This window comes from Lycium barbarum, chromosome 6 (assembly GCF_019175385.1).
Source record: "Lycium barbarum isolate Lr01 chromosome 6, ASM1917538v2, whole genome shotgun sequence".
In the NCBI taxonomy this organism is placed as follows: Eukaryota; Viridiplantae; Streptophyta; class Magnoliopsida; order Solanales; family Solanaceae; genus Lycium; species Lycium barbarum.
In genome coordinates, this window is record NC_083342.1 from 116,925,900 (window position 1) to 117,070,078 (window position 144,179).

The 144,179-nt window shown below is 35.5% G+C and overlaps 10 protein-coding genes and 1 non-coding gene across 15 annotated transcripts; 4 read left to right on the forward strand and 7 right to left on the reverse strand.

Moving 5' to 3' along the window:
- Positions 1-15,240: 15,240 nt before the first annotated feature.
- LOC132645758 (protein PARALOG OF AIPP2) lies at positions 15,241-16,942 on the forward strand. The gene is made up of 2 exons (XM_060362939.1): positions 15,241-15,448; positions 16,400-16,942. Exons 1-2 carry the CDS (start codon positions 15,351-15,353, stop codon positions 16,707-16,709), a joined length of 408 nt encoding a protein of 135 aa, XP_060218922.1. The 5' UTR covers positions 15,241-15,350; the 3' UTR covers positions 16,710-16,942.
- Positions 16,943-18,280: 1,338 nt separating this feature from the next.
- LOC132644467 (agamous-like MADS-box protein AGL61) lies at positions 18,281-21,632 on the forward strand. Its single transcript, XM_060361063.1, has 2 exons — positions 18,281-18,295; positions 19,915-21,632. Exons 1-2 carry the CDS (start codon positions 18,281-18,283, stop codon positions 20,386-20,388), a joined length of 489 nt encoding a protein of 162 aa, XP_060217046.1. The 3' UTR covers positions 20,389-21,632.
- A 15,435-nt stretch (positions 21,633-37,067) lies between these two features.
- On the reverse strand, positions 37,068-40,897 carry LOC132645759 (squamosa promoter-binding-like protein 8). Its single transcript, XM_060362941.1, has 3 exons — positions 39,831-40,897; positions 38,399-38,532; positions 37,068-37,726 (listed from the first exon to the last, which is right to left on the reverse strand). Exons 1-3 carry the CDS (start codon positions 40,469-40,471, stop codon positions 37,581-37,583), a joined length of 921 nt encoding a protein of 306 aa, XP_060218924.1. The 5' UTR covers positions 40,472-40,897; the 3' UTR covers positions 37,068-37,580.
- Positions 40,898-51,943: 11,046 nt separating this feature from the next.
- On the reverse strand, positions 51,944-57,292 carry LOC132645760 (uncharacterized). Of its 2 annotated transcripts, XM_060362943.1 has the most exons (6): positions 57,138-57,292; positions 55,788-55,878; positions 55,450-55,708; positions 52,637-52,781; positions 52,507-52,554; positions 51,944-52,361 (listed from the first exon to the last, which is right to left on the reverse strand). In XM_060362943.1, the coding sequence occupies exons 2-5, from the start codon at positions 55,869-55,871 to the stop codon at positions 52,536-52,538; spliced, it is 507 nt and encodes a 168-aa protein (XP_060218926.1). In that variant the 5' UTR covers positions 55,872-55,878; positions 57,138-57,292; the 3' UTR covers positions 51,944-52,361; positions 52,507-52,535. The 2 variants fall into 2 exon arrangements, with proteins under 2 accessions (XP_060218926.1, XP_060218925.1); XM_060362942.1 differs by having other exon boundaries at positions 51,944-52,554.
- Positions 57,293-58,676: 1,384 nt separating this feature from the next.
- LOC132645761 (malate dehydrogenase-like) lies at positions 58,677-62,562 on the reverse strand. Of its 2 annotated transcripts, none has more exons than XM_060362944.1 (7): positions 62,198-62,562; positions 60,700-60,858; positions 60,437-60,612; positions 59,836-60,113; positions 59,401-59,536; positions 59,171-59,282; positions 58,677-58,998 (listed from the first exon to the last, which is right to left on the reverse strand). In XM_060362944.1, the coding sequence occupies exons 1-7, from the start codon at positions 62,238-62,240 to the stop codon at positions 58,904-58,906; spliced, it is 999 nt and encodes a 332-aa protein (XP_060218927.1). In that variant the 5' UTR covers positions 62,241-62,562; the 3' UTR covers positions 58,677-58,903. The 2 variants fall into 2 exon arrangements, with proteins under 2 accessions (XP_060218927.1, XP_060218928.1); XM_060362945.1 differs by lacking the exon at positions 62,198-62,562 and adding an exon at positions 61,784-61,973.
- A 7,195-nt stretch (positions 62,563-69,757) lies between these two features.
- On the forward strand, positions 69,758-76,684 carry LOC132645762 (3-hydroxyisobutyryl-CoA hydrolase-like protein 1, mitochondrial). 3 transcript variants are annotated; one of them, XR_009584172.1, is made up of 14 exons: positions 69,758-70,078; positions 70,159-70,239; positions 70,387-70,455; positions 70,547-70,610; positions 71,175-71,254; positions 72,474-72,557; positions 73,451-73,535; positions 74,338-74,423; positions 74,534-74,655; positions 74,993-75,053; positions 75,727-75,825; positions 75,923-76,014; positions 76,097-76,138; positions 76,244-76,370. XR_009584172.1 is itself a non-coding variant. In XM_060362946.1 (14 exons), exons 1-14 carry the CDS (start codon positions 69,956-69,958, stop codon positions 76,361-76,363), a joined length of 1,218 nt encoding a protein of 405 aa, XP_060218929.1. In that variant the 5' UTR covers positions 69,763-69,955; the 3' UTR covers positions 76,364-76,684. The 3 variants fall into 3 exon arrangements, 1 of the variants encoding a protein (XP_060218929.1); XR_009584173.1 differs by having other exon boundaries at positions 75,927-76,014; XM_060362946.1 differs by having other exon boundaries at positions 69,763-70,078; positions 75,913-76,014; positions 76,244-76,684.
- A 4,343-nt stretch (positions 76,685-81,027) lies between these two features.
- LOC132645763 (elongation factor G-2, mitochondrial) lies at positions 81,028-97,025 on the reverse strand. The gene is made up of 20 exons (XM_060362947.1): positions 96,473-97,025; positions 94,749-94,970; positions 93,974-94,095; positions 93,741-93,891; positions 93,011-93,082; positions 92,020-92,115; positions 91,836-91,924; positions 91,681-91,747; positions 90,624-90,662; positions 90,344-90,404; positions 90,136-90,245; positions 89,966-90,040; positions 89,795-89,863; positions 89,590-89,711; positions 86,279-86,404; positions 85,928-86,048; positions 85,656-85,756; positions 85,489-85,549; positions 81,869-81,922; positions 81,028-81,392 (listed from the first exon to the last, which is right to left on the reverse strand). The coding sequence occupies exons 1-20, from the start codon at positions 96,896-96,898 to the stop codon at positions 81,291-81,293; spliced, it is 2,286 nt and encodes a 761-aa protein (XP_060218930.1). The 5' UTR covers positions 96,899-97,025; the 3' UTR covers positions 81,028-81,290.
- A 1,877-nt stretch (positions 97,026-98,902) lies between these two features.
- Positions 98,903-101,474, forward strand: LOC132645765 (uncharacterized). Its single transcript, XM_060362950.1, has 4 exons — positions 98,903-99,375; positions 100,047-100,194; positions 100,317-100,413; positions 100,975-101,474. Exons 1-4 carry the CDS (start codon positions 99,068-99,070, stop codon positions 101,250-101,252), a joined length of 831 nt encoding a protein of 276 aa, XP_060218933.1. The 5' UTR covers positions 98,903-99,067; the 3' UTR covers positions 101,253-101,474.
- Positions 101,475-102,043: 569 nt separating this feature from the next.
- LOC132645764 (nuclear pore complex protein NUP62) lies at positions 102,044-111,843 on the reverse strand. Its single transcript, XM_060362949.1, has 9 exons — positions 110,392-111,843; positions 108,832-108,913; positions 106,389-106,467; positions 105,908-106,030; positions 105,450-105,527; positions 105,091-105,194; positions 103,920-104,007; positions 103,706-103,804; positions 102,044-102,431 (listed from the first exon to the last, which is right to left on the reverse strand). Exons 1-9 carry the CDS (start codon positions 111,659-111,661, stop codon positions 102,336-102,338), a joined length of 2,019 nt encoding a protein of 672 aa, XP_060218932.1. The 5' UTR covers positions 111,662-111,843; the 3' UTR covers positions 102,044-102,335.
- A 4,602-nt stretch (positions 111,844-116,445) lies between these two features.
- On the reverse strand, positions 116,446-121,631 carry LOC132600045 (carotenoid cleavage dioxygenase 7, chloroplastic). Its single transcript, XM_060313177.1, is given in 7 exon segments — positions 116,446-117,001; positions 117,519-117,836; positions 118,410-118,495; positions 118,629-118,907; positions 119,239-119,370; positions 120,357-120,485; positions 120,830-121,631. Coding segments are annotated over 7 exon segments (1,983 nt in total). The 3' UTR covers positions 116,446-116,764.
- Positions 121,632-127,826: 6,195 nt separating this feature from the next.
- Positions 127,827-127,933, reverse strand: LOC132600930 (small nucleolar RNA R71). Its single transcript, XR_009567386.1, has one exon. It is a non-coding gene; the product is annotated as a small nucleolar RNA R71 (small nucleolar RNA).
- Positions 127,934-144,179: the final 16,246 nt, after the last annotated feature.

Sequence of the window (144,179 nt, forward strand, 5' to 3'; positions counted from 1 at the left end):
TCCGCCCACTCCAGACAGAGCACCATAGCGCACGTGGGCAGGGTGACATCGACACAGTCTTGTCATCATGACTTGTAGGGTAGAATAGCTTGGTTTGGGCCTATATAAACAAAAGGTTGAGGAAAAAGGAAGGAGGAGCGAGATCTAAGACTTGCCCCATCACATTGTAACATTATCATATATTTATGAATGAGCAAATTCATGGGAGTTGGTCCGGAAGCATTCTTAAGATCATGTTTCTGTTATTATTATTACTTATTTGTCGTGTTTATGCTTGCCATTGCTCCGAACCGGGCTCACAAATAAAATTCTCGGGATAGGATTCGTCCCACTTGTCTTCAAACCCTTAGCAAACAAATCTCTAACTGATTTTTTGGTTAAACCAGATGTCACACCCCTTTTTAACCCGGGAGTTAAATTAGAAGTACGACATATTGGAGATTCCTGTTTTTGTTGTTTTTAAGGAGTCGCCACCTAATTATTTATGGTGAATTAGGACACCTAAAGTTCATTAAAGTTATGTTTAAAGTTAATTCTGTTTAAGGTCTGCGAGACTTAAGATTCTAGGTAAGGGTTCAATTAGTCTAAAGGGAAGGTATTAGGCACCCTTTAAGACCCATTAACAATGGTTAACCGACCGGACTTAAAATTAATTAGGCTAAATGTAAATATAGTATTATAGGAAAAAGGAAAGTAATTTTGTAAGTATTTCAAAATACGTAAGAATGCTATTTAAAATAGAACTTGTAAAAAATAATAATAATTCATATAAAAAGAGTACTTTTAATGCTATTTTGAAATGCGACTTACAAATATGGTTAAGGTTTTAAGACGAAAGTATAATAGCGTTGTTTAAAATAATACTTGTAGAAAATAGTAAGTGTACAAAAGAGCTTTGTTAGAAATAAACCAAAGAAGTGGGACATGTAATGTTTATATGTGGAGGAAATGACTAAAATTTAAAAGAGTTATTTGATAAGAGTTTTAAAGATTTATTCTAGACAAATATGTATTTCAATATGTATTTTTTTCTTAAGTGTTGGAAAGAACCTGAAGTGAAAGAGTTGTTCGTTGAATTAGTTTGCCTTTTGTTCCTTAGAGTAAGCTAACATTAGTGTAAGATTCGCGATGTTTTAAGTTTATAAAATAGTAAGCATGAATTATTATTCCCTTAGCCAAAAGATGTAGTCATGCTATTTTGAAAATCAATTACTCAAGTAAAGGTTATAGGTACTATGAATAGTTTTAAAAATAGAAGTGAATGTAATTTGTGGAATTAATTACCCATAATTAAACTAAAACCCTTAATGTTACTAAAGTTTATCTTAATTAACAAGCATAAATGTTAGTTATACAAAGCAAATACAACAATAAGAAGGAAGAGAGGAGAAAGTTAAATAGGTTTGACCCATTTATTAAGGCCTAATTGCTGCAGACTGTTGCCATTATTGGGCTTCGACCCAATATCCTTCTTGGTAATGAAGCTGTAGGCTGTTCTGTTTATTGGGCCTTGGCCCAGATTTCTGTTTTCTTGTATGACTGCAGATTGGGCTGATGCAGGAGGAGGTTTTGTTGGGCTTTTAGCCCAACGCCAAATGCGGAAGAAACAGAGTCCAAGGGACTCGTATGGGATAGTCATGCATAAAATGAAAAGAAAGGATTAGTATGCAATCAATAAACAAAGTTAAACATGTAAAGTATACCCCAAAAACAGATCAGTGTACTATGCATATATAGTGTATATTTAAGTATATTCCATGTGTACACCTTCATAGTCAACAATCAACAACAGAGATCAAGTAAAGTATTATGAGGCTGATTGAGCATATAACAAGAAAAGCAAGCACTTAGTATATTAACATTCATAGCAAACCGTGGGCAGGGATCAGTTAACGGATCAGGTTTTAACCAAACATATGTGTATCATGGCTGCTTGACACTTATGCTTTTAAAAAAAAACCAATTGATGACTGCCGAAATTTAACAAGATCTCAATCACATTGATATAGTTTGATAACAGCTAACTCACATCTTTATCTTAGACTAAGGATCATGTGGAAGGAACTATCACAAACCACATTAGGATCACTCCCATTAGTTTTCCTTAAGGATTTTACACTCTCTGATAAGAGGTCTTGAAATTCAAGCTTAATCTTCTACATTACCAAAACCAATCAAGACTGACCAGACGAGCATAAACTTTGAACATACGAGTATAATGATCTGGTTTTCAACTTGAGTCATACAAATTCTGGTGTTAAAACAAAGAGAGTGAACCAGAAGGCGACATCTTTATTCAGCCTCAACGTAAAAGAAAAAAAAAAGAAACTTCAGCTAGACAAACATTTTGCTGATTGAGAGGTGTTTCAGTGACTTAAGGACTGAACGGATTTCGCAGGAAAACATAAGTTAAGCAAGCAGGCTTTGGAAATTCTCGATAATCAAATATGCGAACTTTAAAGACAGAACTAGAGTCAGTTACTCTTCTTCTTTTAGTACAATTGAGACTCATGAAACAAACACTGGAAATAAACACAGACTAAATCACATTGAAACCACGCCATACACTTGAACCAAAAAAAACAGTGCAGGTTATAAGTGTAGGACAAACTAAACAACAACCGAGATCATTCGAACATGTCTAAATCTAAACTAAAGCATAATGAAAGCAACCTAGCAACAAAGGTCTGAGTCTACCCTACCTTGATAATTACCAGCTTAAGACAACATGATATGGGGGATTCAAAGAGAAAGATAACAGGGCAGTAACAGTTCAAGATATGAGAGATGCAACACACACAAACTAGAGACTATAGGGGAAAAGATATCCATCATACTTTCTGGATACAAAGCAGGCAAACCAACCAATTAGCTTCAACATAAATAAAAATGACCACTGATGGACATATCCTAACCAGCAGATTAGCTTCAACATAGATCCTTAATAATCTTATCCGACTTGAACAAATAGCAATCGAGCCAAACATGCTCATTTGAACAACATGTCATGTAAACTAGCATTTCACCACATACCTAACTAATAGATAAATACATCGCAAACAGACATACCAATCTTCTGATAGTAACAACAGGGAAACGTCATACTATTACAAATTTAACTAAAATGTAAACATAACAACAACACGACCTAACAGAAACCCAAATATATATATTTGCATATATAACTGAAAGAAGGAAAGTTACATGAATTGAATCAATATGATTTTGATTGAAGAATACTGACTTTAAACACCAAAATCACCTTACGAAAACTAGCAAATGACTAAACTAATCTAAACAGGTCCAAACAAACATGACTATGTTAAATTGAAGATCAAACGCTATCATCATAATCATCCCTTCGTGAACTCGTACAAACATCTAAACACCAACAAAACTGAAATTGAACTAAACTACAGTTAAGACATAACAAATGGGTGCTGTCAATTACCAAACTGAGACTAAACCAAATTAAGGCACGGACACGCAAACATTATTAATTACTAAATCGAACCCGGAATCATTAAACATGAACATGCATAATGACACTAAGCTGCTAAAATGAAATTATACCGATTGAAACAACAACACACACAAACATACCAAAAATTCCAGATTTGAAAGGAAAGAGTACACTGACCTTTTGTGGGTGCAGTGAAGTGGGTGTCGACGGCTCGAATCTTCACTCGAACTCGAAGAAATCGATTAAAGTAACAAAGTTTCCAACTAAAAATTAGAGTAATCGTTGGCTGATCTCTGTTGATTAAAACTTGTGTTTTGTGGGATTTTCGTGGTTCCACCCCCTTGTTGATTCGGATTTCTTGCTAATCAAGTCCTCTCCGTTCTAAACCATGTCCAGTCCCCCTTTTTCGGCTAAGAACTAAAGACATATTTATAGGAAAAGATTAGGGTTTTGTTTTGTATTGAAGAAAGGATAGGAGCGTATGAGAGAGGGATGGAAGAGACAAGCATGGGCGACAGGAGAACGTGAGGAGCAGGGGGGCAGGCATGGAGATGGCAGAGGCGGGTGAAGAGATGAAGGTGGAGAGAACGTGAGAGGGAGAGAGACGAAGGAGAGAGAAATGGGAGCGGCTGAAGAGGTTAGGTTTAGGGGTGAAAAAAAGAAATAGAAAATTGGGCCGGGTCGGGTAGTTTTTGGGTTGGACCGGGTAGGACAAATAGGCTGGTCAGGTCTGAAAGTATGGGCTGGGTATTTAAAATGTGGGTTGATTATTTGGGTAGGGGAATAACATTGTATTTGTATTTTAAGCCATTAATTTGGCTGAAAATTGTTGGTCTTTCCTCCTCTACTTAATTATTTTTGGGCTTCTAATTTAATAACTAATACAAAATATATTAGGTGAAGACAAATAGTAATTAATATGTAGAAAAGTAAGGATTTTATAAAGTGTTGTTTTTGTAATTAATTTAACGATTCCAAACCCGAAAAATGAAACGCTGACGAACCATTTAAAATTTGTGATAAAGTAATACTTATAATGTTGAAAATAAAAGTAGCGAAAAATAATAGTAGTGAAAATAAAGTATTTAGCTCGTCAATAAATTTAGACACCCGAGTGAATAAAATTAAATAAAGGAGGGACAAAATTGGGTGTCAACAGATGCCCCTCTTCGACCGGAGATGATGTAAGAATCTTCGGGCGAAGAAGTTGACGTAGTAGCCAATTTTGTTTGGACCGACGAATATGAGTTTGTAAGAAAGTACGGTTTAGGGAAATTGATGGAAAATATTATGAGGACCGAAGGAATTATAAAAAATTATGGTCGAATCTCAGTTTCGAGTTGCCTACATATCTCGGGATGTATGAGAATCAGGCCATGTGTAGTTCGAAAGTTTTTGTGGATTCATAATCTTGCGGGGGGTCATAGACAGGTGACGAGAACGTTCAAGAATGGAACATATGTTTATAGCCTCCTAATTATGAATGTGGCGCGCAACACACTTTCAAGTAGGACTCTAATAGGCACGATGTGAATTCTTCAAAGATGCCCTAGTGTTGAGTTATGGAGACACTGGGGTGTAGAAAGGAATATGAGATTGTGAAAAGAGTAGATTGAGTAGAGTTTTAGCGGAAGATGTGAAAGAGAATTTAACCTACGTATCACGTGTTTGTGGACATAGGCGGAATCGAGTTCGAGAGTAGATCCGTGACCCTTGCTTATGAGTTTGATATTCCTCTTTAGCAAATTTTCCCCAGTTCACTGCGTAAGATAAAGTTCCACGTTATGTTGCGTCTCTGCAGGATGTATTTTCTGCCAAAACTGAAATTCATGTCAAAATTAGTAATGAAGTTGAAATTATAAAGAGTGTAAAGGATAGTAAATATGAGTGCAGAAATGAAGATGAAGCTGTGTGGCCAATGTTGTCTCTGGTTGTCTGCCGGGACTTGAATGAATGTGTGATGTGTATGCCGAGGATGTAGTAAGGTCTCTAGTTGCAGTTGAAGATGATAGTGATAAGGTCTCCGGCTGTCTTCCGGGACTCGATGATAAATGATATCTGCGAAATTTAAGGTAAATTCGTTAAAGTAGGTAAAGTAGATGATGAAATAAAGAAATGAAGTAAGGAGTAAAATAAGTGTATAGCCGTTTGGCTTATGCAGGTGGGGCCGTATAGCCATGCGATATCTCCGGTTGTCTTCGGGGACTTGATGATATGTCTCCGGTTGTCTTCGGGGACTTGATGATGCGTCTCCGGTTGTCTTCGGGGACTTGATGTTAGGTCTCCGGTTGTCTTCGGGGACTTGATGCTGTGTCTCCGGTTGTCTTCGGGGACTTGATGTTGTGTCTCCGGTTGTCTTCGGGGACTTGATGCTGTGTCTCCGGTTGTCTTCGGGGACTTGATGTTGTGTCTCCGGTTGTCTTCGGGGACTTGATGATATGTCTCCGGTTGTCTTCGGGGACTTGATGATGCGTCTCCGGTTGTCTTCGGGGACTTGATGATATGTCTCCGGTTGTCTTCAGAGATTTGATGAGAGTTCATCTCCGGTTGTCTTCAGAGATTTGATGATGTGTCTCCGGTTGTCTTCGGGGACTTGATGTTGTGTCTCCAGTTGTCTTCGGGGACTTGATGCTATGCCTCCGGTTGTCTTCAGGGACTTGATGCTATTCCTGTAAAGTTCAAGGTAAAATCGTTAGAGTTGATAAAATGAATGATAAAGTAGAGAGTAGAGTCATAGTGTAGCCGTCTGGCTTATGCATATGAGGCAGTATAGCCAAATGATGCCCCGGTTGTCTTCTGGACTTGATGATCTATCTCCGGTTGTCTTCAGAGATTTGATGATGTGTCTCCGGTTGTCTTCAGAGATTTGATGATGTGTCTCCGGTTGTCTTCGGGGACTTGACAATAATTCCTGTAAAGTTCAGAGTAAAATGGTTAAAGCTGGTAAAGTATGTTATAAAGTAATTGGTAAAGTATGGAGCAAAGTGGTAGAATAGCCGTTTGGCTTATGATGTTGATGGTATCGTGACAGGCTGAACTAATGACGTGTGATCCTGATTTAATTCGCCTTCAACTTCGTCAACCTACAAAAACAGGTATATAAAGTCATAAAGTTATTGTGATAAAATAAAAAAATGAAATTATAGATAAAGTTGGGAATAAAGCCGTTTGGCTTTTAAGACGAGGCCATAATGAGTCGAGTGATGCTTTTGGCCCTGACTGATAGACTTGACTGTTGATCTCGTGGTTTAAATTCCAGCACTCAAAGAAAAATTCTTAGTTTGGGAGGAGGAAGTCGATTCGTGTTAGGGGAGCGGCTGAAGAGGTTAGGTTTAGGGGTGAAAAAAAGAAATAGAAAATTGGGCCGGGTCGGGTAGTTTTTGGGTTGGACCGGGTAGGACAAATGGGCTGGTCAGGTCCGAAAGTATGGGCTGGGTATTTAAAATGTGGGCTGATTATTTGGGTAGGGGAATAACATTGTATTTGTATTTTAAGCCATTAATTTGGCTGAAAATTGTTGGTCTTTCCTCCTCTACTTAATTATTTTTGGGCTTCTAATTTAATAACTAATACAAAACATATTAGGTGAAGACAAATAGTAATTAATATGTAGAAAAGTAAGGATTTTATAAAGTGTTGTTTTTGTAATTAATTTAACGATTCCAAACCCGAAAAATGAAACGCTGACGAACCATTTAAAATTTGTGATAAAGTAATACTTATAATGTTGAAAATAAAAGTAGCGAAAAATAATAGTAGTGAAAATAAAGTATTTAACTCGTCAATAAATTTAGACACCCGAGTGAATAAAATTAAATAAAGGAGGGACAAAATTGGGTGTCAACACCAGATTTTACCGGAAAACAGTTTGGCGTCGATTGTAGGGATAGACAGTTGTGGTGTCGTGCTGATTCATAGCAGAAACTCTTTGGAGATGTCACAGTGAAGCGTGTGCCTATATCGGCTAAGTAGCGCGACCAGAAGAAGCATTCCCGGAGAAAAGTGAAACCTATGGGGCTCGCAGTCGAAGGAACGACAAAACCCTGGTTAAGAAAGGACTCATCATGTCGCTCGTTGAAGTAGCCCAAAACTACTGGGACTGCCGGGATAAGGCACGGGGTAGAAGGAGTCAGGGCCAAATGGGCAGAGCTGGAAATGGAACCGTAGATCCGGACGAGCACATAGTGATCTTCAAATCGGCCATCACTGGACACAACCTCAAGCTGCACGAGGTCGAGTCAGTCATGCCAAAAAAAATCTCATATCGGAGGTCAAAGAATTGAGATACACAAAGAAGACGTCTTCTGTATAAAGCGGAGGAACGAGGAGATGCTCCGCCATTGCGTGGAAAGGTTCTAATAAGAAAAAATGTTGTCGCCCAATCTTTCGGTAAGGCGGGGCGTTCCCGAAAGATTGGGCTGTCGTGGCGTTCGCTGGTGGATTGAACATCAATGGGTCAGAAGCATCGAGAAAATGAAAGGAAAGTAGGCAGAAGTTCTTAAGTAATCGGTCTGAACAGGCGTGAGGGAAAGAGATTGGGACTCCGCACGAACGATGGATGCCCCCGAAGCACAACCAACATGATTTTCGAATGAAAGGCCGTCGGAACGATGACTTGAGACCTTCATGACAAGAAACCATTTCTCTCCAGAAAAAAAGAGAGGAACCACTTCAAGTACCGCGTTACGTTCAAGTTTGCGAAGAGAAAACATCGGTGTTCCACATACTAACGTACTGGTAATAACTCTTTAAATTTCTAAATACTAATATTAAAGTGTGTTTGTCAATTATGGTAGTGCTGTGAATGTGGCGCGATTCCGAACTTTCAAAGAAATATAGAGCAATTGGTTCCGGTGGTTAAAATCCTAATCAGGTGTGGCCTATGAGACGGCCCAAGGGCAGATCGAGCTGGCTACCCAGGGGAATTGAGACCAACCCCGAGAATATCCAGGCCATCAAATAAATGCCAGATGTTCTCGGCAAAAGTAGAGAGGTACAACGGTTGACTGAAAAAGTAACTCCACCGGATGGGTCCAAATTAGGGTTATTCGAGCGTTGCCAGAAAGTTTTTCTCGCACATTAAAAAGGAAAACGACCCCTAATGAACCCCAAAATCTCTACAGGCCGAAAAAAACTGAAGAAGCACTCCGCGAATCCGCCGTCGTTCGTCAGGCCGAAGAACCCCAGTTAACCTAGTGGTCATTTCGGAGGTCTCGGTGAGTGTTGAGTCGGTACCCCAAGAAAAAGGGCATACGATTATCAGCCTGATTAAGTAAAAGGCCTCACCGAAGGCCAAGACGCGCTACCGACCAATCAAGAATGTGGCCCCGGCTAAAATAGCTCGAAGACTAAAGACCATATTCTCTTTGACGACCTGTTCGGGGCGGTGGCGGCATTTCCTTCATAGGTCATCCACCAAGAATGAGGGACCCTTGCGGGGGAAAGCTCGAAACTAGCCAGGAATGTCCACGGCAGGTCATAGGAACCGTTAAAAGAGTGATATCACCGGTTCATGAATGAATTCAAAAGGGAATTGAATAACGACAGGAGCGCCACTCGCCAGAAGAAATTTTACCTTTAAAAGCGTGTTCCTACCCGAGGTATGCCCCTGAGCTTCGGTACTCTTTATCTTTGGTTAACTTGATTTCTCTCCTATATAGAGACTGGCCCCAAGGTCGAGATCGCATTTTCACTCGGAGGGACGGATGAATATATACGTTGCGACCTTTCCCGACAAAATGGCTTACAAGGCCATAATTCAAGAGCTCACTGGCTCGTACCCCAACACAGGCATTCTCGAGATTCTGCACCCTAATACGTGAGGGGTGGGGGAGGGGGTATAAGATGATCCTGAAGTTCAAAACATAAGGTCTCCCTGAGGATAAATCCAATTAGACTGGGACTGCCAACGATCGTTGCACCTGCCCGGTCCCTATTATTGTTGTTGGTTTTGTGAAAACCCCGAGAGAGAATTATGTACCAATAGGACGAGTCGTCCCTCATAATCCCATAAACAAAATAAGAACCTCCATTTATATTTTATTATTGTTCACAAGGCCTTCTTTGCTTAATTTTATGAAACGTTTGGGGCAAAATTGAACTCCGAAGCCACGTGGCTTCCCAAACTGCTTCTAACACACGACACGACCATAGAGCCTCCGAGCGTACAGGTTCCGCAAACCATTGTGCCATTAAACGGGGTCGAGACGTCCTCTCCATCAGCATCGAAAATTGAGGGCCCTCTTTCCTTGCGAATTGGATGATAAAATCCCCAATATAACGAAAGTTTTTCTGAAAGTGACATTCCTGGATTGGGTTAAGAATGATGACCTCAAATGCAAAACGCAAAAAAATATAGGCGTACACCGGTCACCATGCCCTAACTTAAACAGCAAACGCTCGATTATTAGCAAAGTTTCGGTAGACGGGTATAGCGGTCGCGCCTCGACGGTTAAGTGCAAAATAAAAGCCAACAGGTTGTTTTACGATCACAGTTGTTGTAAAAACAAAGCGCATGTCAAAGCGTGGAAGTTAAGACTGAAAGGAACAAAACTATGATTATCATTAAACGGGGAGCAAAAAGAGGTTGTAGGCTCGTACAAAAATGTTTAAAAACACAAAGGCCTTAGAAATCCCAAGAGAACGAAGCACGAGAGTTCAAAACTAAAAAGTAAAGAGGCACGTAGGCCCTGAAGTATTCACTAAGAAACAACATGAGGTATTCACTAAGAAACAACCTGAAGTATCCTCTAAGAAAAGACCTGAAAAATCCACAGTACCAAAAACTACTTATCTTCCCAAGGCATGCCAGGGACAACCTCCGAACCAATGTCCAGAGGCTCAAGAATTACAAGGCTAAGTCGGCGAGGGAGCATCTTCACCATCAGAGGAACCAGCGGAGGCGTTAGAGGAAAGAGGCGCTTCATCACGAAGATCGTTCATATCCGCCTCAGCTGCGCCAAAATCCACATATGCAATTATCAGTGCTGAAGAAACATCGATCCGTCCGTCCTCGATGCCTTCCAAGACCTCGTACCGGGTCTGGATAACGGCATGATCCCGATGCAAGGAGGCCCTCCGCCGCTCGGCGAAGCACCATACGCTGGTTTCGGGCTCTTAGTCGGGCACGGAAAGTTTCAAGGGCTTGTATCCGCCCCCGAGCAGCATCGCGTTCAGCCTTCACCCGATCCAACCTATCTCGGAGCAACCGACGAGTCGTAGCCATAATTCGGAACGTATTCTCCCGAGTCGCCAGAGCTTGCTTGGCCTCATCCCACTGAAGCTCTAAAGTGGTCCTCATAGCCTGAAGACCTCTATTCTCTGTAGGAAGCAGGGTGAAGTCGTCCCGGAGTGGCTGGTTCTCCTCCGTTAGCTTTTCCACATCACGAGAGGAAGAACGAGGGACACTCTTAAAAAGCTCAAGGGCAAAGGAGATGGTGGCTTGACCCTGGAAAGGAACGAGTAGACAAACTTATTGCATGCGTTCATTTAGAACAAAACCAACAAAACGTAGAGGATCCGTGATACCTGAAGAAAAATGCAAGTAAAGTGAGTCAAGGAGGCCTCCAAACTAAGGCCTGAACTAGCAGCGGAGGGAGGTGGAGTAGGGGCCGGCGCCTACACCCTCGCTATGGGTGGCGCCACCCTCCACGCCCCCGGGCTAGCCTTCACTAACCTCGGTCCCCACAACAGCCTCGGTTGAAGGGACCCTAGCGCCCCTGCCCTTGACAGCCTCTCCATCACCATCCTTAATGTGGATCATCCTCTGCATTTTTTCTCTCAGGAATTCGCTGAGTCGGCGACGCGTTCTTGCGCGAGCACCGATCCCCCCAAGAGGAAGATGCCCCTAAATCATCTGGAATAGCTCGCTTTCTGCTAGTTCTCGCCTCCGCAGCCGCTTCAGCGATACGAGCTCGGGCCTCTTACTGGGAAAGCACCTTCCTGATAAAAGCCCTTCGAGCGAGAAGACTCAGCAAATATGAAAGAAGTCAGAGAAATATCATTGGATTCAAATAACAAGAGAGTAAAGGAAAACGAAAAACATGTACCAGGGAAAACGAAAAACGCTTACCATGACTTTTGCCTTTTTCTCCTATCGGCGGAAATGCCCCTCCAGGTCCGCTAGGTCCCCCTGGATGCGTGGAGCACGCTCATCACCCAGTCAAAGATATCGGGAAAGGACTTTGGTACGACCGGTGCCGCTGAAAAAACATGGAAAATTTAGTCAAAAAGAGGGACACTAGAGGGAAAGAAGAAAGAGAACGCAAATGATGAAAGAGCAGATACTTACAGGCGTTGTTCCATTGCTCCGGAAGAGGGCCGTGAACGGGGTCGTGAAGACAATCAGTGCGTACCATCACAAATCGGTTGCACCATCCCCGATCGTGATCATCCTCAGCACTTGTAATGAGGCCCCGGGAGCCTCGGTAAGTTAGATTTATTATCCCCTCACGAAATGCTCGGGGGGAATAGAAATGGATCAGATGATCAAGAGTGAAAGGGAGGTTAGCTCGGGTATCCAGGTACTGCAGGCAGTGAACTACTCTCCAAGTTCGGGGGGCTAGTTGCCTGGAACAAACCCCATACCGACGAGTTGGCATACCCGGAGACCATAGCGACTCGGGGACATATTACAGTTGTCTCCCATTTATGTCAAATCCCGTCACATCCACCCACTCCAGTCAGAGCACCATAGCGCCCGTGGGCAGGGTGACATCCACACAGTCTTGTCATCATGACTTGTAGGGTAGGATAGCCTAGTTTGGGCTTATATAAACAAAAGGTTGAGGAAGAAGAAAGGAGGAGCGAGATCTGAGACTTGCCCCATCACATTGTAACATTATCATATAATTATGAATGAGCAAATTCATGGGAGTTGGTCCGGAAGCATTCTTAAGATCATTTTTCTGATATTCTTATTACCTATTTGCCGTGTTTATGCTTGCCATTGCTTCGAACCGAGCTCACAGATAAAATTCTCGGGATCATATACGTCCCACTTGTTTTCAAACCCTTTGAAAACAAATCTCTAACTGATTTTTTGGTTAAACCCGATTTTACCGGAAAACATATATTAGAACAATAAAAAACATAGTAAAATGATACGAAAACTTGTGTATTATTGATTTTACGCATTAAAGATATATATATATATACACACACATGAGAGATATAAGTGAAAATGTAATTATTTTGTTCCATCTTATTTGACGCAAAATCATTTGAATCCCAAGTTTCTTTTGATTATGATTTTCTTACATAATTAAGAAAGCGAAAATAGAACTTTCACTGGAAATTTCTTTCCTTCTAGATCTGGGATGAATTGTTTCTCACGCTCCTTGAAAGTAGAGGTGGGTGTTCAGTTTTTCGGTTCGGTTTTATCAAACTTCGGTTTGGCTATTTCGGGTTCGATTTTTTGAAGGTGGACACCGAACACCGAACCAAACTAGTTCGGTTCGATTCTTTCGGTTTCAATTTTTTAAAGTTCGATTCGGTTCGGTTTCAGTTTTTTCAATTCGGTTTTTTTAATATAATATTAGAAGCGATTCCATTGACACTAATTCATATTCTCAAAAGCAATAAAACATAAAACTGATAAATTGAAATCAAAATCAAACAAACAGGATACACAAAAACAGAAAACTATAATCATGATATAGGATTACTAGGTGTTATATACATACCGTAAGAATAATTAAGAAAACACATAAATGACATGCATTAATCCTAAAGACACATCCTAGTTACCTTTCTTTGTTAAGGATATTTGGTTTTCTCAATTGAAGTGGAAAATTAGGGATACAAATGCAAACGAGGACTTATCACAATTGGGTTTTTTTTGCTTTAAACTTAATGGGCCTGGACTATTTTAATTTTTTTTGGGTAATGTATTAAATTTCGGTGTGCATTCGGTTTTATCAAACTTCGGTTCGGCTATTTCGGTTTCGGTTTTTTGACGATGGACACTAAACGCCGAACCAAACTAGTTCGGTTCGGTTTGGTTTGTTGAAGTTTCGGTTCGGTTCAATTCGGTTTTTTGATTTTCGGTATTTATGCCCAGCCCTACTTGAAAGAGTTGAAACAAAAGGAGTAAATTCCAAGCCCATTATTTCTGAAAAGCTACCAGGCATAAAATGACAAAACATAGTAAAGAAATGTTAAAAATTGGATAAAATGGGGAGTCATTAACCAAGCCGATTTTTTTAAAATCCACAAATAATATTTACACCAATTTAATAAATACACAATATGCGTTGATAAAAATTTATCACTCCTAATTTATCAATTAACTGCAAAAAGATATTTTCTCCATCTCAATTTAATTAGTGATGCATATGATAAGTACGGAAATATGAAGAAAAATAGACTAATTACTAAAAAATAGATTATTGTCACATAAATTGAACATAAGAACAATTACATATATACATTAATTAGATGTTAACTAGAGGGAAATTTTGTTAATAGTACTATCAGCGCTAAATTTTGTAAAATTATATAGCGATCCTTTTTTTAGAGCGCAGCAGCATTTTGATTTTAGAACGTAGCAAAATACATGTATGATAGTATGTATATGTGCGCATACAAAATCAAATTCTGAGTGAAATCATGCGGATACAATATCTGATTGTAACTGTATATGTATGTATGTGTAGCCAATTGTATGTTTTCAAAGCAGAAGCTGAATGTATGTGAAGACAACAATTGTATGTGTGGTCGACTGGATGACGTGTTTTCAAATTGATGTGCACTACATCAACCAACTGTATGTGAACGATATGTAAAGTGTATGTTAATATGTATGAGGAATCCAACACTTGTACATGGCCATCTCCGGCGAAACAACGTCGATTTTTCAGCGAAGCAACTGTAACGGCGCCGACAAACTCCTGTGACGACAAATGGGTGAGATTGGGGTGGACAGTGACGGCTAGGGTCTTTAGATGCACAGATACATATATAAGTGCATATATGCTATAAAAACATAATATCGCTATTTTACTAATTTCTTAAAAGTATCACTGTAAACATAACAAGGGAGTGGTACACGCCATATTAGGTAACTTATTCCAAGAATTATTACCTCAACCAAACCTCTAATGTCTACACTCAACAATGGGGGTATAAATGTAATTTAATCCACAGTGTAGCTCTTAAAGTTCACATCATCTATCCCTTTAACTGAAAACGACTGCAAGCAACCTGTGGTCGACCTGTATATATATCCCTCTCACATTAAAATTTTCCAATATCTAATAATCAAATATAATTAAAATAAAGCATTATACTATTCTATATAGTGCCATCCCAAAAAGATTATCTTAATTTGATTTAGCATAAAGTTTAAGAAATAAAAAAAGATTTTTAAAATATGTAATCCAAAACAAGCCTTAAATATTTGTGTGATTGAAAATTATCTCATAAAGTTAAATTATTTCTAACTATAAAAATACTTCAATCTTTTTTAGACAAACTAATAAGGAAAGTGAGACAACTTTTTTGGGACTGAGGGAGTACTATACACCATATCTCTCTACTGATGTAGATCGATAAGTGTTCATTCATTCTTAATTAAAAGTCTCAAGTTTAAATTATATCGGATACGCAAATTATATAGTCGCTTTTCTTAAAAAGCACTTTATCCCTGATATGAAATTTTTGGGTGTAATTTTAAATTTAATCGGACCCCAACATAATTGATCAGATGAGAAATAGTAAATAAATAAAAAATATAATCATGTGTCTGTGTCCCTCTATATAAATGAGATATGACGCGCAAACACCGACTCAAAAGCGTTTTTGTTTTAGTTGTTTTAGGCATTTGGTTCTCCTTCTCTACATCTTCCTTTTTCGCCTTGTAAAAGAAAGAAAACAGGAGTGAAGAAAAATGGTGGATCTTCAGAAAGTGTGCTCCATGTGCGGCGACGTTGGCTTCCCTGAAAAAATTTTCCGATGCTCCAAGTGTCACCACCGCTACCAACACTCGTAAGTAATTACACACGCGCACACACACATTAAATCTGAATTGATTAATTCATGCCCATCATTCAGTTTTTTTTTTCTTTGAGATGTAGTCTTCTTTTTCTTAACATGATGATGTACTTTTCTTGGAAAAACTTTAGTCCACAGTTTTGCTTGGTCTTCAATCACGCTTTTAATTAGAGTCTTTTTGACTGATTTTCTGTCCGTTTTGTATACTCCCATCTTCTTTTTGTTTTTGCCTTTTTTCTTGTTTGTGCCAAACCAAACATGACACTCGTCCACACACCGCCACCATACACTATCAGAGGGAACACATCCTATCAAGATTTTCATACTTATTCATTATCAAAAACAACTAAGTAATCCACCAGTGGAGCATGGGGGAGGGTACGGACGCAAACCTTACCGCTATCTTTACTCCGTAAGAGATTGTTTCCGATATGCTAAAAAGAAATATAACTGATGTAGGAATTCATACTTATTCATCATCATCCAATTTTATCAATTATGTTAGGTCATATATATGTTTCTATGAACCGTTTAGTCATGTCAGAAATTTACATACGTGTCACCGGAAAAGATACAGAAGTACTTCTAGTACTACTGTTTATCTTTATGTCAATTTTGTATGATAATAGTGTACGAGACAAGCTTAAATCGAGTAAAATGAAGGCCCTTCTAGAATTACTTCTAACGTCCTTCCCTTTATGATTAATTTTGATCAGCATCTCGGGTCGGTATCTGGGGTTGGAGGTATTAGTATCACTGTAGGAATTCATATAATTATCGGTTGTGTATGCTTGGAATTGAGTGATCAAAACATCACTGTTAGTGTTTTATGTCATGATTAGGAGTTAATTGTAGTAGACCATGCATGTGTTATGCTGTAAACATATCTTAACTAATAGGTTCAATTAATGTATTCTTTGTGTAAATAATATGAAACTCTTACAGGTATTGTAGCAACTACTACAGTGAAATGTCAGGGGGAATAGAGGTGTGCGACTGGTGTCAAAGTGAAGAAAAACACAGCAACTCGAGGCGTGGAAGCTCCTCCAGAAAATCAGCAACTGAAGGCATAACCATGAGCAGCAGATCAGAATATTCAGGTGGTGACAAAATCAAACAACAACATCATGATCATCATAATCATAGGGAAGAATCAACGGCTCATGATCAAAAGCCAAAGAATAATCACGGTGGCGCACCTTCTCCTCGTACGTCCACTCGTAGGTACAAGCTTCTTAAGGATGTCATGTGCTGAACGTATTACCGAAGATATGGAAAGAAAAAAACCTTCGCAGACGGGGTTAATTATCATGTTAATATTATCTTCCTTATGGATAATTGTAAGTGTTTTCTTTTTTCTCTTTTGACCGGTACTAGACTACTTTTCTGGCCTATATGCTACCTGCCTATATAGCTCAATAAGCTCAATGGAACTCTCTATATGTACATATTACTACTACTAGATCATAATTATGGCGTTTTCCATAAGCCCTTCATTCTCTTTCTTTCTCATCACTTTTCTTCTGCCTATTACTCCCTTCGTTTCAAATTACGCATTAATTCTCATGTTTTATTTTTCTAGACTCGAGTAAATTTGACTAATTTTAGAAGTTAAATTGAATTAAATTAATATAATAATTTATAATTTTAATTTTAATATTCATAAATTATACAAAAAGTATAATGAGTTGTAATTTTTCTCATATCAATTTGATGAGAAAAATACATTTTAAAAATATTGATTCACATAATTTAACTGAAAACATGACAACTATTATAGAAAGGAGGAAACATCTTTAATTTCTTGATGGTTAATTTATGATCATTCGGGTCAGTCATGCATGACATAATCGTAGGCCCGTGGGGACAGTACATGCTAACTATTTATATATGGGTAGGAAGCAAGAATAACTATGTAAAACATTTTGGGGTTATAAATTAGTCTCTTTTAACAGAATGGACGATATTACGATTATGATCATATGTAGTTGATGCAAGAAAAATGGCCACTTAGTTTCATCAAAAGAAATAAATATATTTATAGTCGTTAGCGGATCAAAATTAGACGACGCATACGTTTGAATATGTTTAGCATTATCCTTATTGGGTTTACATTATATACACATTATCAATTTAATTTAATTAACAAGTTATAGCAAATTATCATTTTATTATTTTTCAGATTACCAGATCAAATTTGCTGTAAAAATCTACTTGTTATTGTAAGTTAAATTAACTTGATGGTGATATACTAACGGTGATGGAGTACATAAGGTTTTTGTGGACTTGGTGAAACTCGCTATTTTTACTCCAACTTTGTGTATATATGTAACAGATAAATAAAAATGAGTATAAGGTACAGAATATGGATAACACTTGGGGTCGTTTGGTGCATGGTATAAGCTGGGATATCCCAGCACTAATTTTTTGTACCATATTTGGTAGAAGGTATAAATTTATCCCAGGATAAATTTATACCTTGTACCAAATAAGGTATAAAATGCATCCCATACCAAGAGATGGGATATCCCTTCTTATCCCACTTATACTGGGATTATTTTATATCATCTTTTAGATGGTATAAAATAATTGCAATAGATGGGATAAATTAGCCCTGAATTCCGGAATAATTTTGACTACCTACCAAACGACCCCTTACTTGATATAGTAGGGTTTCTATGGGTAGGGGCAGGGGTTTTGTCTAACAAGTTGATAGGTGTCTTTTGTTTGGGGGGGCTGGGTAGAGGGCGTAGGGCGTAGGGTTGGGGCTAAAGTGGCACTTGCACTTGGTGCACTCTAGCTACTAGTTGAGTCTCCTAAGGAGAAATGAATGCGCCTTTGGTTACTTCTTGCATAAGAATTCATAGTACCTAAAGCTGGTCACCTTTTTCCAGGTTCATTGAAGGTATTTATTGAGACCTAGCTCTCTTACCCCTATCTCAATTATTTATTGGAAAAGATTTAGAGAAAATAAAATAAAAACTAAATCCGTGTAAAAGGTGAATAAACTTGGTAAATTGTGTACAGTCCTAATCCAGTGGAATTGCTTTAATGTGGGATTTCAAGAAGATCAATATGAATAAAAGTGACATTTATCTGCCAGCTAATCAAAGATTATCTGCTAATTAAGTTTAAGTCTCGAATATAAGTACATATTACTATTATATATAAGGTAAAACATAGGGACTTTTGTAGTCCTCACAAGAATTTTTAATTTTTTTAAAAACTTTTTAATTAATTATTTCTAGGTCCTAATCTTATTTATTTAAGTAAAAAAAAAATTATATTTTTTTGTTTTTAAGATCTACTTTTCAAAAGCTATCGAACCTCCTACCTCATTTTTCATGTTCTTTGGTTTTCTATTTGATGCTCGATATCCGCATTTGAGCCCAATTAATTCAGATAATTCGCATTGTATAGCGCCCATTCGGGGAAAGCGCTCCCTCCAAAGATTTTTCCATATCCATGTTCGAACCCCTGATCCCTAATTAAGGGAGGAGCAGCTTCATCCGCTGCACAAGTTAAATTATGTATTTGTCTATAAAGTTCATTAACTATGTATAGATTATTTATTTAGAACTAAATAACTTTAGAAAATTAGGATACATAACTTATAAATGTCAAATTCTCGCTCCGCATTTGATTTGAAGTAAATAATTTCATAAAAATGGAAGTTAAAATATTAAAGGAGTGAAATGAAAGTTTTACTTTCATATATTGAAAATATACTTATATGAAATTTAATTATTACTGTAGAAACTATACAATCTTGACTTGTCCATTCATTCACCAAGAGAGAATATATATAGGATACAATCTTGAACCCTAGTGAAACAAGGAAACTAAGATCCTAGTGAAACAAGGAAACTAACCAATATATGGTAATTAGTGAAATAAGGAAACTAACCAACTAACCAATATATGGTAATAAGTGAAACAAGGAAACTAACCAATATATGGTAATTATCTCCCTACAAATATGCTACCAAATAATATCAAATAATATAAAGATATTATACCGCTATACCCCCCCCCCCCCCCCTCAAGTTGGAGCATGGGAATAAAAAATGCCCAACTTTGAAAGCAAGAAGTCAAACTGAGTTTTGCCGAGAGCTTTGGTAAAAAATGTCTGCCAATTGTGAAGATGTTGAAACGTGTGACGGAGAAATCAAACCTTCATTAATTGCATCACGAACAAAGTGACAATCTACCTCAATGTGCTTTGTTCGTTCATGGAAAACCGGATTTTTTTTTGCGATGTGCAAAGCGGACTGACTATCACAAAACAAGTTGATCGCCTTGGGATGTTGTATACCTAAACTCAACAACAGAACTCTCAGCCACTTCAACTCACAAGTGATCGCAGCCATGGACCTATATTCAGCCTCTGCAGAAGATCTAGAAACTGTGTGCTGCTTCTTTGTCTTCCAAGAGATGGGAGATTGACCTAGAAATACTAGCCAACCTTTGGTCATCCAAGTGCTGACGCGGTCATTGACCGTTACCTCACAGGAAAATCATCATCATTGTCCACTAACGATCAATTGAATATGCAACAGAATAACCAGTACTATTCTCAACTTTGTAGAGAACCGGAGACGGAGAAGAAGAAGAAGGAGAGTATTGAAGAATCGAAGTTGGTGAATAATGATGGTAATGATAATAATGGTGGATTTTGGTGGAATGAACCAGTTGATGATATGAGAATTGAGGAACTTGAAGAATTTATGACTGCATTGGGAGAATTGAAGAAGAAAGTAACAATGAGAGCTGATGAATTGAATATGATAAATGGTTCTTCTTCATCGAATTCAACAATGCAAATAGCTAGATTTGGGGCTGCCCTTTTGACGCCAAAACAGAAAAGGCCGCAAAACAACATAAAAGAGATTTCTTTATACTACATTCTTTTCGTAGGAGAAAAATTAGACTAAGAAACGAATTAAAATCTTACTCTTGATACCATGTAGAAACTATACAATCTTGACTTGTCCATTCATTCACCAAGAGAGAATATATATAGGATACAATCTTGAACCCTAGTGAAACAAGGAAACTAAGATCCTAGTGAAACAAGGAAACTAACCAATATATGGTAATTAGTGAAACAAGGAAACTAACCAATGTATGGTAATTATCTCCCTACAAATATGCTACCAAATAATATCAAATAATATAAAGATATTATACCGCAATAATTACTAATGTAATTACCCACTTGTGGGACTACAATGGGTATATGGTTGTCGTTGTTGTACACTTATATTAACACAAATTATATTTTTTTAATTAAAATATCTATTTTTATATCTTTAGTTTGGATCCGGACTTAACACGGGCCTCACATAACTAGTAGTATATATGTGACAAAGCTTTGTCAACTGTTCATCTTTTGTCTACTTCTGCTGTGTCAATAAAAAGCTCCCTCGAAGTAAAAGCTTGAAGTGTCAATCAAGTCAGCATGGTCATTACTTCTAACGAACAAACTCAAGTAATCGTCGTTGTCCCAAACCTCTATTTTTTATTTTTTTTTGTTATAATAATGACGGGTTTTGAGTTAATTTGCACATACTTCAATTATATATTTGTCAATGAAACATGCTATTTTTAACCTGCATAGGTATTCGATGCCTCTGCTCATCAAATCTTAAGAACACGATCACTTAGCGTCTTTTTGTCTGAGCGGTTTGTTCCAATCCTCTTTCTTCTTGGCAAAAGTATGAATCTCGCTTACAAAATTTTGATACATGTAATTAAAAAATAATAATTCAACAGACCCTCTATATAATATAGTAGTTTTTAAGCGAAAAGTGTTTAACTGATGACCACCTTTCGATAGATGTACGTAGCTCTGCCCCCGCACCTTCTCTTTTGCGGATTCAAGCTTCATGTGAACCTATTTTCGTGCCAAGGTAACTTAATAGATCACCATATGAAGACAGATCTATATATATATATATATAAATATATATGTATATATATATATATATTTATATGATAAGATAGCAGTAGTTGTACGAGTCCAAGTGCATGTCTTTTTTGCACTTTTCTTGGTTTGTAAACAATGAAAAAGGAGAAGTCACATGGTGGGCTTGCTTGGCTTCACAAATCTCAACTTTTGATTAATACAAGCTTGCAAGCAACACTTTGAAGATAGAGTATGCATCAACGCTGATTAGCATTCAATATTCTAACTACTTCTTCACTTCCTATCATATACTATATTCTTATTATTTAAGCAAGAAAAAACGTACTTGTGTACTTCTTATATTAGTAAGCCAATATAAGAAGTACACAAGTACGTTTTTTCTTGCTTAAATAAAAAACGTACTTGTGTACTTCTTATATTAGTAAGCCAGACAAGTGAGGGATGGCTCAGTGGTTAAGCATTTCCACCCACGACCGGTAGGTTCTGGGTTCGAGTTACACTGGAGGGAAAGTGTGAAAACACTATAAATCCTCCTAAATGGAGTGGGAAAAAGAAAAAAAAGAAAAAATATTAGTAAGCCATATTATAGTTAATTACGCTTTCTGGTCCGCAGACAATTCTTTTTCCATCCATGCAACGTTGTCTGCTAACGTGGTATATCTTCTCTCTTTCCAAGCAATACTTTTCGTATGCTGTTCCTATTTTTCGTTTTGCAAGTACGTGCCCTTTTGTAACGTTTACTCGACTTTTTGTTATGCAAATTTTGAATAGTTTAATCAATGTTACACTAATAAGCACATCGACGTTGACCAAATTATGAGAATGGGGCATGTTTAAAGAGTAATATGGCGTCATACTATCCCCATATATTTTTTGTTCTTTATTCCTTCTTTTAATTAGAACGAATATATATTTTTCAAGAACAAAATGCTCGATTTTGAATAGAAAAGGTGAAAGAATATGATTTTCCAAACTTCAAATCTGAAGGAATGAGGCATATTTCAAGACCTTTAAACATTAGTTGGATGCTCTTATATTTAAAAAATATGTGACATGTACTATATATTTCTAATAACATCTTCCTACATGAATCAATATACAATTTTCGCTAGAAATAAAGAGAGATGACATAAAAAATATGAACATTCAATCCACATTTTTAGCACAACTGGCAAGTGACAAAGCTTTAATAAACTCTTATCGATATCCCAAGCGGGAGACAATTTATAAGAAGAAGATGAATTTGGCCAAGAAATGAAAGCCGAGAGGAACTTTTTATAGAGTTTAGTGGAGTAATGGTACTTTCTTGAAGCTTTCCCTATTCATAGAAAAAGTTGTTGTTGAGTTACAAACTTTTTTCTTTAAAAAAAAATCTCAATTAAATTATTGCTCAATTCGACTAATTTCATGTGATATATAGTTGTTCTTTTCCACCGATATGAATACTGAATGATCTTTGCTCATTAAGACTTGAATATATGAAAAAATATCACTTATATTTTTGCGTTCGCTGACCGGAAGTTGAACTTGAGATATCGAGTCTCGCTCCATCTTATAGACCACTAGGTCACGACTTTTGATGTATGACAAATATTACTCATGTTAGCAGTATGAATTTCTTTGACATAATTATGTAATTTATATAGTAAGTACAGATAATTCTTATGATAAATAATATTACTGATTAGCAGTAATAGGATAAAAATGATAGTAGTAATTAATTTACTACCAAGTATCAACTAATTAAAATTTTTAAAAGTGCACATATTTTCTATTCTGTACCATTACGGCATTGCATACTTTTAAGCTAACTTCCGATTTTAGGTTGGTCGTTTCCTATGAGTTATGACATCAATCAATTTTCGGAGTCCTATTATTCTGACACTTGGAATTCACTACTCAAAATGTCAACTTTGAAGATATTTGTATTCTTAATTATTAATGGCAGCGTCTACGGCATCATCATCAACATGACTGTAATTGTTGAGGCTTGAGGGCAACTATGATAGCGACCCATTTGCTTTTTGTTGAAGCTTTTTTATCCAATCTTTCTTCTATAATTATAATAATTTTCGAAATTCCAGTATTGGTGACAATTACGGCGACGCAATAATCGATGATAACTATGTTCCTTTTATTAAAATAAATAAAATGGGTGGATTTTGTAGTCAAGATTCTAAGCATGAGTTATCTTCATCTTCTTTTCTTGGGAGATGAGAGATCCCGCCTACAAACCACTAAAATTCTAGAAAGTTGGAAGTCACTATAATTAGTGGCGAATTAAATTTATCGATTTGGATTACCTCATAATCTATCGATTATTTGAGTTATTGAATATGAAATTAATAATTAATTAGTAATTTTTTTGATATAGATATATTTTGTGCAAAAATTATTAAATTCCGTCAAATCCAAACATTACCTTATACATCCGATCATAACTCCATTATCGGATAACAATTGCTTCAGTGAACATCAATTACCACTCACTACACAGAGTCACAAACATACATCAACGATAATATACGCAGTATAGACCCACAAACAGATCGAGTCACAAATATATTGGTAAAAAATTATCTACACATCATTATATATCATGCAAATAAATATAATTTAATTGATATTTATTCTCGCTTTATTTGATACGATCAAATTATTTACTTCCTCCGTTTCAATTTATGTGAACTCATTTGACTGAGCACGATATTTAAGAAAGAGTGAAGACTTTTAAAACTTGTGGTTCAAAATAAGTCTTGAATATCTGTGTGGCTGTAAATAATTTCATAAAGTGAATTTATTTCCAAATTAAGAAAAAAGTCATTCATTTTAACACGGACTAAAAAGGAAATAGGTTCTCATGAATTGAAACAGAGGGAGTATTATTATAAACATCGATGTTTGTAAGTATATTTTTCATGTCTTTCATACATATTTTATTATTTAATTGTGATAAACTATAATGAATTGATTAAACATCAAATGTTTGATAATTTCTTTCCATTCGAGTTGGTCCTTTATCATTTTATGGAGTCAACAACAATATACATCTTCTTCACCTTTCGAATGTGATAAAAATTCTCTTTGAGGTAACCCTAACAGTTACCCCAACATCTATAAGATTGTATAGTTTAGCTTTCATAGACTGAATATGTTTCAAATATGGTAAACTTACATTAATAACTACCCTTTAGTAGGTCCTTATCTCTAGTAGCTACCTTTTCAATATTACTAACCATAACTACTATTTAATGAACATATGTATTTTAACGGGTGGATTTGTTTGTTTTCAAATGCATAGTGATTTTTTTTTTTTTTTGTTGCTTTGATATATTTCAGTGATTTTTTTTTTGCTATAATGTATTTCTGTGTCTTTTTTTTTTATGCATTTCAGTGATTTTTTTTTGATGTATTTTAGTGGTTTTTTTTTTTTGGATGTATTTCAGTGGATTTTTTTTTATGTATTTCTTTGATGTATTTCAAATACATTGTGTACATTGCAACTACATATGAAGCCAAATACATTCAAATTTTCATGTATTTGAATGGGTTTCAACAAATACATTAAGATACAAGACAAAAAAAAATTCAAATACATGACAAATACATTAAAAAACAGTGTGTTTGTGAGATGTAGATTTTTTGAATGTATTTGTATTTGACTTTTAACAAATACACACAAAAATACAAAAAAATACACACAACCAGATGTGAGACACCACCACCACCAAAACCCTAATCTGAGACACCACCACCACAAAAAATCCTAAACTGAGACACCACCACCATAAAAAAACCCTAATCTCTCCACCACCACCAAAACCCTAGCATCAAAATGGACTCTAGCATCAAACTTGCCCAGTCGTGTGTGGACATATTTTATACTTGATTTTTTTTTTTTTGTGTGGCAATTAAAGATTCGTGGGTGAAAATGAATACTTCCCTTGAAAGACTATCAAAGCAATATTTCAAATATTAAAATTCAATACTGTAAATTCTGAAAGTATATGATGCCCAAGACGAGCCTTCTTGTTCCATTTGTCAATACAAGCTGGTTAAAATGAGAGAGGGGCGGCGCGGTTGTGGTGGTGGTGGGGAGAAGAGAGAGAGAGGGGCGGCGCGACTGTGGTGGTGGTGGTTGAGAGAATGGGAGACAGATTTTTTAGGGTTTTGAGAAATAAAAAATCTGAAATGGGTAGTGATTGGGAAAAAAGAAAGATATATATATATTTGGGTATGTATTTTTGATATAGCTACCAATTGTAATTTAGAAAAGTTAATTAGCTACTAAATATAATTAAATAAAAGGGTAGTTAATATTAATAATTAGGTCTTAAAAGAAGCTACAATGAGTAAAAATTCCTTCGAAATATTTAGAAGATCTTTATTGGGCCCTTTAAGTCATATTGAAGAACCGGAACCTTTTTTTTTTTGCGCGGGTTGTCCTTCTTTTGGGGTGGTCTTTAATATTTTCCCCTCAAATTGATGGTCTTTAATTTTTGTACTTCGCCTAATACTCCGAGGTTCTAGATTCGAACCCCAGCTCAAAAAAAAAAGAAGAGAAATTTCGCAAGGCGGAGGTTTGGATTCGTAGAGTTTGGAATCCAAAACTTTACCTTGTAAAAACAAATCTATCTATATATAATAGGAGAAGCAAAAGAATGTGAGAATGACAAGTGTCATCACCACAAAATTCCTTAAAAAAATAGACCAAAATGAAGAAAAAGAGAAAAAGATTAAAATTAAAAAGATTAAGTAAAATGCACGGTTCAAAATAGAATAAGCATTCAAAAAGATGGAGTGTCTCCTATAATTTAGATAACTGATACAAATGTCCTTTAGTAACTGCTACTAATGCTATTATCTCAGCAAAGCAATAACTTCCTTTCTCAAACTATTTTTGATACGGATGAATTTTCATACCTTACAAAGTTCTGATGTTAAAGACACAGGTACTCTTCCTTCCAACTACTTCATCATTTGTTACCATTTCTCTTTGTTTTTTTTTTTTTTTTGTTTTTTTCATTTTGTAGTGATTGTGAACTGAGATTAATCAAAAATTAAAAATTGCACGACTTACATAAGGTAGGATTATACTCATACTTTGATGAATGAGGAAGACAAGAATATGAAGTGACTTAAGATTTTCTAAGTAAATTACATTCTTCTTTCTCATTAATAATAGCTTTAACCAACGTCATTGTTTTTAACAATTTTATAAGTTGATTTTCCAAATATGTATATTTTATGTTAAGCTGTTTTATTCTACGATCTCAACATATTCTGGAGTCTTATAATTGTTTGTTTCACTTATTTTGGTTGTATAGTGGCCTTTTTTATTTTTGGTGAGAATATGACAAGAAAAATTTAAATTACAGACGTATTTCAGATATTTGTACATATATTTTCCATGTTTTGTTATATTAATGACAAGAATAGTAGAAGTAGATTTACTGGAAGACCAATTTTTATCTTCATTTTTTACATGATTACGCGAGAAACCAATTATGGATAATCTCGCAAGTTGAGTATGATAATAAAAAAGATGTTTCTCAATTAATTTTTGGATAAAATATAGATTACACTCTTATAGGATATATGAGGACATAAGCACGAAAGGAGATTTTAAAAAAACATAGAGTAAAGATGCAGTCTTCTTCACCTCTTCTAAGTCACCATAATTTGAATTTTTAGTGTTGGTTTCGTTGTAGGTACCATAAAAGCAATTACATTAGATCAAAAACAAAATAATACATCAAAAGCAAGAGAAAAAAAACACAAGGTACCTGAACTGAAAGTTTTTTGGCATATAAGTTTTTTACATATATCCAAATAAAACTACTTTGTGGATAGATTATAGTTCCATCGAATCATTTTATTTAATGAACATAGAGATTATACTTGAATCTTAAACCAAATCAACTCAAACCTTCAAACTTAGAACATATTATACGATAGAGGTTAAAACTTTAATTTTAAATCGCAACAATCTTTTATCTGCATTTGAACTTGAGTTGAAAAACAAAACTTTATATTGGAATGATATAAGAAACAAATTGAAAGATAAAGGCTTAACTTTATATTGGAATGATATAAGAAATTAAATTAAAGATAAAGGTTTGTAATTTGAATTTAATACTTGTTGTTTTGGAGATGGTTACAATTTTCCGACTTTATCGTAATTATAAAAAAAATTCAAATTCAAACATATCATTTTTAAAAGAGTAATTATTTTAATCAAACACCAAGAAAAGAAAAAATGAATTGAAAGATTTAAAATTTGAATTCAATTACAGTTTTGGAGATAACTTCTCCACTTTATTGTAATTAAAGGATAAGATGAGAAAAAGACCAAAAAAATGATAATAAATAACCTAAACCAACCGCAAAAGCCCTCACACACGTCTACGTAACTTCCCCATTTTCCTCATTCATTATCACACATAATCACGCCCACAACTTAACACACGGTTACGAGTGCTACTTTCGTACAAAACTCGGATATTTGGAGCAATCAGATGTTTTCTCTCTAGCATACTTAGTATGGATATTATGCTGGCACATGTGTCTTATACTTTGTTGCTATTATTTTATAGAACCAATTTTACTGTTAACATTTATTTGATAAGATGTAGCCTGATTTACAAAAGAAAGTACAAGAAGGTGAAGCAAAGGATGAGGCTTCGTATTGATCGCAAGAGGAACGATAACGAAGATGCAAATGAAGAATTTAGTTAGAAAATTGCATGGATGGATACATGAAACTTCAAATATACAATTGTTGTACAAGAAAATCAGCTTTTATCTTTGACGGGTGATAGTGTATGATGCTCAAAATTGTGCTATTGGCGGAGAAATGTATGCGAATCTAAAAGTCTTTATAATGAAAAAAAACCAAAAAGGTATGGTTGATCTTTTTTACTATCTTTTTTCCAATTTCTTCATCATAATATTCATTTGTGATAGAGTTACATGTTCGCTAATAGGAAAAAGTAAAAAGACGCCCTTCTCCTTTTAGGCAAGGCAAGACAAAGTTCATGGCAATTTTTTTCTTAATTACTAAGTGTTAATCTCTATGTTTATGCATCTTTATTTGTTGATCCTTTTTTCTTAGTATTGTACATTTTTAAAAATGTGACTAGCACTGATGAGGCTAAAAATAAAAAAAAAGATAGTCATTAATATTAGGTATTGTATAATCCTACATGGTGAAAGCGTATTGTATAAATCGTTTAAACTTAGTTCTACATGTATGTATTCAAATTACTTCTATGAGGTGAAATATGTCACATAATCATTTTACAATTAGTTCAACATATATGAATAACTTTCTTATATCTAATGAGGAGCTTTATATATGTAACAACGAGCTTTTGGCCTGTTTATAATAATAAGTTATTGACATTTATGTTAGACTACAACAATATAATTTTGAATGCCTAAGGTTTACAATTTATTGTCATTATACATATTTAAAAAAAATATATTGTTATTAAGCATTAAATTACAACTAATTCTAAGATTAAATGGCCCTCTCCAACTTTGTCCAATCTAGAATATTATAGCAGGTGGGTAGTTCAGTCTAATTATTTTTCAATATTTTTACTCTAATGTTGTTAGATTTCATCTATTGGATAATGGTAGTCTCAATTTGTATGATTGTGAATTCGTAAATTTTGCACATGAATCTTGTGATATTTTAGTGATGAAATATCTATTTTGTTGATTAATTATACTCTGACATGCTTCAATTAGTTGCAGTAGCATCAATTTAGATAAAAGTTAAATTCTTATGTAAGCTTTATGTGCATATGAAGAGATTAGATAGCAACTTTCACAAGTATTGAGTGATTTATTGAGATTTGGGTTAATGGTGAGAGTTAAGGTATTTAAAAAATGTTGTCATTTAGTTTTTTAATTCACTAGAGAATGTTGTCATTTAGTTTTTAAAAATTTACTAGAGAATACTGTCATTTAGTTCTTGCGACAATTTAAGAGGAGAAAATGATCTTCTTTCTCTGCCGGCCTTCTAATCAACTATCCTGGAGCAAATGATTTAAATTTCACCATTTATAAATATTGTTTTTTAATATGATCAAACAAATAAGATAATTATTTCTTCTAATATTATTCTTAAACTTTCCGCGCATCGCGCGGGTACTATACTAGTAAAAAAAAATGCTTGAAGGTAAAATTTTGCCTTAAGGCAAAGCTTTGAAGGCAAAATTCTGCCTTAAGGCATGGGTTTGCCAAAACTCTGTCTTGCGAATTTAAACTCTACCTGCGATTTTTTTTTTTAAATTTTTGACTGAGCGGGGATTCGAACCAGAAATCAAGAGATTTTTGGCGAAAGACAAAAATTAAAGACCTCTAATTTGAGAGACAAAAATTAAAAACGACCCCCAACTAAGGATAATCCTGCAAATTGTCCGGTATGACCCAACAGCTTTCTATTCCTTAAAAAGCATGCTACGATATATCAGTGATATGGATTTTCTATTTTTCCATTTTCATTTCAAAGGAGTGTTGGAAAATGGAGGGGGTCATTGGCACTTATGCCCGATTTTGTGTTGATCTTTAGTTTTTGGTCCTCATAGCAAATACTAGCTTTTTGGCGGAGTATAAGTTTATATTTTCGCATCATAATATCTCATTGTGCCCCCGGCCCTTCATAAACATATGTCCCACTAGACATAAGTTCGATTTTGAAAGACAAAAATTAAATGCAGTCAACATTTCATGACACGTTAGTTAATGGTCCTATTGTAAAACAAACTACTTACTTTCCGATATCTTCGTTACCCAACCCAATAGTTAAGAGTCCTATTGTAAAACCAACTACTTACTTTCTGATATCTTCGTTACCCAACCCAACGAAAAGCTAGGTACCTTAAATATCCTAATAACTTTGTCCCTGATTTCATGCACCGTGGATGTTATTTTTTTCTCAGCTTTTAAAGAATTACTTTTACTAACACAAATGATTATTTTATTGACATAGATAATTTTAATTTCTTTCTCTTCCTTCAACCTTCTCTCTTTAATTATATATATACATTTTTCATCTTTAATTTTATTATTATTATTACTCATAATATTACTGATATAAGTAGTATTATACATTAATATAATTAATACCACAATATTATTGCTATAATTAGTAATAAATATTATTGATATAATTAAATATACATGTTATAATTATAATATTACTGGTATAATTATTCATGTACATTAGACAAAATATTGTGAGTATTAATTATATTCAAGTGTTAATAAAATTAAAGATGAATACATGGTATAATACAAGTATAATACTAGTATTTTGAAGTTATCTGAAGTATAATTTAGTATTTTGAGGTTATCTGGAGTATAAATTATACCAAACATAAGAATGGGTTTATATTAAAAAGATACCATGATTATTCAAACAACAACAACAACAACATACTCAGTTGAATCCTACAGTGTGGGGTCTGGGGAAGGTTAAGTGTACGTAGACCTTACCCCCACCTTGGAAAGGTAGGGAGACTGTTTCCGAAAGACCCTCGGCTCAAAAGAAAACAAGGGAAAAGAGTCGGATACAGACAAGCAAATCAAAGCAATGCGAAAATGAGAAATAACAAGGGCAAAGAAGTCATGATAAAACAACATGAAAAGACAAGACTCAACACATAATAGCAAGAATCAAAGGGCAATAAAAAGTAGAGCAAACTACGCCTACTAGTGCGAAAGAAAAGCGAGACTACCTATTAGCCTTCTATCATAATCTGAGTCCTCCACAACCTCCTATCTAAGATCATGTCCTCGGTAATCTGAAACTGCGTCATGTCCTGCCTAATCACCTCTCCCCCAATATTTCTTTGGCCTTCCTCTACCTCTCCTAAAACCGTCCATAGCCAACCTCTCACACCTCTGCACTGGGGCATCTATGTCTCTCCTCTTCACATGCCCAAACCATCTCAGCCTCGCTTCCCGCATCTTGTCCTCAACCGATGACACTCCCACCTTGTCCTGGATGTCCTCATTCCTGATCATATCTCTACTAGTGTGCCCACACATCCGCCACAACATTCTCATTTCCGCGACTTTCATTTTCTGCACATGAGAGTTCTTGACTGACCAACATTCTGCCCCGTACAACAGAGTCGGTCTAATCACCACTTTGTAGAACTTGCCCTTTAGTTTTGGTGGCACTTTCTTGTCACACAGCACTTCGGAAGCGAGCCTCCATTTCAACCATCCTGCACCAATACCATATGTGACATCATCGTCAATATCCCCATTATTCAAAGTATTTTAAAATTATACGATGAATACAAATCATGTATATATATACACATAAGTATATTACATTACATATGTATAAATGATATAAATATCATGTACATATACACAAAATATGAATAAATATATTTGTAAAATAAAATTATACATTGTATAATTAATTATATAAGTGGATAAATTTATTATTTTAGTGGATATTCTACAATATTAGATAGACATATAATTGTTTTTACTATATGTTATTATGGTGGAGTTTGGAATAGAATGAGAAGAGCTTGAGAGTAGTTCTGGGAAAATATTATAGCGGGGGGAGGGGTTAGGCGTTGAATGAGTAGGAAAGTAGTTATTAAGATGCATGATGAGAGATTTTAGGAATAGATTGAAGGATGGAAACAGATCCATTAATTTGTGGAAGTTTTATTACAATACATGTGGGTAGTTATATAGATAAAGCTGCTAGTTTTGAAGGAAAAAGAAAGTAATGTGACTTCTGAAGATATTTATTAAACGGAAAAGGGTCAAATATACCCCTGTACTATCAGAAAAGGACCAAATATATCCCTTATTATACTTCGGGTCCAAATATATCCCTATCGTTATACTTTGGGCACAAATATATACTTTGAGCATAAATATACCCCTCCACCGTTAAAGTTGACCAAAGTGGACACGTGGCATTGACATTTTAAAGAGGTAGACGCCACGTGACATGACACCTCACACCTCCAACCCATTTTACTTCCTCCTCTCACATCTTCACTACCAAGAACATTGAACAACTACAGTACCACAAACCTTGAAAAGAGCTAACAAAACTTTTTTATTAGGCGAAAATCCTCTAGCCTGGCAAGAACTCATGTACCTGGACTCAATTTAAGCACCAAACCCTTTGTCATGAACATTAGAAAGCAATAACAATAAAACATATAGCAAAATAAAGCATCAGTCATCTTATCAAACAACAGAGCAAGTCAACCAAGCATTAAAACATTGGAAGTCAGCATTAAGAAATAAGTAGCACGCCTGAAGCATAACATGCTTCATGTCAATGTTTAGAGAACACTAAGGTTTAACTTTTCATTTTACTTAGACTTGTCGTTTCTTTATCTTTGAATCGTGTTTTCAGATATCAAAGTTTACGAGTTTTGAGGTCATCAAATTTACTTTTCCATTTTGTTTGGACTTTTCATTTCTTCTTATATCATGTCTTCAGAGATAAAAATTGATGGCTAATGTACACTTTTCCCATGCGAATAAGATGGATCTTAGAGCAAACTCACAAATTCCACTAGTATCTAAATTTCAATACCAGATGATTCTGTCTATCCCTCTTAATATACAAATAACACTAATATTTTGGCATGATTATATGCCAACCTACAAACGTCACCAGTTAAACCAAAATTACCTCTCCAATGTTCTCAGATTTAAGATTTTACAAGCTATAGTGAAGGTGGATAACAAATCACTCTCTAGCCTCGCATGACGGTCTAATTAATACGTGTCAATGTTCTTGGTAGTGAAGATGTGAGGGGAGGAAATAAAAATTGGTTGGAGGTGTGAGGTGGCATGCCACATGACGTTCACCTCACCAAAATATCAATGCCACGTGTCCACTTTGGTCAACTTTAACGGTAGAGGGGTATATTTGTGCCCAAAGTATAACAGTAAGGGTATATTTGGACTCAAAGTATAACGAGAGGTATATTTGGCCCTTTTTCGATAGTATAGGGGTATATTTGACCCTTTTCCATTTATTAAATATTGACTTACTGCGTAAATTTGGGCAATTTGCAGGATTACCCTTAGCTGGGGGTGGTCTTTAATTTTTACCCCTCAAAATGGTGATCTTTAAATTTTACCTTCAAGCAGAATTTACACCTCACATGCAGAATTTCTGCCCATGTAAATGCTGGGCAGATTTGCAAAATTCTGCCTAGCGATTTTTTATTTTTTTTAAACATGAGCTGGGGTTCGAACCCACAACCTTGGGGTGTTAGGCTAGGGGTATAAATTAAAGATTACCAATTTGAAGGGCAAAAATTAAAGACCACCCCAAATGAAGGGCAATCCGCGCAAAAACAAAATGTAAATTTCTCAAATTTAAAGACTTTCGTTGAATGTTCAAGCATGGCTCAGCTTCTTCTTATCGCATGGGCTTCTTGTAAATTTCTTCGGAGGTCCAAACGAAGGCTTTAGCCCACAGGATGCAACACGAGAGATAAACTCACACAAATATAGGGGAAATGGATACCACTATATACATAAGCCAATATTATATACGTGTAGTTATCAATATATAGTTGATTTTTTTATGCAAATATATATTTAAAAACTATCTATTCTATTTCAACTAAATTTACAAAAAAGATCATATTTAAATAGGGTGAAAATCATTTACACCCCCCAACTATGCTTTAAAAATCAAACTCCCCCTCAACTTTGGACAATAGACATTCTCTCCCCTTTGTACTAATTGCTTTTTTAAATGCCCATTTTACCCTTGCATTATCAACTTTTGTCTTTTGTTTTTATTTCTTCAAAATCATGATATTTTTCATTTTTTTTAATTTATGTAACAAACTTCTTATAAAAAAGTAAGAAATACTAATTGAATATATAAGTTAATGATGTTCTATAATAAAATAAATTAGCAGAATAAACAAAAAAAAATTTTATTAAAAATAATCAAAACTTTAATATTTATTTATACAAGTGAAAAATAACATGCCATAATAACTTTATAGATATATTTCTATGCAGGAAATGCAAAAACAATTAAAAAATAGGGCCAAATTTTTAAAAATAATTTATTTATACTGTAAATGAAATTTATTATAGTGACAACCAAAACTTGCTTATTTATATAAACAATAGAAAATAAGAGAGAAGTGAAACTTAAAAATACACACATGCATGTACATACATATATACATGCTTATTGCATATAATATTGAAATAACAATCATAAAAAATAGCATTAGATTTTGTTACAAATTCATAAAAGTATTATTCTACTTATAATGTTAATGAACTTAAATAAGAATCTATAAATACCTAGATTAAAAAAAAATTATAGATAATATAAAAATATATTACATAAATGGAGGATTGGAAAAAACAATCTAACGGTGAAATAGTCATTGCATAGGATAAAGAGGCCAGAATATCTATTGTTCAAAGCCGAGGGGGAGTTTGATTTTCACCCTATTTAAATATATGGGTGTTGTTTAAAACCGCATATTCTCTAGTTTAACTTCTTGCGGATATTCTTAATAATAAAATCCAAGTTATTATTCACATAAATCTTAAAAAAAAAAAAAATCATGTTCGGTGCAGCCGTCTCATTTATAGTAGAATCATACCATTCATATATAGACAACAGTAGATCCAATTAATTATAGTATATTCTAATTAATGGCTCATTCCATAAAAATATCGTTGTTCAGACAGTCATTCATCTATCTCTACATGACAATAAACACACCCAAAGAAATAGAAAGATATCATTTACTTATGGAAACAATAAAGAAAGGAAAATTAAGAAGGAAAAGGCCATAAAAGTAGATATTTATTTATGTGGAATTGATCATTAAATATCTCTATAGTGGACCCTCACCGCGTAATTTTTTTTTTTAATCAAAGATAGCATCAATGCAAGATGCAACCGAAAATTTCAAATGCGGTGCCTTATCGGCAAGATGTTTAGTAAAATGATCTTGAGACAATTCGCACGATTGACCCTATTTTGGGGTGCCCTTTAATTTTTGTCCCTAAAATCGCTGGTTTTAAGTAAGCGTTTGGCCATGAAAATCAAATATTTTTCATTTTATTTGAAATCTTGGAGTTGGTGTTAAAGATGGAGTTGTGTTTGGTTATAATTTTTTGCAAAGAATATTTGGTTATTTGAATGTATTGAATGTGAAACAAGGTTTTAGTTATTTTTCAAATTTCAAATACAACTTAGAAACAAGGTTTTAGTTATTTTTCAAATTCTAAATACAACTTTAAGTTGTATTTGAAATTTTCATAGTCAAACGTTGATTTCCAACCAAGTGAAAAATTCTCATGGCCAAAGGGCTCCTAATTTTTGTCCATCACCACTTTAAGTAATAGAAAGTGGCTGAAAATACCCTTGAGATTCGTTCGAACCCCAACAGAGGGGAAAAAAAAAAGTTGCAAGGCAAAATTTCGTAGCAAACTTATGTTTATTCGGGAAAAAGTATGTCTTGTCCGACATAATTCTGTAGAAATTAAGTTGTTCGACAGAACTATATCTTGTCCGGCATAATTTTGTAGAAATTAAGTTATACTACAAAACTATGCGGAAAAGGAACTACATAGAAACTATGCCTTAAAGCATAACTTTTGCCTGAATAGACAGTTTGATATGAAATCTTTTTTTTTTTTTTTGCCTCTGCTGGGGTTTGAACCCCAATATCTGATCTCATAGACCAGCGAATAAGGGTACTTTAGCCCACAAATTTTCATTAAATGAGAAATAGGGATAAAAATTAAAGACCAGTCTATATGAAGGGCAATCTGTGCAATATTTTAATGATCTTCTTCTTTAATACTTTTCTAATATATAAATTTTTTAGAACACATTTTAAGATTCATTTTGAGCGAACTGAAAAATTTATGAGAACATAATAGACCACGATCAAATATTTGGTTAAATACAAATGCTAAAAAACACTTTAATATTTTATCTATAAGGGTAAAAAATCACGAATAAAGATTAGTGCCGAATCTAACATTATTCGGATCATGTTATTTTTTACGTAATTGTAGGTTACTTTGTTTTTTTTTTTTTTAATAATAATACTAAAAAAGGTTTAAATGACAGCTGAAAAAAAAGTACATTACGGAAACTATCCTCCATGCAAGGGACAGCTTTTTAACTCGTGGAGCTCTGATGCCCTCTTAGCAGTATATTCAGGAATGAAATTACGCAAATTTTTCTCTTCTTGTAAAACATTTCTTTAACCAATTTTTTCTATGTGGTAAATTATTGTATAGCAGGTTATTTTAAAAAGACAACAAAATAATGATCCATCCCAAGATGTACACCTGCCTGAACTTGCCTGCCATGCATGTCCAACCCTTATAACAAAGAGTTTATGTTCTATATAATGACAACTTAAAAGTTAGTTATATAATTATGTTAATTTAAAGGTAATTGTAGGTTACTTTATTTAATATTATTAATATTATATTAGTATGAATTACTAAATAGTAACCTAAAATAAATGTAAAGTACATGCTAATTATTAATTTACACCGATGGTGTCGGTGTAAATATTTTGTCATACGGTCAGTCAGGTAACTTAAATCGTACAACTAGAACAAAATAGAAAAGTTTGAGTTATGATTTGCAGGTAAAAATTCTTAAAATATGAGATTTAAAATTTTAAGAATAAGTACAACTCAAAACAGATAAAGATGTCATAATGATGTGAAAATTTATTACACCAACTTAAAAACGAAACTACTTTTTCTCTAAACACGTTTGAGTTTAATTTCTCTTACCATCATATTCGACTATTCTACAAATCAATAAAGAAACACATTATTAGGCCAAAATGCAAATTAAAGAGTGATGGGGAAGTGTCGGGAACTTTTGAATTCTTTCCCAATTCAAGATTAATCAGTGTCTACGTACATGCATATGATAATAAGATAAAAATTTCTTCTTTATACTAGTAGTAAGTTGAAGAAGGTGGAGCACACTAGCTAGCAAGGGCCAACATAAACCTAATTCTCCATCATTTTGGGGGGTTGTTCTGTTTTATGTAATTAGCATATGGTACGTAGTACTAACATACTAGCTTCTTGTGGCCATTAAAGCAAGCTTGAAATTATCATAAGTAGTTCAAAACGAAAATATATATAGATTAATATATTTGGTCACCCATTGGAGAAGAAGGTTGCTGATGAAGTTGTTGTTGAAGCTTGGTGGTGTGTTCTTTGCCTAAAACAATCCACTGAAATTCTTGGTGGTGATATGGCCACTGTTACTGTTGATGAATGTGCTCCTGATTCAGCTGGAGACTCTACACACCAGAAAGAAAAACTATATTATAAAAAACAAATCCAAAAAAAGGCTACAATATTCTTTCCCTATCATCAGTTAGTTCCAGGTTTTGAACACAAAAGGAAAGGATATAATATAACGAAGAAATAAAGAGTTTAAGTTTTATAATTTAACAATGAAAAATATTTATCACATGCAGCTGGCCACTTATGAGGCAATTACTAGTGAAGTAATTGGTCTTCTATTCTCATGTTTGGTTGGTCAAAATATATTTTTTTTAGGAAAATAACTTCCTTAAAAATCATAAATATAATTTTCATGGTAAAAATAGGGAAAAGAAGTTTCAAAGTGACATTTCATGCCTATTGTCTCCTCCCTCCCAGACTATGCCGCCCCCCGCTCCGCCACCCACCCAACCTCCATCCTCATAATACTTGCCTAAATTACATATAAATGCTCTTAGAATAGTATTTTATATATAATTACCAAACACTAGTAAATAAAAATACGAAAATCACTTATTAAACACCACGAAAATGCATGTTTTCCTTCCTACCAAACACACGCTTAGTAAAAACGATATAATCAACATGATATCACATATCAATATAAAATGTTTAGATTTTCATAATGTATAGCTTCAATAAAAAAAATTAAAAGAACAACCCTAGTGAGATGATAGAGTTATTACTTGGAACGTTGTCAAGTAGTGGCTGCCTATTCTTGTTTTCGTGCTGAATATTCTTCCTCCTCCTCCGGTTGTGATCTGCCAACCGTTTCCGGCAACTTCTTTTACCGTTGTCGAATTCCGACAGAACATGGAACCTGCTTTTCATCAGAATATAATTATGAGAATTATTTCATGGGCTAATTGAATTTTTTTTTAAAATAGTAATTACTTAAATGGTCATTCAAGTTATAGAAATCACTTAGTAAAGTCTTTTTTATTATTTTATAATTAAAAAAGCATTAGAGAATGTCATAAACGATCCCTTAAGTTTGAGAGTTGATCTAAAATTGTCTTATAAATATATCTTTGTGTATATCAGAAAATGACAAAAATAATCCCTTTATATCATTTTCTAGTGCTTTTCATGTAGGAATTATTTTGTGTGATAGTGGACAAAATATAAGTGATATTATTGTTATAAAAGAAAAATGACATGATAATTTTTATACTTGGATAACCACAAATAATTTAACTCTTTAAAAAGAAATAAAATTGCTAAAGGACTTTTGTCTTTGTTGATTAAAAGCTGATCATACTCCCATATGATTCTTTTTCATGCCAAGCCAAAATAGAAAAAGCAAAAAAGCTGTGTTTTGCTATAGGAAGCAAAAACAAACCAGTACGTAACACCCCAAAACGGGTAGCAGCAAACTGATTGGGGGACATAAATTTACGGACACAAATGCCCTCGGGATCAACCCCCTCCCAATCCCATGTAGTACGACTTTTCAACTCCTCAAATCCCAATCATTAGCTCGTTAACACCACAAGGGCCTTTCCGTCATTTTAATTTTCCCCATCTCCGTGGAACCAACCTCATTGTTCCAATGTTTATTGCAAATTTGCAATATCATAAAAGAAACAAATGTAAGGAGGATAAACACACATAAAATACACATTTTGAACCTCACATTTGTATCAAATGTAACAAATAATACACATTTATCATTAAGTTCATGCTAATTAATGGAGTACGTAGTATCACATACAATTCAAATATTTTGTTGCCTATCTTTGACAAGAATACAGCGAAAACATCCGCCTTAGCGAGTTCAAAATGAACATTTTCAATCACTAAGTTTTAGTTTATGAAATGAAAAATCGTACTACTATCACGAACAGAGCTTATTGGGAGCGGAAAGAGGTTCATCAGAACCCTTCGCCGGAAAATAACAATTTTTTTTTTACTATATACCATATATTAAATGTTGAACCTCTTATAACTTTTTTGTGTGTTTACTTTTTTTTATTTTTAAATTTCTTAGTAAAAACTCCTGTCTCTACCATTGACTCCTGATTTCTTTCTGTATAGGCACTTTCTAAACTAGTTTGAGATTTAAAACTATTTTAGATCAAATTAAACTGATTTAGTGAATAAGTAAATTAGCATAACCTGCTGCATTGTTGGCAGAAGCGTTGAGTCAAACCGGCAGCAATAACCGTGGCAGCTTTGGAGTGAAACTCACACACTTTGTGTCGTCGGTGGTAGTGCTTTGCTTGAGTTAGATCAGCATTGCATCCTTCAGCTTGGCACTTTGGTGAGTTCACTGAACCTGCTTCAACCGCCCGAGTACGCCGGTAAAGCCGGTTCACAAAGTCATCCTCTGATGACGAAGCAAAATATGTTCTCCCGCCCAAATTCAACCCAATCCGAGTACTACTCGCACTTGCAAAATCATGAATACCGCTTATATACTGCGGTTCGGTCTTCGGTACCATGAACCCGGTTGAACCGGTTGGTTGTAAAGAAAGCATGGATGTTTCGTGTGTTTGCGTGTAGGGAATGCTATAAGCGTGTGGGCCGTACGGGGAGTTGAAATGAGTAGTGTTGTTTAAGGTTGCTTGAAATTGGGGAAATTGATGATGTTGGATTTGTTGTTGTTGTTGGTGGTGGTGGTGATGGTAATTTGTTATAGGGGAAAAATGGGCTTGATGAGGGTGCAAAAATTGATTGTTATTTTGGTCAGTTTGTTGGGTGGTTTCATCACTGGGAAACATGAAAGTGGACTGATTTTCCCAATCATAGTCCAGCATTTTTCTCTTGTTTTTCACTTTGGTAAGCTGTGTATAAATATAGAAGTAAAAATAAAAAAAAAAAACGATTTGAGGAATTTTGAAATCAAGAAAAAGGTTGGGATGGGAGAGGGAAGAAAATCTGTCAGCTTTAAGTAGAAGAAGATTTTGTGGAGTGGAAAATAAAGACTTTACTGTTCAGCATTCACTGAAGAGTTTTAATAGGCGTGCTTTATAGGACTGTATGTATCGCCATAAGAAGAAAGAAAAGAACATTTCTTTTCCTATCTTTTTGAGTTCAATAAAAGAATTAAAAAAAGTGTGTATGAAGTTTTAGAATGCCTTTTAAGAGACATGTCGGGTTATGAGGAACTTGTTGCTTTTCTCTCTGAAATTAATTTAACTTGTGAACAAGTTGAGATTCTTTAGAGGGCAAAAAGGTGCTTGTTGGGATGTTGGCCGAAGAGAATGGATTCAAAAAATGCAACAATGTCACATTGAAATAATTTTGAACTGTTTTTGTTGCTACACGACGAGTTTTTCGTATGTTAGAAAATTAACAATTCATATATATTTTTTAATACAATAATGTTTTCATAAAAGAATTCTAAATACATTTTTTGGGATTATGTAGCTCTGTCCATAGGGTGGGTGGGGGATAAGAAATTCTGGACTTATCCCCACCCCATTCAGAACTACTCAAAACACTTGGAAGTGTGAGAGATAAAGAGAGCCATTCATTACGACTCAAATAAATTCACTTGGGAAGGATAATTAAATAGAGCTAGCCGCTCAAAACACTTGGCCATTAAATACAACTCAAATAAATTAAACTCACTTGGGAAAGGACATGTATTTTCTCAATCTATATAATGGCATCTTTGTTTCTCCTAGGCTACAATAATTGTCTTATCTCTCCATATATATATATATATATATATTTGTGTTTGTAAGTACCGAGTGATGTGAGGCGGACAGGCGGCTTTGCTCAGAGATTGGTTGAGTAAGTTAATGGAATGACCATCTACCCCAGGATTTTAACTCATTTCAAATGTATTAAAATGAACTGAATTAATCCGTTTAAAGATAACTTGAAATGAGATGGACAGATTAAAAAGACTAAACATTGAATCATAGCACAACTTATCCATCTCATACCAAATTTTAATTTTTTTTTTTAATATTTATTTAGTGACCAAGCAACAGTAATAAAACTTCTTTTATCTTTGTTGTCGATATGTTCAAGTTAAAAAGTTTTTTTAAAAAAATATTACAATCTATTTAGCCTAAATCAACCAACTTTAAATGGACGTATAGAATTGAGTTAGTAAATGAATGGATCATTAACCAGCACAAATTCGTGTGGTGGCATTGTTAGAAAGAAATAAAGAGTCCGTCATAAAATATTTTCCTCCATACATAACACACCTTTATTTTTTATTTAGTATGATGATGATATGAGTTGAGCTTAAAATGGAGAAACGTGGTTTGTGAGAATTCATATAGTCGACTCTAACTTATTTGAGAATGGGCATAATTGGTTGTGGTCATATTACTTTACTATTATATAGAAGGGACATTCGAAGGACTTTTATAGTCCTCACAAAAATTTTCAACTTGATGTCAAACTTTTTAATTAATTACTTTTAGGTTCTTTTCTTACTTTTTAGAGTCAAATTTACTTTTTGGGTCTTATGATGTATTTTTTAAAAGCGGTCAAACCTCCTACCTTATTTCCCATGTTACTTTCTTCTACCGATCTTATTTATTAACCTAAAATACAACAATTTCTTCGCTAGATATTTTTGCTTCTTGTTGCTCTCTCATTTTCTCCTTTTTCATTTGTTGCCTATTATTTTTGGACGGTTATTTTCTCTTGTTTTTGGTTCGTTTGGTACAGATTCTTACATGTAAGCATTTCTTTTAATTTATATTTGCATTATGAAATATATAGAATTTCTGAGAACTCTTTTACTTATATGTAGCCATTTTTTTAACTTTATATTTATACTTTAATGAGCTCATATGTGTTTTAAAAAAATTATACTAAAATGATTTTCAGATATAGTTTTAAGTATTATTTAATCTTTCTTGTCGATTTTATCTAAAATATTTGTTATTTAAAATCAAGATAGAATTAATTATTTTTTTCACCATTACCCATGCTCTGATAAATATGGAGAGATGTGGTGAAAGAAATATTAATATTAATTGAGATTTAAAAAATATAAGATAATTTAGTCAAATTATGTTTTAGTTAAAATTTCAAGAATGTAATTTTAACTAAATAAAAAAAAATATGGACAACTTTATACGTCGCCTTTGAAATATCTATGATTTTTTATAAATACATAAATAAAATTTATTAAATCATGCCATATAGTGTTGTAAATGAAAACAATGTTCTCCATCAAGATTGAGTTATCTTTAAAATCTCTTGTTTGATTAACTAAATTTAATCTTCTTAAGTATAGAGTATAATGAAGAATTAGATTTCATTGATTCTTGAGGTTTATTTTAATAAATATAAGTTATTTCTTGATTTTCGTCTAAAACTAAGGTTAAAAAATCACATTTAATTGGCATAAACCCTTACTCAAAATAATGAGTGAAATTTATAAAATATCAAAACAAATCGATATTTATCTATGAATAAATCGACACGCTCACAAATTTACAAAAATACGAAAATATTTTTTGATTTATGAGCTTTGCAAGTTGTAATTATTATACTTTATCTTTATCATGGTAGTAGGATGTCGAATCACTGTCCCTTTGAGATTTGCTAATTTTTGTACTTAATGTTCTTCCTCATAAATAAAGTTTTCATTAAAAATCATCTAATTATGTGACGATTTTTTTTTAATAATTATAAAACCTATCAATAAGATATCATTAACCTACAACTACGTTAAATTATTATGTGGTAGAAAATGTGACACGTTATACTTATTTAATGAAAGTTTTTAATTTTATATTTTAAGTGTGGGCACATGCTTAGCACGGGCCTTCAGTAACCAGTATGTGTGTGTGTGTATATATATATATATATATAGTACTTTGTTTGCCCCCAATTTATGTGAAACTTTTTTGTATTAGTAATAATTTAACTTTAAACTTCTCAATTACAATCTTCATGAGATGATTTATAGTCAAACTAATACCTATAATTTCTTTTAGACGATAAGTTTTAAAAAAAAAAATATTCTATAAGTTTCAAAAAAAAAAAACTATTCTTAAATTTTGTGGCCGGTTTAATACCATCACACAAATTGGGACGAGAGAATAATATAATTTTTTGATAAAATAAATTTGATTAACTTTTTTGTTTTGGATCATGTAGCTCTACCCAGGGGAATGGGTTAATGAATAGAAGACTTTGAAGTTTGACCTTTAGGATAGTTTGGAAGTGTTAAGATAAAGAGTGCCATTCACAACCACTCAAAACACTTGGCCATTAGTTACAACTCAGATATGTATAAACTCACATGGAAAAGCACATTTATTTTCTCCATCTATAATGGTATCGTTTTTTTCACAATAATAGTGGCATCTTTCTTTCTCCTAGGCTACAATAATTGTCTTCTTTCTCTCTTACTGTATGTTTGTGTTTCTAGCTAGGGAGAGGAAGAAATGACAATAATTACTGGCAGATGTGAGGCAGCTTTGCTCAGAGATTGGTTATATAGTTACTGGAATGACCATTTACCCTCTATTGTAGAAGGAAATTTCTATAATTTTGTTTGAGACTGATGCGTGGTAACCGTCATTTTTGAAGGAAATTTCTGTTCTTCATCGGTATTTGACTTTAACACAAATTTTAAGAAATAAGTTAAAATTTGTAAATTATTACAAATATAAACATTTGCGTGACTATAAAATAATCTCATTAAAGATAAAATAAAATATTATTACTTACTTTAAAATAAAAGAGAATGCCATTCTTGATCGATTAAGGATGTGTGCAGTGTGGAAAAGAACCGTGTAAAAGAAGGTCCTAGGACCGGCCATTTAATCTTATGGTTCAAGTTATATACGTGGATAGTGTAAATAATTTTTTTATATTATTAGTGTAATTCAACATTTTATAGGGCAATCTACTTTAATTTTTGAGTTTTCTGATCATGTTGTTACAAACAACTACATATTATTGCTATAATGATATAAAAATGATATATGTAGTCGGTGCACAAAATTTACACATTTAGTTTATACCTTATACTCCGTCCGTTCACTTTTACTTGTCCACTATTTTAAAAATAAATTTTCACTTTTACTTGTCACTTTTAGCATATCAAAAAAAAAAAAAAAAATTTTCCTGTTTTACCCATAGTATTAATTACTCACTTCAAATCATTTTTCAAATCCAATAAAAATATGCACTAATTAATATGGGTACATTGGTAAATTACGCACTTCATTTATAATTTCTTAAACAGCGTGAAAAGTCCAAAATGAACAAGTATAAGTGAACGGAAGGAGTATGTTTTAACCGAAGTTGTAAATATTACCTTTGATATCGAAGAATGTAGTGGGATAGTAAGGGTGATATTATTTCACCTGTCTTAATTAACAATCTCAATTTTTTTAAAACTAATTACTCTCTCCGTCCATTTTTATTTGTCATGTGTTGACATGGCACATCTCTTTAGGAACCATAAATAGAATAATAATTTTATCCTAACTGTTACTAAGTCGTTTAATGGTTGAAATCAATCAAACATACTTTAAAACCTATACACCCACTAACAATTCCTTGAAATTGCCAACCTAATAATTAATAATAGGGATAAATAGAAACAAAATGGTAGATTATCTCTTGATTTTTCAAACTGAATGAGTAACATTGGACTACTATTTTTAGTATACATGATAAGTAAAAGTGAACGACTAGCATTTTATATTCACCGGACTTAATTAACAATCTCGATTTTTTAAAACTAATTGAGCATTTTATTCATCTTCAAATACTAAATTAGTATTGAATGCTTGGGAGTTTGAACAAAAACTAAAGCTACCTGTAAAGTTATTGGTTGAGTAACTAAGAAAGATGAAGAAAGCATAACTCTTTCTCTCTGTTAGACTACTTTTAAATTTTAGTAGTGATCTGTACATGTTCGTACAAATATATGATCGATATTTACTAAGACTATCTGATAGATTGTTACAATTATTATTTCAATAAATCTCAATGTAAGTGTGCAATTGACGAGGACTGATTTCTGTCCAACTGGTATATTATATCGCAAACCACAAATTTTACTGTAATTAGGCAATTATATCCGTTTTAGCTTTTTTGGTACGTCTATTTTGCCTTTTGGTCAGAGCCATTATATTTTCAGTCAATTTTATTTAATCAATCATAAGTTCACTGATTTTGAAGTAACAAAAACTATTTTAATGGCATTCTCCTATGGGATGTGGTAAGAGAATTTCCTCCTTTTCTTTTTGTTTCAATTATTTAATGAGAAATAATTGTTCTAATGTGGCATCAGAGTATTACTATTGCATTATTTGGTTGGAAAAAGGGGCTGCGACAGCGTTGACTCCTGTAAGTGTACGGAAGTCAGACAATGGGATGCTTCACTTTCGAATATTTTTGGACACACTTATTTCATTTCATAAATATGTCAGCATACTTTGTTTTCTTGTCACATAACCAACAAATGTTTTCAATGCAAAATTATACCGTGCCTCTGATTTTCTACCTAATTAAAAAAGAACTTGATAATGAAGTTATGAAGTGGTGGATGATGGTGGATAAGTGGAACTGTAATTGTGAGTTCACATCATTTTTTGATATGTGAAACGCAATAAAAATGTTTCATAGTATCCAAAGAAGAAGAAACAAATTCAAATGTAGCGCATCTGCTGTGGTGGTACTCCACCGAAAAAAAAAAACAAATTAAAATGTTTATCTGACCAAAAAAAAAAAAAAAGCAAATTAAAATGTTTATCTGAACAAAAAAAAAATGTCACTGAAAGTACTCGATTCAGATAAACATTGTGCTATAAGCATAATGCCACAGCATGAACCTACACGGTAAACTTGCTCGACAATAATTTGAGCATAATGAAAATTGCTTGACAATAACTTGAGAAATCATGCTTAGGCCTCAACCTTAGGTAATGAATTGTCATGTACCAAATCCAACTAAGTGCACACACCATTTCCTTAACTTTTAGTCTTGCTTTATGGGTGTGACAACCATTAAAATTGAATTACAGTTGTCAATTTAGTTGATCTTGCAGTGAAAATATAACAAGTTATAAAATAAAATCATTACTCGAGGTCTTGCAACAAGATGGCATAGGAATGGAACTCGTTAAGAAAAATTGATCTTTAGACGTAACTCAATTTCAAAAATCAACTCAAGAACTAATGAAGATATTTCAAAACCACACCCCATAAAAAAAATGGAGTTTGCTATGAAATTCATAGCTGGTATGTCGCTAAATGGTTGTTTCTAACATGACTATTTGATAAATCGTTATTAAATAAAATTAGCGATAAAATATTTGCTTTTAGTGAGAAAAATTGTTTGTTGCTTATTCCTTTTTTGCAACACCCCTTCTTCTCGCACTTTAGACTGGACAACTAAAATATAGATAACATAATATGAGGGCACAATAGCAAAAATACAACACTAAGGACGAATCTGACTCTTCCACCATATATACAAAAAATTGGATTCAACACTATTCCATAAGCTAGCTCAAGATGTAATTATCGCCCAAAATTATATAAAAAGATTACTCACATTCTATCAGTCATTGCGCGACATTCTAACTGAACCATCTCCCTATTTTCTTGAAGAAATAGATTGATATATTTCGTAATTAGTATTATGTTTTTTCATTTAACTAAGATGGGGTAAACCATGTAGTAAAACTACCAAAGGGTCGGGCCAATGAACATTGCTCCCAAGTAGCTCTCACCCCAAACTCCAAATGCCATGGACCATGGTGTGGATTGCTAATTAGATGTGCCAACAAAAGAGCCACAAAATCTCACTGACATTGCGAACTTTATTGAAAGCAATTTTGTAACACATGCTTGAATTTCGATTTCTATTTCCACTCCGTTAACTTGTCACTCCAAATATCTAAAATCTAATTGCAGTAGTTCTTTGGTTTTCTTTTAAATTACGGTTCTTTTTATTCCAAGATATGGTGGATATTGAACATTTACTTATAAAATAGAAAAACATGTTTGATTATCAGATAATGCAGCAAAACAAGGCCTCACCAACTACTGGCAATCCGAAAGTCTTGTGAGGCAAAGCTCGGGAAATTTTCCAAAATCATCACCGCAAAACAAGCGTGTTTTTTTCTGGTGTCCTGGTCAGCTCGCGCGCATCTCCACTAATTCCACAGGATACCTTGCTACATATATCCTACTAGCAAGAGGCAACATGTATCATGTAACTATTTCCCCCAGGCTTAGATAGATGAAAAGAAATCACCTAGTGATTCTGTCTCTGTTGAAATTTGAACCTGAATAGACCTCATGCTTCTCATCTCACTTCATTGACCACTAAGCCACATCCTTGAATGCACGTGTTGTTTCTATTTCTGTCTAGTCGCCATCTCACAACTCTTAATGATGGCTAGGAAATGACACTAAATGCAATTCCAATAATTGGGGGTACATGCAGAGGCAGGCCCCGCCTCTCCCAACTCCCAACTCCCCTTTAATACCCAAATATGTGCTTACAAGTTTTATCAGTATCCAAAAGACGAATCCAAGATATAGAGTCAATAAGTTCAAATACTAAGGTGTTGGTTAGTAGCTGGTTAAGAGTTACAGTAATACATATATAAGTTATGAGGAAATTTATGTATTATTTTATGCAGGAATTAGTTATGTAATATTTAGCTATCATGTACTATTAGTTATTCCATCTTCTATCCTCCATAAAATAATACATGAATTCCCTCATAACATATACATATATTAGTTATGCAGTTTCTAAATTGCAAATCAAACACCATATTAATTTTATATATGAACAACTTAGCTCCTATCAGCTACCAAACATGATATAACTTATGCAGGATTTAATACCTACATAACTCACCTCCAAACTAGCTACCAAACGACCCCTAAGTATTATGTATAAAGTTTTTATAATACCTGTATACAGAATCATCACCAAAGATTTTCAGATGAATTCAATCATAGGATTTTGGATTGTCTAACAAAAGAATAATGATGTGTTCGCACAGAGAAAGGTTGCATCTACCTGCTGTGCTGGCCCATGAAAACAAAAGGTAATACTTATCAGAGAAGTTGCCAGGAAAATTCAAACACAAATACAATTAAGTCCAATCATTCACTTTGGGAAGATGAAAAGTGTGCACATTTGTATGTTTTTGTGGTCCTATGGTATAATTTTGTCGTCTCATAAACATGAAATGTCCTGTGGATCACACCAAGAATTGTCATTTATTATTGTTGCACTTCCCTTTCTCTGATTATTTTTGTTCGAACGTGAATATCAATTTTTCATGGTAAAAGATTAAGAATTGTTCTAAAACTTCCTCATTACTATAGCAGTTAATAGATGAATTTATTTCAGAAGACGTAAAGTAGGAGGTCCCCTCCAATATCAGGACACAGTTGACCAATTCCACTCTGTGAAGAGGTGGATATACTTACACCAAATCATTCTCCCTTTTTCACTGAAGCAGCATAAAGATTAATTATTTCCACGGATGTAGTTTAGGAGGTCCCCCCAAATATCAGGATACAGTTGTCCATTTTTTCTCACTTAGATGAAATGAAATTTTATAATTGAATCACTTTTTTGCAGGTAAGGGGGGATTAGTGAAAAAAAGCTTATGCACCTAGCTCATTGGAAGCTAAGAGTCTTATAGCCCCAAAACGGGGATATAAGTTTTAGTAATTCCTTTAGTACACTAATCTATAAAGCTTCACTCAGAGCTATTAAGCTCTTGCAAGAAGTCAGAAGCTCTTCCACTTGAAATTGCATAAGTGAAGAAAGCTCCAGGACTCCAACGGAGTAGGAATTGGGTCACTAGGTTTTTTCTTTGTGCGAAATATCCTTCAAAAGTCTATTGTCTTTTGTTTCTTGCTACTATATGTGTTTTCTTGTACTTCGATTATGTTATTTATCTGTGGTAGCTACTGCTCCCTTTTTTCAGACTGCTCTATTTTGACTTATTCGCTTTCTTTAGTTTCATTTGCATTTTACTTTGAACTGCTCGTGCTTATCTAACCTTTCTCGTTGTGATTTCTCTTGAGCTAAGGGTCTTTCGGAAACAGCCTCCCTATCTTCCGAGATAGGGGTATGGTCTGCGTACACTTTACCCTCCCAAGACCCCACATTGTGGAATTTCACTGGGTATGTTGTTGTTATTGTTGTTGTTGTTGAAATATCCTTCAAAAGGACTGGTCTTTAATTTTGCCCCCCAAATTGGTGGTCTTTAATTTTTGCACTTCGCTAAAAGCTCCTTGGTTCCGGGTTCGAACCCCCGCTCTTTAATTTTGCCCCCCAAATTGGTGGTCTTTAATTTTTGCATTTCGCTAAAAGCCCTTTCGTTCCGAGTTCAAACTGCTGCTCGGTAAAAAAAATTTAAAAAATTTGCAATGCATAAGTTGGACTCCAACTTATGCCTTACGGCCTAATTTTGAGTAAATTGCGATTTTTTTTTTGACTGAACCTGGGTTCGAACCTAGGACCTCGAGGTATTAAGCGAAGGACAAAATTAAAGACCACCCTAGCGAAGGGTATTCCTGCAGATCGCCCTCCCTAGTATAGGTATAATTCAAAACCTGCGCTTCTTAAAAAATCCTATAAATCTAAATAAAGTTTCAAAGTTTGACTAACAAGCAAGAAAGTTAACTTTGAGAAAGAAAAGCGCTCTAGCTACAACCCTTACTTTGGTGGGTGGGGGTTGTGGTTCAGAATATTAATTCAGGTACAGAGAGAGGAGTTATTCCTGCACAACAATCTGATAACCACAAAAGCTTATAAGGCCCTCCAAAATAAAGGTTTATCCAAAAGCAGATAATCTAGAACAGTGTCTTAAAAGCCGCGGCGTAAGGCGAAGCGTTTTACATATGCCTCGTTCAGGCATAAGCCCCAAGGCACGGGGCGTAAGCTCCATGGGTACTTAATTTTTAATATTTTCTAAATTAATAAAATAAAAATATATTAAAATTATATAAATAAAAAAGAATTAGTATAAAAATGTATATATTTATTATTAACATGCTAACATATGCATGAACTATTTAAAAAATCTTGAAAAAGTGAATGTAAAGATGCATTATACAATAACATGACTATGATGAAACATAATTAGAGTTGACAGAACGATACTCTGTCCTAATAATTCAAAGATAAAATTGACAATAATATAAAGTTATTATTTTAAAAACTAAAACTAGATACAAATTAATACTCATTATAATACAAATAGTCAGAATAGAGTCTTCAAAACATTATCTAAACTAGAGTGATATCAAAAGAAATTCTAAACCTAAAAACTATCTTGAAAAAGATAAATTGAAGAATGCTAAGAAAATCTTGATGAAAATAAAGAATAAAGAAGGAAAATGCAAACATGGAAGATAGTAAGAATTGGAGGACAAAACTATTTGCTTTGTAGTTTACTTTGCATACAAAGGTGTAAAGTGTATATGTTACTATGTAAACAACAATGAGAAAAGCTTATGAAATTAGGATAAACCATTAGAAAAAACTTTTGACTTTTTGATATATTCAGTTTGAGAATTTACTATAAGTATATTTAACTTTTTTTAAAAAAATATTAAGCAATTGTGGCTCAAATTTGTAAAAGTTCCCGGGACTTACGCCTAGGCGAACGCCCCGAAGGTCGGGGCTTACACCCCAAGATACTTACGCCCCGCCTATACGCCTCAGTGCGTTTTTGGTACGCCTCGCCCCAAGTCTAGCCCCGGGGCTCGCCCCAAAAACACCTTTCAAAACACTGATCTAGAAAAGAATCACGGTAAATAATCATATGAAAAGAGGGCTCTAGATGCCTTAGTTTGCTTTCTAATCCTCCTTTTTGCCGAATTAAGAGCTTAGGAAAACGAAACGGCTCTAGATGCCCTTATCATCCTACAATCCTGTACTAATAAAACTAAGAGAACATAATTTGTATCCTCTCAGGTAGTTTGTACATGAATTTGAGCTGTTGCAAACGAAAAAGAGGAGGCACTGGTCAAATTCTCCTCATTTTCCAGAGTGAACCAATCTCGTCAACTGTGACCACCAGATTGACATTGATACCTTCACCGAAGTGTGAAAGCAAGTCTGCAATAACTTAAGCCTTTTCCCTTCTCTAACGCTATAAGAGGAAACGTAATCTGGTGAAGAGAAGAAACAATCCGGTTCAGGTTAGCACATGGCTATAAAACCAGTAAGCACTATCTCGTGATTGGTCAGCAGTCTAGACGTTAGATAATCATCATAAGAATTATGAACCACGACACTGAGCTCAAAAGGACCAAACTGTGTTTACAGGAAAAAACATATTGTATCAGAACTCAAAGTACCAAGGAAGCTTAATCATGGTATCTGAAATAAACATTCTCCTCCACAGCATGGGATGAAGGAAGATTGCTACATAATGTGACGATACAAAAGTTCGAATGCTGGTTGACTTTTTGTTACTAACAGCATTTCTTTGAATGTTGCTAATAGCATGTTAACAAACGACTCTTGTGCCATAAGGGGCATACACATCAGGTTTACAAGTCAATTCCACTTTAGGAAGATAGGCTTACCTCCACTCAAGATTTCCAGCTAGCTACACACTAACTCTACCGTCAATAATATTGCTTCTTCCAGTTTTAAATTAAACTTCAACTGCTGAAAGCACCTGAAGAGTCTCTCTTGCTATATGCTGCGAGTTACTGATCAATCAACAAAGAAAGATAAGCTTCACCACCTTCAAACTACAATCTATTTCTTGATGGATGCAAATGCTACCAGTGGATACAAGCTGGTGTGTTAAGTACAAATGCGCAAAGACCAAAGAGGTAGGAATACAGGATTTACCCCCATATGCAATTTACTACTGAAGTTGATTATTCGTTCTGCCCAGTCCTGAATGGTCAAAAGAAAAAGTATATATGTCAAGGCATAAAACATTTAGAAGAAGACAGATTAGAAGGTCGCCAAAGCTTACTTTGGTTTGTCACTTAAGGTCACCATAGATCTGAGGACACCAGGACTAATCCTATCTGCAAGAACTCCTTGCTCAGATATCCATAAAGACTTCTCCTTTACGACGCTCTGAAGTTTCTTAGCTTCGTAATCGAGTAGAGTTTGATCTGCATCAGGTAACCAACTATTTGGACCCGTTCATGTTTCAAATATTGAAAACAGGGTAGAAAACAAAGTAAACAATAGAGTTCTCCACAAGAATAATTATCAAATAGAGAAATTAAAAGGAGCCACCAGCTAAAATTAATGGTCATTCTAGTTTCAAAAAGAATTAATGGCCATTCTCCTTTTTTTTCTTTTTGAACAAGTGAATGGTCATTCTAGTGCTTCGATTTGCATAAAATCCTTTCCTACACTCAATAAGACCATCCTAAAGTGGAAGGTCATGATGGGTTGGCCTTGATAACAAATAGAAATCTATTCAAAATGGAACGGTAAAATTTAAATAGCTGACAATTAGCACTGAAATTTGTGAAGTTTCAGAAGATCATGAATGCACAAAAAAATGAGGCTGGGAGGAGGGTTTTGAGGAAGTGGTAAGTTATACTGGTGGTAATACAGGTTGCATCCCTGGATGTATTTTTCTAATAAACTATTTACTTACTTAACGGAAAAAGAGCACAAACTATTGTTAGGCAACTTAGTAGCTACAAGCTTAGTTACAAGCTAAGAATAATAGTTTAAATGAAATGAGGTTGTTAAGGAAATATGAAACAAAATGATGGATAAAAATTAAGAAATCCAACAAACAGAATAAAGTTTCCTCTAGAGAATAAAGATTCATCTCATACAAAAGTATATAGAACCTTTATGTTCAGTCTGGCGCAATCCCTCCAAGATTTGGTTATTGACTCTTGGCCATGGAAATTGATTTGGAGGACCAAATTACCTCCTAAATTTAAGTGCTGCATCTGGATAGCGCTCAACAATGCCATCCCTACAATAGATAATCTTAATAGGAAAGGACGTGAACTGTTCAACAGATGCTATTTTTGCAAGTGTCAGCTGGATACAGTCAACCATTTACTTCTTCACTGCCCAGTAGCTTTTAATCTTTGGAGCATGGTTTTCAATATTTTTGGATTAAGTTGGGTGATGCCTCAGTATCTTAGAGAGGCATATGTGAGTTGGAGCCTTTGGAAAGTTGATAAGACCATCAAAAAAAAAAAAAAATTGGTTGACATGGAGTTGGGATCTGGAAACACATCTGTAGCCTAATTGATGAATTTTCTCAGAAGGTTTCCTTCAAAGCAGGCAATGGACATAATGTCAAATTTTGGAAAGACTTATGGCTTGGGAACACTACATTGAAGGCTTCCTTCCCAAGGATTTTTCAGATAGCTAGCAACAAGGACGCAACCATTGCTCAATACAGAGACGGCAACACATGGGAGTCCAATTTTCAGAAGAAACCTACGGGATTGGGAAGTCAATGATTTACTCATCTTCTTAGGGGCATTGGAAGAATGAAATCTGGATAATACCTCCCAGGATAGGATCCTATGGGGGGTTTCTAAGAAGGGAATGTACACTGTGAAAGAATGCTACACACAAGGATGCATTCTTGAAGCTTGGCCTTGGAAACATGTTTGGAAGACCAGACAGCCCTTAAAAGTTAGTTGCTTCACTTGGACAGCACTCCATGGAAAATGCCTGACACAAGACAATGTCAGAAAGAGAGGCATCATCCATGTTAACTGCTGCCTCTTTTGCCTACAGGATAATGAATCTGTCAACCACCTCTTTCTGCATTGTCCTGTAACAGCTTCCCTTTGGCACTTATTTTTCTCTCTGTTTGGCATTCAATGGGTCATGCCCCACTCCATCAAAGATGCCTATGAAAGTTGGATATTTTGGAGAGTTGACGAAACCATCAAAAGGATCTGGAGAATGATCCCAGCAGCAATTTTTGGTGTATATGGAAGAAAAGGAACAGCAGATGTTTTGATGGAATTTCAACTCCTACAAGTATTCTAAAGGCTGGATGTCTACTTAGTCTGTTTAGTTGGCATTTTCATTCCCCTGTAAACAGTGTTGATAACTTTTTGGATTTTGTTAGCTCCCTAACACTGACTTAGCAGTGGTCTTGGTGGCACATTTTGACTGTTTCTACAGGTTTTTGTTTAGTTTCAGCTTCATATAGTTATGTAGCTAACTGTTAGATGTTTTGTAACTCTGCATCTTCTTGATGCCTTTCTAATGCAATTTATTTACTATATCAAAAAAAAAAAAAAAAAAAACTTGGTTGATGATCCCTGCTGCTGTTTGTTGGAGTCTTTGGAATGAGAGAAACAGAAGGTGTTTTGATGGCATCTCAACTCCAAGTTATTCTCTTAAAGCTAAATGTTTAGTGAATCTCTTTTGTTGGACAATGCTGTCCCCAGTAACTAGTCCAGTACAGTTTTTGGATTTTATTAGCACTTTAGTTCTTGATAGAGACATTGTTTTGGGGCAAACAATGTTTTCCTACACTTTTGTTCTTTTGTAATTAGCCTCCTGTAACTTTGCATCTTCTTGATGCCTTTCAATGAAACACATTACTTCATCAAAAACAAAACAAAACAAAAAAAAAACAAGTGATCCCTCCACAACAAAAGAGTGACATGATTTAGATTACCAAGGACAAACAAGTATAATTAGCAATTACATCAGAAGCATAACTCATTTGCCTAGATAAAAATGAGGAATTATATTTGCATAAAGTCCATATAGAGAGAGTTACTGGTTCATACTTTGTGATAAAGATTCACAACATAAATGAGGTAAGAAAGAAACCTTTCTCCAGAATGGTATGGGCAGCATGAAAAGGAATATTGGCAAATACGTCAGTTCCCGGGAACATGACCCAAGTCTTCTCCTTTGAATCATGATTACCACAGGTTAAACAAACCTCTTTCACCAATGGTCTTGATTCAACATTCCTCATTATCGACTCAAAAGGTGTAGAAACACTAGTTTTTGTCGTCTTGGCCCTCCTCCTTAGTGCAGTTAATGCTTCTCTGTTCCCATTCCTCGCTCTATCATTTTCAACTAACTGCATTACATTACACATAGTTATCTTATACATTTGAACTTAAACTTTTTTGCTTCAACCTAGAGGGTATTTCAAGTACCTGTTGCCGAGCTAATAAAAGACTTTCACCTTCAATTTCAACCTCAATAAGCTTTTCTTGTAATTGCTTCATTGAGTCATCCATTTGATCTCTACAAAACAATAACAATTATGAGTGTCCTCAAATTTTCACAATCTAATTCATCCGACAAGTTATTGCAAGAAAAAGCTATTATAGTTTAAAAGAAATGCAGATGCAAGTGACAAATCCATCATCCAATTTCTGGGCCAAAAAATAAATTAATAGTATGAGGGGAAGATCAAGTGTAGCACTTTCAACATCTTTTTACCTTAATTGTTAGAATACAAAAGGATAATAGTAAATTGGAGATAAATATACTCTAACATCCAAAATCCCTATGACCTAATTATATCCACAAAAAAAAAAAAAGAAAAAAAGGTTAAAGGAAACCTTATTCACTTATGAGGGAAAAAGAATCTCCGATAAATGTCATATTATAGGAGTATTTTATTAAAGAATTGTCAAGCATTACATATGCTGGTAATTGACACATTGAACCACAACATTACTTGCTCTAAAAGCAAGAACTGGCGCTGTAGAACTTTCTAACCTGAACATACATCAATACCCATGGTATATATACCCCCCCCCCCCCCCACATACAGACCAAATAACAAGGTTATTCCTGTACTCAAAGGACTGGGTAGTGCTACAACGACGGCATACATCACATCAAGCTACAACTCTGAAAGGACCACATGCATACTTGTGTTATCAGTTATGAGTCTCTAGTGGTGACAAATGGGCGAGTTGAAAATGGGTTGAGAAAAATGGTTTGGGCTTGAACCCGCCCATATTTAATATATGGGTTTAAAGCATGTTGAGTATTGGTTTACATGGGTCGCCCATACTTTGTGCTTCATCTTTTTCTTTGTTTTAATTTTGATCATCTAGCAATTACCAATTCAAACGCAAAAAAAATTACTATTAACTTCCCACCATAACACAATCAAATGATAAATGTAAATCACAAATAGTTGTTTAATTAACATAAACAACCAAAACTAAATAAAATACTAGTCTAAAACCATCTGGTTTTACAACAAAAAATATAAACAGCGATATAACATATAGCTTGTAGCTAATTCATTAACATGCTAGACTAACCCATTTGTTTTTTCAGCAGTAACAAAAAATTCTTTACCTAAACGAAGAATCATATAACAAAATTCAGAGAAGCATGAGTTGTGCCCAAAAAATGGAATGATCAAAAGTTTGTTTGTAGTCTTTATTTACAAGGAAGAATCAACAACTTGACACAGAAAATAAAGGAGAAGAGAGTAACAATTTTCTCAACGGATTAATTTAGTTGGTATGAAAAATCAGTACCAGGTTCGAGAGCTCCTCTTCAAACGCAAACCCAAATTAGAGGGAGGAAGGAAGTGAGCAAGCGACAAGTAAAAAAATTTAGCCTACGAGTTATCCCTTTTAACTCTTGGAGTTCGCCCTATTTTTATACCTTTCGAGTACATAATGTTGGGCAATTTACACGATTGTCCTTATTCGGCGGTGGTCTTTAATTTTTGTTCTTCGCTAAAAACACTTTAGTTACGGGTTCGAAAGTTTGACGCAAACTCTACTTATGGCATCAGACAAAACTCTACCTTAAAGTAGAGGTTTGCATTAATACAAAATAAAAAATAAAAAAAATTACTGAATTGGAATTTTGCAAAACTCTGCCTTAAAGCCTAACTTTTGCCCGAATAGACATAATTTTGCTACGAAACTCTGCCTTGTAATTTTTTTTTTGACTGAGCCAGAGTTCGAACCCAAACCTCATAGTATTAGGCGAAAGACAAAAATTGAAGACCAGTAATTTGAGGGACAAAAATTAAAGAGCAATGCCTTTGAAGGGCAATTTACTAGTTTTGAGCAGGTTTGGTCCACTTAACGCAATAATACAAATGGGAACTAAAAAAGGGCATAACCATGTCAAACTCACGTAACTGGTTTAAAAAGTTATTACTGGCTGGTTAATACCAAATGTGTGTTTTTGAAAAGCTTTTGTTGAGTCGGGGGTTTATGGGAAATCGGCTCTCTACCTCACACAAGCTAGGAGTATGGTATGCGTACATCCATTCTTCTCAGACCCTACTTGTAGGATCACATTGGTACGATGATATTGTTTTAAAATCAAATATGTGCCTTTTAGGTCACCGTTTAATTTTGTCTCTTTTTTAAAAGTTTGGATAGATATAGTTTTTATGACCCTCAAAGTAGTAGACTATTGTCTAACGTTTACAAAATTTTAAACCATAATCTAATGTTTCTCGTAAAAATTTTAGTTTGCTCAAAAGAATTTTAGATTAGTTTTATAGATTCATAAATTGCAAAAGATCATAAAAAGGGGTTATTTGTTACTATGTAAATAATTGTTCAAAAGGGACAACCTGTGAAAATTAGGGTCAGCTGCCGTTGGCATGTGTACAAAACTAGCTTCAAAGTCACATATGCGGAAATTGGAATCCCAGTTCATTACTTATGTAGTTATGTTAATGATAACTGTAAGTTGGATCTAGCTGACTGTTTTCTGGAGTTGAAGTTGGGTTTTGCCAGCAAGGATAGTTGGGCTAGAAAATAAGAAAATGTAGCCTAAATAATGAAATTTCAACCAAGTTTTTTTATTCATTTGACCCGGAAAAAGATGATTTAGAATTAATGGATTTTAAAAAGGTAAAAGTATACTTTTATTTTGTAAAAAATGTACCTTGACAGAAAAATCGCGTGACAATGCATGTATGTCACTTCCTTGGAATGAGATCATCCAAGAATAAAGGCTTATCAAATAGCCAAGTCGAGAGAGTAATTAGAACTGCTAATAGTTTAGGTGTACATATATATATTCCTCTTATTCAACAGACACCAAAGTAGAACCAAACTTGAGAAGTGAGCAAATTATAGTATTCAATCTTCAAGCTGAGCATAGGAAAGAAGAAAAGAGTAATTGGTTACAAGAGAGAATTGATAAGGAGCATATTATCTAAGTAGAAAGATGATTCAACATATAAGTAGGAGTAACAATTAACTGAAGATTCGATTTATTTCATTCATCTTCCATCGTTTATTTCCCTCGATATGCAGAACTAATCGTGCTTTCAGTTGAGGCATGAATATGCCAAGGCTTTTTCCTCAACCAACTCCTTTGCGGTCGCATCCATCTTGGCCCTTGAAAACTCATCTATCTTCAGACCTGCATAAAAACATAAGAGTAATCAATTGATTTCTTGTTTAATTAAACGTAAAATACTATGAAACAAATTCAGTTTGCCAGAAAGCCTAAACCAGGTGTGGTATTCACTACATTGGGTACTAAAATTTTACAAGGAAGAAACTAAATTGACCATGAATGAGGAGGAACTAACCTTGCACGATTGACCATTCTCCTTTCTCACAAGTAACTGGGAAAGAGTATATTAAGCCAGCTGGGATGCCATAAGATCCATCAGAATAAACCCCCATTGACACCCATGTCCCCTGAACAAAAGATGTAAGGAACATTTAGTCTGATGGCAAGAGAACAGAAAAGTGGCATGCATTTTATAGATGTAAGTATTATAACTATAATGAACAACAAAAAATGGAGATACTGAACCTTTGGAGTGCCGAGAACCCAATCACGTATATGATCACAAGCTGAGCTAGCAGCAGACAATGCACTTGATAGCTTTCGAGCTTTTATGATGGCCGCTCCTCGCTGCTGCACTGTGGTGATGAATTCTGTGTTTAACCTAACATTCATTGGGAACCTTATTATTACTGATTTGATCTTATTTTGAATTCAATGATATAATTGAGCTAACAAAACATCCCACTAGATCAGTTGCAAATTGATGGATAGTATGCATCATTTTTATGATGTAATATTCACACTCGTCCCTATAACCTTTCTACATTTTTACGTTGTAATATTCAACATGTGATAAAGCTTTGTTTAGTGTCTAGCCTTTACAGTAACAGTAAGAGTACGTCGTCTGCCTAAAGCTTTAAAGGATCTGAAAATAAGACTTGACGGTGTAGAGCATTTTACCATTGATCATCAGCAACAAGTTCTCTGACAGGCTTTTCTCCGGCAGCGGTTTTCACAGTTGCATGATTCACATCTGGATACTGACTTGAAGAGTGATTTCCCCATATTATCACATTCTTTACGTCACCAACATGAACATTTAGCCTCTCTGAAACCTGACCTAAAGCTCTGTTGTGATCAAGCCTTGTTAGGCAAGTTATGTTTTTCGCCGGGATGGAAGGGGCAAATTCTTTCAAAATAAGTGCATTGGTGTTAGCTGGGTTAGCAACAACCAAAACCTGCACCAACCGGAGACCACGATAAGCATGTCAATTTTCTGTAACGTTCCATAGATAATTGCCTTTTTTGGACCTAAGATGGACGAAATCCGGTGCACTATTATGTGATTGAGGATCATCAATTTGATTGGAAAATAAATAAACAGCTAGTGACCTGTGTTAACATAAAAAAAAGAGTAGCTGCTACTAGCCTAAAGTCTCAGAGTTTTATTAATTACTCCATTGAGTTAAACCAAAATGAACTAAGCCAATCAAAGATAATAAGAAACCTTGAGTTCATTTTGTCTTAATGTATTATACATTGGATAACAAAATTTTCTTACCTTGCAATCAGGAGCAGCATGCTGCTCTAAGGCAGAGGCTTGTGCCTTGTAAATTGAAACATTTTTTGACATGACGTCCTTTCTTTCCATCCCTTCTTTTCGTGGAAATCCACCAACCATAACAGCAACATTGACGCCTTTACAAGCTTCAACAGCATCCGTGGTAGCAACAATGTCTATAGAACAATAATATTCGATAAATTTAACAAAGTAAGAAAGTAAAAGTGGCCACCTGAAGCTTTTTTTTTCTTAATGTATTTTACCTTTGAGAAGAGGAAAAGCTGCATCAATCAATTCCATTTTAACTCCTTTCAAGGCCTCAGCAGCAGGTTCAATATCAAGCATGTGTATGATAACAGGTTGATCAAGGCCTAACATGGCTCCTCTAGCAATCATCGGAACAAGAGCATATCCAATTTGACCTGTTGGTAAAAATACAATTACTTGAAAAGTAAAATGAAGATATATATTTTCACCAACATGACCTATTACAAGGAGTTCAAACCAACAGGAAGCATCAACATACAGACACAGTACTCATCTTATACCCTACTAAAGTTCTAAAAAGGACAGATTAAAGGACCAAAAATTATTTAGAATCTGAATGTTTAGGCATCATATTGGACTGTGACGGACTTAAATGAAGTGACGTGAACTGTGAGGATTCATATAGCCGACCCAAAACTGCTTGGGATTGAGCATAGTTGTTATTTTGTGGTTCTTGAATGTTTTGCCACAACTACCAGCCTTTTTTTTCTTTCTTTTTTTCACAATATCACATGTGCTAATTCTCTAAATCCTAAATTACCGATCAACAAGGTCCACATTTCGAACTTCTTATACAACAACAACAACAACAAGAAGCCCAGTAGAATCCCACAATGTGGAGTTTGGGGAGGGTAGAGTGTACGTAGACCTAACCCCCACCTTGAAAGGTAGGGCGGCTGTTTCCGAAAGAGCCTCGGCTCAAGAGAGGAAAACAAGACAAAAAGTCAGATAGGGACAAGCATATCAAAAACAATATGAAAACGAGGAATAACAAAAGTGAGAAAGTCATGATAAAACAGTCCGAAAAGAAAGGAGCATTAGCTACCATAGATAAATAAGATAGTCAAAGTACAAAGGCCCAACAAATCTGTTTTAATCTGGTTATATGAGTTTAACATATGGCTAAACCACTATGACTATATCTAGATTTATCAATTGGCCAAGCACTACCAAAATCTTATAGCCATATTCTTGTCAAATATAGTACTCCTATGTGATTACCAAGACAGAATAAATAAAATAAAATAAAAAGTTCATAAAATAGAAAATAAATGCAGCAATATAATGAATATAACATGCCTGCAGCGCCAGTAACAAGTACTGTAATGGGATCCTTCTCTATATTCAAGAAGCTCCATATGTGCCGAACAATCTTCCATGACAAATACGCACAACCCAACAAAACAAGAGGCTTTTCAATTGATCCCAAATATTCCATTATTTCTTAAACTTAGAGAAAATTCACACAATAATCGCAATTAGGTACTGTTAACATGAGACCCCGTGTGATTTAAAGGAAATTTTCACACACAAAAAAGAAAGACTTTGAAGACAAGGCAACCCAATCAAATGCCAAAGACAAAATCCACAAGCTATGAAATAGAATAGTAACACATCCATGTCAAGAAAAGAACCTGATACAATATCAAAATGAGTACTAATGGCTATAGCCTATATATGATAATGGTGTAAAACATATTTTTAAAATCGTACCGGCTGCTCCAGTGACAAGAACTCTAGTGGGTTGTTTTGCCATGGTTGAAAAATTGCAGAGCCTGAGTAGACAATGTGATCAATGTTAAATTTTTTACTTAGTACTATGATTTTACAATGTTAAGGTATATTGAAGCCCGTGGAAAATTATAGGGACACGTTTCCACGATTATAGGAGGTGGCCATCAAAAGCAGTTGTTGCAGTCACAGGAAAAGCTGCATGTTAGTTGATGCCTCATGGACTTGGCACAGCACTAGTTAAAAGGTTCAGATTAATGTACCCTTTAAACTTTACAGAACAAAGGGCAATTTCGAGCCAAAACTGTAATGGTGAAGGTATGGATGAGCCAAATTTCTATCCGTTGGTAACACTTTGTTTGGATGGTTGTTACATGTGGTTTCATAATGTATCGTATTATATCAATTGTGTTGTATTTATTATATTGTATTGTTTATTTTGATGATTACAACGTTTGGATAGATTGTATTGTTTCTTGTTGTTACATCATGTTAATTAGACATCAACAATTTGAAGGATAAACCTACGAGAAAAGTAGGATACGGTGTATAACTATCATAAAACTGTACGATAAAGGATAACATATAATTACTAGATAATAAGTAACAACAAAAGGAGAAAAGATAAGTAAGGTAACGACGCGATAACATCAAATCGATCGTTTTATAAATAAAATGGGACTTTTCGTCTTTACGTAACGATGGATTTAATGATACAAAAATAAAATTTAAGTAACTATAAAAATAAATATTGTATTTAAACTAACAACACAAAACAATATAATAGATTATAACCATCCAAACAAGCTGTAAACTTAAACCTTTCCCAAAGTTTAAAGGGCAAATTTAAACCTTTTTCCTTTATGTGAATATATGTCAATCAGCAAAATTATAAAGATCCATGGAAGTTACATCTCTACAGCTTATGCCTCATCTTTCCCTACCAAAATGCCGCAGCTTGCGCACGCGTCTTTTATTAAAACAGTTACAACTTACATGTTTAATAGGTTATTTTGGTTGTTACTTCTGATTCACTTAATCTTTGTTATTAGATTCAATTAAGTAGACTAAATTTCTGAATTATAATATCGGGTATGTATAAATTAAAGAAGCTTATCTTTTAACTATTTATTATGGAGCAACCTTAATCTAGATTAAAACTATATTTCGATAAAAGTTGATTAGTAAAAACACAATTTTCAACGTGTACTGAAACAGATTATAAAGTCAGACTTCACCTAATCTAGATGTGGCGAGTAGCTAAATATAAATTTAATTAAGTTGGGTGGATTAATCATCATATTTCAATTGAGATCCAAAACTTATTGGTCCCAATAGCTTCGATATTTAATCATAAGATCTAAAATGAAAAGTATTTAATCGGACGGCTATGCCCAAAAAGAAAAAAAAAAGAAAAAAAGAGCTGGTCAAATTTATCACTTCCTCTGTTCTTCTTCTATTTGATGCGCCTTTTTTTTCTCTTCATATATTAAATTTTACTAAATAAATTATTTAAAAACAGAAATAAAATAGACATCAATCTTTTCTCTTCACTAAAAACATAAGATTGAGTAAACAAATATCTTATTGATATAAACGTTTAAACAACAAAGATATAAAGAAGAAAATTATCCTATTTTTCTATTCTTCTTTGTCTTTCGTGCGGAACATTCACCAAAGAATTCAAATTAAGTTTGATTCCTATTGTCGTCGATCATATATAAGTTTTTGAACAATATATAATTTTCATCATTTACACTAAAATTATCAAATATAGAATTCATATTAAATTGATTACTAACTTCATTGTTTTTTTTTGTTTTGTTTTTTTTTTTCAGAATCATTTTAGGCTTTTCTTTGGAATAATTAGTTACTAGTATTCATTTTATCGTAATTTCACCGGAAACAAAACAATAGAAATGAAAGTTTTTTTTTTTCATCTATAAACACGAATGAATAATTGAAGAGGGCTAGGTATTTAATACTATCATATAGCTCTAATCAGATGTAAGAAGTTTGACGCAAGATAATATGTCATTAAATGGCTTGGAAAATATTTCTAATCATCACGTGTTTGCACGTTCAAGACCTTATAAGATAGATATGGACCATGGCCAAGCTAGCATTATACGTAGGATTAAATATTTAGGTCGTTATGGCCTTGCCAACTTTTTGGTTGTATCTAAAATGAGAAGTTCTAACTTATTATATAAAGCATAAAACATTAGAAAAATAACAGTTCCATTGGGCAAATTTTTTCATTTATGAATGAACTACGTTAGTGTGCGAGATTATTAATTGACAACGACATTTGGATTTGAAAGTTGATAAGACCTTATCACCCACGTAAGATAAAATCATACCATCTAGATAATGAGATCAGAACAAACAATACATAAAATTATAGTAATATGTAGCCAAGGCATATGAAATCGACTAGTCTTACGAATTATAAATGGGAGTTAGGTAGAGTATTTAGATCTCATTAAGAACGTGTCATTTTTCATATTTCCTATATTTTCTGTATATAGGTTTATCATTTCTAATACAAAAAACATAAATATAGAAATAAAAAAAGTCCAACGACAATAACAAAAAATCTCAGTTACTCCAACAAACAACAACATAATCAGTGTAATCTTAAGAGTGGGGTTTGAAGAGGATAAGATGTACGCAGACCTCACTCTTATTTTTATGACGGGAAGACTGTTTCTGATAGAGTTACTCCTAATAAATAAAACTATTATTCTCTCTGTCTCGATTTATGTGAAAGAGTTCGGAGTATGAGATCATTTAACTTTGACTATGAATCCGTATATAAATTTTTCTGATTTTAAAAGATAAAATTTACATATCTGCAAATCACACAAAAGTATTACAAGTCAACATAGCTAGTGATAAAAATTGAGAAAAATATAGTGAAAGAAAAAATTGTTTGACTCTCAAAACAGTAACACCTTCACATAAAATGGAATAAAGGAGAAGTCTCTATCACCAATACTTACAATCAATGGCGGAGCCACTCATGGCCAAGGGTGGTCACTTGCACACTCTTGGCTGAAAAATAGTACTAGTATATGGATTAGGTATTATAGTTAGTTGGATACGAATTAAATTTTGAATACCCCTAAAATAATTGAGATAGATAGCTTAGAGGTAAAGGGTGTTCAACTTTACCTAAAATTCATGATTTAAGTTTGCGTCAAACGCTAGTCATCTTCTTTCTTTAAAAGAAACATACAAACAATGTCTTAAGTTACTTGGTTGATTTGTATTTGCACTTATTTTCTTCATTGTTCCGACTAAAATTATTTGTATTTGAGTTATGATTTGCATTTGGTTTATTCCTATGTTGGTTTAGAGTTACCTTGGACTCATTTGTTGAAGCTCCTTTAGTCTTTTTTCTTTCTTTGCTATTTCCTAGAAAAGAAGAAGACGTATTGTTAAAAAGAAAACGAGATCTAATAGCAAGTTAGCAACCACTTTTTTTTTTTTTTTTAATTGCTCCTATGAACATTTTAATTATCCAACTTTGTTCTCTTTTTTATTTTTCCCAAAGAATATTAATTAGTCATTATCTCTCGCTTTGTAACATTCTCGGAATGACCCTTGTCGTTCTCCACTTGTGGGATTATGTAAACTGGATATGTTGTTGCTGTCATTTGAAACTGTAAGCACCGTAACAGTTTTCTAGCAATGAAATTTATCGAGAATAACTTATGAAATCAAATGGATCATAAATTTTTAGGCCAGTGTGCAGTGATGATGTTAAATAATTTGTTGCACTCATTCATCGGAAAAAAAATTATATACTCGTCAATATTTGAACAACCTTACCAAAATTTCTGGATCCGCCACTCCTTACAATCTAGGGCAAGCCTGAGTCATATATAATGAAGGAGATTCAATCGCGTATCTTTGTTGAAATATTATACAGTACTGTATAGGTGTACAAATATTTTATTTTGTATAAATTGTTGAATTTATTGATATAAGAAAAAACTTTTAGTGTAATGATAAAAGTGATTCAATTACACGTTCAAATTCTAAGTGTGACATTGTTGTATTTTTTTTCTTTAAAATTGTTTTTTTTAAAAAAAAAAAATATGTAATGTTACTAGAAATCGTGACTTCGTCACTAATTTGGTGGTATTAATGAAAGGCACACACATACAATGAGTGCGAGCATAAACCCTGTTGTTCCCCGGCAACGACGTCAAAAACTTATTGCTCCCAAACGCACACGCAAGTATACATGGTCGTACAAGTAATATAGGATTGAAGTCTAGATATCGTACCCACAGAGACTTGTGCTTAACCATCGGCTAAATGAAACGATCCTAATTATCTATACAAGAAGTAAAATTCAAAGATATAATTATCAACTAACTAAAAATAAAAGAAAGAAAATAATGAACTTCAACCAAGAAAGAACATGTTTTTATCAGAGAAGAGATAAATCTAGGGCTATGACCACTAATAATCGAGTTGAGTTTTCTAATCGTACATCTATTTTATTTCCTAGGTTACTAGTAGACGGGTTGATTATTGCTTTATGAGTATCTTCCGAGTTGTTCACAAGCCTGTAGATGTTACTCTAATGCCTATATTCCTATGGTCATCAGAAAATAACAAGAACGCATTTATAACTCCGTATTCAACTAAGCAAGGCTAAAGGGTATATTCTTATCCTCATTAGCGAAATAATTATTCGAACAAGCTCTATTTATTCTTATTATGCATGCAAATTCCGGTTCCCAAGTTCAATTCACACGTCACAGATAATTTTCAACTATTTCATCAAATAATCAAACAATCAAAACCAAGAATAAACAAATAATATCAAAGATGGAAAACCAATAGATGTAAAAAATAATAAAACGTCAACTTTCATGTTTGAGTCAAAACCCTAGAACTAAAGAGTTTAGCTCCACATAGATATGGAGGAAAAATAAGAAATCATCCGAATAAAAACGTAAAAATGAGTACTATAATGAAGAGAAGGTAAAATCCTGTAACTACGACCTCCACTACAGCCTCAAGCTCTCTCTAGGTCTAAAGTTATGTAAAAATTGTGTAGAATATGTATTTATAGGGTACCAAAAGGTTTGGGCTTTTAAAAACCAATTCCAACTCGGATCGGTAAAAACTGCTGAAAATAAGCTTGGAGCGACGTGGGCCACATTGTGTGATGTGTCGCACATGACCAAAATTCTAGTGAACAATTTTTCTCCCCCGCGTCGCGCACGGACAAAATTCCAGTGAACAATTTTTCTCGTCATTTGTTGCTCGTCCAAAGAATCAGGTATGTTTTCAACTCAAACTCTAATTGCTGCCTTTGTAGTCAGGGGCGGACCCACCTTGAAGGGTGGGGGGACACGTGCCCGCTGTAACTTCGGAAAAAACCCTATATACATATATTCATTTACCTTGAAAAACTATCATATATTTTAAAAAGATCCCTCAAACATAATTGCTAAAGTAGTTGAGTTGGTAGGAGTGCCCCTGAGCTACCGCTCACCGGTCGCGACCCATATTTGAATCTCAGCTCCTACAATTATTATTATTTTAAAATTGTGCAGTAAACTACTATACAAACCTGCATTTAATGCAGTTTTTTTTTTAATCTTTTTATTGTTTAGTGCCCCTCCCATTTTACTTTTTCATTAAATCGCTCCCCCAAAAGCCCCAAATTTCAATTGATCTTTTTCCACTTCTCACTCATCTTTTCCCAATGTAATAAGCAAAAAGAAACTCCTTTAGTCTCTCTCCATTCTCAAACCCTTCTTCCATTCTTCCATTATCAAGTTTCTCATAAACCATTAAGTTAGGAACATCATCCATAGTCGAATCTATTGTCTATATTCATTAATTTCTCCGGCAATCGAATTCGAGCCAACGATCGGACTTCTCTTACGGTAAAGCTTTCCCTTCTTTTTCAGTGATTAATATAGATTACTTATTATATAATTATATAATAGTATTTAATTAATAGGGATTGAGGAATACATAACTTTATAGATTTAATTTAATTAAAAAAATTATTATCTTATACTAAGCCCTAAAATCTTATCATATTTTTTAACTTGGGATTTTGTACAATCAACTTAAGGTCTTGAAAAGTCAGGTTTGTTTTTATTTTTCAAATGGATTTGGGAGAAGTTTATTGGTTATTTATCCTCTTTTAAATAATATAATGATGATAATGAGCCTAATATGAATTACGAAGTACTATTAGTGATTTTTTTTTAAATAATTGTTTAGTTTGTTACTTTGAGAAGAAAGTGTCTGCAACTGTAAGCAATGATGCTATCTATTATTGACCATTTTCAAAAAATGAAAACGCGTCAAGTTCAAGTATGAGTTGATGATGTACTTTTATTATATTAGTACCAAATTAATTATATTTGATAATATTGAAGTTTGTACTTTGCTATTGTAACCGATAAGTTTTTTAAGAGTCGCACGCCTAACTTTATCGTTAGTAATTTTGGCACGCTAAAGATGATGGTGCCCCCGTTGCGCTCAAATCCTGGGTCTGCCTTTGTAGTCATTTATGTTTGTCTTTAGCTCGAGAGACAAAGTTTAGGGAATGTCTCCCTCTTTGTCCCCACTCTTTTCCTCTTTCTTTTTGTTCCGCTTTTTATTAATTTTGCTCTAAATTTCTTCATCTTTATACTGCTTTATTCCTATATTATAAATATATAATATTAAGCACAATTAAATATAATCAATACTCAAAAGACAATTAAAAATACTAAAATGTGAGACAAACAATAAGTAAATATATGCATTTTAGGCCGAACATCAATGACGTTGTTGTATTTTTTTCATTTTTTTCTTGTAATGTTACTAAAATTCGTGACTTCATCACTAATTTGGTGGTATTAATGAAAGGCATTAACATATAATGAGTGCGAGCTCAAAACCTCATTATTTTTCTTACTCCAACTTTAATAGTTTTCCCAATGTGATTAAAAAACAAGGAATTCCAAGAAGTTCCGTGACGGAAGAATTTTGGTTGGTCACATACAATGGAGCTGATTCACTCACTTTGCTTCCTCAATTTGTCTTCATGCAAGGATTCTTCATGTTTTGTTATCAAAATTAGAATATTAATTTTAAAATAGAATTTGTAATTATATTTATCTCATATTTGGTTATGAATAGTAATCTAAACTTTATATCACAATTTGATATTAAGTATTTCTCATTTAAGCTAATGTGACTCTCATTCTTAAATAACTTTTGGAACCAAATGACTTCTTCCTGAATTATTGGAGAATCAATAAATAGAATATATATTTTATTATAATACTCATATTAATTGTTGTATAGTCTCATTAGATTTGAAGAATAATTTAGAAATGAGTAATTAATATTAAGGAAAAATAAGAAAAAAAACTTTGTCTTTTTTAATATGTTAAAATGGATAAATAAAAATGAAAATTTATTTTTAGTATATGTGAACGAGGACGTAATATTAAACGTAAGGGGTCAGAACTCTTGGCAATTGCCGAAGTAATAAAAAGAAAAACAATTTAATAGCACACGCTGTAGGAAAATGATGGGAGTAAGAGAAGTAAAGAATTCTTGGAGTTTGCCTCTTATAAAAATGTGAGCCTTTGTGTCAAAAGAAATCTGTGATTCTAATTTCCAGCTATTCTTTTTGTATAAGAAAAGAAGATAAAGATTACTACAACTTTACCAATATAAAGAAATACTATTATTGATAGAAATATGCAGAGCTTCAAATCAGCATCTATTTTGAGGCGTTTTCTGCAGAATTCCCGTTTTGTTTCCCAGTCTAGAGGCTTTTGCAGTGTCAATAGCAATGCCCTTGTTGATGAACCCGAAAATACAGTGAGTTATGAAAAAAAAATTACACTTTTTTGGCAATCCCCTTCAAGATTCTTTATGAAAAATGAGATGCATGTTGTCAGGTGCTAGTGGAGGGGAAAGCTTTTTCAAGAACAGCAATTCTTAACAGACCCCATGTGTTAAATGCCCTCAATCATTCAATTGTTAGTTTCTTTCCTTTAAAGGCCTTTACTTTTTTGCTTCTGTTTTTGCCATTTTGATTAATCCCACCAAGGAAAATTGTATTTTTTTTTTGTTGAATTGGCTCTTGTTTTGGTTTTGGGAATGAAATTTGACACTGTTGTGTTTAGGGGACAAGGTTGCTGAAGCTGTACAAGAATTGGGAAGATGATCCTGATATTGGGTTCCTGGTATTGAAGGTAAACTTTTTCTATTTGACAAAAAAGAAAAGAACTTTTATATTGCTCTACCTGTACTGGTTAAGAACTGAGTTATTCTTTAACTTTGAAGGGAAGTGACAGGGCATTTTGTGCTGGTGGTGACATTGTCACTCTTTATAATTTCTTAAAACAAGGTATGGGTTCATCATTTTTTACTCCTGTAATTCACAGTGAATTTACTCATAATCGTTACAAGTGATACAGGGTAAGAGGAATCTTCTGCGTTTAGCAATACACAATAATCATATACTCCCTCCGTCCCAATTTATGTGGCACCGTTTGACTAGACACGGAGTTTAAGAAAGGAAGGAAGACTTTTGAAATTTGTGGTCCAAAACAAGTCTTAGATATTTGTGTGGCTAAATCATCTCATAAAGTTAAATTGTTTCTAAATATAGAAAGGTGGACATTTTTTTGGGGATAGACTAAAAAGGAAAGCATGCCACATAAATTGGGACAAAGGAAGTAATTGGTTGTGAGGTTGTTTAGATGTGAATTATCTTAATTAAGCTAGTTCAGCAGAATGTTCTGTTGTTTTGGGGGTAGGCCTGTTTATGTTGGGAAACAATTAAGATGTTTCTGCGTTGATATATAACTGCAGCAAGCGTCTTAACTATTGCTTCCAATCTTCTTTTAGCTCGATTTTAATTTAATCTTATCCGGTCTTGTTTAATATTGTTTGTATTGGATGGATGCAGGGAATCGTCAAGATTGTAAAGACTTCTGTTGGACACTTTATAACTTTATATACGTTGTTGGTACATACTTGAAGCCACATGTAAGTATTATTATTCTTCGAACATCAGATACTAAAAGAAGCTGTTGACTTGAATTTCTTTTGTTTCCATTCCTTGTATAGGTATCAAGAACTTTGTTTGTGTTAACTAGTCTTTGCTAGATGCCTAGATACCAGTGCCCTATAAATTCTAAGTGAGCGTCCAGACTTACACGTCATAAATTTGGAACCTAAGAGTTTTTAAAATGTAGAAGTTCTATTAGATAGAGAATAAAAAAAGTCTGCTGAAAGCCCTTGGTACTTGTTTGATCAGTCACACTGATAGCTTCAATAGTTCATTGAACTTTTGTGGTTTGACATTTCACCGTTTACTAAATCCAGTACACATATAGTAGATCTCCTTTACTGTTAGCCCTTCACACTTTCCTTTACCACCTATCATATGGGCTTGGCTACTGCTTCCGCCTCTCTAAGCAAGAGAATCGACATTACCATCCTATATTAACCAATGTTTATTGTTACGTCTAATACTTTTGGCAGACAGTTTTAAGGATACTATTTAGAGGAATATCTGGATCTTTTAGCAGATAGCTCAGTTCCGTTAATTGGATTCTCTCCCATCTTAATGTGGTTAAGATGCTGCGGAGACAACATTTTGATGGTTAGTTAAACCAATCACTTTCTGATCAAAAAGGTGTTCAGTGAGTTAGATGTGTCTTGCCAAAGTTTGATGGATCTTATTACTAGAGTCAAAATAGTAACATAATTATTTTATTTGTGCTAACTGCTACACAATCTTCCTAACTGTGCCTGTTGAGGGAAATATAATCTGTCACATATTTGACTCTACCCTAGGATAAATGCAGATTTGATCCAATTCTTTGTAGATATCCTACTCCATTTTGTTAAAATTTACTTATCAGAAGAAATTTTCAGCATCAGCATATGGTCTTTTGTTCTTTTATTAATCATAAAAATGTTTCTTCTAAAACGCATGAAACGTCTTTTTTCAGTCCAGAATTCTGGAGTGCATTTGATAGTAGTTAGGAGTATCATCTTTGTCTCTTTATATATTTTATTGATTAGAAGCTCTTAGTACACTCTCGGATCTGAGTTACTTTGCTCTCTCACCTCCTCAATTCCGTGTTAGAAGAGTTCATTTATTGCATAATCATTACCACTTATCATACTTTCGTTGACATTAGCTGGTCCCTGGGCACTGTTTCCAAGCAGAGAATGATATACCTCAGATGCCATGCAGGTCGCTCTTTTGAATGGAATTACCATGGGCGGTGGCGCTGGCATCTCAATTCCTGGAACATTCCGTGTTGCAACTGAGAAAACTGTATGGAAAAGATCACAAGTTTTGTTTATTTTAGCTTTTCCTTTGTTGGTTCAAAATTAATTCTCCTAGGCGAACAATTGCTAGACTACATTGCAAAGTAATGCGAAGTTCCGTTTGTGCTTATTCTTATATCGCTGTGCAGTGACTTCACGTATCATGAACTTTATGTTCTGCATAAGAAAATTATGAGTTGTATGTCGATGGTTCTATACTGTAAGAGATAAGGTGCAAGCATGTTCTCTGGATATAAGTAGTAATTGATTTTTCCTTAAAAATCATACTTTCTCCTCCTGGAGCTAGAATCCTTCATTTAGATGGTCAAGGTGTCAGTCAGTTTATGTGCTACCCCTGTATTTTAGGCTTCATTTCTATCTGAATTTGTTTTCTTGAGGTAGAAGTTTGAGCTGGTGCAACAAACTTTTCCTCTGCCTCTTCTGCCCCCCCCCCCCCCCCCCCCCCCCTTATCATCTGTTTGAGTTCATACCGAGTTCATTTGATCAAATTCATTCTTTACTATTCATAAATGAAAGGCTCTATATTGATATTTCCGTTTATCCCAAAAAATAAATGGTAGTAATTATGTCTGTATATTATAACATCTTTTGACTTACCGTGAAGAAGTTTCATTATACATATATGATTTATAACAACATGCTTAGCGTTTTTAAAATCCAAAAACCGAAAGATATCTTGGTCTTATCAAAAGGTTATAATCTGATTTTATATTTCTTAAGAACTAAACGAATGTGCAGGTAAATTAGTCAAAGAATTTTTTATTGAACTCAAAAGTAAAAGATGTCTATCAAATTTGGACAGTGCTAATATAGGTCTTTCAAGTGTTGTAAGTTATTGATTTTTCACAGTTTAAGGGTATCGGGTGTTGTATCATGTAGGTTTTTGCCACACCAGAAACATTGATTGGTTACCATCCTGATGCCGGGGCGTCATTTTATCTTTCACGCCTCCCTGGTTATTTGGGTAAATACTTTAGCCTATCTTATGCTGTGGTTCAGATTCATCAGTTACTTTTATCATGTCATGGAGCTGAGCATCTTTGATGATGAATTATCTAACTGGCAACTACTTTTCTGATCCTTCCCTCCTCCGACTTCTCTTAGTTTAGGGTTGTTGAGTCTATACGTGGGAGATGTTCATTTTCTACCAGGAAAATAGACATGTCAATATCTGGACGCTTTCTTTCTTAAATGCTTGTTATCAAAATATTTGTATTAGGCGTATTTAGTTCATCTTATTATTCCCGTCTCCTCGGGAAGTAAGCTTGTGTGCCTCCCTCCTGTTAGACTTTGACTCCTGCATTCACTTTTTGCTTTCATCTGTTAATTTGTCTGAACTGCCTTTTTTTTTTTTTTTTTGCATTTCACTATGTACCATGATATTAATATATGGTTCTCTCTCTTTATTTACGTCTAGCTTATAAATTGTTTCAGACTAAAATAACAAGGTCTTTTATTTTTAGATATTACTGATAAGTCAAGCATGCTAAGATCTTGTAGGGCTATATTTATATGGTTGACTCTTGATGACTTCATGTTTTATGGCATGTAATTGTTAAGCTTAGCACACACATGTAAACCCTGCCTGTCTTATGCTATACTACTGTTTTATGGTTCCAAGTGGAATATGCTTTTAGTTCTTGAAGCTGATTTGCAACTTCTGGTTGATATGCTACCCCTCTCATCTGTTTGGAGATTTGTTACTGCCTCAATGAAAAAAATTCAGCATGGAAGAAAGCAATTTAAATGTTTTTTCGATTTGGCAGGAGAGTACCTGGCCCTAACTGGAGATAAGATCAGTGGAGCAGAAATGATTACTTGTGGGCTTGCTACACACTACTCACACAGTGCAGTAAGTCTAATACTTGCGCTTAATGTTTTGCACCTAGGTGCCAACACCCTATTTGGGTTATTTGACAATAGTTCTGGAAACTTCTTTTCTGCCCTCTCCACTCATCTCAGAAGCTTCCCTTAATTGAGGAACAACTTGGAACGTTGATGACTGATGATCCCTCAGTGATTGAAAGATCTCTTGAAAATTGTGGAGAGATTGTCCATCCAGATCCAGCAAGTGTACTTCACAGGTACCTGCCACCTTTTTTGGTTGTTAATCAGACATGTATACAACCGCCAGTCGGTGGATTCCCTACCTACATCTTCACGAAACCCCCTTCATATTTCTTATCGGACATAGAACATATCCCGTGGCTTATTGAAACCATATATAATTGCTGATACTTTGTGGCTCCTGATTACTTTTATCGTGGCTTCGCATGGATCTTTATCTTTTGGTCTTTGTATTTAGTCTTGTTCTTTAACCTTTTTTTAAAAAAGTTATCTTATCAAGTTGTGTGTGATCTTGCTTGCAGATCGATACGTTTTTTGAATGCTTAAACTAATTCATCTTTTCTCCTTCTTTAGGATTGAAACTCTTGATAAATGTTTCGGCCATGACACAGTCGAAGAAATTATTGATGCTTTGGTGAGAATATAGTTCCTCTGTGTGTGTACATGTTTCCCAAATATACTGAAAAGGTCTCTGAAAGAAAAAGAATCATGATCCGGCCCTTCCCCGGACCCCGCGCATAGCGGGATCTTAGTGCACCGGGCTGCCCTTTTTTTAGTGGTGTCTCTGCCAATTTGCTTGTACCTCGATTATTCCACCAGTTACTTGCCACCTCTCACCAAACAAGTATTGGCCTGTTAGGCTACATCCATTGGTGATAGTAGAAACAAAATTTAGTTGATCGGTGCAATAATGTTCAGCATCTGATTACTTTGCTTTTAATACCTCGGCCATCACAAAAGAAAAAAAACAAGGATCATTGATCAGCCCACTCTGCGCTCCTACTGCAGTTGTTGCACTAAATTGTATCAATCATTCTTTGACTAAGCATATTGTGGAGATCCTAACTTCTCATATAAAATGCACGGAAAGGCCCTTTCGTGATGCTCATTTTTGACAATTGTATAAGCTGACTCATTGCGTCTGCAACCTTTGGGTGCACTTTTGAATAAGACGGATTTTCATCTTGTTTTTTGGAATACTGACAGTCGCATAATAATAATAATAAACACTGAAATCTGCTATACTCGTGGAAGTTTTGAAGCACAAGTGTGTTTACATTTCTAAAATGAAATTTGAACTTCTTCAGGAGAGTGAGGCAGCCAAGAAGCAAGATCCATGGTGTGTTGCAACATTGAGAAAACTACAACAAACATCCCCACTGAGCTTGAAGGTTTCACTGAGATCTGTAAGTTCTTTTTTTTTCAGATAAAATATTCTCTCTTCCTGCCACCAGGGAATTGTGAGATGAAAGTCCACTAATGCCTTCTATCAGATACGTGAAGGTAGACATCAGACTCTTGACCAGTGCCTCCTTCGTGAGTATCGAATGTCAGTACAAGCTATCTCTGGACAAATAACTAATGACTTCTGTGAGGTAATATCTTGCAAAATAAATAAATGTCTCAGTTGCTAAATTCCACGTATGATATCACTGTGCATCAATATCTTCCTTTCAGGGGGTTCGTGCACGGCTTGTGGATAGAGATCTTGCCCCTAAGGTAAATAGATACTATTTTGAACCAATATGTTATTTTAATGAATCATGATCATCTTTCCAGTCGACTTTTCCTAACAGTTCTGTTAATTTATGTTAAAACGTGCAGTGGGATCCTCCAAGCTTGGAAAAGGTAACAGATGACATGGTAGATCAGTACTTCTCTCGGTTAACAGCATTTGAACCTGAACTGGAGCTACCTACGCAGCAGCGTGAAGCATTTACATAATTTTTGGGTAGGGCAACTTACTCTACTTTGAAGCTAACAGAAGAAAATAGAAAAAGGAGAAAGAAAATATGTGAATATCATTTATCTTTCTTTACAGAATAAATATTGAGCAGTTCGGTCTTGATATTGTTGCATTTGCAAATCTGATCTTTCTTATAGTGAAACTGACAAGGAGATGCCTTGCCAATCGCACTTTTCATACATATCTGTTAAAGCAAGAAAGTGTAATATGGTGCACAATGACAGTATAGGAAGTCAAACATTTCATTTTAGTGGCCCAAAACTGAACTTCTGGAACAAGCAGTCCTACTTTGGTGATTACCTAGTAGGCCATGGGGATAAATCCTCCCTATTCCCACTTCAAGGGAGTTGAATGTTTTTTTTTTTTTCATCTCCTCCTTTCTTAGAAGATTCTTGGAAGAATTTAACTTGTGTATGCTGGCTGTGTAAATTTTTACACAGTGCATTTTAACTTATCATGGCAAAGTTATTTACTCTATTACCTAAATAGTTTTTTATGGAGAATTACCTTTTACCAGGTCATCTTAACTCTAATGGTATATAAAAGAGTTAAATTAACTCGATTTTTGAGCCACTGCAACTTCTAATTTGGTTAGACTCCCGTTTCATTAAGACACTCTCCTTCGCAAATTATCTGTCGTGATTAATAAAGATTGTTGCCTCAAATTATTTATCGTTGTAGAAGTTCAAGGTGTAATTAATTATTTTTTTCCATTGTACCCTTAGTAGAATTTTATCATTAACAGAGATGACACATAAATAGAGTAAACTTTTAACTTTTAATGGAGGGAGATTAAAACTTATCAAATGTCCCTCATTATCAAACCGACTCAATTAGTTCGGTAGTTAGAAGCTGTTTAGGACTCCTATGTCTATTAGTTGGTAGTTGAGTTTATGTTGAACACTACTTATTATTTGTACTCTATATATTGATGTGCCAGTGCATGTAAATCAATGAATAAAACCAAGCTATTATATTCTTCAAAGCGCAGTCTAATATGGTATCAGACGCCGCTTCTGATTCTTCCGCTACTTTATCCTCCCGTCTAATGTTGCCTCTCAAACAACCCCTGTCATGTCTTCTTCCTCTTCCTCTAATCCTTTAAACCATGCTCACCACTTTATCTCCATTAAGCTCACTTCCGAAATTATTTATTTTGGAAGACACAATTGTTGCCTTTCCTACGAGGTCAAAATCTTCATGGCTTTATTGATGGATCCGAGCTATGTCCTCCGGCTACTATATCTGTTGAAGGTTCAACTGAAACGCAACCTAATCCTGAATTTGCTACTTGGATTCAACAGGATCAAATTGTCATGAGTCTGCTCATATCCTCTCTCTCAGAAGAAACCATACCCATAGTTCTCGGCTTAAATAGCTCTAAGGAAATTTGGGATGCCTCTGAGGCTGCTCTCTCTTCTCCTTCCAACACTAGGGTTCTTAACCTTCATATGCAGTTGCAAAATCTCAAACAAGATGACCTCACCGTCTCTCAATTTCTCTAAAAAGCAAAACTATTATCGGACGAGTTAGCAGCCGCCGGAAGAACATTGAATGCCTCCAATTTTAATATCTATGTGTTTAAAGGATTGCGCCCTGATTTCAAGGATATTGTTACTGCTTTATCAGCAAGACCCGAGCCGGTTTCATACTCGGAGTTCCACAGCTTGTTGCTGAATCATGAGTTCATCCATGGCTCTTCCATATCTTCTCTTTCCATTGTTCCAGGTGACACCTCTAATGCACCATCGGCTAATGTTGCTCAGCGTGTCTTCTCCGCTGATAAACAGAATTCTGGACAAAGCAATAATACCTCTCACCGTGGTCGCGGCAGATCGTATAGGGGACGAGGGGGACGAGGTAGTCGTAATCAATACCCACGCAACAATTATGGACCCAACTATCCTTCTCAGCCTTGGAATGCAAATAACGATGGACGTGCGAGATGCCAAATTTGTAATGGTACTAATCATCTCGCCGCTACTTGCTTTCAGCGCTATAATCACACCATCAACCCATCTGCACATCTCACTCATCAGGCACCAATTCCATTGACTCAGAATTGGTGCCCCGACACAGGTGCCACCCATCATGTTGCACCGGATCTCTCAAGCTTCACTCATGCTGAGGAATACAAAGGCCCGGATCAATTACACGTTGGTAATGGACAAGGTTTGCCAATTCAACACACTGCTAGGGCCTCTTTCTCGACTCCCTATCATCGTAAATTTTTTCTCAATAACATTATTCATGTCCCCTCTATAACTAAACCACTTCTTTCTGTTCAAAAGTTTGCTACTGATAATAATGCTTTCTTTGAATTTCACCCTCGTCATTTTCTTGTCAAGGATCGGGATTCCAAGATTCCACTTCTTTCAGGTCGAAGTAGCCATGGCCTCTACTCCATGTATCAAACCGCAATCTTCAAGCTCTCCTTCAGCCTTCTCTGCTGTCAAAGTTTCCGCATCTTGTTGGCATCTTCGATTGGGTCACCCGCATCAGAAAGTTCTCAGTCAAGTGATGTTCTACACACAAGCTTTCTAGTTCGAGCTTTAGATTAAATAATTTATGTATTGCTTGCCAACTTGGCAAGTCCCATAAGTTGTCTCTACCACTTCGCATTTCTTTCTTGCAACTTATTTTTGCGGATGTTTGGGGCCCTTCTCCTTTTTTTATCTTCTCAAGGCCATCGTTTTCTTCTAGTTTTTGTTGATGATTTTTCTGGTTATACATGGTGTTATCCACTTTTCCAAAAATCTGATGTCTTATCAACTTTTTCTCAATTCCAAGTTTTTGTTGAACGACAATTCAACACAAAAGTTAAGTCACTTCAAACCGATTGGGGTGGTGAATTTCGCCCTTTGTCGACCCTCTGTGCGAAACTAGGCATAGCTCATAGACTTTCTTGTCCTCACACTCATGAGCAACAAGGAAAGGTGGAACGCAAACATCAGCATATCGTTGAAACTGGTTTAAGTCTTATGGCACATAGTTCTACTCCCTCGAAATATTGGCACTTTGCCTTTGATACTGCTGTCTACTTAATTAATCGTCTTCTCACTCCAACTAACAATGGCAAATCACCGTTTGAGGTTGTCTTTAACACTGTGCCAGATTACAACTTCCTCAAAGTTTTTGGGTGTCTTTGTTTTCCGTATTTACGTCCCTACAACCGCCCTAAGATTAATTTTCGAAGCCAATCGTGTGTTTTCTTAGGTTATAGTCCAATGCACCATGGTTACAAATGTCTTGATACATGTTCTGGCAGGCTCTACATTGCCAGGCATGTTCGATTCGATGAATCCCGATTTCCGTTTGCAACCACGTCCATTCTTGGACCTCCACCTCCAATCCATATGTCACCTTGGGCATCCTCCCCTATTACTCTACCACACTTATCTTCCTACCAATCCCACGCCATTTTACCTCCTTCGAATCCCGGCAGTTTCCAAACAACTATAGACTCCGAGTCGTCGCCTCCTCACCATCCTCCTTTGTCGAGTCCAACCTCTCGCCCCATTAATCCTCCACATACTTCTCCCATGACCTGCTCCATTCCCCCTACTCCAGTCCATATGGACCCTCCCCCACAGCCTTCCATTTTGGTTCAACACCGCTAGTCCAGCCGTTCCATTAATTCTAATAATCCAGCCGAACGAACCCATCCAATGCAGCTACGTCCAGCTTCAAAACGACTCATTAATGATTCTTAAAGGATGTGTAAAATAAAAAAGCCACATAACTTGAGACGAAGGGAGTAATACTTTCTCCGATTCTCGATAAGTCATGTTTTAACTAAACTAATTTCCAAATAGGTGACGTTTTAGCCAAACAATTTTGTCCCAGAGTGGTGGTGTTTTAGGAAATCAAGAAGGCATTCATTATTTTATTTTTCTAAATATACGCTGGCACCAATAAATGATCCATACATTATCCTAAACACTAAGCAGAGATAAAAGGATATTTCAGTCACTTACAAATGTTATTAAATGATTTTCTTCATAGGGTGTACCAAAACAGCCAGAGAAAGTCCTACTTACTGCATTTTTATGTCCGAAACTCCCATTAACCATCCTCCCAAATTTCTCTGCTAAAAATAGGAAACTCAAAATTATGTCAACCTTTTATGCTACACTTAAAGGGCGTAACCAACAGAAGGTTCTCACCCTATCCCCGACATTGTTCTCCGACGATGTCCCCTGGGCAAAAGGAGCCACCATTCTCTTTCTTTCTTCTTCCGATCAGGACAAGTACGTCAAACTTGAGTAGTAACTTCTATTAAGATGTGGTGGCTCTCACATCAAACTCTTTATTGCTAAATCCGCGTCAATTTTACATGCGCTGTGACTAAAATTCCTCCTAGTTTGATTCCCAACCTTCAACTACAACTCACTTCGCCTCTGACTAGTGTCTGACAATCATTTGCTTCAACCCAAAGTGTCTAAGCAGACTCTGCTTCACCAGGAGAACAATTGAGAGGGGTTGGGGTAGGGCGCGGGGGGAGGGGGGGTCCGGATGGATAAAAACCCCATTTAGCACAACCTCCTCTTTCTACACCCTTGGCAGCTATTCATAACATAGATTGAGAATCCATAAAAATAGGTATTGATACCTTTAAGGGTATTCCTTTGAGAAAATGGAGGAATCCGTGTAAATTTACGTTTCACTATGTTGTATAAACCTCTCAAACTGCACTGTTTAATCCTTTCAAGGGGATACACAACTTGTATGTATATAAGCAATTATTTGTATACATCATGGAATGTTACTATTTTATTCAGCATATCAAAATTGACTGACCAGTTCTGGTCCTAATGATATCACAACATTGCCCACCCAAGCAGACAAAATTTATAAAAATAATTGGACAGGATGCAAGTGCAGGAGCTTCAAAACACCATCTTTTCAACTTTCTTTGCTGGCCTTGTATGTGTTAACCAGTTGCGTTTGCACATCACCTGAAACTGGTGCATGCTCTCTGTATTCCATTGTAAATTCACCTTTCCCCTGCATGAAACAAAAAAATGATCAATATGTCACTGGATTTCACTAAGCAAAGAGAGCACGGAGGTTGGTATCACAAATTTCTCACTATGCATTTTACGAATGATTAGGAAAAAAGGAAAAGAAAACGAAGTTAGAGGAGAGGAATAAATTTGTTTTTGATTTAATAGAAAGAAAAGGAAAGAATGTTTGTCACTTCACATTATTAATGACACATTTTTCTACTAATAAGCCTTGTGTCTTTGAGAATTATAAAAGCTTCATCAGAACGTGTTCACTTTTTTTAGGTTTCCACCCACTTGAATAAATTTTTTTTAATATTGTTCATGACGTTATTCATCACTTTTCTCTCCTTCTGCCTTCCTTTCACTCCCTACAATAAATCCAAAGGCTAAAAAAATTGAAATCACCTCCATCCTTTTCTCTCCCTTTCTTCGATAAAAGAGCTTTGTTGAGGAAATGGAAATGAAATTACTGACCTGTGTCATTGATCTTAGAGATGTTGAGTACCCAAACATCATGTTGAGAGGGACCTGAGAAACAAATAGTATTACCTCAGCTCTCAGAAGACAGAAATGAGTTACTCATGTCATAATACTTTCAGAATAAATGCATACTATTCCAAGGCAGAAAAAAATCAGGAAAATGATGTTTTCCTTGGTCCCTTACAAGCCATGTAAATTAGCAATTATTGGGTCTCAGTCTCAAAACAGCAAAATCATATGCAAGTAACATGCTCTTGAAGTTTCACTAATCTACATGAAAACAATTTCTCATACCTATTGCATCTTCCTTACAAGAAACTAATCAGTTTCAGAGACTGTTTCGTTAAGGTATTAATTATTAGATAAAAAGGGCAGCCCAGTGCACTAAGCTCCCGCTATGTGCGGGGTCAGGGGAAGGGCCGGACCACAAGGGTCTATTGTACGCAGCCTTACCTTGCATTTCTGGAAGAGGCTGTTTCCACGGCTCGAACCCGTGACCTCCTGGTCACATAGCAGCAACTTTACCAGTTACGCCAAGGCTCCCCTTCGTATTAATTATTAGATAGATACACAAAAAATATGCATGATAAATCTTTCTTACGCGACTGTCACACATACTTGAAAGCTATATAATAAATATCGTTGGAATGTCAAAAGTCTTTTATGTCACCAGGGGTTTAAACCTGAATTTTAGCTGATAGCCAACTTGTTTCCGGGGTGGCACTTGGGTAAAAGAATATTGCTTTCAGCATCAAATTGTGTATTTACATTTTGCCCCAGGGCTTTTGTTCAACATCCAAGACACTACAAGTCAGGATGCATCGTAGGCCCACGTAACAAATTTGCAACCTAGTTATTGCACCAAGTCTGGTATTTAAGTTGACAAGGGTGGACGGACACCCTTTATCCATCGAGTTCCAATGCTAAAATAAATGATTTTTCCACCATAATTTCTTTTTAAAAAGTATGTTCCATTGTTCAAGGAAGCTGACCATGACAATGTATCATGTGAATAGAAAGTCTAGCCATACTTGGTTGAAGTTGCTTGAAGTTAAAAAAAGGTATTGGAAGTTTTTCTTTTTAGTAAGATAAGGTTTATGAGAAAAGGACCAAAATCATCCATAATGTTTGGGTTTGGATCAAAATCATGCATATTCTTTCACATGGTGCACTAATAGTACATTATGTTTGCATAAGTGGTGCACTTTTAGTCACAATCCCAAATAAATTTAACGGAAAAGAACAAAAATGCCCCTGAACTTTTAGAAAAGGTATAAAAATACCCTTTATTCATCTATTTTGCTAAAACTACCCCTCAATTCAACTTTTTGGCTCATTTATTCCCCTTGACTAACGGACAACACTAATTTTTTTTTTTTTAAAATAAAAATAAATTGCACATGACATTTTATTACTGAAAAATTGATTTATTCTTTTAAAAAGAAATCTGAAAAATCTTTATTTGTAGAATAAGGAAAAATAATTTTTCAACATCCATTTCTTTAAAAAAAACAAATGTAGTAAGCTTTTTATATATACATATATATAAAAAAAAAAAAACAGAATTGGATTTTCATTAAAACATGTGGAATTTTTTTAAGTTTGGAAAAAAAAAAATTAACGCGTGGAAACCCCATTTTTTTTTTAGAAAATTCAATTTTTAAATCTGAAAAACTGATTGTTTTTTTAAGTAAAATGTGCAAAACTAATACTCCATAATTTTCTTCTAGATTTAAAAAAAGATATTTTTCTGGTTTTTTTTTTAAACACAGTTTTTCCATAAAAAATTTAATTTTTTCAGATTTTTATAAAAATCCAATTTTTCACATTTTGAAAAGAAAAAAAATTAGTGTTGTCCGTTAGTCAAGGTTTTACTCGTTAAAAAAAAGTTTTCCAAATTTAAAAAAATTCCAAGGTTTCAGATTTCTTTTTAAAAGAATAAATCAATTTTTCAGTAATAAAATGTCATGTGCAATTTAATTTTTTTAAAAAAAAAAAAAATTAGTGTTGTCCGTTAGTCAAGGGGAATAAATGAGCCAAAAAGTTGAATTGAGGGGTAGTTTTAGCAAAATAGATGAATAAAGGGTATTTTTATACCTTTTCTAAAAGTTCAGGGGCATTTTTGTTCTTTTCCGTTAAATTTATTTGGGATTGTGACTAAAAGTGCACCACTTATGCAAACATAATGTACTATTAGTGCACCATGTGAAAGAATATGTATGATTTTGATCCAAACTCAAACATTATGGATGATTTTGGTCCTTTTCTCTAAGGTTTATCATTAAGTTACCATGATGGTACTAAAAGGATGCAAAAGACCTGCAGGGGATGGCCATGCAGTATGTCACACATCTTTCTTCCAAGTAAATCTACAATATCCATATAATTGCTAAGACTATCCACCATACAACATTTACTCCAGAAATATAAATTTGGGATTCTGGAGATATGATTCTTCTATTTTCAAAACATATCTTGTTTCTCTCTAGCCAAAGGGTCCAGAATACACATAGGTATGGTTCTCCAGATCTGTTATTGGAAGTTGAACTTGTGTTTGGACATGAATTGCACTTGGAAGTTGAATAATGGACAAAATTGTATAACAAACATTGATTTGGAAATATTAAAATTTTTACGTCCAAACGCCTACTTAAGACTTCAAAGAGAATAACAGGGAATTGAGAGTGTATATAATTCCTAGACCCTAGTGTAGTTTAGTATTTCTTTTGTTTCTTCATTCAGTAAGGAGAAACCAACCATAAAAAGCATAATTTTTCTGCAACTTATAACTCATGCACAATCCCCCTAACGCTGAATCTGTATTGTTCCCATATCCAAAACATTTGTATCAAAGAAAATAGCGGTCAACATTGTGGAGTTCCATAAATTGCAAGAGCATTCATGGAGGTAAAGCAGAGAGCAAGCTAGGCATAAGAAAGTGTGTAAATTTTGTATACCGTCAGTGTAAACAACTTTCTACACCATCAGGTCATTCCAAAGGATATCTACAAGCCTCAAATGTAAGCTTTGGATCTTGAAAATAAGACATTTTACCTTTTACAACAAGTAAAGATGACCTGATGGTGTATAATTATTTACACTGACGGTGCGTATTACTTAAAGTCTAAGAAAAAACAGAGGCATGTCAGCTGAAGTTTCTCGACTGTAGCACCATCGAACTGGCAGAAAGGTCGAAATCTTTTAAAGAAAAAGCAACTAGAATGAAATCAGATATGGCAGTAGGGAAAAAGAAAGAAGTCAATCATAATGATAAAGTTAAACGATGATGACCAAGTGCCACACACGCCTTGTGACACGTGTGCCCAGAAAGTCAGAAACTACTACAAGAAGCCCCAACACAAGCAAGAAGAACATGCATTACTACCAATTTTAATAGCCACTTCTGTACCTAAAAAAAGCATGAACAATTGATTTCTGTAGCTGTATTCGCCTATTCGGAAGTGGTTTTTCTATAAGGGCATGAAGTCATTCAAAAAGAATAAAGAAAGAGAGGATGGAGAACATTATATAAGCAGCAATATATATACTGACAGCAACAGGCACCAGAAATCAATTCTAAATACAGATGAAAGAGCAAAGAATGATAGACATACATTGGCGGTAATTACAGAGTCATCTCCTTCCTGGTCATTGCCGATTATGACACCTTTCCTCCTGTGATATTAAGAGAACAAGAAGAAGAAGTGGTTAAAAAGCATAAATCACATTCTCGAATCTCAATAACATACACTCTTAGAAAGAACTCAAAAAGATTACTTACTTATTGATATCCCCAGTAACAGTGCCCTGAAATTCTGTTGGCACTTTTATATCCACCAGCATCACAGGTTCTAAAATGATAGGCTTTGCCGCATCATAACACTGTTTTGCAATGAAATTAATGATAAACATGAGCAAACATAAAATCACTGCAAGCATAGGCAACTTAGATAAAGCACACCAAGCTGAGAAAAGAGAGAAAGGATGGGAAGTTGGAGGTACAAACAAACATAACAGAAAATTGTCTATCGATCAGTAGGATGAATGTGTTACCTTTCTAAAGGCATAAATAGAAGCTAATTTGAACGCAAGCTCACTTGAATCAACATTGTGTGCGGCACCATCCGTCAAAACAACACGGATATTTTCAACTGGATGACCAATTAGAGAACCCCTGGTGCACAGGAAGATCCGCATTTTTTGTCAATCAACAACACCTAAAGGGAACTAGTACAGCATGTCATGACCAATTCTCCACTGATGCGTCGAATAAGCTTTGATAGTTCACAAGCAATTATATAATAACAGTACGGGCTAGATTCTTGACTTGAGGAAAAAGCAGCAGATGTATCTAAGAATCTCCAGGCAAGTCATAATTTGAAACTAGGGGGGAAAAAAACTTACGAATTGGCAGCCTCTCTGAAACCCTTTTCAATTGCAGGGACATAGTTTGATGGTATAGCTTGTCCTACAAGCATGTTGTCAAATTCAAACTTACTGCCTGACCCTGGTTCAAGAGGTTCAATATACCTGTGGGAAACAGCACATTGCGGAAAGATGAATATTAATAATGCCACAAAAATGAAGAATGAAAATATAATTGGCTAACTCCCGCTCCCAACCCAACATAGTTTAGGTACAAGATTTAGAGTATTCTGTCAGGGAGGCTGCAATTGGCTCACGTCAAAATATTAGAACAAAATGAGGCGAGGCATAATTGCAACCATAAAGAAAATGGATCTTGGGTGCAACAGTGGCTGACAATTTGTCTCCTCAAGGGTGGGACATTCCTTTATAAGACACTTGTTGGGAAATGGAGAGAGTGGCTGAGCTGCTACAAGTAAGTGAGTTTAAAGGAAGTACCCCATATCCTGACACAATAAGGTGGAAACATGATATTGATGGCAGGTTCTCAGTGTATGGCTGTACAAAAAGGAAGTGATGGAGCAGCCAGGCTGTAAGTATAGGCCCTTGGAAACAGGTTTAGGAAAGTATGGCTCCAAGCGAAGTAAAATGTTTTACATGGCTGGCGGTCAGAAGAGCTTGCCTTAACCAGGAAATTCTACGACGGAGAGGATTCCAGATAGCATCCAGATGCTTCCTTTGTAATGAGGCAGAGGAAATGAACAGCCACTTGCTGCAAAGTAACTACACAGATTTGGGACAATAGCATCCACTTAGCCTCACAGAAACTAAGTGGAAAATGCCAGAGCATACAGCAGATTTCCTTAGCTGCTGGATCAGGAGAGGAGGAAGCAAGAGTCAAAAGAAGTGGTGGAGAATAATTCCACCCTGTATATGGTGGACAGTGTGGAGAGCGAGAAACATTAGATGTTTTTAAAGATAGTTTTACTTCCATCCAGAAAATCAAATGAAACTAAGTGGACATTGCCAGAGCATACAGCAGATTTCCTTAGCTGCTGGATCAGGAGAGGAGGAAGCAAGAGTCAAAAGAAGTGGTGGAGAATAATTCCACCCTGTATATGGTGGACAGTGTGGAGGCGAGAAACATTAGATGTTTTAAAGATAGTTTTACTTCCATCCAGAAAATCAAATGGAACTGTATTATAGCCTTTTATTTTTGGTGTAAAGAGGAATGTGTAGAGGAAGCTGACCAGTTCATTGATCTTTTACGATCCTTGTAATCAGTTTTTGCTTGTATGGTTTTGGTCCACAATTTTTAAGGTCTCCAGCATGTCCTTAACGCAACAATTTTACCAGTTTAAAAAAAAATGAATCTTGGGCCTAACTCAACTCTAGAACCTAGCTCCTGAGATGGGTATTGCCCAAGATCATATAAGAGACAACAATTCATTCTCTGGACCAATGTGGAAGATTCTAAAACCCACTCATACTCAGGGATGGACATATGGAGCATGGACTATGCACATGGGAACCCAACATTGGGTAAAGAACAGAGATGGTTTCCACGTGAAGAACATGGAGCTTGGCCTTACTCAACTCCAAAAACTAGCTTATGAGCTGCGGATCAAGACCATCTGAGACAATGGTCAATTCCCTCAACCGGTATAAGACGCCCAGAATTGGATATCTGGTGATTGGATAATATACATTGATGCCCAACATTGTGTAAACAAAGAATAGGGATAAGCTTGGCTTCCCTGCTGTTTTGTCACAACCCAAACAAAACTAATTAACTCTATGATCTAGCACTAAAGAGTAAATATGATACCAAACATTTTATGGAAACTCTCAGGCATCTAATTAGTAAGAATTTGGATTTGGATATCATATTACTAGCATTAGCTCTCTCTATTCTACTTGCCCATCATTTAATACAACAACAAACATACCCAGTGAAATCCTACAAAGTGGGGTCTGGGGAGGGTAGAGTGTATGCAGACCTTACCCCTACCTTGGGAGGTAGAGAGGTTGTTTCCGGTAGACCCTCAACATAAGGACAAGCAATTCAAAGCAGTATGAAAAAAAGAAATAACGGAAACGAATATACTATGGCAACATACTACAAAAAGCATGATTGAGTAGTAACAACCACAAAAGAGGAGCAGTAACAACCACAAGGTAATACGATAATCAAAGAACAAGAAACAACAAATAGTAGCAAAAATCGAAGGGCAAGAAACAACAAGAGTAATACTACGACTACTAGTATGGAAGGATAAGCGGGACAACGCTAACTACAGTCAAACCTCTCTATAACAACATCGTTGGGTCCGAAATTATTTTGGTTGCTATAGAGAATTGTTGCTATACACCTATAAAAGCATTGACATTTAAATAATATTTCATTGTTACAGGCAAAAAAGACGCATAAAATCTAATTTTCATTTTTAATTACCAAATTCTAAGCTTAATGACACTTAGTATAACGAAGAAAAATCGTTTAATGATAAAATATATACATATATATATATATATATTCGTATGATATTTTTTTGTCATAAATAGTGTATTAAAGGATAAATATTTGATCAAAATATCTAAACTTATTATTGGTAATCATAAATATTCTATTTTTATAAAGAAGGTTAATTATTATATTACCAAAAAAACAAGATAGCTGTTATATGGGGGTAATTTTACAAAGAGTACTGTTATAAAGTTGGTTACTGTTGTTATAGGTGAAATGCTATTATAGAGAAGTAACATATAACATAAAAAATCAGTTCCGGAAAAACTTGGCTAATATAGAGAGGTGTTATATGTGGGTGCCATTATAGAGAGGTCTGATTGTACCTACTAACCTTGTGTCCTCCATAACCTCCTATCTAAGGTCATGTCCTCGGTAAGCTGGAAGCGCGCCATGTCCTGTCTAATCACCACTCCCCAATACTTCTTCGACCTACCCCTACTCCACCTCTACTGAAACTGTCCATAGCTAACCTCTCACCCCTACTCATTGGGCCATCCGTGCATCTCCCCTTCATATGCTCGAACCATCTTACCCCCGCTTCCCGCATCTTGTCCTCCCCTGAGGTCACTCCCACTTTCTCTCGGATATCATCATTTCTAATCCTATCTCTCCCAGTATGCCCATACATCCATTGTAGCATCCTGATTTCTACAACTTTCATATTTTGAACGTGAGAGTTCTTGACTGGCCAACACTCCGCCCCACACTTCCCATCATTTAATAATGGTAATTATTTTATAGGCACTTTTTAAGTTTTAAGTTGCACGCGATAAGCAAATATAGCAAAAGGTAATAGCCGAAATGATATACACCTACTTACCCAATTACTCTACCATATTGACCTTGCCCACCACTTTGCTTCTTGTGTAGATAATCAAAATCTGCTCGCTTAGTGATGGTTTCCCGGAAGTTTACACGAGGCTTTCCAACCTGCGCTTCAACCTTAACAAACAACGAGAGAGTAAGAAAAGAATCAAACAACGATGATACCCAAAGAGTGACTATCCTTGAAAATAAGGATGAACCTTATATTCTCTCCGGATGCGCTCAACATATATGTCTAGATGCAGCTCCCCCATGCCAGATATGATTGTCTGCTCAGGAAACCATTGAGATGTTCACGGATTCTCCCCATAAAGATCAATAATTCACATAATATTCAAAATATGGAGCCCCCTGGGGTAAATAAAACATACCTCACCACTCTCAGCATCTAAACCCACACGAAATGTAGGATCCTCTTTCTGAAAGCGATTCAATGCTTTTGAAAACTGCCAACCAAACAGAGACAATAATTATAAGAGGCTCAAAGAACAATAGCAAAGAGTGCAGACCTTGTAGATCCAACAGAACAACAGGTACTCACTTGTCCACCAGAGTCTTTAGAAACCGGTGAAACAGCTAATGACATCACTGGTTCAGGGACATTCATAGAAGTCATGGTGTATTTGACAGATCCGTCAGTAAAAGTATCCCCTGCAAATGGATCAGAACTAAGCATCAAAATACATCACAATGAAAAGATCTCTGCTTTTTCTCATTAAGTCAACTTAGGTTAGAGAATAGGATGTTACCTGAAGCACAATCTACACCAAACACAGCGACTATCTGCCCAGCATGAGCCTCTTGGATATCCTATTATTAGAGTTGATATACGTTCCACAGAGATAAGAAAGATGGGCAATCTAGAAATACTGATAATGCAGGGAAAAGATTCCTTTTTTCCCTTCTAAAATCTCTCAAAAATTCCTCCAAGATTCATTCAATTAAAGAGTAACACAATATCATACTGTCCAACATAGTCAGATTTGTATCTAATCAAAAAGTCAGAAGGGCAAGGTGTGGGTGACAAACCTCCATCTCATTTGAATGCATTCTCACCAAACGAGGAATCTACAAAAAAAAAAAAAGTTGAACCTGGGGTCATAAAAGCAGAATAACAAATAGACTAATTTTGCCAATAGTATGCAATAACGACGAGCAGATTCCACAAAAATAGATCACACATCCACGATTGAGTAGGTGACTCAAAAAAAGACCTACATAGGTTAGCAAACGATGTTGGTATCTACATCATAAGGTAGAGAACAGTTCTTTTCAAATAAGTTTCCCCTTGCAAAAGTTCTTTAACAAATCTTAACTTCTAACTTCCCTTTGAACTCTCAGCCATTCAAGCAGCCCCAAAACCAAAGGATCTCATATTCTCAGGGTATATAGATACTTAACAATAAAAAATTTGGGGTATGTAGATCCACAAGTATTTTTGCAAGTTCACATCTTTTTTAACCTAATACCTTTGCTAAGGCCATATCTTAACCCAATTGTGGCTTGCTACCTGGATTGATAGCAGTTCACTAATATTTTGCACAAATTAACTTTCAGTAAAAACCAATGGAACGAATTCGTGAACAAGCATAGCGAAAATACGATTCTCTTTGTCAAAAAGCGGAAATAACATTCATAGAATAGACTATAACAAGAAAACATTTTTAAATTCAATAAGAATAGACATGTTCAGAAAAGAGTACACATCACATGAACTGACAACAAAACCAAGAAAAAGCCGGGTGTTTCATAAACCTGTGAATTTAGTAAACATGAATGCAACCATGAAAACATCCTAATTTTTTATACAATAACAATTCCACCTCAATCCAAACATCGGTTATTAATATCCAAAAATATTCATTCCAGCAGACACCAAAAATTCAAGTGGTGAAAATATGAACTATCAAAAATTCAAGCGGTGAAAATATGAAGTGTATTTGTGTTGATAGTTCATATTTTCACCAAAAATTCAATTGGTGAAAATCAAGTGGTCAAAGGCAATGCATTCAGATGCTAAACTGACATGAGATATGTTGGTTCAAATGAGCTGCTTCCATATCAGAAAGATGGGAGATGAAATCACCTTAATCTTCTTTCCTGTGTTCACGTTGATTATAAAATCGCCCTTCCGGATGACACCTTCATAGATTCTTTGATGAAAGATTATGTTAAAAATGTGTGGTCCTAGCTAAGTGCACATGCGGAGAAAACAGTTGCACAAGAAATAAGTTTATATACCTTAAATAGGTCAATTGACCAAAACGCCCTTCCTCTAATTTAAATGCCAAGGCAACCAAAGGGCCAGAAGGGTTTCCAGTTAATGTAACCTAGCAACAAATGAGCAAAATGAGACTTTAGACTCCACCTGTACATGCAGAAAAGAATAAGATAAGAACTCAACCAAAAAATATTATCAACTAACCTTCTCCTCGTCCTTTGTTTGATCCAGAGCATAGTTGCTAACTTCAACTGGACAAGGCAAATAACTGAGAACGCCATCAAGAAGTGTCTGAACTCCCTGTTTAGCACAAAATAACATAAAGCATAGATCAAAAACTGTAACCACTGAAGTATAATGGAATTATACATTTAACATCATTTGAAAAACAAGGACGGGATCAAGCATATTGTGCCAAATCAAGCATCAGCAAAGAAAATATAGTCAAGCAAAAAAAAAGGATAAGTTAGCACGTTAAGTATGAGAACAGAAAGCAAGCATGAACCTAGAAATACAGCAGTAGAATTAAAAAACCATGAGTAAGGAGATAAAATTTCACAACAAAACAAGTAGGCAGATACAAGTGTGTATTGAAAAGATTTAGTGAAAAACGAAAAGAATGGACACCAAGGACTGATTGCTTCACAGTTGTAATCATTAAGGATTCAATCCCGAGAAGAATATAAACATGGTCACAGCCAATTGTCAGAATACTTCTGCCTTCCATTTTTCTCAGCTCTAAAAGGATCACATTGCAATTGTGAGAAATTTGATCCAGGTTCAAATGATTAACCTTGATGAAAGATAACAAAGTTTTTCAAAAGCCCAATAGATATTAATATTCAATTTGGCAAGGTTGACCTAAACAAAAGGGCAATTGTGAGAAATTAGATCCAGGTTCAAATGATTAAACTTGATGAAAGATAACAAAATTTTCAAAAGCCCAATAGATATTAATATTCAATGGACGAGGTTGACCTAAACAAAAGGAAGTCGTCATTTCTCAGTTATTTCTAGAAGCAAAATTACACCACAGACCTCCTGGCATTCAGCGTGGAAAAGATAATAATAATTCAGGTAAAACTTATGCAACTCAAGTGTTTTACAGGTAAAACGAAAGCCCAACATATAGCCAATATAAATTTTAGAACAAAATTTTGAATTCCATATTAAGTTAACCAGTGAAGAAAAGCACCTTGTTCTTGAAAGCACTACCCATAAAAAAAGGAACAAACTTCCGTGCTATTGTCGCTCTCCTTATGGCTGCCTGATGAACACACAGAAAATTACAGAAACAGGGTAAGGAAAGAATGGATGTCCCAAGAGCTAGAGATTACCTAGATAAAGTCAGTAGTCAAAGATCCATAACAGCACATTACCTTACCAATACCAAGTACTGCAATATTTATTGTATTAACAGTAGACATTAATGTAGGTTAAGCACTTTGTCATAGTCCATGTTAAAAGATCAATAAGTTTAGCATATAGTTGTGCATTCACAACCAATTGACCTAGTTGTGGTAATTAATCTGTCCACCACTAAAGAATATCAACTCCAATCCTATGCTCACACAAATAACATGCACAGAAAAGAACATTATGCAAAAAAAGAGGAGCTGTCCTTTCAACTGATCACCGAATCTCCCTCATTGTGCTTGCTCAATTGAAAACCCACCAAGCATTCAATTGCTATAGTCCCACAATCTACAATGACTACGTTAAGCTTGCAAGTTTGGCTCACTAATTGAAATTGGGTATCTATATGCTACCCGCTACATCCCGATGGTATACAAGATATAAAAATCTACTACTTGAAACACTAGTGTCTTAAACAGAATGTAGACTTCTCAAAGTAACAATTGGAGAACACCCCACGGCAAGGTTATAATTTCCTTGTAAACAAGGTTGACTAATTGTGTACATACCTCAAGATCAGCAGGTGATATAGGCTCATCGTTCAGAAATGCTTCAGCAAGCTTATCATCAACCTCAGAGACTGCTTCAATTAGCTCTCGCCGCTTCTCAGAAGCAATTGCTTCCATATTAACAGGAATATCTTCTGTGACAATCTTCTCACTGCAAAAGCCAAAAATGAATACGAGCCAGGTAGAGCAATGTACTATCATACCTAACCAGCATCTTTAAGCTAGACACGGACCCACTGGACCCATGGAAATAGTAAGCTTTTGACTGCACGAGATCAATAAGACCCTTGAAGTCATCTTCTAACCCAATCGGAACTTGCACAGCAGCACTGTGGTGTCGAAGCTTTGCTCTTGCCTGTGTAGAAGGAAACAGAACGACTGTAACATATTGCACTCACAGTTTCAAAGTGCTAGACTGTTACTGAGAATTCACATAACAAAGTTCTATAGGAAAGCGGCAAAGCAAGAGATAATATCAATGATAACAATATGCTGAGCAGAATATAAGAAAAAGCATTTAAGAAAAGTCCCATAACAATAATAAGAGCTCCCTGCCAAAGAATCCAGGCAAAACACACAAGAAGTAAGTGAGGTAGCAGTGAATCAAGTAGCAGATGTTTCTAACAAAGACAATATTTCTGAACCCCAACCTAACTCTTCCGATTTTCTATATTGACAGACATAAAGGCTCCCAGTTAACTGCAGAACTATGAATGCTGATTCCTAGCACGAACACTGCCCAAACACACCAACTTCCTCATCTTCATTGATTTTTAGAGGTCTAATGATTTGACACTCAAATAAAATTATTCCTTTTTAGTTCCTTCACGTGTGATGACAATGGACTTGGCTGCTTGCAGTTTCTTGGCAGTACCAGGCAACAAGAGAAAGTGTCGCCTGGTAGCAAAGCAGCAAATTAAAGGGAAACATTATTTAACTTATTTAAAGGAAAAAGAATTTGAATTAAACTCTAGAAGTGTAATAGGCCTTCAATGATACATAACTGACCTGGTTAAGAACTTTCCATGGGTCAGCCCCCATCCGATCAAGTTTATTAATAAAGGCAAGTCTTGGGACTTCATATCTTCTCATTTGCCTATCAACAGTAATAGACTGACTTTGCACACCACCAACACTACAAAGGACAAGAATGGCACCATCAAGGACACGCAAGGCTCTTTCCACCTCAATTGTGAAATCAACGTGACCTGGCGTGTCAATAATGTTCACCTGCAACAAGCAGAAATAAAGAACTGGAACCACAATATTTTTTCTAATGACCAAACGACTGAGGATTATTACAATAGGCTTGCCTCAGAAAAGAGAAAACATCTGCAAGCAATATTATGATCATCTTTCCTAGTGAAAGACCTTGAAAAAAAAAAAGGAAACGAAAGCTATAACAATTTCATTCCAAATTCTTGTTGAGCAGAAAAACAAAAATTCGAATCTTTACAAAATAATAAAGGATCAATCAAAGGCTGGAAAATCAAACTTTCATATAACTGACATCTATTCCATGGCTGTTCCATGATCTATTAAAGCACAAATGCCAAACGAAATCTAATATGCTTCAGTATGTACTTTAGCAAGATTAACCCTTTAATTGAAATGTGGAGAAAGGTAAATGGATATCTGATTGTTGGGAATAATAGAAAAGAAATAGACATGACAAATCTTTCTCCAACAGAACCTTCAAATGCTATAAGCATATTCTTCACATTACTTTGTATTAACTACCAACAAAATAATGACAGGAAACAATTTTCTTCGCATCTTCTTTTTACTTTCTTATAATCTGCAGGAATAAGAGGTGTTTCGAAGGCAAAAAGGAGCAGTTGCAGTCCGTGAAATATAGTTGTATGTACAACGTGCACTATTGGAAAGATGGAAATGTTGTGACGAATTTAGATGACATGCTAGACAGCTTAGGTTTCTAATGTAATCTAGCCTGCATTTTCTTTGTACTTCCGCAGTATCATTTTGATACTGCTTTTTAATAAAACTTTACCTTATCAAAAAAATCTGCAGGCAATAACACCAACCAGCAAGAAGAGATTAAAAAATCCCATTGACCAATCAGATTTCTCTACATGACAGTAAGAATAACCCTAATGTATTGCCCCGGGGCTTTGGTCTAGTGGTACGACCGCAGCACTTAGTAAGGGCACGGCCCATGGCACAGGTTCGAACCTTGCCACATACAAAATGATGGTTTTTAAGTGGAGAAAGGTAGAGGGATTGGCCCATTATCCACAAAGTTTCGAACCGTGCACCACTGGCCCTCGGCGATTCAATTTCAATAAATCAACAATTTCCCAGTTCTAATTGATTTTGTTCAAAACCCAGCAACAAAATAAAATGAGATTATTAATCAACAATGCTCAATCCCAAACTAGTTAGTTCGCTCCATTCAAACAAGAAAATAAACAAATGTAAACAATAATTTTGCAAAAGAAAAACTGCTGAGAGTAAAATACTCCCTCCATCCCAATTTAATGTCTTACTTTCCTTTTTGGTCTATCCCAAAAAGACTGTATCTTTCTATATTTAGTAAGTTATCCAATTCCAAAATTCTACAAGGCAAGTTTAAGAACTACACAGTCTTTAATTTAAGAAAGTCTCCCTTTGTTTCTTAAACTCCGTGCTCAGTCAAACTAAGACACTTAAATTGAAATGGAGAGAGTAGTAACAAACATTTAATGGGTCAATAAAGAATATATTTTTCTTACCTGGTAGTCTTTCCAGGTGCAGTAAGTAGCAGCTGACTGAATAGTAATCCCTTTTTCTCTTTCCAAATCCATAGAATCCATCTTAGCACCAACTCCGTCTTTACCTCTAACTTCATGGATCTCATGGATCCGACCCGTATAAAACAGTACCCGCTCCGTCAATGTAGTCTTACCCGAATCAATATGAGCTGATATCCCAATATTCCTCACTTTCTCCAACGACTCTCTCCATACAGCCTCTTTCTCTTCTCTAACCCTAGCGGTTGCATTGTTGGCGGCGGCGTAGTGGCGGCAGAGATGGAAGTTTCCGGCGAGTAAGGCGGCGCGTGGGTGGTGAGGGTTTGATGGGGTTGAGGTTTTGGTGGTGGTGGAGGTGCAGAGGGTGTAGAATAAGCGCGCTGTAGAGGATCTAGCTGAACGAGCCATTTAGGGGGGTTTAGGGTTTTTGATTAAACCCCTCTCTGGGAATTTTGCTCTTCTCCTGGAGAAGAAAATGTTTGGAGGGTTTTTTTGGTAAAATGCTTTATGAGGAATGGAAACGGGTTGGTTTACTAAAACGGGTCAAATAGCTTACTAAAAGTGTTACTACCGGCCTAAATATACAAGGGAGGGCATCATAAGGTATTTAAAATTTCGGTACAGCAATTTTAATTTTTGGCTTGTAATATTATGTCATTATCATACCGAATTAGTTTGGTATGGTTGGTTATTTTTAAGTTTAGTTTCGATATTTTACTGTATGATAAATCGATAATTATAGTTTATTCGACTTTGATGTACATATACTCGTAATGTAGAGAACTATGACTTCAGCTATTAAATAAGCATCTCAATTATATCGTATTAACGTCTCACATTAAAAATATTCAAAAGAAAGTACGTACAATTCTCTTCATAAATTAATTACACAAAAAAGACATTTCAATCAACATAGAATAGTCAAAGTTCGAACGTCTAAACAATTAATTTTGTACTAATACAAATCATATATTTGTTAATATTATAATATTAATATATATGAATTGTATATATACTTATATACTCCGATATAGTATTCAGTATTTTCTTTATAAATATTAATACCGTAGCGAATACCAAAATTATTTAAAATGCATATCAAATAACGTACCAAAAATCATAATACTTGTGGCGCACTACATCTGAACTACTACTCCATTTATGATCAAAGTTCAAATTTGGGTTCGAATTATGGATAATAAATCATCTTTAAAAAGGAATACTTTATTTTTAAAATTTGAATTAATCAAACTGTAAACATAGTATGACCCTTGAGAACGTATATAACCCTATTCCGGCCTGATCCGGTATGGAATGAATTTATAATCATGATATCGCCAAAAGAAATATCATATCTCAAGTGGAAAAAAACTACTTTGTGAATTATTATATCTTTTTATACATCACTTTCGAGTCCTTGACACCCATATGTAAAATTTTACTTCTCATGAGAGTACTCCACAGAACTCACAATCCTAGCTATTTAGTGTGAAAAGATGAAAGCCTAAGCCCCTGTTTGGCCACAAGAATTATTCACTTTATTTCAAAAAAAAAAATTCATTTTTTTCGGAATCAACGTTTGGCCATGAGAATTCCGAATACAACTTGAAGTTGTAGTTCGGAATACCAAAAACTCAAAAGTTTGTTTTAAAAAAAAAAATCACTTTTTCACTTTTTTACAACTACATTTCACCAAAAACTACAATTTCAAAAACTATGACCAAACACAACTCCAATTCCAAAATTAAAATAAAAATAAAAAAATTTGGTATCTATAGACAAACGGGGCCTAAAATTAAAGAACCTTTATCACGATTAGACAGAAAATTTATCCACAAACGTGTACGTTAAGTCAATAGATATACAATATGTATCATTTTTCTTTTACATAAATATTTATTTCTTGACGATGATTAATTGATACATTTCTAAAAGACATTTAATATGTATATTCACATATTTTTATACTTTAAATGGATAAAATTATGTCACATGCCATCCATAAAGAGTTCAAATCCAGAATTAAAATAATTTATAATTTATACCAATGTTTCACAAAAACAAATTCAAGATCTAAGCGTTGTGAGTTTAACTTTTAGATTTTGAGCGGTGATTCATTATATATTTAGATTTACTATTTATTGTAATTTTTATTAAAGTTTTACACCTAAATTTATATTGCGCATTGAAAATATTGAGTTCCGATGAACTAAATACTGAAATGTTGCATCTGCCTCTGATGAGGTAAAGAAAGATTAAAACAACAAACATTTCTTAATCAAGTACGTATTTGCAATCAAAGGAAAAATAATAATTAAAACTTTAATTTGTGACTAGATAATCATTCTAGAGTTAAATTAAATTGCTTTGGCACATAAACCGAATATAGCGACCTGTTTCAAAAGGATTGCTCAAAATATCTTATCCAACACCAACAAGAATATGACACCTACCTTTTTAATGATTATCAAGAAAGAAAAATGTGTAAATGCCTTCCGCTCACACCATCACTACTGATATAGAGTTGACTTAACACTAGAGAGGGACAACATCCGCAGCTGTTAAGAGTAAAAAAACATGGGGGGAGGAACCATGTTGCCACCATATACAACTACAGTACAAGGACACTCCAACAATTCTTTCACTGCACCACGCACCCCCAGGGACTCCAATTTCCAGTCTTCCCCTTCTTTGTCATCAATTTGTGACACACCCTTCGAAGAATCTTGGATCAAGAATAGGAGTGTTGATTATGGTTCACTTGATAATGGATCTTTTGATGGGGTTGATGAAAAGGGAACAAAAGGGTCTTCTTATTATGACTCTTCTTTTGGTTCTGTGCCTTCTAGCTGGGAGGTTGAAAAGGCCTTGTCTGAACTCCAAAGGTATAATCTTTGATTGAGAAAGCTAACAGTTCTATGGTTAGTGAACTGAAATTTTCTTGTTTTACAGTTTAGATAATTGGATAATTTTTCCAAGGTTGTAAGCGTGAATAGAAGAGAAGGGTTACTGTAGGTTGCATAAAATAGTCAGATTATGACTCCCAAGTATTGATCTTGATGAATAGAGTAGAATGGGCATAGATGATCTACATAGCAACCTGATGAGTTTGAGATTGATATATAGTTGATTGATTGAATTATCAAATCATACTTTCATTTCCTCATGTCTTTAAAAGGTCTGATCTTTACCCTTATTTTTCCATATTAATGGATGAGCAATTGAGATAAATGAACACGGTTGTTGGGAAACAAGGTCTTTTATTCAAATGTCTATTGAGGAACATAACTTTATGTATGTGTAGTTGGTAGGAGTTTTGGGAGTGGGGAAGAAAGCACTAAAGTGTCAATATAGAAACTTAAATTTGAGATAACAATATTTTCTCTATGAAGTTGCATATGAGAATATGAGATGTGCTACATTTCCTCTGAGTTCCGATCTCCCAAATCCCAAATTTTCAACACGCGAAAGTTTGGTAATTAGAGCCTCTGAGCACTTTTCCGAGTTTGCTTAACAACTACATGTCTGAAGCAATGTTGATTATACTGTTCTGCAGTTTTATGAGTGGGCGTTATGCTCCTAGAGAAGAGATGGATTGGCTTGAACCGATGCCAAATCCCCATCAGTCGACTCTACTGCAATCCCCTGGATATGCAAGATTTTATGATGCTTTTCATATGCTTCAAAATGAACCATCAATTCAGGTTTGTACTGACTAATTTCATTGCTCTGCTAGAAACATTGAGAATTGCTGTCTAGTTTCATTTGTCAGGTGTATAGATATGTGAGTGATCTATCTCTCTGAAGGAATTTTATGTGCATGCAGAGATTGGTTTGCTCCATAGCTTGTGATAAAGCTGTTTGGGAAGCCATGATGGAAAACAAGGCAGTTCAGAATCTTCAAGGCTCACTGATATGTGCAGGTTTATATTGATCATGTTATTAACTCCTCGTTAAGTGGAATTTTTTGTGCTTCTATGTTGAAGTTATTCACTAAAGCTATCAAGGAATCTGAATTGAGCAACATCTTTGATCTCCACTGAAAAACGAAATGACTTCGTCTTCTTCTTCTTGTGTCTAATCCCGCCTTGATCTGCCAGTAAATATACAACCCACACAAAAATGTTCCTACTAGTTCGGTAGTTCCTCTAGGCTTGAAGAGTTTTATGCTTATCCGGTAACATTCAATTTAAGGTGCACCAACTAGCTTAGGTTTGGTTTAGAAGTAAAGATGTTTCCAAGTCCGAGTGCTTGGATTTGAGATGGCAAACATTTAAAGAATCAACATAGGCAAATAACCCTTATGCACACCATGAGAAATGATAGGAAATTCTTATTCAGCAGTGTATAATTTCTGTTTTTTCCCCCATTGAGTCCAGTTGTTTCACCAATTTGGTCAAAATTTAGCCTTGATTCTTGGATGATTAAGTTTTTAGTGCTTCAATGAGCTGTTGCTTTCACCGTTCTTCTACTCCTGTATGCAGCTAAAGAAGAAGAATCTCAAAGACCAACTGGGGAGTCAGATATCGGATCCCTGATAGTGAAATGGATTATGGGCATCACAACTTCAACGCTCGCTGAGCTGATCCAATCGTTTGGATCATTACTGAGAGAAATAATCAATGAAATATTTGAACCAACCAAGAAAGAAAAATCCACTTCAGAACTCAATGATCTTTTGGAAGAGAAGATTAGATCTTCTTTCCTTTTATCATTGGTTCTGTTGTTGATTGTGGTCGTGACAAGAAGCCAAGGTGTTTGATCAGCATCAAATCACACGTGTATTGTGGATGATACATTTGCTACATGCGTGACCTAGAAAAGAAACTACAGTGAGTAATGTTTAAGAAGTTAGAGCCCTCACAATTGCTTCCCTCTCTCGTTTTTATCCGCTTAACATAAATTATTCCAAGGTACTCCTTTTGTTAGATTTGTGCACAAACAAATTCTTTATGGTTTTGTATAGGGCACTATTCTGACAGCAGTTCATTCTTTAGATGGTTCTTTGTGATGGAAATCATAATCGGTCTCATCTTCCCACCCCAAACTGTATATGAAGTGTGTCTGGGGGTGGGAGTGGGCGTTGCGGGGGAAGGGGGGGGGGGGGTTCTGTCTAGACTGTTCATGCGCTCATCGCAAACAGAACCATCAGTAGTTGCTTGAGAAACTGTAATACCAAAGTGAAACTACTCTGCTTCAGTTTGGAGATCACTCTATTTCGAGAAAATAAAAGAATGAAAAAGGGGGGAAGGTGATGCAAAAAGAACTCTGTTCAACCTTTAGGACCCATTTGGCCATGAAGATTTTTCACTTTTTTCTGAAAAATTATTTCACTTTATTTGAAAATCAATGTTTGGCCATAAGAATTTTAAATACAATTTAAAGTTGTATTTAAAATTTGAAAAACACTTAAAATCTTGTTTTCGCTTTTTTTCACTTTCAATACATTCAAACAACTAAATATGTTATGCAAAAACTATATCCAAACACAATTCCAACTTCAAAATTCCAAATAAAGTGAAAAATATTTGATTTTCATGGCCAAACACCTACTTAGCCTCTTAATTTTTGTATTTCTTCATTTAAACATCATTTTGTCTTACAGCAATAATAAGAAAAGAAGAAGGCACACGATTTTGAACACAATTGAGCCCCATTTTTTTTTTTTAAAAAAGAAAGAAATCTCAGCACTTCAATCACCAATAAGATGTAAAGCCTTTGAAAGGAATCAGGATTTAACATATCTGCCTTGATCTAATGACATACACAGCTAGAAGGAGAAACGAGATCCGCAAAAGATTCAAGAGGCCCTTGGATTTACACAGCACCAAGTCGAGTGCACCAATCATCGAGTCAACCATAATCTGGGGCCTGTTAATTCACGATTGACGGCAGACCCTTCGCTTGCAAGCTTCTGAATACGAGATGAGAATTCTTCAGCCTGAACAAATGTAGAATTGGTATCATTAACTTTTTAATTTAAGGAAAGAAAGCATCCATGTAACCAAGTATTACTTTTAGAAGAACCTTAGCTCTTATATCACTCAATTTACTAAAGTGAGGGTTCGAGTCTAAACTAGCATCTAGACGATGCCTTCAACAAAATTAAATATACACACAAATGAACTGTAGAAAATAGATCTCTAATGGTAAGGTAAGCTATGTATTGATCAGTATCAGCGATCGTAGATCCCTAATTCAGTTGTACCTAAACAGAAGCAATGGAACCACAAAGATGAACTGATAATGAAATGGCAGAATAGCAACTATTTTTGCTTCTCAATTCAAGGTAATTTATGTATGTACTATGACAAATTAATAGATACCTGAATGAAATCGGATGGTGCTTAAGAAAATTTGGTTAGCTTACTAGTACAATCTTGGGGCATAAGGTAGAATTTTGGGGAGTAGGGACTACACCCACAGGCCCCACAAGAAAAGGATTTCCCATCGGCAATTATAATTCATAGACTGACAGGAGGTCCAGGTGGCGATCCTCCTTCCTATATCTGTGAACCAAATATTGGGCTGTTTTCGGCAATACCGTATTCAGTCTCTGACCAAAATTGGACTCTCCGTGTTTGTCCTTAAAGAATTAAATTCAAAACCTAGTCCCATGTATAAAAAAAATCTTGAGCTTCCTAATTTTCAAAAAAATCAAGCAGTTTAGTAACTTAGCTGAGTAATATTTCTAACCAGCAAGATCAATGATTATCTGATCTAATACTTCTAAAAAGAACCCTACCTTACAATGCATATCAAGGAAAATCAAGAAAATAATAAAAGAGGAATTATAGCATCATGCCAAACAAATGATCCAAAAGAAATGTAAAGGGACGACGAGTGTGATTTCAGCAGAATTCTGAAACAGCTGTTCCCCGCATACACTAAATTTCTTTATGAACTAATGTTCTCTCTTAATCTTTTCGTCCTATAGAGGAGATAACCATCTATACCAAAAGAGAGAAACTTTTTTTAGGAATAGCAATGTCTCCTTGGACAATATGCATTTCCCAAAACAAGAAATTTTTGCAAGATTATCTGGAAGATCAAATCGAAAAACTAAGACCTCTCTTCTTTTTCTTTCCTTACACATCTCTCACCAGTCCAATCACATCCTTACTAGTGCAACTTACGTTCTTTTCCTTCTGATCTCATTTAATGCAATAGGCTTCGAAACAAAAGCCAGAAAAAACACGAGAAGGCAATGCTCACCTTTTCATCAATCCACATCAGTGAACTCAATTGATTGTTCAAGATTCGGACAACAACATCAAGCGGTGTCATTCCATCTGTTGCCTCAAGTTCTCCACCCTAAATGAAATAGAAAAGAAAACATAGAATTTATAACCATATTGTATAATTTTACACCATCTAGTCATAATGCTAAGGTAAGAGGCACGAGCAGAAATAAATGAAGGTACAAGACCTGGCTGGCATTGACAGTATTAATGATTGACTTGATCTGCTCTGTCATCTTCTCCATCTCCCTCTCCACAAACTCGGCCTGTTCATACCTGAAATCACACCAATCCACAGAAATCGATGCATTAAAAAATGGCCAAATGGAGGATTGTAGATGAAAAAGGAGGCGAAACGAATCTCTGGTTTAAAAATAAAGTTTGGTTCTTGACTGCAAAAGGTAATGGACAAGCTTTGCTTCCACTTGACAGATCAAAATTAACAACTATTTAAGAATCCAAGTGAAATTCCACACTCTAGGAAAGTTGATACTCTTAAGTCGGACAATGAATGAAAAAGAAAATGGATATATAGCTACTAATTCTTCTATCTTTTAAGCTATCTATTATGGCCGGACCTTCTAAACTGGCAAATTAATATATCACCTTCACATTGAAGCCATTGCAGCTAAAAAAAAAAAATTACCCTCCAGGTTAAACAAAACTTAGCTTTTTACATTGAAATTTTACTTTTTTTTTCCACCGTTAATTATTAGATAGAAAGAAAGTTTTTTTTTTTTTTTAAAAAATAAAAATCTAAATACTATTTGCTTAAACTAAAGTTTTAAAGTAATAAAACTAGGTAAAGTCATAGCAAGAGATAATTCAAAAAGTACACAAGTGCAACATGGCAGACAAGGTAGCCTGGCACGATATGTGGACATTCTTGAAAAAAAAGTCGTACCAGGCTACCTTGGTCGCAATACATACGGACTACTCTAAAGCATGTATATTACAGTACGCTAGCTAACTAAATTATTCGTAAAGCAATTTTCAAAAGAATGTGTTACGAAGGAACTTTAGGCTTCAGCAGACGCTGCAACATTTGAAGCTCCGTGAAAAAATTCTCAACCATTTGCCATTACAAGAAAGACCAGGCTTATGTATCTCAATTAATTGTTACTTATTACTGCTTCAGTATTACAATTGAAATGGCTCATTGAAACGGAAATCAAAAGAAGGCAACATAATGCATTTTATCCATATTTGTTTAAGGTCATTAATGCCCCCACTCAGAAACAGAATCGGACTTTTGCAGCTAATAATATTAATAAGCTGGATATGAGTTTGGAAAGGCCATAATTATGCGTGGCTTCAAAGAAACAAGAAGCAAAGAAGACTATTGAAACATGCACTCACATAGCATCCCTTGTTGATGCAGCTTCATCATCAAGAATCACTCCTCTTTCATCTTTGTAAATTCGATCAGCTTCTTCTTCCATGCTTTGCAATGCCTTGTCAACCTAACAGAAGTGAGATAAATAAGAAAGTATGTAAAAGTTGGGTATCAAGGAACTCATTAGATCCACTCCAGAAACATCAACCAGATTAGGATATTTACAAGTACATCCGGAAGGCCAATTTACCAACCATCTTTTGGTTAAAATTGCACAGGATGGGATAAGCATGGAATGCTTTCAAAATCACATAAGAATTAGACATTAGATCATGAAATTAAAGAGACAAATTGCAGGTAAAGATACTGGTATTTAAGTAACCTCTTCCTGATGAGTCTCAATTAGCTCCAGCTGTCGCTCTAAGCTCCCTTGTGTCTCGACAACCTTTGCAACTTCACTCTGAGATTGTAACAATGTCATTACAGATGTCAAATTTCCTAAGAAAAATAACTGAAGAAGCAATTTATACAAGTATTTTAAGAAAACCACAACTAAAGAACAAGGTGAATTCCTATAAGTAACTCTTTTAATGAAAACTTAGCAGAAAAGCTCAATTAGAATGAACATAGTGCTCCATTATTAATCTCGGAAAATATGTTTGATCTCTTAACAGGAAACATCTACCTAGCTATTACGTAAAGAAATTTGAAGAAAAGAAAAAGGAAATAGAGCTTATCGAATGCAGCACATATAGAATAGAAATGGACTTGCCGAGAGCGTGAATTACAACTGGATATTTTCAGAAGAAGAATGCTGACTTTAGGTAAATCTGAAGTTACCTCAAGTTTGAGAAGAATATCACGGTTCTGCAAGATCCTTTTATCCCACTCAGCTATTGCATTAGCCTGCTTTCTAAATTTTGCAGTGCGTTCCTGCAGCTCAGTGTTCCATTCCTTGATGATCTTTCATTGAAATAAAGAATACGCAATAAGTTACAATGTAAAAGTGTAATAAACAGGAAAAATGTGAATTCCCCAACAAGAAAGGGAGATGGGTGAAATATTCGTTGAAAAAGACTGCATAACAGACCAAGAAATACTATGTTCATATAATTAATTTTTGGCTAAACATTGCAGAAAAACAAAAAAAAAAAAAAAAAAAAAAAAAAAAAGGGAGAAAGAAACTTCAGCATGTTCAAGGAAAAAAGCCCATAGTTCAATACATGTGAAGCCAAAGCTAAGTGCATTAAATCAGCCTAGAATAGATAAACAAGGGAAAGAGAGCAAAAAGATACTACCCAAGTTTTAGCAGATATATTACCTCTTCTACAGACTTTCCTGTAATTTCTGATGGTAATTTTGGTGTGGAAGTGGCAGCTACAGTAGAAGTTGAAGTAGTCCTGTAGAGGAAGGGACAAGCAAATAAGGTTCAAAGCCAAACTAATGCACATAGAGCAGGTCACAACAAGATTTGATCTCAACTGATGAATAGATTCCTAATTAGAAAATACTCAAAATCATGTTGTTTTTGCATGGTTAGACATGAGTAGAAAAAGAGAAGTAGAAGAAATCTATGTACCTGATTTTTTTTTAAACAGGAAATCGATGTACCTGATTCATGAAAGACTCTCCTCTTTACTAAATAAAACAACCACAACGACAGAAGAATTGAGTGTTATTTGATATTATTGCTACTGAATTCCAACCTAAGTGATTTTTGAGGAGACTAATTGCGACTAGTGCTGCATTATTCTATAAAATCCCCAATTAACACTAAATAGTATAGACAATCTGCAACTCTATAGTTTCTTCTTCTTTATTGACTTCTTTGTGATCATATGAAATTTTTTGGTGGGATAAAATAATGAATTTACTACCCGAAAGGGTGGCTCAGTTGGTTGAGCATGAGGCTTTCATAATGGAGGTCTTAGGATCGAAACCCCCTGCCTACGACAGCAGGGGATTTGCCTTCTGGGTTGAGCTCATCGCACGGGGCTTGCCTAGGGCAGGTTATCTCTCCTGTGTGGTTTGCGGGCTATTGCACAGGAGCGGGGTTTTACCCTATGCGCACCCAAAGGGTAGCGGCAGCGGGTTCCCTTGTCATCAAAAAAATAATGAATTTACTGATGTAGGAAACAGTAAAGGTGGTAACTAAAATAACCCAACCTACACTATCCGGTACCAACAGAACCCAATCGCCTCTTTTTATCAAAGCATAATACCCAATTGCCTATGCTTGTAAGAAACTTGCGGGTGCTCCATAAGTTAACCTTTGTGATCCTTGTATGTTCCAATTTTGAGTTTCAAACTTAAATTTTTTCACGATGACAGAAAGGAAAGCATATGCTTTCTTGTAAGATTTGAGAAATTTTGTAAAATAGAAGGAGTTCTTGGCATTTTGCACCCTTAACGTGTGCACTCTTTTTTTATTTGCACCCTATTCTATTATTTTTAATGATTTACACCCTAATCTCTTTATTTTCTTGCAAAACAATAAAAAAGAGTTTTTGTTGAATTATTCATAAGGGCAAAATAGGAAAAATACAAATAAGATAAAAAATTGTGCAAACAGAAAAAAGACATCTTATTTAGGCTTGCCGTGTTTCATTTGCTGTCTTTCTTTCTGCCTCATCAATTCCTATTCACCTCTTCAAAGGTTAAAGTTGAATTTTTTCCAACACCATCAATATGCTAATATCTTCTGTGCCATCTCTTTTTCGAAGAGGATGATACCTGATAACTGATATGGTATCTTTTCATCTAACAAGAGCAAGGAGGATGTTTCATTGTCCTCCGTCCTTTGGTACACGCCTCAACTTCTTAGATAAATATTTAATGGGGCCAACAGTAATAAAGTCATTAAATTACAACAGTAACAACGTCATTGAATTCAAACTCATGATATCAAAATTTCAACAGTAATCCTAGCTAAAATTAGGGTGCTGTAGAAAATTGCTCAAAGGAAAAACAACGATTTCACATAATGTACATATAATTCTCCCTTCTTAAGGCTAAATTGACTTCTATTGTAATTTGTTGTGCAAGAAGATGTAAATACGACTTCAGAATGATGTTGCTGCTGCTAAACTGCAGTATATCAGTGAAACAATTGAGTTCTGGTACATGTACAAGCTTGGGCGGTGCCATTAAGGGACAATCTTCCCGAGGGGTGGCTTTAATTAAGAGACGGCAAGATTTTCTTTTTTAATTAATACTTTATTTTTTTCATTTTGCATCATTTTTTATATTTTCCTGTTTTGCCCTTATGGATAATTCAACAAAAAATGATTGTTCTTGTTTTGCAAAAATGTAAAGAGATCGGGGTGGAAATCATTAAAAATAATAGAATAGGATATAAATCACAAAAGAGTGGGTGCAAAATGCCAAGAACTCAAATAGAAGAGTACAGTTAGGAGAATAAGAAACCACCACGGCACATAAAAACTAACAGCAACTGGATAGAGCTTTCCACTATCTTTGGAGCCCTAATGGTTTGAAAAGCCAATTGATATAGGAAAGTGCCGAAAGCTCTTTGAAATAAATTATTATTACATCCAAAAATCACATAGAAAAGCTAAAAATACTGCTCATCCAAACACACAAGCTGAGTAAACTCATAGACTATTTACTTCAATCACAACGTTATATATTCACTTTCCACTTTTCATCCCCCAAAACTCTCTTTATTAGCTGACATAGCCCAGTGACCTTTTTCAGTAAGATAAGAAAAGTCTAAGTTACTTTAAACAGTTAAAAATACATACCCGCTACTAGAAGTTACAGTCAATGCAGATGATGTTTGAGCAGCTGAACTTGTTGCAGCGCCAGAAGTTGTGCTTGGTACACCTGAGGAGAACAAACCATATAATAACCATGATATTTAACAAATGGCACTTAAGATATATCTACGAATGCTTGGAAGCAGGACAAAGTAAGGTAGATGCTTAGGGAAAAATGATATCATCAAACCTGAGTTTGTTACACTTATTTGTTTTTATCGGTGAGTTTGGTACACTTATTTAAGAAACTGATTTACTTGATAGTACTCCTTCCTCACTGTAATTTTAGTTTGCTTTGCTTTTAGAGGGTCAATTTCACCCCACTTTCGTCTTTAATGTTTTTTGTTTCTTTACAACCGTCGTGTTTTCGACCTTAAATAGGAATAATTTCAATTTTTGGGAACAAAGATTAAATGTGTACGAACAACAAAAAGTACTATAAGTTACAATTTCTCATCAAAATAACAATATAATACATTTGATAAATTAGTCAAAAATTTATTTCACTCTTGGGAAGCAAAAATGTACTAATATTTCAGGACAGCTATGTTACTCTGACTCTCCTAAAATGTCATCGGGTGCGTGGCGGATCCTTCAAAAGTAGTGTATTTTAGGAGGATCCGGCACGGGTGCGGCAACACTTTTGAAGAGTCCGAGTTAACTTAGCAGGACAGAGTAAATATGCTATTACAAAAAGGCATTGGCGTTGTAAATAGTAATCACAACAACTATAAACAGAAGATAAACAATGTGCTGTAAATTTTACGATATGTAAATGATTAAGCAAACCACCACCATTGGTCCTTGTGAACTCATAAAGTTTTTCTAGAGATTTCCATGTGATTTCATAATGTTGTTCTTATCCTAACAGATAAAGTTTATAGTGCTCATTTACGTAATTACGGTTAAGAATAAACAACCCACTTAAGCACAGCATTCTTCCTCAGTTCCATATGTCAGTTCAACTCAGCTTTGTTTCGTGTTCTGTTTCTATTTTTGAGAAAGTTGTGTTTCTATTTTACTTTTCTGACATATCAAGTCATCATTCCATGTTCAGTAGAAAAAATTCAATGAGCCGTGTTTCTATTTTACTTTTTTGTCAGGTCAAGTCATCATTCTGTGTTTAGAAGAAAAACTTCAATGAGCCTTGCTTACAGACTAGTAGTAATCCTTTCAAACATAAAGATGCTTTCATTTGGTTAGCACCAAAATTGGACAAGCACTAAGATATAATGCATGACACGTTTCTGTAATAGTTGAAAGTTTTGAGTGTTCTCAACCATAATTCAGACGCTTTCCCCTGTACTGCTTCAAAAGACTCAATTGCTATAAATATTCCGGTCTAAGCCACCTTTCTGGGTATGCACTTCCCTTTTAAATCAAAGAAAAAGTCAAAACAACTAAATTCACTTCATTAACCAATTAAAGCTCCATCAAACTATGTCGGCCACTATATTCCATTCATAAGCAAGTTCAACTAGCATATGATACAGCAGCTATAACATAGGCAACACAATATCCAAACAAAGTATGAGTAAACCTTACCAAAGCTTGGCAGAGCCGCAGTAGATTGTGAGGATAAAGCTGGTGTAGAACTTGCGGATGAAGCAACAGCACTAGTTGTTGAAGCTGAAGATGTGGGCACGGAAAACGTCGGAGCTGAACCAGTCCCACTAGTTGTAGCTGTAGAAACGTTGGTGGTGGTGGTAACGGTGGAAAACAAAGGCGATGAAGCAATTGAAAAACCAGTACTTGAAGCAGGTTTTGACACCGGAGCACTTGAAGAAGCAGCAGCTGAAGATGTATTAAACGCAAACGAAGGAGCATTTGAAGAAGCAGCAGCTGAAGATGTATTAGATGCAAACGAAGGAGCATTTGAAGAAGTCGTTACAGAGGAACTTCCTGTCCCTTTTGCAACCGAATGTGACAGTGATGGAGATGAAGAAGGTGCAGTAGCAGGCATGGAAAAGGAAAATGTAGGTGCTGCTGAAGAAGTCGGCGTTGATAATGACACTGCAGGTGCAGCTGAACTCGGAGTTGATAATGCTGGACTTGATGCTGCTGAGCTCAAGGTCGAAAATGAAAATGCTGATGCAGTAGCAGGTGAAAAACCCGGTGCAGAAGATGCTGAGCTGGAGAACGAAAATCCCTGTGAAGAAGAAGGAGCGGAGAAGAATGAACCAAATGGAGGAGTTGTTGAAGCAAAAGGACTAGTAGTAGCACTAGTTGCTGCAGTTCCAGATAATGAACCAAACAAGCCCCCCGAAGTGAAATCAAAAAAACCCGAAGCTGGAGTAGAAGAACCACCAGCTGAATTTGGTGCCCCAAACAATGGGGAACTACTTGCAGATGTAGTGGATCCGAAGAGGTTCGTAGTGGAGGTAGAAGTTCCGAATATGCTTGAAGTGGTGCCCGAACCGGAAGATGATCCGAATAAGTTTGAAGTGGTGGTGGCCGTACCGGAAGAAGATCCGAATAGGGTGGGTGTGGGAGTGGAAGCAGAAGCAGCAGACCCAAACGACGGAGCAGATGAGGCGGGGTTAGGGTTAGGGTTTGCGAAGCCAAAGGAGAATGCGGATGTGGAGGATGTAGTAGGGGTAGAGGGAGGAGCAGATGAGGCGGGGTTAGGGTTAGGGTTAGGGTTTGCAAAGCCAAAGGAGAAGGCGGATGTGGAGGATGTAGGAGGGGTAGAGGAAGGAGCAGATGAGGCGGGGTTAGGGTTAGGGTTTGCGAAGCCAAAGGAGAATGGGGATGTGGAGGATGTAGGAGGGGTAGAGGAAGAAGAAGAATTGGAGAATGAGAAGCCCGTCGACATTGTTACACGGAGCTACGGCGGCGCGTGTATCATACGAACTTCTTTCTTGTCCAAAAAAACAGCGCCGGAGTGAGGGTTTTTCAATGGGAGAAGAAGGGTTTTGAGTAAGGGGGTTGGCCCTCTCAAATTTCCTGTTTTCAAACTTTGCCCCTCCTACAGCCTTTTGGTTTAGGAATTTTGCGTGTGTTCCTCGAGTGTTTTGAAATATAATAAAGGGTTAAGTGCCTCAATTTTCAACTAAAAGTATTTTAAAAAAACTAAATAACTTTTTACAAAAATTTAACTTGAGTTCTTGATATTTTTTAAAAGATTTGAAAATAGCGTTTAAATTTTTTTTAAAACAAAGTTATTTTTATTATTGCAACAACTTCTCAAACATATATCTTTTGAAGAAGCTTTAAAATAGTTAATTGCCTTCATGTTTAACATACATTTAACGCATTCGCTACTTTATATAATTGGGGGCTAATGTACATGAATAAGGTATTAAGATTTTTTCTAAAATGCGAATTAGGGGAAATGAATAACTATAAAAGGCTATAAGCTCTCGGTGTATTCCACTAAACATGTATTTTTCTATTGGTTTAAACATCTAGTATTTGAACTCATGCACGTCACTTATGACTTATTTAATAGGGAAGTGATTCCTACTAAAATTTCTTCATTATTGAATCAAGACATCTCTCTCTTTCTCTCTATATATAATATAAAGCAGAGCACTAGATCCACCACGCGGCATGTCTCTTTTGACCTCAAATGCTATTTATCTTTTTTATCATTTTTTTTGGCCTTTTCCTTTCAAATTTTCTATTAAAAAAAATATTTTTTTTTCATTCAATGCAAACAATCCGTTGCAACAAAAACTAAACGGTGTCTCCCTTGAACAATGAAACCCATGGTACAGTTGATTGAATTACAACTCTTCAGTTACAATTACACAATTTTTCATTTCCTAGTAACGTTACATAATACATATCAGTGACAAAATAATTCACTGCCCAACACATCTTTCCTTTTTTCCAGCTCCTCTCCTCTTAAACTCTTTGTCAACCTATTTTTTCTTCTAAACTTTTTCGCTTCAAAAGCGGCAATAGTGATTACGCACAAAATAACTTCTCACCCCAATCCTTATCTTATTAAATCATCACTCTCATCGATCACTCTTCGTACGAAAAAAATAATAATCTATCACTCTTTGTTTCGCATCTCAGTCCACAATCCCGTTTCTTATGCCAAATTAATGTAATAATTACCCAGATTACAAAAAAAAAAAAAGACAAATTTAGTAAATTCAAAGTTTTAAACTTCTTCAACAATTCATTTTTTCCTTTGAATTTTTCTCTATATTTAGTTTAAACTTTTATTATCGATTTGATTGCTTTAATTCTCTTCTTCTGAAGATTTTTGATGTATGGTGATTGACTTATTTTTAGGAATATGATATTATTATGGAGAAATATTTTGGAAGAATTTGATTGTTTGTTAGAAATTTTTCAGAAGTTTGTTTTGATTTTGGAGCAGGGTGTTTCATCCGTGTTATAATTTATCCACGACGGTTGCCGATCAGTATTGAATTTATATTTATCGATATATATTGCACTTGTGTTGTAGATTGTTCCTGACTTTTTCTCCAATTATTATTGATTTATTTTTTTACATTCATCCATACATAAATTCAACTGATATTCTTCAAGTTTATGCGTTGTTGCTTTTTATCAGAATGTCAAGTAACTTCTTCAAAACTACTTCATGGATTTAGGTATGAAGATTTCTACATTTTTCTTGATTCCTTATCTTTTCGCTGTTTAAAAATATATCTTAACAACCTTTTGTTTAATTTTGTTTGTAATTGGACTATTTTGAGGGGAAAAGACATTAACTGCATTTGACATTTTTGCTTTTTTTTTTTTTGTTGTGTCATCGCGATGTCTTCTTTTTGTTTCCTTAAGATTATGTTTTGGTTTAGAAATTTAAGTTTCTCAAAGTACTTTTCTGTTGTGTTATGAACTTGTGTGGATCGTTCAAAAAAGAATGAAAATATATTCTATTTTTGCACAAAAAAAAAACTATTTTATGGTTAGTTTAAGGTTAGAGTATTAAAAAAATAGCATTTCATAAATTAAATTTGTAAGATTCTTAAATTGGTATCACTGTGTTGTTATTTCTGATACTTTTTTGTTTTCCAATTCAAACTTGTATAACATGACAAGTATTTTTTTACAACAACATTAATTTCCTTTTTACTCGCAAAATAGTTGAGGTAAAGGATTGATGTAGAAATTGCAAATATAGTGCTTGGTTCCCGCGTCACTTGTGTAAAAATTAATAGAGAAAATGACGTTTTCAGAAGAACCTTTTGTAGTTTTTCTTTTTAATAAAACAATTAACCATTATAGTTTCAACGGGGAAATAACAATTTTTTGTTTGTTTGTATCGTATTAGATATCTTTTATAAGACTTTTTAAAAAGTTATTTTTCCCTCGACAGTTTTATTTTGTAAATACTTGAGAAAATGTGCGCTATGTTGCCTTTTGAGATATTCTACATGTGATTAATTTTGGTGAACACTTCATGGTGACATAAAAAAAAAATGGATTTTACCTCTTAGGTTTTTGCTTTTTTCCTCTACGAAGTGGAAATAAAATAGAAACTTGAGTTTAAATATACCCTTTTAATTTGAAACCGTGTATTACTTTTACTAATTGTCCGTCCATGCATTAATAATATCATTATCTTCTAAAGATATTAAGTAAAGAGAGTTTTGCTTGCATAATCTTATTACTATAAGATTGTTACTAACATTTCTGAATAGCATTTAAATAGGAATACAGGGCGAGAAGACTTACATTACATAATTTTTTTCTCAACGCAATAAGTTCCCTTCCCAATAGAAAATTTTATTTATATGAATGTTTTTTCAATTGTATTTTTTCCTTAAACATTTGAGTTTTTATTTTAATTGTGTTTGTCTTAAATTAAAGTATATATTTTTATTAATTAAATTAATTACAAAATAAAGTGCCTTACCTCGCGAAGTGCGGGTCAATTAACTAGTTTTAGTTAAAAGTGGAGAGGTCTCGTACATCAAATTGCATCCCGATGGTAGTAGGTGTATAGGTTAAAATCTGTCGACACCAAATGGACGTATTAGAGGATGACACGTAGCGATGGTGACATGTCATATTTGAGTCAGCAAGCGAGGAGCTCCGGGAAAGCATAATGACGCTCCAGAGGAGTAACTTGGCAGCCGCTACCGGAGACAGAAAATACAAATGGTTCGGAGAAGCATGCCAAATCACCGGTTAAACGTCATTCAATGTGCAATTGTTAGAAGAAACCCCAAGTCTTCCTCCGGTCTTAAATGTCCATTATTGTCCTTCATTGCCATTTATTGTCACAACATTAAATTTCTTTATTACCTTTTATTAATAGATGTGCTCATCTCATTGTAGGAATCATCTGAAAATATATACAAGAATTGGAGAAAAGGCCATAAATAGTCCCTTATCTATAGGAGTAGGTCTAAAATGGTCCCTTAACTATATATTTACCGGTTTTAGTCCTTTAACTATTCAAAAACTTATCAAATTTGGTCTCCATCTATTTTTTTATACAAACAACGTACAAACTCATAAACCTTCGTGAGATTAATCGTTAAACCATTCCTCAAACCTATATTTCTCTCTCCCTGCTTCTTTTTCCACAAGTTCATTCTTTAACCTTAACTTTTTTCCTCAAGTTCTCTCTCGCGTTTCGTAACCGACCCAGTCCGTCGATTTTGTTAAAAAAAAAAAAAAAAAAAAACCGACGGTCTCACGTCGATTTTTTTTTTTTGAAAATTAAAGAATGAAATGTAGGAACTTGGAGTCAAACCCGGCTATGTTCCTTGGCATTAAAGGGCTTTACCACTAGACCACTAATATATTTTTTGTTCATATACTTACATTGATTTAATTTATACTGTTTTTTCATTCTAAAAACCGACAGACTCCTCCGTCGGTTTTTTTATAAAAAAATAAAAAATAAAAATAAAAAAACGACGGACTCCATCAGTTTATTTTAGAAAATAATATAACAAATAATTATATTTTTTAGCGTATTTTTGTGCAAAAAATAATCGACGTAGTCCGTCAGTTTTCTTTAAAAAAAATTTAAAAATATTATTGAAAAAATCGACAGTCTGTCGGTCTTTCCGTCAGTTTTTTCCATCGTTTTTTTTTCTGTCGATTTTTACCATTTTTTTTTTTTTAAACAAGAGGAGCTTGAGTTAAAAGAATCAGGGAGAGAGATATATAGGCCTGAGGAATGGTTTAATGATTAATCTGACGAAGGTTTATGAGTTTGTACACTGTTTGTATAAAAAAAAGACGGAGACCAAATTTGATAAGTTTTTGGATAGTTAAAGGACTAAAACCGGTAAGTGTATAGTTAAGGGACCATTTTAGACCAACTCCCATAGATAAGAGACTATTTATGGCCTTTTCTCACAAGAATTGTCTTGCTTATTTTGCTCTTAGTTCCTAATTTCTTTAGTTCAACTAAGCAAATATCTGATTGTTCGCTTGCCCGGAGACTCTAGCTCAAAAGATTCTCCAAGGCTCAGGCTATTGCTTTAAATTCCTTTAACTCTCTTTATAATTATCTTGCTTAATTTTACATATTATCTCACTATTCGGTCATATTGATCCACGTGTCCTTGATCATGTACACCAATTCAATTGTAATGATTTTATGTATAAACCGCAGGCATGTCCTTACACAAACATGCATCTTATTCACTATTTTACTATCAAAAGTACCTATTGAAAACAAATCCCCCCTCCAAGAAAGAAAAAAAAAAAAAGCCTGCATTGTTTGGATTTGGAACATATAAAGTCCTTTATAGGATTACTCCTATTATAGTTTATGCAACTAAATGCTTACTTCTGAAATAAAAGAATCGACATTGTTGGAACTCTTGTGGATGGATCAGGTACACCAATGAACTATGTTACAAAATAATCCTATGAAAAATTCTAAACACTTTTGAATATGCTACATATTAATGGACGTGTACGTGAATATACTACTAGATTATTTAGTAAAAACAAAGAAGAAACTTTTTCAGTTCCCAATATTAACCATATTGCTATCCTCCAGCACTGACCAAGAATCTTTACATTTGGATTTAAAATTTTGTAAATTGCCTTGTCCAGAGTTATTAGGAGCCCAAAAGCCATGAAAACCAAGTGGGAAATTCAAATGTCTTGGGACTTCAAGTCTTGCAACCACTTCATTCTTCTCTCCAATTCTTTGTGCATCCAAAATTACAAGATAGCACCTTTGTGTTGACACTGCATACTGCAAAATTTTCACAGACAAAATCGTAAGAATACTACCAAAATAATGCTGAAGTATTTTACAAAATCTAATTAATTAGGTCAACTTCAATGAAATAACACTATCAGATTACCTCAAAGACAACGAATTTAAGTTATATATACTACAATGTAAAAGTTTCTTTTTTATTATCGTCAATGTAGTTTAGTCTATTATAGGATGTCAGAAGCCATTTTTTTTCATGTTACTAATGTTTATTACAGAGATTTACTTGTAATTAGGTTATGAGTAACTTGAGTTTTGGTGAATTAGTTATTTGTATATTTAGTATAAAGTATACTATCAGTGTATATGTATGTATACTATATGTATAGTATATGTATATTTAGTAGTATAAGGTATACGCTAGCTATACACCCTGTACATATTTTATAAATTAAATGACCGAATGGTATTTAGCTGTAATTTTCTCCTTTTTTATGTCCAAATGCCCACTAAATTAAATGGAAATATAATTAATGATGATTGAATTGCTTACTTCAACTACAAGTAGGTATCCATCATCTTCTCTAGTTCCTTTTGGGATAAAAACAGGTTCACCAATGAATCTCCTTCTACCAGCTGACCACTTTTGGACTGATTTATCAGCAGTGTTTAGTTTCACAACTGTGTCAAAGGGAAAATGTGGCAATGCTTGGCGATAACCAGAAGAAGTTGCTGCATAAACATATTCATTTTTCTTTCCAGAAAAATCTGGATTCATGGCAGGGAAATCTGCAGCTTTGTTCCATTGAGGATTTAGGTCATTTACTGAACATTTCGTGCAATTCCCATTTGCATCCAAGTTTATAGATACCTGCATAGCCATAATTATTTCAAGAAACTTCAGAAATTGCATCTAAGTCATAAAACTAATTTTGTAACACAAAGATGATTCAACTTTATATATATTACAAAAAATAAAAACGTTGTGAATAAAGAAATGCTAAATCGATCGGGTCCGGGAACACAAGTAGGTTGTCACTAGTCTAGAATTCACATTACATAATATTCACAGTTAATATGTGTCATCATACGTGTCACGAGATGAAAGATATTAGGTTATTAGCTATGTTGGGTAGAAAATGAGTTTTTTAATTTCTAAAACAGTACCATGTGAACACTATGTAAGATCACCTGTTGATATGACTATATTTACATGCTAATTTTATATACTCATGTGGCAGCTAGTTGTGTTTTTCAGATCGGATTTAGCATATTTTAGCATTCTTTTAATTATCTATGATTGAGTTACTTTTCTAATTTAAATAGTTAATTTTACAGCTCCTGTTATAATAAATTGAATGTTGAATTAATGATCATCTATAAAAATTTGGACTACACATCTAGACCACAGAAGAATTCCTAGACAATGGAGGAGGGACAATACCTGAACTAAGTGAGGCAATAGCTTTTCTTCTCCTTCTTCTACATTCATCATGGCAGGATCAAGTTTACCACTTTGCCAATCATAGCCTGAAAATATCAACAAAAAAAAAATAAAAAAAAATCCGGTTATCTATATTATTCCTGCTAAAACTTTATTTAAACTGTCAGTACACATAATATAAATTCATTTAAATAGGAAGAGTATTAGTATAGTGCTTACCGAACATTTTCTGGAAATTGAACCACTCATAAGAGCAACCAGAAGCCTGAATTTGTATGTTTACATTTCCATTGTCATCACTAATTTCTTCAAAGGCATTTCCAACATGTAATACCCACATTTGTGAAGGAGCTTCTATCGGTTTTTTCCAGTCTCTTTGTACTTTAGTTTTCCTATTGGGAAATCTGGGCAGCAAATAAATTGGAGATGTTGGCTTGCTGGGATTTACTGATAATGCAGATATCATTGGAGACAGTCCACATACTGCTGTCATTGACCCTGCACTTCAACATAATATAATTACTTAGGTAACTATATCGAGTTAGTAGTGTATGCAGAAAATTCGCAAGCGATATCAATATCTCGAAGTGAACAAAAGAACAAATGAATAAATCACTATTATGACAAGCGGGGGTCATTTTTCATAGTTATACCCGATTTTTCATTTTGCTTATTATCTTTGTATATTTATTTAGGAAAAAGAAATCGATGAAGCGGAGTACTACTTACTGCGGAGTACCTTTTTTTCTTCTAAATTTGACTTCATAATAATTTAAAGACTAAAGTTGTGTAATAAAATTGAAGGTTAATTAACTAAACAAATTATTACCAGGAATATCGAGCTTGATGCGATTGCCAAACAATATGTAGTGAGTATCTGTAAAAGCCCAATCATGGATCATTAAGTGATCTGGAATCTCGAATTCTTGGCTTTGTAACAGCTGGAAGTTGGAATCAAATTCTGGATAATAAAACAAAATCAAAAGTATCTATTAGTAGAGACAAAAACAAAGACTGAAACAAATAACATGAACCTCTATTTTGGCTTTGTTATTTTTATATTGACTTTGTCATTCTTGTTAACGTAGTACTACATCTACATGTGATGTTGATAAGAACAGACATTTGACATAGAGTTGGATCATTGGAAACATACAATTTTATATATACTAGGATAATGGTTACCTCTTATCTTTCCTCCTTGGTTTAGATTAAATTATAGGCATTCGTTTAATATTATGCCAATTAAAGATCTAAGAATATTCTATTTATAAGGATTTAACTTTTATGCAACATAATTTTTTATATGCTATTAGATCATTACAATTATCCAATATGACTGAAGCTAATTAACAACTTTATTTATTTATATTATCAAAAGAGAAAATCCTACCTTGCACTGGTGACAGACCTAGAGGCATCAGAAAAAAGAAGGAAAAAGGGGAAGGACCCAAAATAAAATATTACTACAAGGAAAAAGCTTGTTTCTTAAGCATGCCCACATTTTTCTTTTTTCTTTTTCCTTTTTTCACTTTTTACTGTTGCTTTTGGCGGGAAGTACTCTGAGAACTAAGCTCCTGTTAGGCCATTAATTTTGGAAGCTTTTCAAAAAAATCGAAACATTCTTTGTTCATGAAATTTGATTAGTTTTTAGCGAAATTTGTATTCCACTTACAAAACATTAATTTTTTTTAAGTAAAATGCATGTTCAAACGCAACTTCAAATTTCAAAAATTATTTTTCAACAAAACTTCAAAAACTCTTTTTTTTTTTTAAATTTCGCAAAATCTATGGTCAAGCGCGAGCTAAACTTTAAAACAAACACTAACGAATACTCCTATATACTAGTGCAATTCTTTTCTTAATTCCTTCCCCACCTATAGACAATTTTTTACTTTCTAAAACTTAAAAAAACAAGAATCAATTAAAGTTCATAAACAATCTTACCATAGAATGTAAAATTACTCCGAGGTAGTAACATATCCTCTGCGTTGCATGACATGATCAAAAGTCTGTTTCTACGAGTATCAATCTTGTAATGAGATAGCAATCTCTTTGGAGTCATCTTGAACACCCCTGCAAATACCCACCAGAAAATATACCAAAAATATTTGTCAATTTAAAAAATCATTTACCTTATCACTTATCGGTGTATATATAAAATTTAAATCCTAAAAAAAAGTTCGGAACATGCAATGAGCATAACACTATCCTTTTTCCTTCCTTTTCCGGCTCAAAAGAAAATCATAAAAATATGAATTAACTACAAAGTTCGTCGTTAACTATGAATTTTTAATAATCCGCCGTTAAATAAGATCCTCGGACTCCGCGCATAGCGGGAGCTTAGTGCACCGGGCTGCCCTTTATATATTGAAAGAAAAGAAGTATAGTACTTTTGTAGCATATTACATAGTACATACCATATAATATGGGCTTCAAGATTTGAGCAGCAACATCCAAAAAATCGCCATTAATTTTTTTATCTTCTGGTAATAATTCAGAGTTCTTGATGAGTTCAAATTTCCCAACAGTGTTCAATGTCTTAGAATCAATCTCATAAGGTTCACCACCTTCCCACAAGCAAAACAACCTGCCACCCCATTGCAACACACTAGTATTTGCCACATTCTTCATCACCTTAGTATTACCAACCATCTTCCCACCTTTCAGGACCGAAAACGGGCCCCGGTGAGTGAACTTCCACTTCCCTGTCACCGGGTCCCGCTCCTCAGCCTGAGCCTCAGTCTCAATGTACCTAGCCATGAACTTTACCTGGCCCGAACCGCCATCAATTTCAAATGTCCTTAAGTAACCGTGCCCGTCTAAAGGGTGCACTGTGGACCCGTGATCATCAGCGAATAGGCCCGGCCCGGTGAGGTAATACGTCCCCGAGGGGAAATCGGATGGAATGGATCCCTCCACCACCCGAAGGTTGATAGGTTCAGTGGTTTCTGAACGTTGGGACACAAAAAGGAATTGATAATCCCAAAAGGCAGTAATTGTATCATCAATTTCTGGTGTGTAAACTTCATGAGTTGGTGATGTAGTTATTGTTATGGCACGTGGTACGTGGCTGGGTAATGTTATTTGGCTCACCGTGGACGGGAATTTTGCTGGTGGCAGAAGTTTTGGAGGAATATTAATAATATTATGGCAAGCTTTGGCCTGCATTTTGGCTTTTGTTTTCGAGAGGAGTGGTAGTGATACAAATTAACAAGCCATCGAACTAACTATATATAATATGTAAGTTGACATCATCCTCAAACCCCCCCCCCCCTAATTCCGTGTCCATGTGGCGGATCCAACAATGGTTTCAGGGTGTGGGGCGAATCTACTGTTGAAGTTAGATTTGGCGGAACTCAAAAGTTTTGATTTAAATTTTGTATTTGTATAAGAAATTCATTTAATATACGTAAATAATCTATCTCGAACCCATGTATTCTGTTCTAGAATTTATAACTCATAAAGTTTAAATTCTTGAGTCCGCCTCCGTTCGGGTTCGACATAATATCCTATGCTTTTGAGTCGAAATTTTTATATACATATGCATGGAAAAACAAGTATAGATATATAGAGTTAGATATATATTTCAGAATTCATTCTTTAAAATTATTAGAATCCATCGTGTTTAAATTTTGAATCAGTCACCGTTCCTAGTAGTGGAGCTAGCCACACTCGTCTAAGGGGGTGTTAATTGACACCACTTCGCTGAAAAATTATAACGTATAGATAGATAAAATATTTTTATATATATATACTATATATTAAATTTTTCTTAACTTCTTCGCATATTTATTTTTTTATAATTGGACTGATCCCTTTATTAAAAATCTTTAACTCTGTCGCCGACCTTACAGCAGAAAGAGAAAAGAAAAAAAAGCCATTTGGGGTGGGTGGTGGGGGAGGAAACAGCCAATAGCTTTCTTTTCGCTTTGTTTGTATTTGCTAATATTCTTGGCAATGACGAGTTGTCCTATGCTTTGGTAAGATCGTATGGAATTGAAATATATGGTGGGACTATGTTACCATATTCAGATTTTGTAACTTACTTGTATAATATTTAGACAATTAAGGTGGTGGGCCTTTTATGCCTCTTACTTTTTCTTCGTTGGAAGACAAGTTCCTATTAGCTTATAGTAGTATACTAGTATGATATGAGTGCAGAAATATTTTTACTGTCTGTTTATTGTTTGTTTCCTTTCCTCAAACTTTGATGGAATATGCCGTCTTAGTTAAATTAAAATTTTCAAATATGATCACTCCTGAGTAATTCCAAAGAACTTCATCAATTACACCTCTTTTTAGCTTCTCTGTGTATAGGTCTATTTGATCTGCAGTTGGTTAAATTTTAAGAGTACCTATTAATTACAGTTAGAGACGCATTTAAAATTTAAATTTTATGTGTTCAATTTTTGAATTCTTATTATTGAACTCATAGTATATTTGAAATTATGGGTTCAAAATCTCGACTTGTTGAAATTTTAATAATTTTTGACATATATACTTCGTGTAAAAAACGTAGGATTCAGTTGAACCCGATAATTATTCTGTATTCAATTATTTTACTGTAAACTTAGAATTGTTTTGTGGAGGACCTAAATAAACTGACAAACATCTACGTGGATGAGCGTTCAAATTAAAGATCCTAGGCAAACCAATTAACTTTTGCTATTGTTTTCACTATCCAAGCTTCCTTTAGTACATAAGGGGTAACCCATAGCAGCAACCTTTTCTGTATAAGGTTCGAAATTAAAGGGTGAATCGGATACGCGATGGAGATTTGGTTTAATTTGTCGTCCGCTAGAAATGTTATTTTAGTTATAAAAACTTTTTAACAGCAAATTAGTAAACACACACACACACAAAAAAAAAACTATACATAAAACACATAAGATCATTTCATCTGGTTTTATAATGGATATTTCTATGGCACATAGATTATAAATGTGTGCGGATAGGAAATATATTTAGTCTTTTCGTGGTAGAAGAGTGAAGTGTCTCACAAATTAGCATCATGTTGTATATGTGTCACGATACATTATATTGGGTAATGATGAATCACTATTATATTGTTGTTATCGTACAAAATCAAAGTTTTGCATGAAAATGATTATAATGATGAATTCCCTCATGACTCATTTTTTCTTGTCTTTCGGTTGTTTTGAGAGTTAGTCTTCTTTGTCAATTGGTACCAAATTCAACCCACGTTGGCCAGCAAACAAAATTCATCCAACCTTATGCAAGTGCAATCATAACTATGTAGAAAATACATAATTCCAATGACCAGTTAATAATATTTACAAGTACCTAGTAGTGATAATAGTAACACTAGTGCACCATATATATAAGCAAAAAGGACAATTGGTTCATGATTATTTCACACTACTAAGTATTATACTAATACTATATGCATAAATATTGATGCCAATATGTGATGTCGTGGTTGATTCCATCAACAAAGTGACAAACGAGGGTCCACATTGTTCGTTTCATGGCCGTCTAATGAGGAATCTTTATGATTTCATGCATTCATCAACTTCCACCATTCTATAATATAATTGTGGATTGAAATTGAACTACCCCCAAAATTATAAAATACATGGGAGTTTTCCAATTTGGGGTTTGTATTGACCAGGGTCCAATCAACGGTATGTCCCAATTGTGTGGATCTTGGGGTGGTGGGTAGGACCCAGGAATGAAGCTACAATATTAGGTACTATTTTGGACGAATTCAGTAGCTTTTGCTTAGACTCAGTATTTGTAATAGAAAAATCATTATATATGCATATTCAAATTTAGTAATAATTCATTATATATGCATATTCAAATTTAGTTGTAAGCCCAACAGTATGTAACTAAAACGAGTTATGAATTTGATAATGAGTTCAGAATCCATAACCTTCAAATCGAGGTTCTAACTCTGGTAGGACCGTTAATTCTTAGGATTCAAGAATCAAGGGCAACCATATTGGAGAGGAAATGCACATTATCATTTGTTTTGCGCAAAGTTGTAATTTGATTTACCCCCTTTGCTTCTTTAATCATACATTTTTTTTTTTTTTTTTGTGGCTATGAGGAGGTTTGAACATGATGAGGAGAAAATGATTTCACTAATGAGCACACACGCACTTTTCTTTTGGAAAAATATTAGAAAAAGAAAACTACAGCTCATGTATTCCATGTGTTCCCTTTTAGCACAAGGTGAGTACTTAAAAAAATTGAAGTTTCTTAAGCAACTTAGAGAAAGTGCAATAGAGAGGAATGAAGGTCTTGAATGTCGAGGGTTAACTCCTTCAAGCAGACAGGCGAATGCAAATAGAGGCGAATCTAAACTTTAAATATATTATGGGTTCGATTTCATCAGGTCTAACAAGACACATTTAATTTAATTGGTTCAAGAGATTTATAATTTGTACTTATTTAGAGTGTGTGTCTATACACACACATATATATGTATATATGTGTGTGTGTAAAGTTTGAGTTAAAGCTACCCATGAACCTATAAGATGTATGCTAGATCTGCCCATGAGTGCATATTAATATTATTGCACTCAGTATCTAGCTCTTTGTTACAGTGGTAAAAGCTCATTAATTATTTAACTTCCAAAACTATTCAACTGTGTATATAGTACTTCAAGTAGAAAGTCGACATACTACATACGCCTTACTTGTGTGCATACATTTTATAGGTTCATGGGTAGCTTTAACTCAAACTTTATATATATATATATATATATACACACACACATGAGTGCTTAGTAATATTATTGCACTCATTATCTAGCTCTTTGTTACAGTGGTAAAAACTCATTCATTATTTAACTTCCAAAACTATTCAACTGTGTATATAGTACTTCAAGTAGAAAGTCGACATACTACATACGCCTTACTTGTGTACACATCTGTTTCATTTTACATGTTCTGTTTTTGGAGAGAAGATAAAGAGCCTGTTTGGATGAGCTTATGCCTATAAGCTGCAAACAGCTTATAAGCTAAAAAAAAATAAGTTGGATAGTCTAACTTATTTTTTTTTGGCTTATAAGCTGTTTTCAGCTTATAAGTTGCTTTAGATAAGCTAAGTCAAATGAGCCAAATTATTTTTTTGAGCTTATTTTAAGCACAAAATGACTTTAAGTTGGCCAGCCAAACACTCAAAAAAACTGAAAACAGCTTTTAAGTAACTTATAAGCAACTTATAAGCCAATCCAAACGGGCTCAAAGACGGGTGTTTGCTTGGAGTGAGAAGAAAGAGGAGAGAGAGAGAGAATTGTTGGTAACCATAATTAATGTTCTTTGGTTAGTAAATGAACCTGGTCCATTGGATAAACAATGGGACACGTGTGATGTGCCATGAATTTCGGCACATTTTATGCCTTTGTAACTAGAAGTGTTGCTTGTTTTTAAGTGTTTTTACATTGTTTCTTATGTTATTTTTGTGTTTTATAGGGTTGGTTAACTTAGGATCGGAAATGAGATGAAATGCTGAAAAACGGACAAATTGAAGCTAAATGACGGTCCGTAACTCATGTTACGGACCGTAACGGGATACGTAACTCATGTTACGGTTCGTACCATTGAACCGTAACATGACCTAAATTTCCAGAAAGTTTTCATTGAAACCATCAGTGTTACGCTGTGGTGTTACGGTCCGTAACATAGCACCGTAACATCAGCCAAATTTCCAGGAATTTTTCATTGAAACCATCAGTGTTACGCTGTGGTGTTACGGTCCGTAACTCATGCTACGGTCCGTAACATAGCACCGTAACATCAGCCAAATTTCCAGAAAGTTGCCAAGTGACGTAACAAGTTACGCCTCACAAGTACGGTCCGTAAGACAGGTTACGGTCCGCAGCATGCTGGCCGTAACATCAAAGCTGACAAATGACGAACTGAAGGATGGACCGTAACACAGGTTACAGTCCGTAACATGGCCGCGTAAGGGTGTTTTTGTCCAGAAACTTGGCGCGATTTTTGTCCCTATAAATACTTAAATTAGGTTTCTATTTCATTATTCAGATTTCTTTTGGAGGCTTAAACTCTAGGTCTTGAATATTAGAAGAGATTAAAGCATTTAAAGCAACAACTTCACTCTCATTCCATCTTGTATTGCATTGTAAGTATATTATGTTAATTTGTAAGCCTTCTTTGTTAGTCAAGATTATGAGTAGCTAATTTTAAAGCTAAGGTTGTGAGTCCCATGATGGATATTATGTGAATGGGTTTCTATTATTGATATATGCATAATGGTTGTTGGTATTCATTCAGTTTTTGTGATTTAGCGTTGGGTGATGATTGCAAGCATTATCCTAAGCCATTATATTAACTTTTCTTGGGAAAGAAAGTTAGTATTGGTAAGATTGAATGACAATGACTCGAGGTGTTAACCCTCGTTTAATAGACTAACTTAGGGATGAGAACAAGTCTAAATTGACATTTTTGGTCATTCTTCGATTGTAACTCTTTTATATTCGGAAGAATCATAAAGACAAAATACGGCTTAGCTGTTGAAATACATTAAAAAGTTCTTAAGAGACCAAGTGCATATCCATAGAACAACCATTAGAAGTATATCACATTGAAACCTGAAGCATAATAGCTAATCAAGTTGGGGAACACAACCTTAGTCTCTCTCTCGCATTAATTACATTTCAAGTCAACGTATTCAATTACAATATTCAACAACCAATTCAAACTATCCAGAATAGGATTAAAGCCTTTAAAGACTGGTATCGCATACGATTAGTACTCTTTTCTCTCCATATTCCCTGTGGGATTCGACCCCAACCTTGTTGGGTTACTATATTTGACAACGTCCGCTTTACGCCATTAATAGGTGTAATTTGAGCGTATCAAATTTTGGCGCCGTTGCCGGGGAATACAGTTTAGAAATTACTAATTGTTATGTACTCTTCTTTAAAACTTTTTCTATTCCATCACACCTTGTTTGCTGTTGTAGTGAACCAGGTGAACATGGCAGGAAGACACAATCGCAAACAAGGAAACCAAGGGGGAATCCAAGTGAACCATCCTGCACCAGAAGAAGAGGAGGATGAGAATGTATTTGCGGAATTCATCGACAAAGCTGATTATGCTTCTGCTGTAGTTCCTCCTAGAACGGGAAATGCTAATTTCAAAATTGATAGTTCTATCTATCAGCTATTGAAACTTGAAGGCTATTTCCGAAATTCTTCGGAGGATTGTCCACTCCGACACCTGAAGAATTTCCTGCATGTATGTTCTCAACAATCTCAAGGTGTTGTTCCTATTGATGCACTGCGGTTACAAGTCTTCAAATATTCCTTGGCTGGCCAAGCAAGGGAATGGTATGAAAAGCTCTCCAGCAATACCATTCATACCTGGAACGAGTTAGCCAATATATTCTTGAAAAAGTGGTTTCCACCAAGCAAAAAGGCTGAGCTTAGGGACAATATCTTTGAGTTCAAACAACTTCCAGGGGAACAATTATATGCAGCATGGGAGCGTTTCAAATATTATCTAGCTCATTCTCCGACTCATGGATTTCCGGATGCAATTCTCACCGAGAAGTTCTACAAGGGGTTAGATACCATGAATCAAATTGCTGTCAACACTGCAGCTGGGGGATGCTTCATGGATAAATCATTTGTCAACATCACCAGGTTGCTCGATAAGCTTATTACCCACAACCAAGCTTGGCACTCTAGTGATAGTGAAATCCTGTCTTATGGTAGTCCCCCTGCTGCCGCGGTGGCCAAAGAAAATCATGAGCGAGATCATGCATTCGCTCAATTGCAAACCACCGTAGATTTATTATCAAAAAGGCTTTCGGAGAAAGAAGCCAAAGGTGTGAATGTTGTCGATGAGATGCCACCTCATGCTCCCGGAATGTACCAAATCTCTGAAGAAGCTTATCTAGAGGGGCAGCCACAATATGAGGATGCGAATTATGTCAACAACTCGCAAGGGGGTTATCAACGGCAAAATTATCAAGGTCCCGGTAATCACCCATGGCAAAAGCCTCAACAACAATTTCAAGGGAATAATTATAGAAGAAACGACCAGGGCAATCCAAGTCAGGGGAATTACAACAACTATAATTATGGCAACAAGAGCTCGAACCCCTACATTCCACCTAGGGGGCAAGCATCCAATTCCCATCCGTGGAGAGATAATTCAGCTAATAACTCTGCTGGCAACACGTCTAATGATTCTGCGGAACTGAAAAGTATGATGCAGAAAATGTTAATGAATCAAGATAGAACAAAGAGCACAATCAAAGGAATGTCTCAGGTCCAACTATCTCATTCAGCTTCCATTCAGAAGCTTGAAGCGCAATTCAGAGACCTTTCCCGAGAAGTGCATACTCCTCAACGGGGACAACTACCGAGTGATACAGTTCCAAATCCAAAAGGTAGTGGAGTAAACTCTGTGGAGAATGTACTTGCTATTAGCACTAGAAGTGAAAAAAATATTTCAAGGTGCTAATAAAAAGGTGATTGATCTGGAACCAATTGTTGAAGAAGAAGCACAGCCTGATGTATCGGATGATATTGTAGAGGAGCAAACAGAGGAGGAAGTACCTATTATAGCGGAAGAGGAGCAGAACCTTGATAATCTCAAGGCACAAGGAGAAAAACAGGAAAAGGAAAAGGCAAAACTTTCTGGCGCTCTTCGCCCGTTGAGCCAATTGTTCAAATCTTCACCGCCTTTTCCTTAAAGGCTAGTGAGAAAAATGGAAGATGAGAAATGCTTGCGATTTTATGATCAACTCAAGCAGTTGACGATGAACATTCCTTTCATGGACGCTGTCCAAGAAATGCCTGGCTTTGCTAAGTATTTGAAGGATCTTTTAACAAAGAAAAAAAAGCCATTGAAACACGATACTGTGGGTATCACTCACCGCATTAGTGCTATTCTTTGCAAGACCACAGTACAAAAGAGGGACGATCCTGGAGCATTCACAATTCCATGCACCATAGGGCAGCAGGATTTTGCCAGGGCTTTGTGTGATAACGGGGCCAGCATAAATCTTATGCCCCTGGAAATTTTCAAGAGATCGCGATTAGCAATGCCAAGGCCAACTACCATGAGGTTGCAGATGGCTGACAGATCAATAAAAAGGCCAGTAGGGGTAGTTGATGATGTGCTTGTTCAAATTGGAGAATTCCTACTGCCTGCAGATTTCGTGATTCTTGATTGTGCTATTGATCAGGAAATTCCTATTATTCTGGGAAGACCTTTCCTTGCGACAGGGAGGGCTCTTATGGATTCCGAGAAGCACGAGATCAAGTTCCGGGTGAACGATGAGGAGGTGACTTTTCACGCTAGTAAAGGCATGAAATTACCTAGTCCTTATCAAAGTATTTCAGTCATAAACTCTGTTGATGAGGTGGATGAAGCAGTGGAATTTAAAATGGAGGAAGAATGCTTGAGTGAAGTATTATTGGCTATCTTGGTGAATTTTGATGCCGAACAAATGGAGGGATATATTGAGACAGTGAATTCACCCACCGGTCTGGGGTCTTACTCTTATGAACCCAAGAAACTGTCTCTTGATTTAGAGAAACGAACAACTCCTCCAGCAAAACCATCAATTATTGAGCCACCGAAGTTGGACCTCAAGAAACTTCCATCCCATCTTAAATATGTGTTTCTTGGAGCAAATGCCACCCTCCCAGTTATTGTGTCATCACTTCTGAATGAGGGCCAAGTTCAAAGACTTATTGCAGTCTTGAGGAAGCATTTAAGAGCTTTGGGTTGGACTATTGCAGACATCCGGGGGATTCCCTCCGGAATTTGTGAGCACCGAATACAATTGGAGGAGGAAAGTTCGCCAAGTGTTGAGCATCAAAGAAGATTAAATTCACCGATGCAAGAAGTGGTAAAGAAGGAAATTATTATGTGGCTAGATGCGGGGGTGGTTTACCCTATTGCCAACAGTCCATGGGTGAGCCCTGTCCAATGTGTGCCGAATAAAGGGGGCATCACTGTTGTCCCTAACTCCAAAAATGAGTTGATTCCAACAAGGACTGTCACCGGTTGAAGAGTGTATTTGGACTACCGGAAGCTGAATACCGCATCTTGCAAGGATCATTTCGCTATGCCTTTTATTGATTAAATGCTTGATCGGCTAGCTGGAAGATCTTATTATTGTTTTTTGGATGGGTACTCAGGATACAACCAAATCAACATTGCATTGGAAGACCAAGAAAAAACTACTTTCACTTGTCCCTATGGGACATTCGCTTTCAGCCGGATGCCATTTGGTCTTTGCAATGCCCCGACCACTTTCCAACGATGCATGATGTCCATATTCTCCGACATGGTTGAAAACTTTCTTGAAGTATTCATGGATGACTTCTCTGTGGTGGGAGATTCATTCGATGAATGTTTAGACCATCTTGATCAGGTGCTGTAAAGATGTGAGGAGACAAACCTCGTTCTCAACTGGTAAAAATGTCATTTTATGGTAAAGGAGGGAATTGTCCTTGGCCATAAGATTTCAGAAAGAGGGATTGAGGTCGATCAAGCCAAAATCGATGTGATTTCACAACTCCCTCCACCCATTTCAGTAAAAGGAGTTCGGAGTTTCTTGGGACACGCCGGATTCTATAGGTGGCTTATCAAAGACTTCTCCAAAATTGCAAACCCAATGTGCAAACTCTTGGAAAAAAAGTCCAAATTCAATTTGATGAGAAGTGCATCAAGGCTTTCGACGAGCTGAAGCTGAAGTTAACCTCCGCACCTATTGTTGTGTCCCCGTATTGGTCGTTGCCCTTTGAATTAATGTGTGACGCCAGTGGTCTTACAATTGGCGCTGTGCTTGGTTAGCGGTTAAACAAGATCCTGCACCCAATTTACTACGCCAGCAAAACACTGAATGGAGCTCAATTGAACTATACAGTAACGGAGCAGGAACTACTTGCTATTGTTTATGCCTTTGAAAAGTTCCGAGCTTATTTGTTGGGTGCTACGGTAGTGGTTCACACTGACCATGCTGCCTTGCGCTACTTGATGGCTAAAAAGGATGCCAAGCCTCGGTTGATAAGATGGATGTTGTTGCTACAAGAATTTGACTTTGAAGTCAAAGACCAAAAAGGGTCAGAAAATCAAGTAGCTGACCATCTCTCCAGACTTGAAGCACCAAGGAGACCGATTGATGTGCTGGATATTGATGACAATTTTCCCGATGAAAGAGTCTTGGTCATCTCCAATGATGTGGCACCATGGTATGCCGATATTGCCAACTATTTGGTATCTGGCATCGTTCCTGACGAGTTGAAGGCATATCAAAAGAAGAAATTCTTGAGAGATTGCCGACGGTTTTATTGGGATGAGCCTTACTTATTCAGGACATGTGCTGACAATATGATCCGGAGATGTGTGGCGGAATCTGAGGTGATGGATATTTTGAAGGCGTGCCATGATTCTCCGGTTGGTGGACATCACAGTGAAAATCGAACCGCAGCCAAGGTGTTAGAGTGTGGCTACTACTGGCCAGCCATTTATCGTGATGCAAATATGTTGGCACGCTCGTGTGATAAATGCCAACGACAGGGCACGATAGGTAGGAGGCATGAAACTCCGATGAATTTTGTTCTTGAGGTGGAGCTCTTTGATTTATGGGGAATTAATTTTATGGGACCCATCGTGAGCTCCTATGGCCTGAAATACATTCTTGTCGCAGTGGATTATGTCTCCAAATGGGCGGAGGCGGTGGCCTTGCCTAACAATGATGGTAGGAGAGTCAATGCCTTTCTAAAAAAGAACATCTTTACTAGATTTGGCACTCCTAGAGCTATTATTAGTGATGGTGGGTCTCATTTCTGCAACAAACCATTTGCCGATCTTCTTGAAAAATATGGCGTGCATCACAGGGTTGCCACTCCATATCATCCTCAGACGAGTGGTCAGGTTGAGGTCTCAAACAGAGAGATAAAAAGCATCTTGGCGAAGACAGTCAATGTGAATCGCACTGACTGGTCCAAAAAGTTGGATGATGCTTTATGGGCATATCGCACGGCGTTCAAAACGCCTATTGGGACTTCACCGTATAAGCTGGTATTTGGGAAAGCATGTCATTTGCCTATTGAGCTTGAGCACAAAGCCCTTTGGGCATTGAAAAAGCTGAATATGGATTGGTATGAAGCAACAAAACTGAGGTTGTTTCAAATCAACGAGATGGATGAATTTAGGTACAATGCATATGAAAGTGCAACACTGTACAAGGAGAAGATGAAATACTATCATGACTCGAAGATTCTAAAAAGGGATTTTCAGCCAAAGGATTTGGTCTTGTTGTACAATTCACCCCTAAAGTTCTTTCCGGGCAAGTTAAAGTCTCGGTGGTCTGGTCCTTTTGAAATCGCAAGTGTTTCCCCGAATGGAAGCGTCATTAAGGTGAAATCCGAGGATGGCACTCGGACTTTTAAGGTGAATGCACAAAGAGTGAAGCATTACCATTGGTGTATTGATGATGGTAAGGTCGTTGATAGGTATCATTTGAAATACGGTTCCTGAACTCGAAAATGAGGTTTCACGTCGAGCTGTGACGTTAAACCAAGCGCTGTGTGGGAGGCAACCCACATTTACCGCTTTGTAAGTAGCTTAAATTTTGTATTTCCTTTGTGTTCTTTGATGTTGTTGATGTGCTAATGTGGTAGGATTTTGAGAACTGAAGAGGCCAAATAACTGCTGATTGATCCAAGGCGAGACGCTCCAAGTTACGACCCGTAACTCATGTTACGGTCCGTATCATGGAGCGTAACAAGTAAAAAGAAAAAGTCAAAAATCACTGAAGGATGAAGAAGAGTGTTACGGTATGAATTACGGACCGTAACCTATGTTACGGACCGTAACTCATGATTGTAACGTTGATAAAAATCTGGGCATTCACTGGAAATTTTGCACACGTTACGCCAGGTGATACGGACCGTAACACGAGTTACGGTTCGTCAATTGTAGTGCCAGGTCATTAATGCATAAGGAAAACGGGGTCGTTTGGTTGACCGTAACATGTGATATGACTCGTATCTCATGTTACGGTCCGTAACAGAGAAAGTAACCGTCGGTCATGTTTAAATACATGACCCGACGGTTACAAAAATTTTTTAAAAAAAAAACAAACGAACCGGTTACTCTCCCTCATAACTCCCTTCTTTTCTCTTCATCTTCCCTCTCTACATCTTCCACTCATCTCTTCATAATTCTCTCAATCTCATTGCTAGTTTCTTGTCAAAATCACTGCTTTAAGTTTGAGTTTCATCCCACAAATCGCCAACGATCATGTATTACATGTCTTGACTCTTTTATTTTAACTATCGAGGCGATTGCTATGATCTTCATGAATAAATTCGTATGATTTGTGTTGAAATTGGTACATTGATTGTCTTGAATGAATTTTAATGTCAATTGATAAATTATGCGAGATTTGAAAATTGTTGGGGGTTGGGATTGATATGTGTGCTGTTTGAGAGACTCGTGGGCACAAGCACATTGTTTCCCACTGAGTCGAAGGGCATTCCGATTGAAAGTTTCATTCATGAAATTCCTAAATTGGTTTGCCCACCAACTGTTCGATAAAAGTTCTCAATGAAAACTTTGGTAAAACCGGGGGAAGTCTGAGTAACCCGAGGCATGTGAGGGGATAAAATGTTGTTTTACACCATACCCATGGAGCATAAAGTCGAAAATCGTGGCATCGTGCTTAAAACGAGCAAAATTGGCCAAGCCATTTGTTTGTTAATCTGTTGCCCGTCATTCTGTGTTACGGACCGTAACGTGTGTTACGGACCGTAACATCGCACCGTAACACAGATAATTTCCATGAAAACTTTCTGGAAATTTGGCTGATGTTACAGTGGGATGTTACGGACCGTACCCTATGTTACGGACCGTAACACCACACCGTAACATCGATGGTTTCCATGAAAACTTTCTGGAATTTTGAGAGACGTTACGGTGAGGTGTTACGGACCGTAACATCTTACCGTAACACCTCTCAAATTTCTAGTAACTTTTCTGGAAATTTTGGTTATGTTACGGTGAGATGTTACGGACCGTAACCTATGTTACGGACCGTCGACTGTGTTACGGTCCCTGTGTTAGAAATGAACAAACTGAGTTACGGTTTGATGATACGGACCGTAACGCGTATGACGGTCCGTCGACTGTGTTACGGTGCCTGAGTTAATTGAAGCCATAATTTGAACCAATACACTGTGTAATTGAATAGATGCTCGTGTATTATATCTAACTTTACCTTACACAGGTATGGGTAAACCACGGCAAGCAAAGAAGGCTTCACCTAAGGTTGTGGAAAAAGGAAAAGGTCGTGTTGTCAGCAAAGTAACCTCAAGGCTGCGCGACGACGATCTAAGCAAGGACGCCAGGACTACAAAGCGGCCAGTCGCACCTAGCAGGCCAGCCCCACCAGTCGCACCCAGCCAGCCAGACCCACCATCAGAAAGTTCCTCCTCGGCTGAGGAGTCGAGTTCGTCGAGCCAGAGTGAACCCCAGCGGGCTGTCACACCAACACACCGACCTCAACCACCCATTAGACAGCCTTCTGCGGAAGAGCGCGAGCAGGAAAGAAGAGAAACCGACATTCGAATGCAGGCTGTTTATGAGCAGGCCCTCCGGTTTTCTGTGGAGGGATCTGAAGATTTGTACAACAAGGGGTGTGCGCGGGTAAAGAATGAGGGGACGGACCCAAGGCGGAGTATTTTCTAGGAGAGGAACGTCAGTTTCGACGGTCTTGATGGTTATCCAGGCATTCGTGACACTATCCGTTTCCATAAGTTAGAGTTTCTGAAAAACTCTGTGGGGTCTTACATCCCGGTTTTTGTTCGGGAATTCTACGCTTCGTACGGGGCTGCTATATTCAAAGCACTAAAAAAGGGGCAGCGCGCAAGTCAAGTGCCGGCAATGACCGAGGTAATAATGCGGAAAAAGAAGATAGACATCTGATAACGTCCAAATCCACCCTATTAACTAGAATGGGCACGGTCGTATGCAAATATAATTTACCCAACTATGAGTCGGGGTCGAATCCCAAAGAGAACAATATATAGGCGATTAGGAAAGTAAGGAATTTTCACTTTCTACACTAAGCCAAACACTTGATATTCTTTTGGTTTTTGGAGAAAATTATAACTAATGCAAAAATGTAAACTAACCTAGAAAGCAAGTAAAATGATCAATGGCCACATGCACGGATACAAGGGAAACTACGCTCAAGTAACGATCCAATGTACTTCTTGATTTATAAATAATGGTGAGTTTATATTACTTAGCCTCAGATAATGACTCTAAATTAGCTTCTTCCGAAGACTAACTAGACTACCTAATTGAATATCCCTAAAGCAATTAGGAGCATTAAGAACACCCGAATATGGCTACAAGTGGTGTCGCCTATCCCTAGGTCGATTTCCATTAGATGAGGGTTAACGCCCCAAATTCTTGTTAATTAATCTTTCCCAATCCCGAGTTTTCCTCTTCCAAGTTTAAATCGAAATAAATGGGCAAGTCTTAGGGTTAGCTACTCCCTTAAGAATCATTCAAAATGAGATTAATTAAAGAAACAATAACCCACTTCATTAGGAATAAAATCATTCAACACATAAGCAAAACAAGAGATTCAATCCAAACTTAAACAATGTATACTTCCATAAACAAGGTTCAAGTATTGAAATGAAATACTACACACATAAATATTCAATACAAAACAAGAGTAGAAGAAATGGGTAAAGAATTTCTCATTGGGTGCCTCCAAATCTTCTCTTCCAAGGTGTTGGTGATGAACCCTAGCCTCCAAACTTGTGAAAACTGCCAAAGATGATGATATTTTCTCCCAAGTTATCATCTTATAGTAACCTAATTCTTTCAAGTTCAAAGAATGACAAATACCCACTGAATTTCGGAATTGCAGATCTGGCCCGTTTTTGCAAAACTGTCCAGTTTGGACAGTTTTGCAAAACTGTCCCATTTGGCCTCTTTTTGACTTAATTTTCACTTGGTTTCTTCCGATCACTTCTAAATCAAATAAAACCTGTAAAATAGATGTAAATGATATTAAATACACTATTTTCTCAAGCAAATATAGCAAAAATATAAAATTAAAGAAGAGATAAGTTGGTAAAATACCAACTTATCAACATCTCTCCGACGGCTATCAATAGAATACTATTCGGGGAGGATTATATAGAGCCTACAGTAGCGGAAGAAGGGCAGTTTGTATACAAAGTTGAACAGAAAGATACAATCTCCGTCCGAAAATGGGTGGCTTCAGTTATTGCACGAACAACAGATCCCGAATGGGCCATGGTGCCAAAGTTGACAGCCACCGTGCGAATTTGGAAAAACACCCTCGCGCCAGAGGCAAAGTTTTGGTGGCAGATTGTTCTATTTCGCATCCGTCCTACCCAGACAGATAGTGTTTTGACTCCGGACAGGGCTGTTCTTGTAGCTGCCATTATGTCGAGGTATAAGATCAACTTCGGACGACTGATAGAAGCAGATCTCCGAGAGAGAGCCACTCAGCCGGCCACTTCCCTCATTCATCCATGTCTGCTTACGCTACTATGTTTGCGTGCAGAACCAGAACCCCTACCCCATATCGATCACAGTGTGATCGCCAGCCATATTTATGACATCACAAAGGGGAAAAATGATGTGTTGAGCCAGGGTTCAATGCCCTATGCATCGTCTTCTGAGGTGCCGGAGGGGCCAACGGGATCCGATGTTATGCCCTTGGCTATTATGGGTGCTGAGGAAGCTCATGCGGGTCAGCTCACAGATTCTGAGGCTCCACCGGCTGATTATGCTACACATCCCATGCCAGCTCCAGCCGCACCTACTTCGGGTGGTCCTACCTCTTCCACTGGATCAAGCCCAACACCAGCCCAGCCAATACCGGGAGTCCCACCAGAGCTTGCAAGAAAAATTATGTTCAACGGGGAGAATTTTGGGGCAGTGGTCCTGCAAGCAGATTGCACAGATAGGCAGGTCAAGAAGCTCATAACTGAGCTGAAATTGTAGACTAAAAGAGCCATTGATGTTGCGTTGCGGCCAATCAAAGAATAGCTGGCTGATGACCACCTACGGATCCACTCTCGGATAGATGGTATTGAGAACAGAATGACTGAGCTGAACATGACACACCCTACTATGGAGTTGGGCGCTATTCGGAGTGAGTTGCGGTGTGTCAAGGATGATGTGCAGAAATTGAAGGCACAGGATGTGGCTGTGGTGACTGACCAGCTTCTGAAGGTACACACAGAGTTGGTGCAGAGCTTCTACCAGCTGGTTCAGAGTCTACTTGGAGATGATGACATCGAGGACACGGTTGAGGAGGAGCACGATGAGGAGTTGGAAGAGGATACCCCCTATTTGACAAAAGGGAATCGCAGGAGAGCCTCGCCAGATGATGAAAACCTCGATCCCATTCTCCAGAGTCTTGATCCATTTGCTGATTTGCGCCCGCAGAATGAGGAAGAGGAACGGCGCACCATGAAGAAGCTCAGACATGAGTCTCGGCTGAGTACGGACACCACTGGAGCAACTTCTAGCTCAGCCCATCCCATTGAACCAGCTGGAGCTACTTCTCCCCCACCATCTGCGACTGGGATTCCCAGTGTTGGCCGGCCTGACACCACCATTTCTCCACCTCATGATGCTGCTACCGATCCGAGTGCCTAGTGCGCTCCAGGGAGGCCCTCCATTATTTTGATGCTTTATATTGATGCATTGAGGGCAATGCATGTTTCTAAGTTGGGGGTGTGGGTAATTACTGTTTTTATTTGTATTGTTGGTATTGTTTTGGTATACTGGATATTGTTTTTATTGTTTTTGTTTTTGGTGGGTATTTTATCCCAAATTGTGATATTAAGCATGTGTTTCGGAAAATTGTTATTGTTTGTGTTTGTTGGTATTGTGTTTATTATTAAGTATGTGCTAGGACCGTCTTCGGCTAGTCTTTGCTATGTGTTCTATTCCTGAAGAAATGCGATGTGTATGTTGAACCTGGCATGTTTAGGATGTTTAATATAAAAGTAAAGTAATAATGACTTAAGTGGTGGTGGTCCGTGTTTCTAGCATAGATAAAAGTGGTTTTTACAGTTCAATGATATTCCTCCGAAAATTAATTTGTGATGTACATCAAGAATGAGTTGTTGATATTGACATGTATAGTTCTTTTAATGACATTGCAAAGAAAGGGTGTTCATGCATGTGAAATCTTCAATCGGAAATGAAGTCAGAGTATTTAAACAATCCTTATGCCATTGTGTTGTGAGTTCTTAGTTTCTATTTGCATATGATGCTTGTAATCTAGAACTTGCCCGGTTGGTCGTGCGTGAATTCTAAGGAGAGTTTGATTGTGATGTGATCTTAGGCTTTCTTTGTATTAACCCCAAAACATGTTTATCTTAAATGAGCCTAGCCCGTACAGAAAATGATCCACAGTCTCCCATTTTGAGCCTATAGACTTTTTCTTCGATTAACCGTAAACTAACCTCTTTCCCTTCTGTGAATAAACCCATTTGACATCAAGTCCCTCCTTGACACTGAAGAATGGCAAATGAGGCTAAAAGCCTAAGTCGGGGGTGACAAGTAAAAGATGCGAAAAATGAGGCCAAAGGCCTGTTGGGGGTGATCGCGAATATTAAGGGGCATAATTCAGCGTGGATATATATATATATATATATATATATATATATATATGTATATACATATAATTTTTTTATATAGATATACAAGTATATAAGCTCTAAATAAATCCACGCTGAAGATGGAGGGTCGGAAATGATAGGAAGAATGGTGAATGAAGTCAAAAAGAAGTGTCGAGGAGGGTGAGTCACCGATATCCAAATATTCATTCTACCCGTCCCTAAACCAATGTTACAAGCCCAAAAAGTCCTAATGTGATCACAATCAAGTTGTTCAAAGTTGAAGGCATGGAAAATAAAGGCAAGCCTATGGTATGTGCACGCATGGTATGCAAATTTCTTTGTGAGTGTGAGTGTGAGTGTTCTTCTGTCTCTTTAGTCTTCTGTCCCATTGATGTCGTAAATGTGTGTTTGGACATTCTTTGGTCTATGTGAGGGCGTAAGGATTGTAGGTTTCAAAGTAACTGGCTTTTCGGAAGTTGAAATTCATGTGCATAGAGACCCCTGTACTATGATTGTGTCATTAATTGAGGTTGCATAGTGAATTGAAATTTTTCTGAAATGTGCATCTTGTGTCACAAATAGGAGAGGGATAAGCTTAATATTTTTCTTGGATTGAAGAGTCCGTGCTAGAAACACATGCCAAAACCACCGTAGTCATTCTTATTTTGCTAAGATGTCGTGTGTTAGTAGTGAGTATTATTGTAGTTGCATGAGGACAAGCAAAAGCTTAAGTTGGGGGTGTTGATGTGCCGGGAATTTCGGCACATTTTATGCCTTTGTAACTAGAAGTGTTGCTTGTTTTTAAGTGTTTTTACATTGTTTCTTATGTTATTTTTGTGTTTTATAGGGTTGGTTAACTAAGGATCGGAAATGAGATGAAATGCTGAAAAACGGACAAATTGGAGCTAAATGACGGTCCGTAACTCATGTTACGGACCGTAACGGGATCCGTAACTCATGTTACGGTTTGTACCATTGAACCGTAACATGACCTAAATTTCCAGAAAGTTTTCATTGAAACCATCAGTGTTACGCTGTGGTGTTACGGTCCGTAACATAGCACCGTAACATCAGCCAAATTTCCAGGAATTTTTCATTGAAACCATCAGTGTTACGCTGTGGTGTTACGGTCCGTAACTCATGTTATGGTCTGTAACATAGCACCGTAACATCAGCCAAATTTCCAGAAAGTTGCCAAGTGATGTAACAAGTTACGCCTCAGAAGTACGGTCCGTAAGACAGGTTACGGTCCGTAGCATGCTGGCCGTAACATCAAAGCTGACAAATGACGAACTGAAGGACGGACCGTAACACAGGTTACGGTCCGTAACATGGCCGCGTAAGGGTGTTTTTGTCCAGAAACTTGGCGCGATTTTTGTCCCTATAAATACTTAAATTAGGTTTCTATTTCATTATTCAGATTTCTTTTGGAGGCTTAAACTCTAGGTCTTGAATATTAGAAGAGATTAAAGCATTTAAAGCAACAACTTCACTCTCATTCCATCTTGTATTGAATTGTAAGTATATTATGTTAATTTGTAAGCCTTCTTTGTTAGTCAAGATTATGAGTAGCTAATTTTAAAGCTAAGGTTGTGAGTCCCATGATGGATATTATGTGAATGGGTTTCTATTATTGATATATGCATAATGGTTGTTGGTATTCATTCAGTTTTTGTGATTTAGCGTTGGGTGATGATTGCAAGCATTATCCTAAGCCATTATATTAACTTTTCTTGGGAAAGAAAGTTAGTATTGGTAAGATTGAATGACAATGACTCGAGGCGTTAACCCTCGTTTAATAGACTAACTTAGGGATGAGAACAAGTCTAAATTGGCATTTTTGGTCATTCTTCGATTGTAACTCTTTTATATTCGGAAGAATCATAAAGACGAAATACGGCTTAACTGTTGGAAAACATTAAGAAGTTCTTAAGAGACCAAGTGCATATCCATAGAACAACCATTAGAAGTATATCACATTGAAACCTGAAGCATAATAGCTAATCAAGTTGGGGAACACAACCTTAGTCTCTCTCTCGCATTAATTACATTTCAAGTCAATGTATTCAATTACAATATTCAACAACCAATTCAAACTATCCGGAATAGGATTAAAGCCTTTAAAGACTGGTATCGCATACGATTAGTACTCTTTTCTCTCCATATTCCTTGTGGGATTCGACCCCAACCTTGTTGGGTTATTATATTTGACAATGTCCGCTTTACGCCATTAATAGGTGTAATTTGAGCGTATCAACGTGTAAGCTATAAAACACTGCACCGGAGGAACTGGAGGGATTCTCCACTAGAGGGGAGCGAAGTCCAAAAAAAATATAATTACAATACTAAAAGATACGTAATCAAAGATTAAACACGAGGGTTTTAGGGCTGATGATACTTCCATAAAGTTGTTACTCTATACTTTCAAACACTTTTCAGAGGCTTCAGGCCTATATGCTAATATGGAGAAAAATTATTGTATATTGCTGGGGTGCCAAATGATTTCAAGGACCAGATGCTGCCTGACCTCAATCTTACTTTGGGAGAGCTTCCATTCAAATATCTTGGAGTTCCTCTCTCTACTAGAAAGTTTTCCATTCATCAATGCTTGCCTATGGTGGGGAAAATGATAGCAAAAATTAAGTGTTGGTCCTCAAAACTGCTCTCATATAGTGGCAGATTGCAACCTTTCAAAAGTGTACTATTTGAGATGCAAACATATTGGGCAAGGATCTTTCTATTGCCAAAGAAGATCATCTCTATGGTAACCACTATCTGTAGAACATTTCTATTGACTAGAAGCAACAATTGTTCTAGGAAAGCACTAATAGCATGGGATACTATATGTAAACTAAAAACTACTGGGGGTCTAAATGTTCTTGATTTTACGTACATGGAATAAAGCAGCAATATGCAAGCTACTATGGGTTGTAGAATAGAAAAAGGAAAAAATTGGGATATAGGCACATACTTTCTATATAAAAGCCAATGACCTGCTGGGAATAATGCAAACTCCAAAGCACGCCTGCTGGATACTTAGAAAGATCTTTGATGCAAGGAAATCAGTAACTGGAAATTCTCCTCTGCCAACAGCACTGCACTCTTTGAGTGACTTAGGAGGATTTAGTATAAAAAAAAGGCTATGTTTCCATGATGCCTCAATATCCAAAAGCTAATTGGAGCAAACTGGTCCTTGATAAATGGCTTATTCCAAGACATCATCTCATTATATGGATGGCATTACATAATAGATTGTCTACAGTTGACATAGTCACTAAATGGGGCATTTCTGTCCAATCAGACTGCGTACTATGCAACACTCAACTGGAGGAGACATTTGAGCACTTGTTTTGTACTTGTCAATACTCAAATTATGTGTGGTCTACTGTATTGACATGGCTAGGCTACAACAGACTAGTCAGAGAATGGGACCAGGAGGTCTTAGGGCTAAACCAGAGAATGAGCAGCAACAAACCAAGAGCATGCATTTTGGGGCTTAGTTTTGCTGCAGCAGTATATCAGATATAAGTTGAAAGGAATGGAAGGAGATTTCAAAAGAAAGTCATTGGAAGCACCACAGAATCAAAGATATCATTATTCAATTGCACATTGAAGGACAAAGACATTGCAAATGGCAGAGTCAGCTGCAGTAGTATAATACTTATCCAGTTTGATTTTAGCTCGGCTGATTAGTTGACTAGTGTGATTACAGTTAATAGCACTGGGTGATTTGCAATGTTGCCACTTTTGGTTGAATGAAAATTTTAAATCTTTGTCCAAAAAAAAAAACGAGGGTTTTCGTTGAAAAAAAAAAACCTGTGAAACAAGAATTAGTGAGCAGATCTTGCTTTAACTTTTACATTAAAAAGTAAGAGAAGCAGTTTGCAATCTTCATAATCTTGACCAGCCGCTCCCTTCTTCCTCCCACCCCTCCCCCCTCCCCCCCACCCCCAATTTTTTTTTAAAAAAAAAGTTTTGATTTTATTTATTTGTTTTTTCATCCCCCTTCTCCTCCTCCCAACCCTCCCACTCCCCGCCCCAAAAAAAAAATTGATATTTTTTACCAGCCCCCGCTCCTCCTCCTCCCACCCTTTCCCCCCTAATTTTTTTAAAAAAAATTGATTTTCTGTATTTATTTTTTCAGCCCACCTCCTCCTCCTCCTCCTCCTCCTCCCAACGCCCCCTTCTCCCCCTCCCCCCCACTTCCTCCTCCTCCCCTCCATTTTTTTTAAATAATTTTTTTTTAATTTTGATTTTTTTTTACCATCCCCCTCTCCTCTTCCTCGCCCCCAATTTTTTTAAAGAAAAATTGATTTAAAATTGATTTTTTTTAATTTTGAAAAGTTTTTCTTTTTGTTTTTTTGCACCCCCACCCTTCCGAAAAAAAAAAATTGTTTTGAAAATTTTTATTTTTTTGCACCACTCCTTCCTCCTCCCCCCCCCCCCCCCCCCCCCCCCCGCCCAAATGATTTTTCTTCAAAAGAAGTTTTGAAATTTTTTTTTGACTTCTTACTTCCCCCACCCACCCAAAAAAAATTAATTTTGTTTTAAAAAAAAAGTTTGGACCCCCTCCCCCACTCCAAAAAAAAAAAAAATCTTGAAAGGAAGTTTTGAATTTTTTTTTTTTTGGGTTTAGGAAAAGTTTGGATAAAATCCAGGTTGTTGTTTTTATGTGTTTGTAGTGAAATAGATGATTTTTCTGTTGTTGTCCTGGTATGGTTCAGGGTTTAGGAAAATATATCCAACAAATAGTTTTTTTGTTCTTGTCCTGGTATTTATCTGGTTCTATTTGTAGAAGATAACCAACAGATTTGTAGTTGTTGCAACAAATTTTACACTTTTTGCAACAAGTAAACAATCCGTTGCAACGACTCACTAATCTGTTGGACATAGCTTCAGTTATTTACTTCTGTTTGTAGAAGATATCCAACAGATTTTTAGTTGTTGCAACAAGTTCTACACTTGTTGTAACAAGTAGACAATCTGTTGCAACAATTACAAATCTGTTGGACATAGCTTCAGTTATTTGGTTCTGTTTGTAGAAGATATACAACAAATTTTTAGTTGTTGCAACAAGTTCTACACTTGTTGTCACAAGTGGACAATCTGTTGCAACAAC

What these genes read in the sequence shown, in the direction of transcription:
- LOC132645758 (XM_060362939.1), top strand. Translation starts at nt 15,351, where the DNA reads ATGGTGGATCTTCAGAAAGTGTGCTCCATGTGCGGCGACGTTGGCTTC. An exon ending in CACCACCGCTACCAACACTC is followed by an intron (nt 15,449 to 16,399) that starts GTAAGTAATTAC and finishes AAACTCTTACAG; the next exon opens with GTATTGTAGCAACTACTACA.
- LOC132645759 (XM_060362941.1), bottom strand. Translation starts at nt 40,471, where the DNA reads ATGCTGGACTATGATTGGGAAAATCAGTCCACTTTCATGTTTCCCAGT. An exon ending in TTCTGCCAACAATGCAGCAG is followed by an intron (nt 38,533 to 39,830) that starts GTTATGCTAATT and finishes GATGAAAAGCAG; the next exon opens with GTTCCATGTTCTGTCGGAAT. An exon ending in ACTACTTGACAACGTTCCAA is followed by an intron (nt 37,727 to 38,398) that starts GTAATAACTCTA and finishes TCTGGTGTGTAG; the next exon opens with AGTCTCCAGCTGAATCAGGA.
- LOC132645760 (XM_060362943.1), bottom strand. Translation starts at nt 55,871, where the DNA reads ATGGATGACTCAATGAAGCAATTACAAGAAAAGCTTATTGAGGTTGAA. An exon ending in TTTTATTAGCTCGGCAACAG is followed by an intron (nt 55,709 to 55,787) that starts GTACTTGAAATA and finishes AATGTAATGCAG; the next exon opens with TTAGTTGAAAATGATAGAGC. An exon ending in CCATACCATTCTGGAGAAAG is followed by an intron (nt 52,782 to 55,449) that starts GTTTCTTTCTTA and finishes TACCTGATGCAG; the next exon opens with ATCAAACTCTACTCGATTAC.
- LOC132645761 (XM_060362945.1), bottom strand. Translation starts at nt 61,922, where the DNA reads ATGGAATATTTGGGATCAATTGAAAAGCCTCTTGTTTTGTTGGGTTGT. An exon ending in AGCTTTTCCTCTTCTCAAAG is followed by an intron (nt 60,613 to 60,699) that starts GTAAAATACATT and finishes ATTGTTCTATAG; the next exon opens with ACATTGTTGCTACCACGGAT. An exon ending in CTTGTTGCTGATGATCAATG is followed by an intron (nt 59,537 to 59,835) that starts GTAAAATGCTCT and finishes AATGAATGTTAG; the next exon opens with GTTAAACACAGAATTCATCA.
- LOC132645762 (XM_060362946.1), top strand. Translation starts at nt 69,956, where the DNA reads ATGCAGAGCTTCAAATCAGCATCTATTTTGAGGCGTTTTCTGCAGAAT. An exon ending in ATGCCCTCAATCATTCAATT is followed by an intron (nt 70,240 to 70,386) that starts GTTAGTTTCTTT and finishes TGTTGTGTTTAG; the next exon opens with GGGACAAGGTTGCTGAAGCT. An exon ending in CCAGCAAGTGTACTTCACAG is followed by an intron (nt 74,656 to 74,992) that starts GTACCTGCCACC and finishes CTCCTTCTTTAG; the next exon opens with GATTGAAACTCTTGATAAAT.
- LOC132645763 (XM_060362947.1), bottom strand. Translation starts at nt 96,898, where the DNA reads ATGGCTCGTTCAGCTAGATCCTCTACAGCGCGCTTATTCTACACCCTC. An exon ending in GTAGTGCTTTCAAGAACAAG is followed by an intron (nt 92,116 to 93,010) that starts GTGCTTTTCTTC and finishes TGTGCTAAACAG; the next exon opens with GGAGTTCAGACACTTCTTGA. An exon ending in CTAAAGACTCTGGTGGACAA is followed by an intron (nt 90,041 to 90,135) that starts GTGAGTACCTGT and finishes TTTGGTTGGCAG; the next exon opens with TTTTCAAAAGCATTGAATCG.
- LOC132645765 (XM_060362950.1), top strand. Translation starts at nt 99,068, where the DNA reads ATGGGGGGAGGAACCATGTTGCCACCATATACAACTACAGTACAAGGA. An exon ending in GCCTTGTCTGAACTCCAAAG is followed by an intron (nt 99,376 to 100,046) that starts GTATAATCTTTG and finishes ACTGTTCTGCAG; the next exon opens with TTTTATGAGTGGGCGTTATG. An exon ending in AAAATGAACCATCAATTCAG is followed by an intron (nt 100,195 to 100,316) that starts GTTTGTACTGAC and finishes ATGTGCATGCAG; the next exon opens with AGATTGGTTTGCTCCATAGC.
- LOC132645764 (XM_060362949.1), bottom strand. Translation starts at nt 111,661, where the DNA reads ATGTCGACGGGCTTCTCATTCTCCAATTCTTCTTCTTCCTCTACCCCT. An exon ending in TTGAGACTCATCAGGAAGAG is followed by an intron (nt 105,195 to 105,449) that starts GTTACTTAAATA and finishes CACTTCTGTTAG; the next exon opens with GTTGACAAGGCATTGCAAAG. An exon ending in ATACTGTCAATGCCAGCCAG is followed by an intron (nt 103,805 to 103,919) that starts GTCTTGTACCTT and finishes TATTTCATTTAG; the next exon opens with GGTGGAGAACTTGAGGCAAC.